General features: G+C 42.9%; 3 protein-coding genes and 1 long non-coding RNA gene across 5 annotated transcripts in view; 2 read left to right on the top strand and 2 right to left on the bottom strand.

Moving 5' to 3' along the window:
- Nucleotides 1–30,824: 30,824 nt before the first annotated feature.
- On the bottom strand, nucleotides 30,825–120,151 carry pam (peptidylglycine alpha-amidating monooxygenase). 2 transcript variants are annotated; one of them, XM_075456198.1, is made up of 25 exons: nucleotides 120,064–120,151; nucleotides 109,569–109,697; nucleotides 102,697–102,814; nucleotides 97,700–97,757; nucleotides 97,381–97,468; nucleotides 94,549–94,640; nucleotides 87,106–87,189; nucleotides 84,954–85,002; nucleotides 84,681–84,748; nucleotides 69,667–69,747; nucleotides 69,505–69,581; nucleotides 52,795–52,898; nucleotides 50,832–51,025; nucleotides 48,859–48,909; nucleotides 46,372–46,501; nucleotides 45,300–45,416; nucleotides 45,133–45,205; nucleotides 44,646–44,856; nucleotides 42,048–42,251; nucleotides 41,552–41,667; nucleotides 39,321–39,417; nucleotides 37,565–37,615; nucleotides 33,209–33,451; nucleotides 32,967–33,023; nucleotides 30,825–32,602 (listed from the first exon to the last, which is right to left on the bottom strand). In XM_075456198.1, exons 2-25 carry the CDS (start codon nucleotides 109,661–109,663, stop codon nucleotides 32,424–32,426), a joined length of 2,637 nt encoding a protein of 878 aa, XP_075312313.1. In that variant the 5' UTR covers nucleotides 109,664–109,697; nucleotides 120,064–120,151; the 3' UTR covers nucleotides 30,825–32,423. The 2 variants fall into 2 exon arrangements, with proteins under 2 accessions (XP_075312313.1, XP_075312314.1); XM_075456199.1 differs by lacking the exon at nucleotides 37,565–37,615.
- Nucleotides 54,567–56,382, top strand: LOC142373140 (uncharacterized). The gene is made up of 2 exons (XR_012768407.1): nucleotides 54,567–55,200; nucleotides 55,332–56,382. It is a non-coding gene; the product is annotated as an uncharacterized LOC142373140 (long non-coding RNA).
- LOC142373119 (general transcription factor II-I repeat domain-containing protein 2-like) lies at nucleotides 66,270–69,490 on the bottom strand. Its single transcript, XM_075456200.1, has one exon. The coding sequence runs from the start codon at nucleotides 68,767–68,769 to the stop codon at nucleotides 66,943–66,945; it is 1,827 nt and encodes a 608-aa protein (XP_075312315.1). The 5' UTR covers nucleotides 68,770–69,490; the 3' UTR covers nucleotides 66,270–66,942.
- Nucleotides 120,152–133,777: 13,626 nt separating the features above from the next.
- pomk (protein O-mannose kinase) overlaps nucleotides 133,778–144,179 on the top strand; it is a 10,678-nt gene continuing 276 nt past the window's right edge. Inside the window, exons 1-3 of the mRNA XM_075456195.1 lie at nucleotides 133,778–133,888; nucleotides 138,412–138,687; nucleotides 139,733–144,179. The exon at nucleotides 139,733–144,179 is cut by the window's right edge and continues 276 nt beyond it. Of these exons, the coding sequence (XP_075312310.1) occupies nucleotides 133,877–133,888; nucleotides 138,412–138,687; nucleotides 139,733–140,497 (1,053 nt within the window). The 5' untranslated portion in view covers nucleotides 133,778–133,876 and the 3' untranslated portion in view covers nucleotides 140,498–144,179. The remainder of the gene's footprint in view (nucleotides 133,889–138,411; nucleotides 138,688–139,732) is intronic.

Below are 144,179 nucleotides of genomic sequence, written 5' to 3'. Positions count from 1 at the left end.
CGATCCTGAATATGGAACTCGATAACTTGTAGAATCGAGGGATTAGTTTTAGCACTCGGAACCGTGACTAAGATCACGATCTCCGAGCATGAGGTTCTGATGCTGAACCGTTGCTCGTCGGATCTTGACGGCCGGTCAGCATTCCCAAATAAGATCCAACATTTCCTGGGGTCGTGCGGTGTATGGGGCACAGGAAATGGATTCTTTTTAGCAGCATTTCCTGTAGTCGTGCGGTGTATGGGGCACAGGATATTGCTTTTTGGGTTGGGTCGGGAGTCTTGGGGGTTCCAGGAGGCACTGCTTGCATGGCTGGCCTGGTTCCTTCCTTCTCCTGGGGTGACTGGGAAGGCAACGCATAGTCGTGGCTGGTCCTGGTCATTCCTGGGGGGGACTCTCTTTAGCACATGCTGGTCGAGGTGTCCTGGGGAGCCTGGGGAGGCAGCGCTCTGTCGCGGCTGGCCCCGGGCTTCCCTCTGACCCCTTGGGGAGGTCAGGAAGGCAACGCTCTGTCGGGGCTGGTCCTGTCTCTCCCTGGTGGGGATGCCTTTGACTCAGCACAGGGGATCTGGGGGGTTCCGGGGGGCTATGCTTAACGTGGCTTACCTGGTTTCCCCCTTCCCTTGGGGTTGGGTGGGGAGAGGACCTCGGCTCTTCAGCCCCAATCGGCTGGACCAGGGCAACCATGCGGTGTTAACAAATGGTCCATGCGGGTTGGGGGGTAAGTATGCGGCCCCCCTGAGTTCCGACTCTAGGAACAGCACGCAGGGTGTGGTGGTCTTGAGCGGCATGACCTTAATCGTGGCTCAGTTTTCTATGGGGATTAGCCCCGCCCACGCAACAGCACATGCCGCACCACACACGCCTTATCTGGCCTCTGGGACACTTTGGTTGTCTTGGGTCGCTTAATGCCTAGCTTAATAGAACTATTTAACTTTACTTTACTTACCTCGGTCGTCGTTTTTCGACTCGCGCCGTCGTATCTCTTTTCCACTTTGCACACAATTTCTGACTATCGACCACTTACCGCTCTTCAACTGACTTCCAATAGGGATTGACCTAATTGGGCGAGGGACACACAGCGGGACATGATCACTCCCGTCTGGGCCTCCCTCGGGCAAGGGTGTCTTGCCCCTTTTTGGTGAATATCTTGCATGCTATTTTTGAAAGGCCTTCGCACGAGTGCGTTTTGGGCTGCCAATGTGTACAGGAAGGTCGTAGAGACGTCAGATGAGTGTCTACGGATTCGTCTTGATGAGACCAATCTACTGACACCTCATTTTAGTCTCTGTGACCTTCCCTTAAGTTTTGGTGAATATCTTGCATGTTTTTTTTTTTAGGCCTACTCGCCAATGCCTTTTTGTGCCTTTTTGGCCGTCGTTCCGCGTAGGAAGGTCGTAGGGACATCAGACAAGTGTCCCCTGTTTCGTCTTGATGAGGCGCATCTACTGCCACCACATTTGTTATGCTTCGACCACCTTGGTTAGGAGCATGGACTTGAATGCAGGCCTTGTCCCATTGCGAGGACTTGCGGAATGGAATGAACTTTGTCTATCCCTTTTTGAATTCTTTTCACACCATGTCATTTTTTCGGTCCAAGGGTGTTGGCCAGCATATTAAAATGGAGCTGGTCACAAGTTTGGCCAAAAGTTACTCCGTTCCTGGAATGGTTCCTGGGGGCGTGGCCTTAGGGTCCATAATCACTTTTTAGCCAATCAGAACTCAGTTTGGAGCAAGTTCCAAAAAAAGTGTCTGGACTTGGACACTGTCCCTGGGGGGCGTGGCCTAGGGTCGGGGGGTTGGTCCCAGCCAATCACAATTCAAGTTTGACCATGAGACTTTGGAACTGGTCCCTAGTCCAAGAACCCAGTCTGGGGGCGTGGCCTAGGGTCGGGGGGTTGGTCCCAGCCAATCACAATTCAAGTTTGACCATGAGACTTTGGAACTGGTCCCTAGTCCAAGAACCCAGTCTGGGGGCGTGGCCTAGGGTCGGGGGGTTGGTCCCAGCCAATCAGAATTCAAGTTTGACCATGAGAATTCGGAACTGGTCCCTAGTCCAAGAACCCAGTCTGGGGGGCGTGGCCTAGGGTCGGGGGGTTGGTCCCAGCCAATCAGAATTAAAGTTTGACAATGAGAATTCGGAACTGGTCCCTAGTCCAAGAACCAAGTCTGGGGGGGCGTGGCCTGGGTTGTTCCCAGCCAATCAGGTAGGTGGCGCTAGTCCAGTGGTCTAAGAGCGCCATCTATAGGTCACATTCCCCGCCTATGCTAAGCTAACATGGGAGACTCTGTTTTTGGCCATCACCTAACTTGGAACCGAGCTACGTATTCCATATCATGGAGGTTACTCGAGGTCAAGCACTTTCCTCCGTTTTCCGCCAAGTCCCAAGTCCAGATAATGGGGAAAATTCCAAAGATTGAGTCTTTAGGCCTAACCCTAACCCCCCCAATGGTTCGAGGATCAGTGGATAGCCCCTGTCCTGCTGAATCCGAGGATGTGTGTATCTTGTCTATGCCACCTTCCTATCAGGACTTATGGCCATATGGCCTAATGGCAGGGGGGTGCCGTTCGGGGTTTTGTCCCCTAACCCTAACCCTAACCCTAACCCTAACCCTAACCCTAACCCTAACCCTAACCCTAACCCTAACCCTAACCCTAACCCTAACCCTAACCCCTAACCCCTAACCCCTAACCCTAACCCTAACCCTAACCCTAACCCTAACCCTAACCCTAACCCTAACCCTAACCCCTAACCCTAACCCTAACCCTAACCCTAACCCTAACCCCTAACCCCTAACCCTAACCCTAACCCTAACCCTAACCCCTAACCCTAACCCTAACCCTAACCCTAACCCTAACCCTAACCCTAACCCTTACCTTTCCCTTCCACTAACCCTAACCCTAAGGCCACAGGAACATGCTGGATCACAGGACTGTATGCCTAAACATAAGTCCGAGGTATGAGCCACATTTGAAAAATGAATTTTCAATTCATATTTTTTAATAAATTCATAATTCCCATAATTATCAGGTCTATTACCTTTCCCTTCCACTAACCCTAACCCTAAGGTCACAGGAACATGCTGGATCACAGGACTGTATGCCTAAACATAAGTCCGAGGTATGAGCCACATTTGAAAAATGAATTTTCAATTCATAATTTTTAATAAATTCATAATTCCCATAACTATCAAGTCTATTACCTTTCCCTTCCACTAACCCTAACCCTAAGGTCACAGGAACATGCTGGATCACAGGACTGTATGCCTAAACATAAGTCCGAGGTATGAGCCACATTTGAAAAAGGAATTTTCAATTCATATTTTTTAATAAATTCATAACTCCCATAACTATCAGGTCTATTACCTTTCCCTTCCACTAACCCTAACCCTAAGGTCACAGGAACATGCTGGATCACAGGACTGTATGCCTAAACATAAGTCCGAGGTATTAGCCACATTTGAAAAATGAATTTTCAATTCATAATTTTTAATAAATTCATAATTCCCATAATTATCAGGTTTATAACCTTTCCCTTCCACTAACCCTAACCCTAAGGCCACAGGAACATGCTGGATCACAGGACTGTATGCCTAAACATAAGTCCGAGGTAGGAGCCACATTTGAAAAATGAATTTTCAATTCATATTTTTTAATAAATTCATAATTCCCATAATTATCAGGTCTATTACCTTTCCCTTCCACTAACCCTAACCCTAAGGTCACAGGAACATGCTGGATCACAGGACTGTATGCCTAAACATAAGTCCGAGGTAGGAGCCACATTTGAAAAATGAATTTTCAATTCATAATTTTTAATAAACTCATAATCCCCTCTCATTAACCCTATCCCGATAAAAACCCTCCGACCAACATATCACGAGTACACAGAATCAGGGAACAGATAATACACCACAATAGGAACAGACGACAGCAAGAACTGATGGACAAGGAGGCCCCGGCCTACCACTGCACACGACACACAACCAACCACAACCACACTCAGGGAGCCTTTAAAGCTCCATTTCACACGGTACATAAACGAACAACACCCCGGGAGGTATTAAACAAAACACAACCAATAAACCCCCCCCTCCCCCTTAATAATCTGGAACAAATTAATACTCCAACAAATACCATAATTCCTCTTCACTCTACTCTATTCCCCCCCCCCCCCTTCTTTTCCTCCCCTCCTTCCTCTCTCTCTACAACACATGACACACACGGATACGGACCTTGTGTCTAACACACCCACTTTTTAAAAAATATAGATCCAGAAATGCACGGAGTTTCCCACGGCCTCCTGAGTTACTCCAAGACCATCCCAGCACACGCAGCAACCATCAGTTAGGTCCTGAGCGACAGTGCACCTCCCTTGGCACCTATACCAAACTCCATGGTGGTTGAACAGGAGTCCGAACTGGGACATCACGTAGGAGGGGGCCATTGAGCCTAACCCCAACCCCAACCCTAACCCTATCTTACAAACTTTCCACCAAATGCGGTCCCATGCATTTCCTATGGGAAACAAATTCCAAAAATCATGTCTGTAAAATAGGTACCAATCGACTCCAAATGGCCTGAAACGTGCTCCTAACAACATTCCCCAGGGTACTTTTTGGCTGTGGGACTTAGTAAAAAAAAATTAAAGCCACGTTACGCTCATTTCAATGGCGAAACGGTTTTTGTTGAATAACTTTGGAACGAAAGATCATAGAGACTCGGAAGTCACTTCCGTCAGACATAATTCGACCCTTCTGAACACGCCTGAGGTGGTTTCAAGTTTCTACGAATTACCATTCCGGAGATATAAGGATTTGAAACTTTGTTTTGGCTGTATCTCCGGAACAGAAGGTCGTAGAGACTTGAAAACAAGTCTGGCGTGTTCAGAACCATCGAATTATGGCAGGCGGAAACAACTTCTGAGGCTCTAGGACCAGCCGTTCGAAAGATATCGAGTAAAAAGTTAAGTTACGGGGGTAACTTTAGGGGTTTTAGCCCTATATCCTAACCCTAACCCTAACCCTAACCCTAACCCTAACCCTAACCCTAACCCTAACCCTAACCCCTAACCCTAACCCTAACCCTAACCCTAACCCTAACCCTAACCCTAACCCTAACCCTAACCCTAACCCTAACCCTAACCCTAACCCTAATCCGAGGATGTGTGTATCTTGTCTATGCCACCTTCCTATCAGGACTTATTGCCTCTTGAGCTTATGCCGGGGTTCGGCATAAGGGGTTTTTGCCCCTTACCCTAACCCTAACCCTAACCCTAACCCTCCCCTTACCCTAACCCTAACCCTAACCCTAACCCTCCCCTTACCCTAACCCTAACCCTCCCCTTACCCTAACCCTAACCCTAACCCTAACAATGCCTAACCCTAACAATGCCTAACCCTAACCGGGAATAGGGGAGTGCTTGTGTACGTAATACTTACCTGGAACTAGGGTTTTTGACTGTGGGACTTGGTGAAAATTTTGGGAAATTTACGAAGTATTTTGTCAAAAATCATGTCTCCGAAATAGGTACCGATCGACTCCAAATGGCCTGAAACGTGCTCCTAACAACTTTCCCCAGGGTCCGTTTTGGGTGTGGGACTTGGTAAAAATTTTGGGAAATTTACCAAGTATTTTGTAAAAAATCATGTGTCCAAAATAGGTACCAAATGACTCCAAATGGCCTGAAACGTGCTCCTAACAACATTCCACAGAGTCCGTTTTGGCTGTGGGACTTAGTCAATTTTTGAGAAAATCGCGTTCCATTCATTTCAATGCGGAAACGGTTTTTGCCGATTATCTTCGGAACGGAAGGTCGTAGAGACTCGGAGATGACTTCCGTCAGACATAATACGACCCTTGTGAACACGCTCGACTTGTCCCCGTGTCTCTACGACCTTCCGTTCCGGAGATATAAGCAAAACAAAGTTGTTTCCGGTCGTAGCTCCGCCCCCGTGGCTCCACCCCCCATGGTTCAAAGGTCAGTGGATAGCCCCTGTCCTGCTGAATCCGGGGATATGTGTCTCTGGTCTCTGCTACCTTCCTATCAGGACTTATGGCCATATGGCCTAATGGCAGGGGGGTGCCGTTCGGGGTTTTGTCCCCTAACCCTAACCCTAACCCTAACCCTAACCCTAACCCTAACCCTAACCCTAACCCTAACCCTAACCCTAACCCTAACCCTACCCTAACCCTAACCCTAACCCTAACCCTAACCCTAACCCTAACCCTTACTCACACCTAACCCTAACCCTAACCCTAACCCTAACCCTAACCCTACCCTTACCCAGACATAATTCGACCCTTGTGAACACGCCTGACTTGTCCCCATGTCTCTACGACCTTCCGTTCCGGAGATATAAGGAAAACAAAGTTGTTTCCGGGCGTAGCTCCACCCCCTTGACTCCGCCCCCAATGGTTCTTGTGTCAGTGGATAGCCCTTGTCCTGCTGAATCCGAGGATGTGTGTATCTTGTCTATGCCACCTTCCTATCAGGACTTATTGCCTCTTGAGCTTATGCCGGGGTTCGGCATAAGGGGTTTTTGCCCCTTACCCTAACCCTAACCCTAACCCTAACCAACCCTAACCCTAACCCTAACCCTTACCCTAACCCTAACCCTAACCCTAACCCTAACCCTAACCCTAATCCGAGGATGTGTGTATCTTGTCTATGCCACCTTCCTATCAGGACTTATTGCCTCTTGAGCTTATGCCGGGGTTCGGCATAAGGGGTTTTTGCCCCTTACCCTAACCCTAACCCTAACCCTAACCCTCCCCTTACCCTAACCCTAACCCTAACCCTAACCCTCCCCTTACCCTAACCCTAACCCTCCCCTTACCCTAACCCTAACCCTAACCCTAACAATGCCTAACCCTAACAATGCCTAACCCTAACCGGGAATAGGGGAGTGCTTGTGTACGTAATACTTACCTGGAACTAGGGTTTTTGACTGTGGGACTTGGTGAAAATTTTGGGAAATTTACGAAGTATTTTGTCAAAAATCATGTCTCCGAAATAGGTACCGATCGACTCCAAATGGCCTGAAACGTGCTCCTAACAACTTTCCCCAGGGTCCGTTTTGGGTGTGGGACTTGGTAAAAATTTTGGGAAATTTACCAAGTATTTTGTAAAAAATCATGTGTCCAAAATAGGTACCAAATGACTCCAAATGGCCTGAAACGTGCTCCTAACAACATTCCACAGAGTCCGTTTTGGCTGTGGGACTTAGTCAATTTTTGAGAAAATCGCGTTCCATTCATTTCAATGCGGAAACGGTTTTTGCCGATTATCTTCGGAACGGAAGGTCGTAGAGACTCGGAGATGACTTCCGTCAGACATAATACGACCCTTGTGAACACGCTCGACTTGTCCCCGTGTCTCTACGACCTTCCGTTCCGGAGATATAAGCAAAACAAAGTTGTTTCCGGTCGTAGCTCCGCCCCCGTGGCTCCACCCCCCATGGTTCAAAGGTCAGTGGATAGCCCCTGTCCTGCTGAATCCGGGGATATGTGTCTCTGGTCTCTGCTACCTTCCTATCAGGACTTATGGCCATATGGCCTAATGGCAGGGGGGTGCCGTTCGGGGTTTTGTCCCCTTACCCTAACCCTAACCCTAACCCTAACCCTAACCCTAACCCCTAACCCTAACCCTAACCCTAACCCTAACCCTAACCCTAACCCTAACCCTTACCCTAACCCTTACCCTTACCCTTACCCTTACCCTAACCCTAACCCTAACCCAATGCCTAACCCTAACCGGACATAGGGGGGTGCTTGTGTACGTAATACTTACCTGGAACTAGGGTTTTTCACTGTGGGACTTGGTAAAAAATTTGGGAAATTTACCAAGTATTTTGTCAAAAATCATGCGTCCAAAATAGGTACCAATTGACTCCAAATGGCCTGAAACGTGCTCCTAACAACTTTCCCCAGGTTCCTTTTTGGGTGTGGGACTTAGGAACTTATTGCGAAAATCACGTTCCATTCATTTCAATGCGGAAATGGTTTTTGCCGATTATCTTGGGAACGGAATATCATAGAGACTCGGAGATGACTTCCGTCAGACATAATTCGACCCTTGTGAACACGCCTGACTTGTCCCCATGTCTCTACGACCTTCCGTTCCGGAGATATAAGGAAAACAAAGTTGTTTCCGGGCGTAGCTCCACCCCCTTGACTCCGCCCCCAATGGTTATTGTGTCAGTGGATAGCCCTTGTCCTGCTGAATCCGAGGATGTGTGTATCTTGTCTATGCCACCTTCCTATCAGGACTTATTGCCTCTTAAGCTTATGCCGGGGTTCGGCATCCGGGGTTTTCGCCCCTTATCCTAACCCTAACCCTAACCCTAACCCTAACCCTAACCCTAACCCTAACCCTTACCCTAACCCTAACCCCTAACCCTAACCCTAACCCTAACCCTAACCCTTACCCTTACCCTAACCCTAACCCTAACCCTAACCCTAACCCTAACCCTACCCTAACCCTTCCGAATTAGACCCTCTGAAGTGGCACTCTTGCCTTATCCTTACCCCTAACCCTAACCCTAACCCTTACCCTAACCCTAACCCTAACCCTAACCCTAACCCTTACCCCTAACCCTTACCCCTAACCCTAACCCTAACCCTAACCCTAACCCTCTTATCTATGCCACCTTCCTATCAGGACTTATTGCCTCTTAAGCTTATGCCGGGGTTCGGCATCCGGGGTTTTAGCCCCTTATCCTAACCCTAACCCTAACCCTTACCCTAACCCTAACCCTAACCCTAACCCTAACCCTTTTGCCCCTTATCCTAACCCTAACCCTAACCCTAACCCCTTACCCTAACCCTAACCCTAACCCTAACCCTAACCCTGCCGCGAAGAGTTGATCTCTGTTGCCCCGGTGTTCTCAGGAGGAATGGTTCCACAAATAACTAGCTCACTCCATTTTCCTCATCTAATTTCCCCCTCTCCCCCTTCCCACTTCCCCATGGGATGTTGTGAAGGGTATGAGGCCAAGGTTTTGCCTAATCAGGCAAGGTGCAAGTTGAAAATGTAGTCACATTTCCTTGTACTCCCAACCTTACCCACAACAATTCTCGCTTGCCAATAATTTAGTCTTACAGCCTCAAAACTACTCAGTTCTGTATTGATGTAGCAAATCGGACAACCGTTTCGACCCAAAAAGTGTAATGCAAAGCGAGGAGAGGTTGTCTGAGTGACAAGCGCCGGCCCGTGCCTTGCCTTTAGTTCTCTACACCAAACCGTGGTTATCGTCGGATGCCACGGGGGGAACTATCGAGATAGATTACTTAAACCTAACCCTAACCCTAACCCTACCCTAACCCTAACCCTAACCCTAACCCTACACCTGGGGGGCCCCCTGGGGACTATACACACCAAGTTTGGTCTCATGAGCACTTGTACTTTTTGAGTTATTTCGAGTGAGCAAATTTTTCATAGAATGGGAGTCAATGACAGCTACGTCATAGGAATAAGCCACACCCACCAAACTCGGTGGGCATGTAGGTCCCCTCCCACAGTCTCTCTGTGCCAAGTTTGGTCTCCCTACCACTTATACTTTTTGAGTTATTTCGAGTGAGCAAATCCATTTTCTGGTTTTCATCCTATATCCTAACCCTAACCCTACCCTAACCCTAACCCTAACCCTAACCCTAACCGGACATAGGGGAGTGCTTGTGTACGTAATAATTACCTGGAACTAGGGTTTTTCACTGTGGGACTTGGTAAAAAATTTGGGAAATTTACCAAGTATTTTGTCAAAAATCATGCGTCCAAAATTGGTACCAATTGACTCCAAATGGCCTGAAACGTGCTCCTAACAACATTCCACAGAGTCCTTTTTGGCTGTGGGACTTAGGAACTTTTCGAGAAAATCGAGTTCCACTCATTTCAATGGCGAAACGGTTTTTGCCGATTATCTCGGGAACGAAAGGTCGTAGAGACTCGGAGATGACTTCCGTCAGACATAATACGACCCTTGTGAACACGCTCGACTTGTCCCCGAGTCTCTACGACCTTCCGTTCCTGAGATATAAGCAAAACAAAGTTGTTTCCGGTCGTAGCTCCGCCCCCGTGGCTCCACCCCCCATGGTTCAAAGGTCAGTGGATAGCCCCTGTCCTGCTGAATCCGAGGATGTGTGTATCTTGTCTATGCCACCTTCCTATCAGGACTTATTGCCTCTTAAGCTTATGCCGGGGTTCGGCATAAGGGGTTTTTGCCCCTTATCCTAACCCTAACCCTAACCCTAACCCTACCCTAACCCTAACCCTAATTTCTAAATTCTTATAATCCTAACCCTAACCCTAACCCCCCTAACCCTAACCCTAACCCCCCTAACCCTAACCCTAACCCTAAAACTTCCGTCAGACATAATTCGACCCTTGTGAACACGCCTGACTTGTCCCCATGTCTCTACGAACTTCCGTTCCGGAGATATAAGGAAAACAAAGTTGTTTCCGGGCGTAGCTCCACCCCCTTGACTCCGCCCCCAATGGTTATTGTGTCAGTGGATAGCCCTTGTCCTGCTGAATCCGAGGATGTGTGTATCTTATCTATGCCACCTTCCTATCAGGACTTATTGCCTCTTAAGCTTATGCCGGGGTTCGGCATCCGGGGTTTTAGCCCCTTATCCTAACCCCTCCTGAAGTATGGCACCCTAATGGCAGCGGGGTGCCATTCGGGTTTTTTTCCCCTTACCCTAACAATGGGGACGGACATAGGGGAGTGCTTGTGTACGTTATACTTACCTAGAACCAGAAGAAAAGACCTGGAAAGGAGAAAACAAAGTTAAATTAAATTTGACATGCCTTGGTGGTCCCGTGGACTCTGGAAATTGGGTCTAGTCAGCTGGTCTACTACTGCCGTACCAAACAGCAGTAGACCAGCTGGATAGACCCAATCCCCAGAGTCCACAGGACCACTAGGGCACGACCAAAGAGTCCAAATAGTTGCACAATCATATGTGTGGGTTTCCCACACAAAGTGTCCGAAATACAGCATTGTCAGCCTTTCTTTCCGACGCCATGCCCACTTACTGTACGAAAGTGCCGTCGGACCTTATATGGTTGGACAGATAAGGCCCTCAGCTATCCGTAGACGTTGGTTTCATGTCTCTAGCACATTCCTATCAAAAGATATGAACTTAACATCCTAACAACATTACACAGGCACGATTTTGGCAAAAAACAATTCCACCAAGTGCATTCCCATTTTTCAATTCAATTCATTTTTATTTTTATAGTGCCAAATACAACAAATGTCATCTCTAGGCACTTAGTAAGTCCAATTCAAGCCAATTGGAATTCAATTCATTAATAATAATCATAGTTCATAAAATAATCCAATTCGTTCATATAGAACCAATTCAAATACAATTTCCTAGCTAAGAAAACCAACAGATTGCACTGAAAACTATTCCCATGCATGTCAGAGTCCTGTGTGTGTGTGTAAATGTGAGTGCGAGTGATGCATCTCTTCCAGTGAGGATCTTGGTGGAGAGCCTACACAGGTGGAGCTCATTGCCTCATCAGGGTGCTGGGAATAAAGGAGCTGCAGAGCCTTCACTCAGTAACTCCACCGGCAGTCTCTCTGGCCGGCTGTTGCACTTTACCTGTTAAAAGTTATTGACTATAATCACTGTTTATGCTACTGAATCACAACTTTTTGGACAAAATAGCTTACAACCTTTCCACCAAATGCGGTCCCATGCATTTCCTATGGAAAATACATTTTATCATGAGCATTTTGTTAAAAAACCATGTCTACAAAATAGGTACCAATCGACTCCAAATGGCCTGAAACGTGCTCCTAACAACATTCCCCAGGGTCCCTTTTGGCTGTGGGACTTATTGAAAAAAAATTAAAGCCACACTACGCTCATTTCAATGGGGAAACGGTTTTTGTTGAATAACTCCCGAACGGAAGGTCCTAGAGATTTGGAAAGTTGATCCGTCCCACATAATTTGGCCATGGGCTTTCCAATGGTACCCCCCACGAGTCTCTACGACATTCACTTCCGGAGTTATGGGCCAATCAGTGACAAGAATGTTAAAACGTCTATATCTCCGGAACGGAAGGTCCAAAACCTTATTCATTGGTACTGTGAGATTCAGCGGGCCCACAAATGGGGGGGTAGCCGAAGTTTCGATGCTGTGAATCACTGTTAAGGGTACTGAATCACCACGTCAAAGGTGGCGCTCAGCGACTACATTTTGCGTCATAACTCCCGAACGAAAGCTCGTAGAGACTCGGAAGTGACTTCCGTCAGACATAATTCGACCCTTCTGAACAAGCCTGACTTGTCCCCAGGTCTCTACAACCTTCCGTTCAGGAGATATAGGCATTTTAACGTGATTGGCTAATAACTCCGGACCGGAAGTTCCCACCCCTTATTCATTGGTACTGCTAGATAGAGCGTCCCCGAAAATGGGGGGGTAGCCAAAGTTTCGGAGCTATGAATCACTGTTAAGGGTTCCGAATTAGACCCTCTGAAGTGGCACTCTTGCCTTATCCTAACCCTAACCCTAACCCTAACCCTTACCCTAACCCTAACCCTAACCCTAACCCTAACCCTAACCCTAACCCTAACCCTACCCTAACCCTAACCCTAACCCTAACCCCTAACCCTAACCCTAACCCTAACCCTCTAACCCTAACCCTAACCCTAACCCTAACCCTAACCCTAACCCTAACCCCCTAACCCTAACCCTAACCCTAACCCTAACCCTAACCCTAACCCCTTCAACCCTAACCACACTGACTATAAGCCTCATCTAGTCCCAAAACCCTAACCCTAACCATTCGGGGGACGAGCCCTAACCCTAACCCCTTTAACCCTAATTAAATTGGACCTATAAGCCCTACCGAGTCACAAACCCTAACCCTAACCACTCGGGGAACTAGCCCTAATCCCAAAACTAAGCCCTAAACCCAACCGTGTTGCTCTACAAGCCCTATTTTTATTTAAACCTAACCCTAACCAGATTACAATCCTATATACATCCAATCTGACCCTAAATTTAACCCTAACCACAATTAACCCTAATCTAAACAGGTCTTTAACCTCAAACCCACAGGGAACACAAAAAGGGAGATATGAGAGTCTGACATTTCTATTTTGGAGCACTTTTGAGACCCATATGATTTTCATAATATTTATTTGGTTCTTTAGTTTCATTTTCCTTTTTTGTTGGACGCTGGGGGTGAAGGGACCCATGATTCGGGCCAGAGACGGACTGTGCACCAAAATTCTTATAATCCTAACCCCTTACCCTAACCCTACCCTAACCCTAACCCTAACCATGCCTAACCCTAACAATGCCTAACCCTAACAATGCCTAACCCTAACCGGGAATAGGGGAGAGCTTGTGTACGTAATACTTACCTGGAACTAGGGTTTTTGACTGTGGAACTTGGTAAAAATTTTGGGATATTTACCAAGTATTTTGTCAAAAATCATGTCTCCAAAATAGGTACCAAATGACTCCAAATGGCCTGAAACGTGCTCCTAACAACTTTCCCCAGGTTCCTTTTTGGGTGTGGGACTTAGGAACTTATTGCGAAAATCACGTTCCATTCATTTCAATGCGGAAATGGTTTTTGCCGATTATCTTGGGAACGGAAGATCATAGAGACTCGGAAGTGGCTTCCGTCAGACATAATTTGACCCTTGTGAACATGCCTGACTTGTCCCCGTGTCTCTACGACCTTCCGTTCTGGAGATATAAGCAAAACAAAGTTGTTTCCGGTCGTAGCTCCACCCCCGTGGCTCCGCCCCCAATGGTTATTGTGTCAGTGGATAGCCCTTGTCCTGCTGAATCCGAGGATGTGTGTATCTTGTCTATGCCACCTTCCTATCAGGACTTATTGCCTCTTAAGCTTATGCCGGGGTTCGGCATCCGGGGTTTTAGCCCCTAACCCTAACCCTAACCCTAACCCTAACCCTAACCCTAACCCTAACCCTAACCCTACCCTAACCCTAACCCTAACCCTAACCCTAACCCTAACCCTAACCCTCTAACCCTAACCCTAACCCTAACCCTAACCCTAACCCTAACCCTAACCCTAACCCCCTAACCCTAACCCTAACCCTAACCCTAACCCTAACCCTAACCCTAACCCTAACCCTAACCCCTTCAACCCTAACCACACTGACTATAAGCCTCATCTAGTCCCAAAACCCTAACCCTAACCATTCGGGGGACGAGCCCTAACCCTAACCCCTTTAACCCTAATTAAATTGGACCTATAAGCCCTACCGAGTCACAAACCCTAACCCTAACCACTCGGGGAACTAGCCCTAATCCCAAAACTAAGCCCTAAACCCAACCGTGTTGCTCTACAAGCCCTATTTTTATTTAAACCTAACCCTAACCAGATTACAATCCTATATACATCCAATCTGACCCTAAATTTAACCCTAACCACAATTAACCCTAATCTAAACAGGTCTTTAACCTCAAACCCACAGGGAACACAAAAAGGGAGATATGAGAGTCTGACATTTCTATTTTGGAGCACTTTTGAGACCCATATGATTTTCATAATATTTATTTGGTTCTTTAGTTTCATTTTCCTTTTTTGTTGGACGCTGGGGGTGAAGGGACCCATGATTCGGGCCAGAGACGGACTGTGCACCAAAATTCTTATAATCCTAACCCCTTACCCTAACCCTACCCTAACCCTAACCCTAACCATGCCTAACCCTAACAATGCCTAACCCTAACAATGCCTAACCCTAACCGGGAATAGGGGAGAGCTTGTGTACGTAATACTTACCTGGAACTAGGGTTTTTGACTGTGGAACTTGGTAAAAATTTTGGGATATTTACCAAGTATTTTGTCAAAAATCATGTCTCCAAAATAGGTACCAAATGACTCCAAATGGCCTGAAACGTGCTCCTAACAACTTTCCCCAGGTTCCTTTTTGGGTGTGGGACTTAGGAACTTATTGCGAAAATCACGTTCCATTCATTTCAATGCGGAAATGGTTTTTGCCGATTATCTTGGGAACGGAAGATCATAGAGACTCGGAAGTGGCTTCCGTCAGACATAATTTGACCCTTGTGAACATGCCTGACTTGTCCCCGTGTCTCTACGACCTTCCGTTCTGGAGATATAAGCAAAACAAAGTTGTTTCCGGTCGTAGCTCCACCCCCGTGGCTCCGCCCCCAATGGTTATTGTGTCAGTGGATAGCCCTTGTCCTGCTGAATCCGAGGATGTGTGTATCTTGTCTATGCCACCTTCCTATCAGGACTTATTGCCTCTTAAGCTTATGCCGGGGTTCGGCATCCGGGGTTTTAGCCCCTAACCCTAACCCTAACCCTAACCCTAACCCTAACCCTAACCCTAACCCTACCCTAACCCTAACCCTAACCCTAACCCTAACCCTAACCCTAACCCTAACCCTAACCCTCTAACCCTAACCCTAACCCTAACCCTAACCCTAACCCTAACCCTAACCCCCTAACCCTAACCCTAACCCTAACCCTAACCCTAACCCCTTCAACCCTAACCACACTGACTATAAGCCTCATCTAGTCCCAAAACCCTAACCCTAACCATTCGGGGGACGAGCCCTAACCCTAACCCCTTTAACCCTAATTAAATTGGACCTATAAGCCCTACCGAGTCACAAACCCTAACCCTAACCACTCGGGGAACTAGCCCTAATCCCAAAACTAAGCCCTAAACCCAACCGTGTTGCTCTACAAGCCCTATTTTTATTTAAACCTAACCCTAACCAGATTACAATCCTATATACATCCAATCTGACCCTAAATTTAACCCTAACCACAATTAACCCTAATCTAAACAGGTCTTTAACCTCAAACCCACAGGGAACACAAAAAGGGAGATATGAGAGTCTGACATTTCTATTTTGGAGCACTTTTGAGACCCATATGATTTTCATAATATTTATTTGGTTCTTTAGTTTCATTTTCCTTTTTTGTTGGACGCTGGGGGTGAAGGGACCCATGATTCGGGCCAGAGACGGACTGTGCACCAAAATTCTTATAATCCTAACCCCTTACCCTAACCCTACCCTAACCCTAACCCTAACCATGCCTAACCCTAACAATGCCTAACCCTAACAATGCCTAACCCTAACCGGGAATAGGGGAGAGCTTGTGTACGTAATACTTACCTGGAACTAGGGTTTTTGACTGTGGAACTTGGTAAAAATTTTGGGATATTTACCAAGTATTTTGTCAAAAATCATGTCTCCAAAATAGGTACCAAATGACTCCAAATGGCCTGAAACGTGCTCCTAACAACTTTCCCCAGGTTCCTTTTTGGGTGTGGGACTTAGGAACTTATTGCGAAAATCACGTTCCATTCATTTCAATGCGGAAATGGTTTTTGCCGATTATCTTGGGAACGGAAGATCATAGAGACTCGGAAGTGGCTTCCGTCAGACATAATTTGACCCTTGTGAACATGCCTGACTTGTCCCCGTGTCTCTACGACCTTCCGTTCTGGAGATATAAGCAAAACAAAGTTGTTTCCGGTCGTAGCTCCACCCCCGTGGCTCCGCCCCCAATGGTTATTGTGTCAGTGGATAGCCCTTGTCCTGCTGAATCCGAGGATGTGTGTATCTTGTCTATGCCACCTTCCTATCAGGACTTATTGCCTCTTAAGCTTATGCCGGGGTTCGGCATCCGGGGTTTTAGCCCCTTATCCTAACCCTAACCCTAACCCTACCCTAACCCTAACCCTAACCCTAACCCTAACCCTTACCCTACCCTTACCCTAACCCTAACCCTAACCCTAACCCTAACCCCAGGCCCTAACCTAACCCTAACCCCAGGCCCTAACCCTAACCTAACCCTAACCCTAACCTAAAACCTAACCCTAACCCCAGGCCCTAACCCTAACCCTAACCTAGGCCCTAACCCTAACCCTAACATAACCTCAACCCTAACAACAATAAACAAATACTTACCTCCATGTTCCTAAAAAAGAAAAATACTTACCTCCATCAACAAAAATAATTAAAAATAAATACCTACTTACCTCCAAATTTATTATTCACCTGATACCTAGAAATCCCTACTCACCTTTAACCCAAAAAATTTTTTTACTTACCTTTATCCCTGAAAAAAGAAAACAAAAAATTTTTTTACTTACCTTTATCCCTGAAAAAAATATTTGTACTTACCTTTATGCCTGAAAAAAGAGAAAAAAAGAAAAAAAGAAAAAAATAATACAAAAAAATAAAAAAAACCACACTTACCTATCATACAGTGAATTACAAAACAAAAACAACATTAAAAATAATTTTTTCCACACAACTGGTTTCAGAACACTTTATTATATATACATAAGTTAAAAACACATTTTATCACATTACACTCATTGACCTAATACAGTTGAAAAAAAACCCACTAACAGCATTCCATTTCAGAGCAGAAACGCCCCTTTCTCGGCTGCACTATAAAAGGAGCAGCAGGAAGGGGAGAGTTCATTCAGCTCTTGTGCCTGGCCTGATGAAGACTCAAACAGGAGTCGAAACGTTGCACGAACAGGCACATATTTTGACCACATAAATTTATTTTTCGAGTTTTGTCCACCATTTCTTTTCCGAAAAATAAAAAATACAAAAAAAGTTTAAAAATTTGAAAAATACCAAAAAAATCTTTAAAAACAAAAAACACAAAAAAATCCGCATTGATAGTTTCCTAAGTTAGGAAACCCTCCTTTTGTTCTTTTTTAAAAAAAAAAATTTTTTTTCTCCCATTAATATCATTTTAAGCACTGTTTCGCTTTTAAGAAACCCTCCTTTAGTTGTTTGCGGAAAACTTTATTTTCTTTTCCTTTCTTTTCTTTTCGCATTTGTTTTTTGAACATGTCCAACCAATGGACAGTGGTACGCCATGGCAGGGGCCGCCAGAGACGCCACCGCCAGCCTACCAACAGCCGGGATTATGAGGGTTCTTGGGGTGTGAAGGACCGTGCTCCCCCCTCCTCCTACGGGAGGAGGCCTCAAGTTCCCCAACCTAACCCTAACCCTTACCCTAACCCTAACCCTAACCCTAACCCTTACCCTAACCCTAACCCTAACCCTAACCCTTATCCCTAACCCTTACCCTAACCCTAACCCTAACCCTAACCCTAACCCTACCATTCGGGGTTTTGTCCCCTTACCCTAACCCTACCCTAACCCTAACCCTAACCCCCTAACCCTAACCCTAACCCTTACCCTATAACCTTTCCCTTCCACTAACCCTAACCCTAAGGCCACAGGAACATGCTGGATCACAGGACTGTATGCCTAAACATAAGTCCGAGGTATGAGCCACATTTGAAAAATGAATTTTCAATTCATATTTTTTAATAAATTCATAATTCCCATAATTATCAGGTCTATTACCTTTCCCTTCCACTAACCCTAACCCTAAGGTCACAGGAACATGCTGGATCACAGGACTGTATGCCTAAACATAAGTCCGAGGTATGAGCCACATTTGAAAAATGAATTTTCAATTCATAATTTTTAATAAATTCATAATTCCCATAACTATCAAGTCTATTACCTTTCCCTTCCACTAACCCTAACCCTAAGGTCACAGGAACATGCTGGATCACAGGACTGTATGCCTAAACATAAGTCCGAGGTATGAGCCACATTTGAAAAAGGAATTTTCAATTCATATTTTTTAATAAATTCATAACTCCCATAACTATCAGGTCTATTACCTTTCCCTTCCACTAACCCTAACCCTAAGGTCACAGGAACATGCTGGATCACAGGACTGTATGCCTAAACATAAGTCCGAGGTATTAGCCACATTTGAAAAATGAATCTTCAATTCATATTTTTTAATAAATTCATAATTCCCATAATTATCAGGTTTATAACCTTTCCCTTCCACTAACCCTAACCCTAAGGCCACAGGAACATGCTGGATCACAGGACTGTATGCCTAAACATAAGTCCGAGGTAGGAGCCACATTTGAGAAAGGAATTTTCAATTCATATTTTTTAATAAATTCATAATTCCCATAATTATCAGGTTTATAACCTTTCCCTTCCACTAACCCTAACCCTAAGGCCACAGGAACATGCTGGATCACAGGACTGTATGCCTAAACATAAGTCCGAGGTATGAGCCACATTTGAAAAATGAATTTTCAATTCATATTTTTTAATAAATTCATAATTCCCATAATTATCAGGTCTATTACCTTTCCCTTCCACTAACCCTAACCCTAAGGTCACAGGAACATGCTGGATCACAGGACTGTATGCCTAAACATAAGTCCGAGGTATGAGCCACATTTGAAAAATGAATTTTCAATTCATAATTTTTAATAAATTCATAATTCCCATAACTATCAAGTCTATTACCTTTCCCTTCCACTAACCCTAACCCTAAGGCCACAGGAACATGCTGGATCACAGGACTGTATGCCTAAACATAAGTCCGAGGTATGAGCCACATTTGAAAAATGAATTTTCAATTCATATTTTTTAATAAATTCATAATTCCCATAATTATCAGGTCTATTACCTTTCCCTTCCACTAACCCTAACCCTAAGGTCACAGGAACATGCTGGATCACAGGACTGTATGCCTAAACATAAGTCCGAGGTATGAGCCACATTTGAAAAATGAATTTTCAATTCATAATTTTTAATAAATTCATAATTCCCATAACTATCAAGTCTATTACCTTTCCCTTCCACTAACCCTAACCCTAAGGTCACAGGAACATGCTGGATCACAGGACTGTATGCCTAAACATAAGTCCGAGGTATGAGCCACATTTGAAAAAGGAATTTTCAATTCATATTTTTTAATAAATTCATAACTCCCATAACTATCAGGTCTATTACCTTTCCCTTCCACTAACCCTAACCCTAAGGTCACAGGAACATGCTGGATCACAGGACTGTATGCCTAAACATAAGTCCGAGGTATTAGCCACATTTGAAAAATGAATTTTCAATTCATAATTTTTAATAAATTCATAATTCCCATAATTATCAGGTTTATAACCTTTCCCTTCCACTAACCCTAACCCTAAGGCCACAGGAACATGCTGGATCACAGGACTGTATGCCTAAACATAAGTCCGAGGTAGGAGCCACATTTGAAAAATGAATTTTCAATTCATATTTTTTAATAAATTCATAATTCCCATAATTATCAGGTCTATTACCTTTCCCTTCCACTAACCCTAACCCTAAGGTCACAGGAACATGCTGGATCACAGGACTGTATGCCTAAACATAAGTCCGAGGTAGGAGCCACATTTGAAAAATGAATTTTCAATTCATAATTTTTAATAAACTCATAATCCCCTCTCATTAACCCTATCCCGATAAAAACCCTCCGACCAACATATCACGAGTACACAGAATCAGGGAACAGATAATACACCACAATAGGAACAGACGACAGCAAGAACTGATGGACAAGGAGGCCCCGGCCTACCACTGCACACGACACACAACCAACCACAACCACACTCAGGGAGCCTTTAAAGCTCCATTTCACACGGTACATAAACGAACAACACCCCGGGAGGTATTAAACAAAACACAACCAATAAACCCCCCCCTCCCCCTTAATAATCTGGAACAAATTAATACTCCAACAAATACCATAATTCCTCTTCACTCTACTCTATTCCCCCCCCCCCCCTTCTTTTCCTCCCCTCCTTCCTCTCTCTCTACAACACATGACACACACGGATACGGACCTTGTGTCTAACACACCCACTTTTTAAAAAATATAGATCCAGAAATGCACGGAGTTTCCCACGGCCTCCTGAGTTACTCCAAGACCATCCCAGCACACGCAGCAACCATCAGTTAGGTCCTGAGCGACAGTGCACCTCCCTTGGCACCTATACCAAACTCCATGGTGGTTGAACAGGAGTCCGAACTGGGACATCACGTAGGAGGGGGCCATTGAGCCTAACCCCAACCCCAACCCTAACCCTATCTTACAAACTTTCCACCAAATGCGGTCCCATGCATTTCCTATGGGAAACAAATTCCAAAAATCATGTCTGTAAAATAGGTACCAATCGACTCCAAATGGCCTGAAACGTGCTCCTAACAACATTCCCCAGGGTACTTTTTGGCTGTGGGACTTAGTAAAAAAAAATTAAAGCCACGTTACGCTCATTTCAATGGCGAAACGGTTTTTGTTGAATAACTTTGGAACGAAAGATCATAGAGACTCGGAAGTCACTTCCGTCAGACATAATTCGACCCTTCTGAACACGCCTGAGGTGGTTTCAAGTTTCTACGAATTACCATTCCGGAGATATAAGGATTTGAAACTTTGTTTTGGCTGTATCTCCGGAACAGAAGGTCGTAGAGACTTGAAAACAAGTCTGGCGTGTTCAGAACCATCGAATTATGGCAGGCGGAAACAACTTCTGAGGCTCTAGGACCAGCCGTTCGAAAGATATCGAGTAAAAAGTTAAGTTACGGGGGTAACTTTAGGGGTTTTAGCCCTATATCCTTACCCTAACCCTAACCCCTTAACCCTAACCCTAACCCCTTAACCTAAACCTAACCTCACCCTAACCCTAACCACAGACCAACCCCCACGTTAATATAGATCGTTTTTCTTTTACAACTCCACCCCTCACCAGTTAGAGGGGAGTGGTGATCCCGCCGGGGTCCACCCCTGACCTGTTTGCCAGGGGCGGGGACTCTCCTCGGAGAGTCGGACCCACTCAGGGATCAATCGGATTCTTAATATGATCCGAAATCACAGCATGCTTAACAATGCGGCTGGGAGATCTTATGCGTCACAGCGGTTAAGCTCTATCATGGTGCATGATAAATTTTCACAAAGTGTGTTAAAATTACACATGTGATATCATGTTTCGATCGTCGGACGTTCTAGTTTATGAATCTCTACTTTGTTCAGAAGAAATCACGTTCTGAACAATTTAAAATCTAAAAAGAGAAAACGAGACCATGATGCAATGCAAATTACTTCCGGGTTCGGTTAAAACGGACCAGAATGCTTTGCATAATATATGGAAATGTTAATTTCCAGTTTTCTCGGTCAATTTTGATCGCATCGACACATATAGCCACTTAAAACGATCGGTCGAACGCCACGATCCTGAATATGGAACTCGATAACTTGTAGAATCGAGGGATTAGTTTTAGCACTCGGAACCGTGACTAAGATCACGATCTCCGAGCATGAGGTTCTGATGCTGAACCGTTGCTCGTCGGATCTTGACGGCCGGTCAGCATTCCCAAATAAGATCCAACATTTCCTGGGGTCGTGCGGTGTATGGGGCACAGGAAATGGATTCTTTTTAGCAGCATTTCCTGTAGTCGTGCGGTGTATGGGGCACAGGATATTGCTTTTTGGGTTGGGTCGGGAGTCTTGGGGGTTCCAGGAGGCACTGCTTGCATGGCTGGCCTGGTTCCTTCCTTCTCCTGGGGTGACTGGGAAGGCAACGCATAGTCGTGGCTGGTCCTGGTCATTCCTGGGGGGGACTCTCTTTAGCACATGCTGGTCGAGGTGTCCTGGGGAGCCTGGGGAGGCAGCGCTCTGTCGCGGCTGGCCCCGGGCTTCCCTCTGACCCCTTGGGGAGGTCAGGAAGGCAACGCTCTGTCGGGGCTGGTCCTGTCTCTCCCTGGTGGGGATGCCTTTGACTCAGCACAGGGGATCTGGGGGGTTCCGGGGGGCTATGCTTAACGTGGCTTACCTGGTTTCCCCCTTCCCTTGGGGTTGGGTGGGGAGAGGACCTCGGCTCTTCAGCCCCAATCGGCTGGACCAGGGCAACCATGCGGTGTTAACAAATGGTCCATGCGGGTTGGGGGGTAAGTATGCGGCCCCCCTGAGTTCCGACTCTAGGAACAGCACGCAGGGTGTGGTGGTCTTGAGCGGCATGACCTTAATCGTGGCTCAGTTTTCTATGGGGATTAGCCCCGCCCACGCAACAGCACATGCCGCACCACACACGCCTTATCTGGCCTCTGGGACACTTTGGTTGTCTTGGGTCGCTTAATGCCTAGCTTAATAGAACTATTTAACTTTACTTTACTTACCTCGGTCGTCGTTTTTCGACTCGCGCCGTCGTATCTCTTTTCCACTTTGCACACAATTTCTGACTATCGACCACTTACCGCTCTTCAACTGACTTCCAATAGGGATTGACCTAATTGGGCGAGGGACACACAGCGGGACATGATCACTCCCGTCTGGGCCTCCCTCGGGCAAGGGTGTCTTGCCCCTTTTTGGTGAATATCTTGCATGCTATTTTTGAAAGGCCTTCGCACGAGTGCGTTTTGGGCTGCCAATGTGTACAGGAAGGTCGTAGAGACGTCAGATGAGTGTCTACGGATTCGTCTTGATGAGACCAATCTACTGACACCTCATTTTAGTCTCTGTGACCTTCCCTTAAGTTTTGGTGAATATCTTGCATGTTTTTTTTTTTAGGCCTACTCGCCAATGCCTTTTTGTGCCTTTTTGGCCGTCGTTCCGCGTAGGAAGGTCGTAGGGACATCAGACAAGTGTCCCCTGTTTCGTCTTGATGAGGCGCATCTACTGCCACCACATTTGTTATGCTTCGACCACCTTGGTTAGGAGCATGGACTTGAATGCAGGCCTTGTCCCATTGCGAGGACTTGCGGAATGGAATGAACTTTGTCTATCCCTTTTTGAATTCTTTTCACACCATGTCATTTTTTCGGTCCAAGGGTGTTGGCCAGCATATTAAAATGGAGCTGGTCACAAGTTTGGCCAAAAGTTACTCCGTTCCTGGAATGGTTCCTGGGGGCGTGGCCTTAGGGTCCATAATCACTTTTTAGCCAATCAGAACTCAGTTTGGAGCAAGTTCCAAAAAAAGTGTCTGGACTTGGACACTGTCCCTGGGGGGCGTGGCCTAGGGTCGGGGGGTTGGTCCCAGCCAATCACAATTCAAGTTTGACCATGAGACTTTGGAACTGGTCCCTAGTCCAAGAACCCAGTCTGGGGGCGTGGCCTAGGGTCGGGGGGTTGGTCCCAGCCAATCACAATTCAAGTTTGACCATGAGACTTTGGAACTGGTCCCTAGTCCAAGAACCCAGTCTGGGGGCGTGGCCTAGGGTCGGGGGGTTGGTCCCAGCCAATCAGAATTCAAGTTTGACCATGAGAATTCGGAACTGGTCCCTAGTCCAAGAACCCAGTCTGGGGGGCGTGGCCTAGGGTCGGGGGGTTGGTCCCAGCCAATCAGAATTAAAGTTTGACAATGAGAATTCGGAACTGGTCCCTAGTCCAAGAACCAAGTCTGGGGGGGCGTGGCCTGGGTTGTTCCCAGCCAATCAGGTAGGTGGCGCTAGTCCAGTGGTCTAAGAGCGCCATCTATAGGTCACATTCCCCGCCTATGCTAAGCTAACATGGGAGACTCTGTTTTTGGCCATCACCTAACTTGGAACCGAGCTACGTATTCCATATCATGGAGGTTACTCGAGGTCAAGCACTTTCCTCCGTTTTCCGCCAAGTCCCAAGTCCAGATAATGGGGAAAATTCCAAAGATTGAGTCTTTAGGCCTAACCCTAACCCCCCCAATGGTTCGAGGATCAGTGGATAGCCCCTGTCCTGCTGAATCCGAGGATGTGTGTATCTTGTCTATGCCACCTTCCTATCAGGACTTATGGCCATATGGCCTAATGGCAGGGGGGTGCCGTTCGGGGTTTTGTCCCCTAACCCTGACCCCAATCTTAGACCCATAGGGGATACATATATGGATCTAGGAGAGTCTGACCATTCTATTTTGGAGCTCTTTTGAAACCCATATAATTTTCATGCAATTTCTTTATTCAATTCTTTATTTTCATCTTTTTTTGTTTGTGTGGCACTTGGGGGGAGAAGGGACCCATGATTCGGGCCAGAGATGGACTGTGCACCCAAAATTCTGTCGCCTTCGGCGCCAGAATTTCTCATATTTTTATAATCATAACCCTAACCCTACCCTAACCCTAACCCTTACCCTAACCCTAACCCTTTAATTCCACCCCTTAAAATCAATATAGGATTAAGAAAACGGGACCGAGAAGCGGTGTAAACTACTTCCGGGTTTCGAGAAACGGACCAGAATGCATTGCAGAATATAAAGTAATTTAATTCTGTGATTAGACATTCAATTTTTATCGTAGAGTGACATATCATATATCGGAGCGATCGGCTGACCGCCACGGTTCCGAATATGTCACTCGACTTTGCATCTGAACAAGTTGATGGTTTGCCACTCTCAAACCGCGACCGAGAAGGGTATGTTCGATGCATAAGGTGTTGAAGCTGAGCTGTAAATTTTCGGATCTTGACGGCCGGTCAGCGTTCAGAGATAAGATCCTGCTCGAGCTTTCAGCAACCTTTCCTGGGGTCGTGCGGTGTATGGGGCACAGGAAATGGAAAATTTTGTTTGCCTTTCCTGGGGTTGTGCGGTGTATGGAACACAGGAAAAGGCTTTATGGTTGGCAGGGGAGTCTTGGGGGTTCCAGGAGGCACTGCTTGCAGGGCTGGCCTGGTTCCTTCCTGCTCCTGGGGTGACTGGGAAGGCAACGCTCTGTCGTGGCTGGTCCTGGTCATTCCTGGGAGGGACTCCTGTTGGTACCCTAACCCCTGGAGTGGGTTAGCATGGGAGTCTTGGGGGTTCCAGGAGGCAATGCTTGCAGGGCTGGCCTGGTTCCTTCCTTCTCCTGGGGTGACTGGGAAGGCAACGCTCTGTCGGGGCTGGTCCTGGTCACTCCTGGGAGGGACTCTTGTGGGTGCCCCTGCCCCCGCCCCCCTTGGAAGGGGAAACATCCCCCGATTGGAACGACACAAAAGGTAAGTTTCATTTATTTAAAGAACCTTTACAAAAACCTTAAACTTTAGTCTCATTTAATATCAAACTTAATACTTAACTTAATACTTACCTCAACAAAATTACTTACCTTAGGTTTGCTTACCTCGTGCTCTTCAAAACGACTTCCAATAGGGATAAATCTAATTGGGCGAGTGACACACAGCGGGACATGATCAATCCCGTCTGGGCCTCCCTCGGGTGAGGGTGTATGGTGGTAATGGCCGAAACACCCGAAGACCCCGGGGTCCACCACTGATGATGTGTCTCAAATTTTAGGTTTAAACCACCCAACTAGACTCTCAAATTAGACTTTAAATAGGTTGATCTGTCTCTGGTTTCAGAGGATTCTCTGAAAACCAGACTGACATGGTCGTCTTTAAAAACTTAGGCTTATTTAGGAGTGTTCTTCTTGGAAGTGTGATGCACAGCGAGGAGGGGTTATCTAGTTGACATGCGCCGGCCCGTGCCTTACCTTTAGTTCCCTACACCAAACCGTGAGTATCGTCAGATGCCACGGGGGGAACGATCGAGACAGATTACTTACACCTAACCCCTTACCCTAACCCTAACCCTAACCCTACCCTGAGGCTCTAGGACCAGCCGTTCGAAAGATAACGAGTAAAAAGTTAAGTTACGGAGGTAACTTTAGGGGTTTTAGCCCTATATCCTAACCCCCTACCCTAACCCTAACCCTACGAAAGTGCCGTCGGACCTTATATGGTTGGACAGATAAGGCCCTCAGCTATCCGTAGACGTTGGTTTCATGTCTCTAGCACATTCCTATCAAAAGATATGAACTTAACATCCTAACAACATTCCACAGGCACGATTTTGGCAAAAAAATATTCCACCAAGTGCATTCCCATGCATGTCAGAGTCCTGTGTGTGTGTAAATGTGAGTGCGAGTGATGCATCTCTTCCAGTGAGGATCTTGGTGGAGAGCCTACACAGGTGGAGCTCATTGCCTCATCAGGGTGCTGGGAATAAAGGAGCTGCAGAGCCTTCACTCAGTAACTCCACCGGCAGTCTCTCTGGCCGGCTGTTGTAGTTTCCCTGTTAAAAGTTATTGACTATAATCACTGTTTATGGTACTGAATCACAACTTTTTGGACAAAATAGCTTACAAACTTTCCACCAAATGCGGTCCCATGCATTTCCTTTTGTCATGAGCATTTCGTCAAAAAATCATGTCTTTGAAATAGGTACCAATCGACTCCAAATGGCCTGAAACGTGCTCCTAACAACATTCCCCAGGGTCCTTTTTGGCTGTGGGACTAAAAAAAAAATTAAAGCCACGTTACGCTCATTTCAATGGCGAAACGGTTTTTGTTGAATAACTTTGGAACGAAAGATCATAGAGACTCGGAAGTGACTTCCGTCAGACATAATTCGACCCTTCTGAACACGCCTGAGGTGGTTTCAAGTTTCTACGAATTACCATTCAAGAGATATAAGGATTTGAAACTTTGTTTTGGCTGTATCTCCGGAACAGAAGGTAGTAGAGACTTGAAAACAAGTCTGGCGTGTTCAGAACCATCGAATTATGGCAGGCGGAAACAACTTCTGAGGCTCTAGGACCAGCCGTTCGAAAGATTTCGTGTAAAAAGTTTTAGGTTTTAGCCCTATACCCTAACCCTAACCCTACCCTAACCCCCCCTAACCCTAACCCATCCACCACTGATGATGTGTCTCAAATTTAGGTTTAAACTACCTGACTAGGATCTCAAGTTGGACAATAGATCTGTTGACCTGTCTCCAATTTGAGAAAACTCTCTGACACCAGACTGACACCGACCTTGACCTATATGGTCGACTCCAATTCTTCTAAAGCTAATAATTTCGTCTTAAAAAACACTCACTTCCGGATTAAGGTCATAAATCGGACAGCCGTCTCAACCTTAAAAGTGATACTTGGGGCGAGGATAGGTTGTCCAAATGACAAGCGCCAGTCCGTTCCTTACCTCTGGTTCCCTACACTGAACCGTGCACATTGTCGGTTGCCACGGGGGGAACTATCGAGACAGATTATTCACACATAACCTTGACCCCTGAAACACCATGAAATATCCAGCCGTGGTTAGCTCGGCTACCGCGAAGAGTTGAACTCTGTTGCTTCAATGTTTTCAGGGAGTCTCAACAAAACATTAATTTAAACCAATTCCCTCATCTGACTTCCCCTTCTCTCCCACCCTACTTCCCTGATGGGATTGTCAGGGAGGGTACGAGATTGTGGTTATGCCCAATCAGGTGGAGTGCTAGTTGGAAATGTGCTCACATTTCCTTGTACTCACAACAATTCCCGCTCTTATTATTCTTCTTCTTAAAGGCATATGCTTTAGTCTTAATACCTCAAAAACACTTAGTTCCGTATTAATGTAACAAATCGGATGACTGTTTCGACCCAAAATAGTAATGCTACGCGAGGAGAGGTTGTCTGGTTGACAAGCGCCGGCCAGTGCCTTGCCTTTAGTTCTCTACACCAAACCGTGAGCATCGTTGGATGTCACGGGGGGAACTATCGAGATAGATTACTTACACCTAACCCTAACCCTAACCCTCTAACCCTGGGCATGTAGGTCCCCTCCCACAGTCTCTCTGTGCCAAGTTTGGTCTCCCTACCACTTATACTTTTTGAGTTATTTCGAGTGAGCAAATTCATTTTCTGGTTTTCATCCTATATCCTAACCCTAACCCTAACACACCAGAGGTGGTTTCAAGTTTCTACGACTTACCATTCCGTTGATATAAGGATTTGAAACTTTGTTTTGGCTGTATCTCCGGAACGGAAGGTCGTAGAGACTTGAAACCATGTCTGGCGTGTTCAGAAACATTTAATAAAGGCAGGCATAAATCAACTTCCGAGGCTCTAGGACCTTCCGTTCGAAAGATATCGAGTAAAAAGTTAAGTTCCGGGGGGAACTTTATGGGTTTTCACCCTATATCCTAACCCTAACCCTGGATAGAAATATGTAAGACACGGGCGACCACTGCAAACTCAAGATCTTTAAGAGAGTTCGGCTGGAAGAATGTAGTGAGATTTTTCATAACTCCTAAATTAACAGCACTACAAACAGGCGCACAGAGCCGAGGCTTCTGCTGGAGACAATGTGGTACCCCTATGGCTAACCACTTTCATGTTTTCTGGGCCTGTTCGAAAATCCAGTCATTTTGGAGGGAGGTGTCAACCGAGATAAATAAAATAATAGGGGTGGATCTAGATTTTTCTTTTGTTGTTTTTATATCTCGGTAATATCTCGGAAACAGTCGTGCATAAGGACAGGTACCTGCTGAAGAATCTTCTGGCAAGTGGTAGGAAAGCCATAACCAGAAGGTGGTTGCAACCAGATTATCCAACATTGAACCAGTGGCATGGGATCATTCAAGAAATTTATTGTATGGAGAGACTTACTTTTGTTTTAAGACTTCAGTTGGATAATTGTATGGCACGCTGGAAAAAAGTGGATCGGGTATGCACCTGTGACATTTGGCTATGATAGCAATGAAACGGCTCTGGTCAAAGTGTAAACGACATTAGGTTTAATACTGCTTCTCGAAATGTTTCAGTCCTGGTTCTGTTGGACCTCAGTGCTGCCTTTGATACTGTAGATCACAGAATCCTGTTGTACAGGCTGGAAAACTGGGTTGGACTTTCTGGAGCGGTCCTTAACTGGTTCAGGTCCTACTTAGAAGGCCAGAGTTATTTTGTTACAATTGGCAGCTGTGAATCTGAGCGAGTGGCCATGACTTGTGGAGTCCCCCAGGAGTCAATTCTTGGACCTCTTCTGTTTAACTTGTATATGCTCCCTTTGGGTCAGATATTGCAGAACTTTAACATCAATTATCACAGTTATGCAGACGATACACAACTTTATGTGTCTCTGTCACCGGACGACTGCAGCCCAGCAGACGTACTGTGTCAGTGTCTGGAGGAGAAGTAAACACCTGGATGAGAGAGAATTTTCTACAATTAAATGAAGACAGAACTGAGATCATTCTGTTTGGGAGCAAAGAGAAGAGGGTCAGCGTTGGTAAATATCTTGAGACTCGGGACCTTACAATCACTGACCAAGTTGGTAACCTCAGAGTGTTGATAGACTCAGATCTGACTTTCAGCAGCCACATCAAAGCTGTCACCAAGGCAGCTTTTTACCATCTCAGAATCATCAACATCAACAGAATTAAAGGTTTCCTCTCACAAAAAGACCAGGAGAAACTCATCCATGCATTCATCTCCAGTAGACTCCATTACTGTAATGCTCTTTTAACTGGACTTCCCAAAAAGAGCATTAAACATATGCAGCTCATCCAGAACGCTGCTGCTAGAGTTTTAACCCGGACTAAGAGATCTGAACACATCACACCAGTTTTAAAATCTTTACTCTGGCTTCCAGTCAGTCACAGAATAGATTTTAAAAGCCTGCTGATGGTTTACAAATCCCAAAGCCCAAAATACATCTGTGATATCTTCAGAGAATATAAAGCCAGCAGAGGTCTTAGATCCAAGGACTCAGGTCAGCTGGTCCAGTCCAGAGTCCAGACTAAACATGGAGAAGCAGCATTTAGCTGTTATGCTGCAAACAAGTGGAACAAACTGTCAGTGGAGATTAAACTTTCACCAAATGTAGACATTTTTAAATCCAGGTTAAAAACATTTATTTTCTCATGTGTCTATGCATGAAATCTGCACGATATCTTTGAATTTATCTGGACTGTTGCTTGTTTTTAAATTCATTTAAATTGTTTCTCTTTATATTCTTTTATGTATTTTTAATGTTCTTGACAACGTAATTGTATTTTATGTAAAGCACTTTGAATTGTTTTGTACATGAAATGTGCTATACAAATAAATTTGACTTTGACTTAGAATAACTAAAAGTATGAGAGCAAGCAACTCCTAAGGTAGATTTGAATTAATACATCTGACAGACCAATGTCAAAGGCCAAAAATCATTTGTCATTTAACCAACTGCTTGGCTGGTCTGATCTCACAACCTCCAGGACACCATTATGCTTTGCAGACACTTTATTACACAAATAACATTGTTACTTAAAATAGTACTCTTGCAGCTAAATCAGTGTCACAACAAACATCAGGTAGCCCATGTGTGCCGGTCTTGTTAGAAATCTATGGCATGCTGTTCACAGAATCAGTCTTTCCAACTTTGTATTAAATTGGTGAGTATTAACAATTCATAAGTATTTGATGAATGTCTAAACATACATATGATCTTAACATTGAAAATGAAAAGCTGAGTAAATAAATTCAAATCCAAGAATCCAGAATGCAACTGGACCTTCTGAATGGATGGAGTACATAGACATTAACCCCTGTATCTGTGTGCTTCCTGTGTCTTTTTTTAATGGGTTGACTAGTTTTCATTCTTGCATGTTAATTGTTGCTAAACATGTCACTGTACTGTTAGTTTGATTTTCCTGAAATATTCCCAGATTTTGATTAATTCCACTCAACTCGACCAATTATTGTAGATCATTTAAAATTCAGTTTATATCACTTGTCTAATTTCTTTATATCATCAAATAACTGAACATTTCTTGAAGTCTGAGGTGCAAATGAAACCTTAATTTTAGTGATTTAAAAGCGTATGTAATGGTTAAAAGGAAAACCTTTCCAACTGACATTTTTGGTCTCATTACTGATCACAGTTCTTGACACTTAGATACTATCCTACATAATGGAGATGCTATTTATTGTAGAATGTCCTTGTTAAACTTTCTTTTTCGGTAGAAGCACAAGAAATGTTCACATTTTTAACATTTCTAAGGTATACACTCAGTGTTTAGCAACGATCTAATAATTCAAGACGAGTCTTTGACAAAACCCAGAGTTAAACCTAAAATTTACTGAGCCTTGCAGCCTACTTGCCACTGTTGTACAGTTCAAAACTATCTAAGCAACCACACCATTTCAGAAATGGGTCCTGGGAAACAATCTATATGGGTCCTGGGAATCTATTTTTTTTTCTTTTCTAATTGAGGAAAGGCAAAAAGAGATGTAAAAAGGCACAGAAGTCGAAGTGAAATTTAAGTGGACTACAATAAACATTCATTTTGAATAAGAATACTGTGGCAGAGACTCAATTAAGTGCAAGCTGTATCTTAACATCAGCGCTGTGGTCGGTTCATTTTGAAATACCAATAAATTACAAGTAATATCCAAATAATTCCACTTACCATCATTCTTACTTGGACAATGAAATATATATATATAAAAAAAAATCTGTTAAAGCAGCTGCGACTGAGTAAGTAAATTAGCGTGTCCTGCTCCTTCCGATGGCTGCAGGCTTGAAATGAATAGTTTCAAAATAAATAACACATTTAAAAACAAAAAAAAAGATAGAATAACAACAATCGATCAAATAATAAGAATAATCAGATTTGCTTGATAGATATTTGTTTTGTGGACTGAGAAGTTTCTGTCAAAAGAACCTCAATCAGGGAAAAACAATGAGTCATCATTAATGCAATTTATATACAACACCACATTTAAATATATACAGTAAACGGCAGGATTGGCAGTTACACACATGATTAAGAAGCACAATGCAATGTAAGCAGAAGACCACCAGCTGTTAGGCCCTGGTGCCTAAGAGCAGGACTGTGAAGGCGGCAGAGCAGAGTACTCCTCATTCTCAGAGTCGCTGCTGTCCTCAACATTCTTCTCCTGATCGCTGCCTTCAGTACTCAGCTGGTCAAAGCCCTGACGACTGTATCCCTTATGAGATGCAAAGAAGTTTCCCAGGTTCAGGCTACTCACCGCTTTGCCTGATCAGAGAGGAAAAATGAAGGTATCATTGAAAGCATATCTGAAGGAAGACAAATATTTTGTTTGGAAAATTTGAAAAGAAAGGGACATTTACAGAGCAGTGGGCATTGACTTTTATCAGTCACTGTCTTCATAATAAATCATTTTAGAACTTAACAACAAACTCTTTGGTAACATCAAGCAGAAACAGACAGATGCATGAGTGTACAGATTCGTCCCACAGTGTGTGCAGAAAAACATGATCCTTGTAGTCACAATACAGTCTGCATACAACAGAAAACCACTTTCACTTTCTCTCCAGGTCATATAGTTATAGTCACATTCAAAAGAAGTTATTTATCTTCAGAATCACAAGTCATTTACCTTTTATTTTTCCCAAGATGCCTCCCACAGAGTGGGGCTCTTTCACCTCACATTGTTCTGCAAAGACATAAAATGATTTTAAAGTGAGTGCAGACAAGATATCGGCAGCATAAAATCCAACAAAGCAAAGTGGGCAGAACAAAGGGGAGGGGAAATAAAAACTATTACAGTGAAGTTGGTACTATTAAGATGGAATTGTTTTTTTTTTACTTCTGAGGTGTGTTGATTCATGTCATACATACGGTTTTTCCTCCAGCACATGAACACTCCAATGAAGATGACAAGCAGCAGAGGGAGGAGAAGCAGGGTGCTGATTATGGCTGGGAGAACACCATTATCTCTGTTTGACTTTTCAGATTTCTTCTTCTCTTCATCCTCCACCCCTGACTCAGACTGTTGAGCCACAGTTTGTTTCTCTTGGATGGCTGCTGTCTTTGAATTGTTCTGATCTGGCTTCATCTTGGTTTGGACGAATGCCTCTATTTCTGCATGAGGAGAGATGTGATAAAAGATTAAATTGGGATTTGGTGACAGGAGTTATTATGGACGCACATCTACAACAGTGACAGGATATCCCTACATACAAAGGCCTAAACTTGAAAAACTATTCCTCAGAGTTAAGAGTGTTATTTTCTGTGCATTCCTATCAAATGCTAGAATAATGTTTCCACTCAAGTAGAAGGGAATGAAACCGAATGAAAATGCAAAGAACAGCCCTTAACAATCACATCAAAAGGGAATTATTCATCATTCTCTTCAGCACTGTAGCCAGTCTGACTAAGAGTCCGAGCTCTGCTGAGCCAGGTATTCTTTTAACTCTCAGCAGTGATGATTTCATGAGCTTCTTTATCAATAAAATTGTTTCTATCAGAGAGAAGATTGATGGAGTCCTTCCCACTATTATCAGTGATGTACCATCAGGTACAGCCGCTTTAGAAGTATCTTTAGAACCTGATTTGTATTCAGACGGCTTCTGTCCAGTTGATCTCTCTGAACTAACAACAGCAATAGTCTCTTCTAAACCATCAACTTGTGTTTTAGACCCAATCCCAACCAGACTGTTCAAGGAGGTTTTCCCATTAATTGACACTTCCATATTGGATTTGATCAATCTGTCTTTGTTGACAGGATATGTACCTCAGACTTTTAAGGTTGCTGTAATTAAACCTTTACTTAAAAAACCTACTCTTGATTCAGAGGTGTTGGCTCATTATAGACCTATATCCAATCTCCCTTTTATGTCTAAAGTTCTTGAAAAAATAGTTGCAGCTCAGCTTTGTGATCATTTCCACAGATATAATCTGTTTGGAGAGTTTCAGTCAGGATTCAGAGTGCATCATAGCACAGAAACTGCATTGCTGAAAGTTACCAATGATCTCCTCTTAGCCTCTAATAGCGGACTTGTGTCTGTGCTTGTCCTGTTGGATCTCAGTGCTGCATTTGATACGGTCGATCATAGTATCTTATTAAAGAGACTTGAACATGTTATTGGGATTAAAGGAACTGCATTAGGCTGGTTTAAGTCATATTTATCTGATAGATTTCAGTTTGTTCTTGTAAATGAAGAATCTTCCTCACACACCAGAGTAAGTCATGGAGTTCCTCAGGGTTCTGTGCTTGGACCGATTCTTTTCACTTTATACATGCTTCCATTAGGTAACATTATTAGACAGCATGGCATAAATTTCCATTGCTATGCTGATGATACTCAGCTGTACTTATCTATAAAACCAGATGAACCCAATAGGTTGGTCAGACTACAAGCACGTCTTGAAGACATAAAGAACTGTCTGCTTCTAAATTCAGACAAAACTGAAGTCGTTATCTTTGGACCTGAGCGCTTCAGGGAGAAATTGTCTAGCTATATAGTTACTCTAGATGGTATTTCCTTAGCTTCTAGTTCTACAGTGAGGAACCTTGGAGTTATTTTTGACCAGAATTTATCATTTGACTGATTATTGGGCTGTCCCACATATTCTCTGAAAAGCCTTCAGTTGATCCAAAATGCTGCAGCCAGAGTTCTGATGAGAACTAACAGCAGAGATCATATTTCTCCAGTTTTAGCTTCTCTTCATTGGCTCCCTGTTAAATTCAGAATAGAATTTAAGATTCTTCTCCTCACATATAAAGCTCTTAATGACCGAGCTCCATCATATCTTAAAGATCTCATGATAAGATATTTTCCTAACAGAGCACTTTGCTCTCAGACTGCAGGTTTACTTGAGGTTCCCAGAGTTTCTAAAAGTAGAATGGGAGGCAGAGCCTTCAGTTATCAGGCCCCTCTCTGTGGAACCAGCTGCCAGTTTGGGGGGCAGAGCCTTCAGTTATCAGGCCCCTCTCTGTGGAACCAGCTGCCAGTTTGGCTTCAGGAAGCAGACACCCTCTCTACCTTTAAGACCAGGCTTAAAACTTTCCTTTCTGATAAAGCTTATAGTTAGGGATGGCTCAGGTGACCCTGAAACATCCCATAGTTAAGCTGCTTTAGGCCCAGTCTGCTGGGGGGCCTCATCTGTCACACCTTTCCCCTCTTTACTCTCTTTTTCCCCCGTCTAATTTCTGAAATGATATCATGAACATGTGACATTATTGTGGTCATTAACTCGTGTTTCCCTGTTCCAACAGATATCCTTTGAATGGTGTTACAGTGTTTGTTGTCCCCTCTTTTCTGTCCTCTCAAACCCCAGCTGGTGGAGGCGGATGGCCACCCTTCCTGGTTCTGGTTCTGCCAGAGGTTTCTTCCTGTTCAAAGGGAGTCGTGGAGGAGTTCAAGTATCTCGGGGTCTTGTTCACGAGTGGGGGACGAATGGAGCAGGAGATTGACAGGCGGATCGGTGCGGCGTCTGCACTGATGCGGGCTCTGCACCGGCCCGTCGTGGTGAAGAAGGAGTTGAGCCAGAAGACGAAGCTCTCGATTTACCGGTCAATATACGTTCCTACCCTCACCTATGGTCACGAGCTGTGGGTAGTGACCGAAAGAACGAGATTGCGAATACAAGTGGCCGAAATGACTTTCCTCCGCAGGGTGTCTGGGCTCTCCCTTAGAGATAGGGTGAGAAGCTCGGTCATCCGGGAGGGGCTCAGAGTAGAACCGCTTCTCCTCCGTATCGAGTGGAGTCAGATGAGGTGGCTCGGGCACCTGGTTAGGATGCCTCCTGGACGCCTCCCTGGTGAGGTGTTCCGGGCCCGTCCCACTGGGAGGAGGCCCCGGGGAAGACCCAGGACACGTTGGAGAGACTATGTATCTCGGCTGGCCTGGGAACGCCTCGGGGTCCCCCCAGAAGAGCTGGAGGAAGTGGCCGGGGACAGGGACGTCTGGGTCTCTCTTTTCAAGCTGCTGCCCCCGCAACCCGATCCCCGGACAAGCGGAAGATGATGGATGGATGGATGGATAAAAAAACTTTATAAATGATTTTCTTTTTTAAATTATTTTTTAAATTTTTAAACCAGCATAATTTCTTATCGTTTAAACAATATGAGTTTCACAAACTGATTGACAGCTGAGTGGTGTAAAATGTCTAAATTGAATTCTAAAATGGAGGTAATGAAAATGGATGGAAGTGAAAACACCCAGCTTAGAACAGTGATGTCAACTGATGTGATCCAAACAGCTGTGACATACGGAAATGCGGTTATTTCAGAGGGGGGCTGGTGTGAGCCTTACAGTTCGGGTGAGGAACTTGCACATCAAAAGTACGTCACATGTGCTGATTCTCAACGCTCCTGACAGAAGAAGCTGTTCACAAACCAGCTTTGCAAAATTATTCCTCCACTGTGTCCCGACTCCCGAGTCTACCCCCAGGCCTTCTTCCAGTGGGACAGACGCTGCCCCAGTCCACGTATCAGTCTCCTGCTCTGTGCTACTCCCCCATGTGAGAACAAAGCACCAACTCATTTAAACTTTATATATTAAACTTCTCCATGTAAGGCAGCAAATCCCTCCTGACCTGTGGAGGACAAACCACGCTTTTCTGACACAGAGCCATGGTGCTAATTCTCATAGCAAACAAATAACTTTTGGAAGTGTTTTTCCCATGGAAATATACTAACCTTCTGCTTCTAAATACTTGATCCTGTCCTATTCCAGATCTTTACATATTGTTTGCAAGGCCACACCACCAAACATCACAATCATAGTTTATTTGTAACTTAGCATATTGTTTCTCAGAGATGAGCTGAACATAGTTTTTAACTCTTCAGTCTCAATAACATGAGATCCAGCTAACCTTGACTTTTGGCAACCACACAACAAATTATTCTGGAACTGATTCAGGTTTTAGACTCCTAGTTATTTGTTACTCTTCTCCACCTGTACACTGTTTATAGGAGAAAAGATGTTGCAGCAAACATAACATGTACTGCATCATTTGATTATTACAAACACAAGTATTCAGGAGACTGTTAACTGGATATACTACATGGGTAGTAAATATTGTTTTATAAAACAAATCAAGAGGATGGCGAGGTGTGGAGCTTGAATAGGAAACAGTGGCTGCAGGTATTCTAATAATTACCACGTACAACCCTTCTTTGCCTGTTTTAAACATCAAGGCAACAGGCTGGATGATGGACAGCAGCAAATTAACTTCTGCAGAACTCACCTTCAAGTTTCTGAACCTCAATTCCAGCTTTCTTGACTGAGCGATGAAGTTCTGGGAAATTATTATAAAAAAGTTTTTTTGGAACAAGGTAATGTATCCAGATCACCAAACAACACCAAGTTTAGTGATTTCTATGTAGAAGGTTAGAAAATTAATCTGCAAAGCTACAACAAACAAAATAGCATAAATAAAATTTAAAATTTAAATTTCACATAAAACAAGCTATGAAGGACTTCTGTTAGAACACTGAAAGACATTTTTTGTATGAATACACATCAGTAATCAGTGTCTTATTTGCGATAGACAATGGTCAGAACGTTCTTAGTTTGGAGAATCAAACTTTCCTGACAGGTGAGCTAAAGCTGGAAGCTACACAGAACATCAACTTCCGTGAGGAAAACATCACCATCTCTCCTACCAATAAACCCTGGGTCACCAAGGAGCTAAAAATCATCATCAACAAAAAGATACGGATCTTCTTCTCTGGGAGAAAGATGGAGAAAAAGGAGGTCAATAAAGAGGTTAACAGGGTCATTAAGATTGCCAAGCTCAACTACAAGAACAAAGTGGAGGAAAAATTTTCTCAGGGAAACCTCCGCTCAGCTTGGCAGGCCTTAAGAGAATGGCACCTGAGAACATACCCACCAGCAGCAACCCTGTAAACCTCCCCGGAAGTACCTCAGAATCTCTCCCTAACATCCTTGATTCCTTCTTCTCCAGATTTGAGACCAACAACTCCACCCAGCTAGCTGACATCAGGTCAAACCTCAAATCCAGTGACCCGCCCATCTCCTTCCTCACCGTGGACGTGGTGAGGGCCCCTTAAGAGGTCTAAGGTCAACAGCACACCTGGTGCTGATAACATCATGGCCGGGTCCTCGGACACTGTGCCGAGCAGTTAGGTTAGGTTATTGGACCTCCTGCTGCCCACCTGAGCACTGTGTACGAGCAGCAGGCTCGTCATATTCTCAGTGACTCAACACACGATCTATTCCCAGCATTTGAGCGGCTGCCATCCGGTCGCAGGTTCCGCTGTCCAGCTTGTAAGACCCAGAGAAGGAGAGCGACCTTTGTTCCTAATTCCATTCTCCTCCTGAACTCAAAGGGGTCACAATAATTTAAGATGTGCAATATTACAACAATGTGCAATATCATTATATCATGTGCAATTACCATACAGTTGCTCATCACACCCATCTTGTGTATTTTTGTACATATTTATTTAAATTTTCTATTTTCTTTTCTTTATTTTATTAAACGTGCTCTTAAATGTTTGCATCGCTCTTTGCCCTCCTAATTGCCCCTCGGGGATAAATGAAGTGATTCTGATTCTGAGAACAAGGTCACCAGAACAGCCAATTTTCCCCATTTAATACAACTCAAACCTAAAAGATGTCATAGCAGTCTGAGCGAATGCTGTATTTTATTTACACCATTTCACTTCTGCATCAAACAGCTGTTAACGCTTCCTCCAACATAGTGTCCATGTAGTGACGCCGTCTGCAAATGGTGTAAATATCCATCATAAAGTGTTCGCTTGGAACAAGGAATTTTTGGGGGATTTGAGTGGTTTCAGATGGTGAAAAATGTGCTTTGAGTCTTTTTTTAGCTCACCTGTCGACAAAACTTCTGATCTAAACAGAGAGCCTTCTGGTTGCTGTCTACTGCAGGTAAGACACTGACCACTTAGAAGTACCTTTTCCAACCCTAATTAATAAAAATTAGATATTGATAGACTTAATAAAGATGTGCTTACTCTGAGCAGTAAACTTGAAGACTGATTTACTGCCTGCATCGCCAACAAAAATGCTGCCATCCCCTGTTTCCACGATGTCATGAGGCATTTTAAACTCCTGTTATGAAGGAAAATACAGATCTATTCAAAAGTCAAAGTTGAAAAATAAAAATCATACAACATCAATTAATCCAAATGTTCTATATATAGTACATGTCTTTTTGACTCAGGAAGGAGGAAATTAACCTTGGCTCCTCATTCTTTATGACAGTATTGTGGAAATGTGCATTCTTTGGCTTTAGGACTCTTCAGCTACATGATACATGAGTTTTTCATCATAATCAATAATAAATAAATCTTGATGTCGTATTGCAACAGCCACCAACCACTTGACCAAAGCTGGCAGGCTGGATAGACTACATGTATACCCATATCATGACTAACAGTTCTAAGTGCGACTTACATGAGTAGATGTCCACTGAGGATGACTGCTCAGAAAGCAGTTTCACACATTTGTGAATGGCTTTTTTCAGCTTGTGTGTAATGTAAATAACACCATAATGACAACTGATGCCCTCACCAAATGGCAATCACTTGCAATTAGTTTATGCTCCAGGACAATGGGTGCATGGACAGTCACTCAAATACTGACTGATGTTCATCCTCTATAGAGATATGTCAGCAGGTGAGAATCTTTATATATCCTAAAACAAAGACTGATTACTCTAAAGCTTGTTGCTGCTAGCTTTTAAAGATTTGCAACTGAAATAAATTGAACTGAACTATCAAATATTTCTCTGTCTTCCCCAAAATTATAGCCTATGAGTGTGTAACATAACCTTGCAAACTGCATCAAATTAGGGTTAAGGGTTAGACTGGACTGGAAATGAAACCCTGAGGTTTGCAGCACCTGTTGAAGCAGCAGAACTGTTGGAAGCTCTAACAACACATATCAAAACGGATGTTCCTCAGGGTGCTGAGACAAATATCCATCATCATGTCACCATATTGCCATGTACAGGCCTTTCTTCCTCTTCATCTCCAGATACTCAGAAAGTCATTGACCTATTTTGTGTCATTCAATTATTAATTAATTCAGTCAAGTATGTGTGTGTTTTTACTGTGTTCAGGAGGAAGAGCAGTCATCTACCAATCGGAAGGTCAGTGGTCTGATTTGGGCTGACCCTTGGGGGAGAGGAAGGGTACACCCTGGACAGGTCGCCAGTCCATCACAGGGCCACACAGAGACAAATGACCATCCACACTCACACTCACTCCTAAGGACAATTTAGAGACACCAGTTAACCTAACATGCTGTTTTTGGACGGTGGGAGGAAGCCGGAGTACCCGGAGAGAACCCATACATACACGGGGAGTAGATGCAGACTCCATACAGAAAAAACTAGTTAAAGTGATTTGTTGAAAGAAATGATATCTCACATCCCAAACCAAGTGTGGTCTAAAAATTATGCTGATGTTGGTTTGGTGAAATCTGCTAATCCAGTGAAAGTAGAGTTGAGACCCAATGTAAAACTTCCTAATCGTCCTCAGTATCCACTCAAGCCAGAAGCAGAGGAGGGGGTGAGTGGGACAGTAGAAGGTTTTGTAGGAAAAGGAGTGTTAGTCCAGACAGACAGTGTGTGTAATACTCCAATCAGTAGTGTTAGTGTATAACAAAGTAAACGAGATGCTAGGGTTGGATGTGGAAAAAGGGAGAGTTAAAAGATCTAGTGGTAACTACATCATGGATAAACATGTTTACTTGGATACAATAAGGCAGCTGAGAGGTATTCCTTTTGAGTTCAAAGCACGCAGTGAGATTGCAGCTGGATTTGAGTCTATTTTGCTATGGATCACAATTAACAAAAATGTGGAGTGGATTAACTACATATACTACAACCAACAGAGGGTTCTTAACTACACGAGTGAAGGGCTTGCAGCCTTTGGAGAACAACTACATGAGACTGGTAGGATCATGCTAATCTGTTCGAGGAAAGAAAACAACAAGAAGGATAACAATACTGACAAGTTTCAGGTTAAGCACTACAATCACACTAAATGCAAGGTAGTTCTTCCATTACTACAAAAAGATGCAGGTTAACTGCTACTAGGTCAGTCATATGTGTGGAAGTGAGTGGTTTTATGTATATGTCGTAGCTGGAGAATGTACCCATCCCGTGGTCAAATTTAGGCAGGTATCTGTGGTTAGGGAAAGTGCCAAGGCAGGTCAGTGTGGTCTTAAGAGGGTTTACCTTTTTGTTTGGACTGAAGGTATCCAAAATTTCTTTGGTTGAATAATTTATGACAAAACCTCTCAGTGGAGCCGAGCGATATGGCGATTCCCCATTTACTGCAAAAATCAATCCATCTAAAAGGTATGAAGGCAGAACGCGCGCACACACACACACACACACACACACACACACAAATTAACTGTTAAACACTGACAAATATTAAGATAATTCTTATATTTATTATCTGGATCACGGTTTAAATAACTGCATCCTGCATTTTCCTTCATGTTTTTTAAGAAGTCCAACTGTCAAACTGGGCTGATGGTGTTCACATGATAATCAGGGGATTTTCTCTCATGTAACAGAGCTACTCCAGATCTGAGGAAGAGATTTTATATCTTTCCAAAATACCATGGGATGAGTAGTTTTAGCTATGAAAAAAAAAAAAAATAAAATCTGCTGCTATGATTTGGATGAGTAAGAAGAAAAGTAGAGATCAGGTTAGTATACTGACCTCCAGCAGGGCTGTAGGTGATGGCAAACACCTCTCCTCCAAACTCATCTCTCTTTATCTCTTTGACAAACTCTCCAGTTTCAGCCATGAAGCACTGGATACGTCCATTCTCTCTGTCAGCAACACAAACCTCCTTCTTGTCTGAGAGGAACACCAAACTGTGGGGGATCTGAAACGGTGTGCGCCTTCTCCTGTCTGACGATCCTTCAGTCAAAACAACACAAGATGTGGCCAGTGTTCCATGAGTAGCAGTGATGTGGAAATCATCAGAATTATTGCAAGGGTTAGAACACTCATGATTTCTATTTAAATTAAAGTTGGACATTAAATATTCAAACAAAAAGCTGTTGTTGGAAAAAAAAAGTAAATGTAATTTGATATAGATAGATAGTAGCCAGATAAACATGCATATTTAACACTTTTACAAACAAAGTGCTGCATTCCAGTGTTCCAGAAACACATCTCCCCATCCGGACATACTGTGGTCTGGCAGTCAGATAGTCTGTAATCCATGATGTCAGGGAGGGGGCCACACCCATACCTAGCAGCTTGTCTCTCAGTATGGGAGGCCGTATGGTGTTGAAGGCACTGGAGAAGTCAAAGAACATGATTCTCACATATGAACCAGGCACATCCAGATAAGCATATGCCCGATGCAACATGTACAGAATCGCGTCTTCCACTCCTATGTGTTTCTGGTAGGCAAACTGGAGGGGGTCAAGATCAGCAAGATCCTCAGCAACCTGCAATCTCATGCGACGAAACCGGTACTTTGTCCATCTGAGGGCTCGTATTGAAGAGCCTCTGAAGAGGGACTGCTAGTTATCCAGCACAGTCCCTCAGAAGCCTTGGACAGACTCCATCTGGGCCTGAAGCCCTCCCTGACTTAAGTCTGATCAAAGAGTTCAGCTCCCACCTCTTCTGTTGTTAGAGACAGAGGGAGTTACTCAGACTTGCTGCCACTCAGACCAGCACATAGCAACTGGGTTGCTGTAATTAGTTTCTGATTACAGTAACACTGAAATAATTGTGGAAAAACAACACCTGGTGCCGATCAACTTGGTGACTTAACAGCAGGTCAGTTATATGATTCTGGGTTAAAGGAGCATCCACCAAAGGGCAAAATTTTCAAAATTAAATGTGTGGACAGGGTTCTGCTCAGCAGCAAGACTAAATAATCGTACTTTTCCACAGTCCCCAACTGTTAACCTTTAGCCTTTGATAGTATCCTCATACATCAAAAATATATCCAGATCCAACTAAAAGTGGAACACAAGGCATCATTCTTGGCAGAATTCAACACAACATTCTCCAAACTTGAGGTGAAGTTGGGCAATATCGACACCCACTTCAAATCTCCAACAGTGTCTTCTGCCATTGGAATCTTCCGCCGACACTACCAGCAATAAATTGCAAGCTGTGAAAATACTGAGTTGACAACAATGGCTGTAGATAATGCTAAACAGAGAGCTAAACAAGTCAGTGTTGAAACCAGAAGTCGCCAGAACTAAAGAAGATTCTTGGCCTCCACGACAACATCAAAGGACCTTTGCCAACAACCTTGTTCCTTAAACTCCTGTTCTAGGTTTTTGGTGAGCACCTGCTAAGCTGGACTGAGCTCCCCATACCACTGCAGCTAAACTAGGCCCTGGTTGGGAAACCAAGGCAGTCGTGATACAACTGTTTTGTTAGCAAACGGTGGCAGCAGATGTGAAGAGCTTTGTGTGTGAATGCTCAGTTTGCATTTCTTTAGCCTTCATGAACCCGCTTACAACTGGGAGTGTACCCATCCCCACCACACGTCCACTGGATGGAGGAGACTTTATATAATCTAAAAATTAAAAACTCATTCTCACTTTCAGGCTCATACAAGTTATTTTGGTATATAGAACCTTTTTTCTAGAACTAGCCAACTGTCTTAGTTGAACTTTTAAAAAAAAAAAAAATTGAGGAAAAAAGGAAGAGATTTTAATGGCTTTGCCACTCTGTGAAACACTGCATGGGCAAAAAGAAAATTAGTTTTCAAAAGGGCTCTTAAAAATGGCATATAACTCTTTTAACTCTTGTCTCTTTAAACAAAGGACAAGGCTGAAAACCACGGTTATGATCTTCTGACACTGAGGTGGTGGTGGTGTGGTAGTGTATTAAAAAACACAATCCTTAAAACACACCGCTGGATCCATAAAGTTTAAACTCCAGCAAGCAGAGTAAAGTTATGCATAAACAGGATAGACAAATGCAGCAGCTTTCTGTGCACGTGGGAATTGTTGTTTAAATTTGTCACTTGACTTTAAAAAAAAAAAAATGCAGTAAGGAGGCTGTTGAATAGATTAGTTGATTAATGGCAAATAATGTAGATGATACAAAGCAAAGAAGTAATGCTAGGTCTTCATAAAACAGCAGTTAAAGTGTTATCAGAAAAAAAAGTTGTGTGTCATAGTGCTGGGAAGGAGCCACCAAATGGACACACTAACAAGAACGACAGGATAGTGTTCAACAGAATTTAAACACCACCTTCCCGTTCAACTGCTTGTTTATCGGCTCCTTTGGCTTTTTATGCCTTTCCAAGTGCGAGTAAATATAAAGGTAGTCAGATACCTGCGCCCCACTGAGACAGGTATATGCCATCAGCAGAGAACTTCAGTATCCTCGCATTACAGTAGCCATCAGACACAAAGATGTTCCCCGTTTCAGTGTCGACAGCCACATCAGTTGGTTGGCAGAAATGGTTGTTGTCACTTCCTGGTGTAAAAGCTTCTCCCAGTTCCAGCAGAGTTCGATCTCTGCCGTCACTGCTCACTTTCAACACCTGAGGAAGTACAGAGTAGTTAACAACTGATGATCTAAAATGGAAATATACGGGGTGTGAGTACGTAATAATATGGTCATCATTAAAATATCATTATCAAGAAATGTAGAATTAAAGTATCTGTAAATGTGATATGGACACTTGACATAACTTTACTGGCACCATTCCCATTAATTATCTGCTGTCAAATATATACAACACAGCACATATGCTACCCACTGAAGTCATGCAGTACTGGCCTGAGGCAGCTGACATACCCTCAAAACTGCGCCTTACCTGATGAAGAGCTACATCAGTGACCCAGTAATTATTGTCCTTGTCTGTAGTTATTCCATGAGGCAAATAAAACCTGCCAAATTAGAAAGAAATGCATCTTTAAAGTGGTTCTGCTGAATAGAAAAACATGTTTTCTTTCACACCAAATAAAACTACAGCACTCTTACATGTTTCTGCCAGAGGCCTTCAGGATTCTGCCTTTGACGGGGTCCACAACCAGAATAGTGGACTGCTGGATAGGCCCAAGAGACCTCTGCTGGTATTGAGCCTGACTGTTAAAAGAGCTGAAAACCCAAAAGAGGGTGGAGTTCCTTCAGTCATTCAACAGTCATCCGTGTGACATGAAATGCAATGATAGCAGCCCACAGTGAGTAGTGGCCAAAATACTGAAGGAGAGACAAAATGCTTCCCTCAACTCATTTGGAACTTTTTGAATTATTGACAAAATTGTGACTCCTTAAATGAAGTTAGATTGAATTTAATCGAATTTATGACTAAATAAAATGGCCAATATTGTTATTTGCCAACTAATTGTATTTGTCATAATGTGTTGAATGCAATTCTTATGGTGGTTTTGTGGTACAAATAACATGCTGCTGAAGTCAGATGTAAAGAGCAATGCCCAGTAACAGAGATACAAAAGAGCTAGCTACTCTCAAAGCATGAGTCATTACTGAAGTAATTGGGTCCTTAAGACCTGGGAAGATAATTGGCTAATGTCAGTGAAGACATTCAGATCTATCTTGGCACGAGGCTTGAAAGAAACGTGTTTTGTGTGTCAGAACAACTGGGGCTTGAAGTAGATCTACCACTGATATGCCTATGAGCTGGGCAGGTAGGCAGAAACGGGTGAAATTGGAATAAGGGAGAGGTGGCATTGCTGAATTTGCCCCTCGGTACCAACGGTACCATGACTCAGCTGATTCCACAGCACTGACTTGATGTGTGTTAGCACAGGCTCGGCAGCCTCTGATTGCCACATATGAAATACCAAAAAGGATCAGCAACGGGTAAATGAGGATGTCTTTTTTTCAATTAAAATGAACCACAAATTAAATCAATCAATTAAAATTCAGTCAACAAACCACAACCTGTGTGAGAAAAAGGCTAATGTGAGATTTGATCCAGATGTGACAGAGTTGATGCTAATAAACAAGTTATATTACAAACAATATCAGTTTTGGTTTTCAGTAGGACCTGTATCAGAAGATGGACATGCAATGGGTGGAATCAGCTTACCCAAGCCCCCAGCGATGTTCCCCTCTGTGAAAAATGACCAGGTTAGAATCAGAGTCCAGCGCCAGCCCTGACACCTGACCCAGCTGGAGAGAGTTCTTTGGCCAAGTTGAGACTTGCTCCAAATGGTAGTCTACACCAGACATACAGATCAGTCAATAAGTTAGGGTATTCTAAATGTAGTGTCATTAAAAGGTATTTGGTGACTGTTTCAGAGGAACTAGCTCCTATATGATTTTCTTGTCACTCTAAAAAGGGGAATGTTGCCTGCTTCATGGTCCCAAACAAACCTTTAGTGATTTCTTATTACCTATCACCAAGTACCTAAATTGCGTCTCTGCATGAAAAACGGCTTACATCAGATCTGACAGTGAACATCAGTTTTTTTTTTGTTCAATTCAATTCTATTCAATTATTTTATATATTGTTTTTTATAGTGTTGATATCGTGTTTTTTTAAGGTGCTGCACTGCTGCTGGAGCCTTAATTTCCCAGAGGGAATCTCCCGAGGGATCAATACATTTCTATCTATCCATCCATCTATCTATCTATCTATCTATCTATCTATCTATCTATCTATCTATCTATCTATCTATCACTTTATTCATCTCTAAAGGTGAATAATATAGCAGCAGTATAAATTGTTATTAAAAAATGCTACATAGATAAAACAATTAAAATAAAACAATCAAGCAGAAAGAGGTGTGGTAGATATCTTCAGAGATCAACATCAATGGATGGGGTGTTGATTTTGTAACTTAGCAACAACTTAGTTGATTATCAAACCATTTTCATATCATTATCAGACACAGTGTCAGGCCTGTAGTTGTCCATGTAGTACTTATTCCCATTTTTGAAAAGAGGTATGACCCTTTGCGACTTTCATGTTGTCAGGAATAACAACCCTCTTAAAAGATTGACTGCATTTCTATGTCAGAGGTGTTGCTATAGATTCGATGACATATTTTATAACTTCCATATCAACAGGCAATTTATATCAGCTGATTTTTTTCTTTTTAAACTTAAAAATTATTTTGAGGATGTTTGTTTAAAGTACTCCATGAAGATCATGTTAGCATTAATGAATCAACTCCCTCCGACTGTTAAAATGTTCACTTTCCTGGAACCACAGGCAGAGGAGGACTTTTCTAGGACTTTGCCTAAGAATGGCAGGTTTGATATGGGCCGGTAGTTGTTCAGTACTGTGGCATCAAGACTGCTCTTGTTTAGAAGAGGCTTAATGACAGCGGTTTTTAAGGCCTTTGGAAATGTTCCAGTCTGGAGTGAGATGTTGACTAGATGATCGAGTTGTGGTAACAAACTGCTCAGCACAGACTTTAGGAATCTAGTGGGCAACTCATCAAGGCAGCACGTTGATGAACTCAGACTGCAGATGATCTCTTCGACTGTTTTGTCAGTAACAGGTGTGAAATGTGTCAGCTCTAGGTGTCCAGCTGGCTGCAGAGTAGTTAGTTGTGTTTTGGAGATTATTGCATTTTTAATGCCTTGAACTTAGTCATTAAAGAATATTGCAAACTCATCAAACTTGGATGTAGAAATGAGTTCTAAAGGCAGTGAAACTGGAGGGTTTGTTAATCTGTTTACTGTAGCAAACAGGACACGAGAGTTGTTACTGCAGTTTTTGATGATTTCAGAAAAATAACTCTCCCTCGTTCTACACAAAGTCTGGTTGAACACGCATAGCTTTTCTTTGTAAGTCTCATAATGAACCTGGAGCTTTGACTCGGTTCTCCGGCACTCCCTTTTCTGTGCCCTGACCGACTCTTCTTTCCTCCATGGCGCCCTTTGCCTACTAAAGAACTTGTTGCTCTAGTGTATGTAGCTCCACTGGCGGTGCATCCATACCATGTTGGACCCCAGTTACAGCTCTTGCATAGCTGTGATGTTTGAAAACCAGGACACAAATAAGACGTTCATCACCTCAGGAGTACTGCTTTGGGTCATCAATCCTGTGTTCCAGCAGTTTACTCCTTGGACTAATTTGGCTAATCTTACCCTTTAGCTCATGCACCTCGTCCATTAAACCTATGAAATGTATTTTACTGATCTCCTCAAACAAGAAATTGAAGATTTTCTTTCATATCTACCAGTTCCTCTGCCAGCTTTTTTAGATGGTACAGAGTATCAAACCAAATATATTCTGGGAAAAGTTCTCTGTTGCCAATCACAGATGTGATAAGGCCATCTTGTCTCCAATTTTGAGAAGCACAATCAATTGCTCCAACATACGTAAAACATTGTATCAACCAACATAACACTGAAACCAAACCAGTGTTGAAAATGATTTTTAAAGATCTGTGTTTTCACAGACTAAAAAGTGTGTGCACAAATGACCTTGTGCACCTTTGGTTATTTGTACAACTCAACAGTAGTTTTGTGGCCATATATGTAATTTTATTGTCACAGTCTGTGAGAGTCATTCATTCTGCAGCTTTGTGTAGTTCATTAAGCTTATAGTCTCTGAACTCACCCTGATCCAAAACCATCTTCACTTTGTTGGTATCCAGGAGCAATCTGTCATCTTAACAGAGGAAAAATAAAAATAAAATTTTATATCCACACACACACACATATATATATATAGATCTATATATCTATATATATAGATATATAGATATATATATCTATATATACACACATACACATATACAGTATAGCTATACACACGTGGACATAATTGTTGGTACCTAATTGTACCCCTCTGTTAAAGGCAGATAAAGCCACAACAGCACTGAAATAACTTGAAATTGATGAAAGTAATAATAAATAAAAAAATTACTGAAAATTAACTGGTGAAAATCAGACGTTGCTTTTGAATTGTGGTTCAACAGAATTATTTTAAAAACCAAACTGAAATGAATCTGTCCTGCACAGAAATGATAGCCCCCATAACTTTATATGTTGTTGCACAACCTTTTGAGGCAATCAAAGGATTTCTGCCCCTGTCAGTGAGACTTCTGCCCCTGTCCTCAGGGATTTTCCCCCACTCCTCGTGAGCAAACTGCTCCAGTTGTCTCAGGTCTGAAGGAGGCCTTCTCCAGGCGGCATGTTTCAACCCTAACCCTAGGCCACTTCAGAACAGTCCAATGCTTTGCTCTTAGCCATTCTTGGGTGTTTTGGCTCTTTATCCTGGTGAAGGACCCCTGACCTGTGACTGAGACCAAGCTTTCTGACACTAGGCAGCACATTTCTCTCCAGAATGCCTTGATAATTCTTGAGATTTCATTGTACCCTGCACAGATTCAGACACTCTGTGCCAGAACATAACCGAGCCTCCTCCATGTTTCACAGTAGGGACAGTGGGCTTTTCTTGCTATGATTCATTTTTGCGTCTGTGAACATAGAGCTGATGTGCCTTGCCAAAAAGCTCCAGTTCTGTCTCATCTGTCCAAAGGACATTCTCCCAGAAGCTTTGTGGCTCGTCAGTCTGACTTTTTTAGGATTTGCTTTCAACAGTGGTGTCCTCCTTGGTTGTCTCCCATGAAGTCCACTTTGGCTCAAACAGCGACGGATGGTGAGATCTGACACCGATGTACCTTGATCTTGGAGTTCACCTTTATTTTCTTTGGAGGTTGTTCTGGACTCTTTGGTTACCATTCGTATAAACCGTCTCTCAATTTTCCTCCTGCGGCCACATCCAGGGAGGTTGGCTACAGTGCCGTGGACCTTAAACTTGTCAATAATATGTGCAGCTGTAGTCACAGCAACATCAAGCTGCTTAGAGATGCTCTTAGAGCCTTTCCCTCTAACATACCTTGGCAATCATTTTCTTTCTAATCTCCTGAGACGACTCTCTCCTTCATTTCCTGTGGTCCATGTTCAGTGTGGTAGACACCATGTGACTACTTGTCATCCTTTGAATAGGCAGACTGACTGACTGACTGACAGTAGAAGACACCTGTGATGCTAATCAGAGGACATACCTTAGTAACATGTCCCTATGGTCAAACCATTCTCAGTCTTTTCTAGGTGTGCCATCATTTTTGTCTAGGCCAGATTCATTCGTTTCTTTTTTCAAATGATTCTGTTGAACCACAATTCAAAAGCACTGTCTGTTTTTCATTGATTCATTTTCAGTAATTTTTTATTTATTATTACTGTTGTCAGTTTCAAGTTATTTCAGTGCTGTTGTGGGTTTATCTTCTTTTTAACAGAGGGGTACCAACAATTTTGTCCATGTGTGTGCAGATATATTCTGGAAATTAGGTTTGTATGTCACCAAAAAAAGATGGCATAAATACAATTAAAAGTTCTGTATGGGTTGAAAAGTAAGACGTACAGCTCTAGTCAAAAGCATGAACACGTAAGTATTCATTTGTAATGAATAGATGTGTCTGGACTTCTGACTGGCTCTGTACATTTCCAAAAACTGAAAACTTTTCCAAAAAAAGTATATAAAAACTGGATTTAAATCTTTTGTTAAAGATGTGATGCATTTGGTACCTGTTGCATGTTCCACATGCATCATATTGTTCATATGACCTGCACTGACAGTGATGGGGACATTTGCCTCAGCTGGAATGTGTCTGAACAGTTCTTTCAAGCCAGTCTCCATGCAGTTCATATAAGGAATGGCATGTTTGTTGTCCATGTAATACATTATGTAGAAGTTGCACATTTCATCATCAGAGGTACCACTGTAGAAAAAGAAAAAAAAAAACAGGCTGAGGATAAACTTGGTTTACCTATCATAGATGTTCATCTGAGTTACATGAATTTACTCTGAACTTAGTCTATAGTTACACATCTTTAGGCCATGTAAAGATAAAAGATCAGTCTGTCCGACAGACTACACTAAGGCTATATGGAATACAGAAAAGTTTCTCTATTTCATCATATCAAACATCCATCCATTGTCCATACCCGCTAAATCCAATTTAAGGTTGTGGGCGGGGCTGGAGCCCAACCCAGTTGTCATTGGGTGAGAGGCAGGGTACACCCTGGACAGATCACCAATCCATCACAGAGACAAATGAGACAAACACGCATCCATGCTCACATTCACTCCTAAGTACAATTTAGAGTAATCAATTAAACTAACATGCATGTTTTTGGGTGTTGGGAGGAAGCCGGAGTACCCGGAGAGAACCCACGCATACATGGGGAGAACATCATAACATCACCATGCTGCAGCATTTGCCATTGAATCGGACCAAGATTGCATGGGAACAGGACCTAGGGCATTCAATTGCACCTGACCGCTGGGACTCGATCCTGAAATCGATCCATAAATCATCACTGTGTGCGAGACACTGCGGAATACAATTTAAAGTGGTCCATAGAGCTCACATGTCAAAGGTCGAACTTGCCAGCATATACTTGGACACCACCCCTACCTGTGATAAATGCAAGTCAGGGGACGCCACTCTTTTCCACATGTACTGGCTGTGCCCTCCATTACAAGATTTTTGGAATGAAGTTTTTCATACTCTTTCAAAAATTCTGAAGCGTAGACTAGATCCAAACCCTATGATTGCTCTGTTTGGTGCTTCTGCGGATGATGTTCCCCAGATGACTTCCATTGAGCACCATGTGATCCCTTTCTCCTTGCTTCTGGCCAGGCGGGCCATTCTGCTTGGATGGAAGGAGACAGCCTCACCCACACACATTCAGTGGCTCCGAGGTGTTATGCACTGTCTAACTCTAGAGAAGGTAAGATTTTCAATTGGAGGCTCGGAGGGTCAATTTTATAAGACCTGGCAATCCTTTCTGACCCATTTCCATGATTCTTACAAAGCATAGATTACAACATGAAAGAGCGAATAACATGAACCCTTGAAATTTGAGTAGAAGAACACACCTAAAGAAAAACACATTCTTTTCTCTTCCACTTATGCCTTTTTCAGCAGGGACTTGGTGTGGCTTTGTTGACAACAAGTCTTGTGTGAAGGTACAGAGGTGGAATGGGTGGTTGAACCTGATCTACCACTGATACGTCTCTGAACTGGCAGAGGAGGCAGTAACCGAGTTGAAACGGGCCTGAAACGCATCAAACTGGCATTACAGAACTCTCGGCTCTAACTAACAGAGCTGTCCTCACTCAGCTGAGTCTGCCACACAGGTTTGATGTGTGGAGGGACACAGTGATACATGGCTGATCAGACTCTCTTTGGCTTGTGTAAATTACGTGGAGGAACAGTGGAGGGTTGATGAAGATGTTCTTTTTTTTGCTTATAAAGTCGATATATAATGGGTATGTAAAAGAGGCTATTGTTGTCTCACACATGATATGTACAGTATCTATAAACTACACTCCAATACAAAGACAGCCCAATTAGTCCAAACGAGTTCATATATTATTCACATTCTATAAGAACCAAGTCTAAATCATAGAGAATTTTAAGGCACCTTTGCATCATACTTCATCAGAAACTCACCGTAAATAAGAATTAGTTGGAGAACTCACCCAATGTATGTTTTGGAGGTTCTTCCCTCACCAGTAAACACACATCTGGCAGCAATGGTGTCACCATACTGCACATTCATTTCTCTGTTAGCAGGATAGAAAGCCTAGAGAGAAGACAGAGTCACTGCTGTGCAATACTATCGTGATTATACATACACACATATGTACATATACATAACACACACACACACACACATACATATATATATATATATATATATATATGTGTATACAGAAATCTAAAGATGTTGACTTGGAGTCTGTGAGTGTACATATTTATGAATATATCGGTCCTTTGTTAAAGAAAATTTAAGAAAACTAATTATCACAAAACTAATTATAAATAAATAACATTTATATGATAAATAGATATGTATATATACACATACTGTATATACATATATATATATATATATATATATATATATATATATATATATATTTTTTTTTCTCTCTCATCAGCATTACTTAAGTTAAGTGAAGAAAGAAATGAGTCAAAACTAGATCTGTAGTTTGTTTAATGTTTAATTAAGTTCCAAATTTTCACAGTTGCAAGTTAGAAATCAAAAGCAAAAAAAAACCAAAACACAAACTTTGGGAAACAATTCTTATAAACTTAAAATGAAGAGGAATGTATGGAAGCAAATCGTAATCAAAATTCAAATTCAAATGCATTATCAGAAATGCTTTTTCATTTTAAGAATGTGGCTGCATTATTTGACTCATAAATAAAATTACTAATCAATCATCCTATTTGCATTTCAATTTTCTTCTTCAAGACTGCTCATTCTTTCACTTAATTCAAATGAAAAGGACAAAGACATTTGAAATTTAATTTTCAAAATATGCCTCAGCAAATAGATACCAAAATTCAATTTGAAATGTAAAAGTTGAAAATTCAAATGCATTATCAGAAATGCTTTTTCATTTTAAGAATGTGGCTGCATTATTTGACTCATAAATAAAATTACTAATCAATCATCCTATTGCATTTCAATTTTCTTCTTCAAGACTGCACATTCTATGCCATAATCAAAAAGAAAACAAAGCGGACATTGCTTTTTCGTTTTCGTGGTCTGCATGCAAAATACTGCCCACAATTCGATAATGAAAAAGCAATCTGAGCGGCGCAGGAGAGTGACGTCACGCCTGCTGACCGTGCTACCCATCATGTAGGCTACGGTAGGGGGCGGTGTGCATATTTGCTGTACAGTTTAGCTGCCCAGGTGGAGTCAAACAATATATCCGATTCTGATGCCCGTGACCGGGTTGAACGGGTCACAGAGAGCTTGGCTGCATACTCTGCCGTCACAGATTCAGAGGTTAGTGCAGCAAGGGCTAGCGCGTCGCGGCTACGACCGGCCATGACTTTCTGGCCGCGGCCATTACTGAGGGAGCAGCCATTAATGAGGCTGAGACAGACGTTGCGAACAGGAGTCGGGGGATTACCTTTCACAGGTAGGATTCAACATGATTATTGGTTGTATTTTGTCAATAGAATATTATTGTACTGTATTTGTGTCTGCCGGCGAAATCGTAGCCAGCAAACGTTAAACTAGGATATGTTTATAGCCGGTGTTATGCCGAGAAGTGCACCCCCTGCTGGTCGTACTTTAAGGAGAGTCTGTGATGGAATGATATGATATAACTACATCATAATTTGTTTACCTAATTGAATTAACGGATGCAAATCTCAATAAGTCCAAATTTGTATATAAAATTAAAATAACCAAATTTCATAGTTTCAGGTTCATTTTTATATCATTTCATCTGGGCTATAATGAGTTGAGATTGTTAATAGAAAATGTATCCAACCGTCTTTCGTGTTGACTACAAAAGTATTAGTCACGGCCCTTACTTTTGAATATATGTCCAATAATATAAAAATAGTTAGGTATAGGAATACTCTAAACTCTACAATTGTCGGATTATCATAATTGTACACGTATTATTAATTTACATGAAGAGATGTGAAAAAAAGATGCACGAATGAAACACCATTGTCAGCTCAATATTATTTTTTTTGGATAAATGTAATAATCCACACCTGAAACGGTTTACGCGCGCTCCGTGAATGGGAATGCACTTCTCGGCAGAACACCTCTGTTCACACGGCTATTAGGCCAACGGAGACTTCATAAATCATATATTCCATAACACAGGCTTAGATTACAACTAACACAAGAATGCTACTTTTGAAATAATGCAAATATTACTGTTATAACATTGACCATCAGATTTTACTCAGGTTTATTAATGACGTTTATTATGCCTGTATTATTCACATGTAATTCTTTCATCCTAACAAAAGTATTTACCTCATGTCTCATACCCACCCCTCAGATTGTCCGACTGAGAGTTGGTGTTATTCCCTCCATCTTGGGCTTACAGGTTCACCTAATAAGAGTAGGTGTATCATCATAAGGCTATTAGCATTCATAAATTGAAATATTATCAATAACAGGGCGGGGTGAAATACTTATCCCTGTGTGTGTGTGTATTTTTATATATTTTAATATTATGCTTCTTCATTTTAGCCAGAAAAGGGCAGGACTACATGTTCTTCCAGAAAAGCTGAAGAGAGCCTGTCTGTGGCCACTCAGGATGACAGCAAGGGCTCGCACATTTTCTGGTGGGGGGGGGGACACACACTAGGGCCAGAACACCAACTACAGGTACCGTACATTAACAGCAGAATGACAGTGTGTGATAGACTGGTCAGTAGGCTATATTTATAAGACACCGATGCCCGTTGTCAGCTGCCGCTGTTTTGGCAGCTCGAGCCTTGTCGTAATTTTGTACTTTGGAACGGATGGAATGAGAATCCAGCTTTGTTAGGACTACCAAGGGCAGGACTACATGTTCTTCCAGAAAAGCTGAAGAGAGCCTGTCTGTGGCCACTCAGGATGACCCAGAAGCTTCAACCTCAAACTCACTAACTCAGCCTAATGATTTGAGTATTTTTTTTTTAAACATCATATCAAAATTACCGTTCTAAATATGTTAAATAGCTACTTCTCAATATTTATACTGGTGGATGTTGTGGACAATGCTTTGTACTACATCGCAGGGTTTGTAGTCCTCCAGATTCTGCAAAAGCTGTCCTGTGGTGTGTGCCATGCAAGCTTGGTCAGAGATGCTGTACCTTCATCATTTCATGATAGCTACCACTTTCTAGCCCTGAAAAACAACGGTGTACTAGTGATTCCATCATGTGGCACAGTGAAGGTGCTGAGGGCTGCAGAGTGGGTGATTCTGCCAAGCTTCAGCAAAGCTGTAAAGACGACGACAGTCACGTACATCATCCGGGAGGAGAACGGAGGATGTTTTTCAGCTTGGGGAACACATTGAGGAGACAAAGTTTGGCATCAACAACCATTATTCCAACTTGTTGTCATTGTTTGTGTCTGTGTTTCTGAAAATAAGGCTCCACCACATTGGCAAACTGACCTCTCTTGACCTGCATAAAAGGGAGCATGAGACAAAAACAAGCTCTGCAAAACACTCCTCTTTCAGGGCTTTTAGCTCATTTTGTTTTGCTTTAGGTTGATACCATTCAAAATATTAAAACTTGTGTATATACAACTACCTTCTTGTACAGTGTTTTTTATATTCGTTATATTTTATTATAGTATTTCTATTTTTCTAGACTAACTCAGAGAGATCCCTGAACAAGTAATGCATGTGTCTTGACTGCGGTTCATGCACAATTGGCAATTTAAAAAACATTGCACCTTGAACCTTGATGCTATGGTCATAACAAAGTTATGCTGTGAAGCCAAAAAAGCAAAAATCAAAGATATTTTCTTACATTGTTTTGGCCTTGTGAAATACTTTATTACAGATTTGATAAAGATGTTACATAAAAATCATAACAGCTGTATAGTGTCTTTATTCCTCTTCAATGATACAAAGCTTGTAGTACATGATTGGAAAATTCGTTAGGTCAACAGCTTGAATGATCTTCAAGCAGTGTGTATACATACGTACTCATTCATTCGTAGGGCACCATAGGCAATCGTCAAATAAATACACATACAAAACAAACATCCTCTACCTTACACTAGAAATATATATATACACATACATATGTATATAACAAAGCTGGATTCTCATTCCATCCGTTCCAAAGTACAAAATTACGACAAGGCTCGAGCTGCCAAAACAGCGGCAGCTGACAACGGGCATCGGTGTCTTATAAATATAGCCTACTGACCAGTCTATCACACACTGTCATTCTGCTGTTAATGTACGGTACCTGTAGTTGGTGTTCTGGCCCTAGTGTGTGTCCCCCCCCCCACCAGAAAATGTGCGAGCCCTTGCTGTCATCCTGAGTGGCCACAGACAGGCTCTCTTCAGCTTTTCTGGAAGAACATGTAGTCCTGCCCTTTTCTGGCTAAAATGAAGAAGCATAATATTAAAATATATAAAAATACACACACACACAGGGATAAGTATTTCACCCCGCCCTGTTATTGATAATATTTCAATTTATGAATGCTAATAGCCTTATGATGATACACCTACTCTTATTAGGTGAACCTGTAAGCCCAAGATGGAGGGAATAACACCAACTCTCAGTCGGACAATCTGAGGGGTGGGTATGAGACATGAGGTAAATACTTTTGTTAGGATGAAAGAATTACATGTGAATAATACAGGCATAATAAACGTCATTAATAAACCTGAGTAAAATCTGATGGTCAATGTTATAACAGTAATATTTGCATTATTTCAAAAGTAGCATTCTTGTGTTAGTTGTAATCTAAGCCTGTGTTATGGAATATATGATTTATGAAGTCTCCGTTGGCCTAATAGCCGTGTGAACAGAGGTGTTCTGCCGAGAAGTGCATTCCCATTCACGGAGCGCGCGTAAACCGTTTCAGGTGTGGATTATTACATTTATCCAAAAAAAATAATATTGAGCTGACAATGATGTTTCATTCGTGCATCTTTTTTTCACATCTCTTCATGTAAATTAATAATACGTGTACAATTATGATAATCCGACAATTGTAGAGTTTAGAGTATTCCTATACCTAACTATTTTTATATTATTGGACATATATTCAAAAGTAAGGGCCGTGACTAATACTTTTGTAGTCAACACGAAAGACGGTTGGATACATTTTCTATTAACAATCTCAACTCATTATAGCCCAGATGAAATGATATAAAAATGAACCTGAAACTATGAAATTTGGTTATTTTAATTTTATATACAAATTTGGACTTATTGAGATTTGCATCCGTTAATTCAATTAGGTAAACAAATTATGATGTAGTTATATCATATCATTCCATCACAGACTCTCCTTAAAGTACGACCAGCAGGGGGTGCACTTCTCGGCATAACACCGGCTATAAACATATCCTAGTTTAACGTTTGCTGGCTACGATTTCGCCGGCAGACACAAATACAGTACAATAATATTCTATTGACAAAATACAACCAATAATCATGTTGAATCCTACCTGTGAAAGGTAATCCCCCGACTCCTGTTCGCAACGTCTGTCTCAGCCTCATTAATGGCTGCTCCCTCAGTAATGGCCGCGGCCAGAAAGTCATGGCCGGTCGTAGCCGCGACGCGCTAGCCCTTGCTGCACTAACCTCTGAATCTGTGACGGCAGAGTATGCAGCCAAGCTCTCTGTGACCCGTTCAACCCGGTCACGGGCATCAGAATCGGATATATTGTTTGACTCCACCTGGGCAGCTAAACTGTACAGCAAATATGCACACCGCCCCCTACCGTAGCCTACATGATGGGTAGCACGGTCAGCAGGCGTGACGTCACTCTCCTGCGCCGCTCAGATTGCTTTTTCATTATCGAATTGTGGGCAGTATTTTGCATGCAGACCACGAAAACGAAAAAGCAATGTCCGCTTTGTTTTCTTTTTGATTATGGCATAGAATGTGCAGTCTTGAAGAAGAAAATTGAAATGCAATAGGATGATTGATTAGTAATTTTATTTATGAGTCAAATAATGCAGCCACATTCTTAAAATGAAAAAGCATTTCTGATAATGCATTTGAATTTTCAACTTTTACATTTCAAATTGAATTTTGGTATCTATTTGCTGAGGCATATTTTGAAAATTAAATTTCAAATGTCTTTGTCCTTTTCATTTGAATTAAGTGAAAGAATGAGCAGTCTAGAAGAAGAAAATTGAAATGCAAATAGGATGATTGATTAGTAATTTTATTTATGAGTCAAATAATGCAGCCACATTCTTAAAATGAAAAAGCATTTCTGATAATGCATTTGAATTTGAATTTTGATTACGATTTGCTTCCATAGGAATGGAGCAACAGTGAAGCTCAGGGTTAATCGAGCTGGTATCCTATATGAGTGTTTATTTCTATATAAACAGAGATGAGATATCCAAGCCAATGATCCTCCCTGGTTGAACTATTCTATTTATTTGAGTAGTATTTGAGAATAAAAGTATTTGAGAATAAAACTTCTCATGATTATCTTTCTATCATGGAGAGTGGAAGCGTGAGCTTGGTTTGATGTTTGTGCTAGCATTTGCTGTCATAGTTGGTAATGTATGCTCTGTCAAAAGCTAATGATGTTCTAAAGGAGTTATGGAATGCAATTTGTATCTGATAAAGGACACTCCCTGTGGAGGGAAACCAGTTATAAGGAAAAGAGCTGTGAATACATGGTATAAAAAATAAAAAAGGTACTACTTCTGTGTGATATTTTGACTAAATCATGTCACAGACACCTGTGGAAAAGAAGGTCAAACTTGTGAGAAAAGGGCAGAATATACACTATATTACCAAAAGTATTGGCTCATCTGCCTTTACACGCATATGAACTTCAGTAACATCCCATTCTTAATCCAAAGGGTTTAATATGACGCTGGCCCACCCTTTGCAGCTATAACAGCTTGAGCTCTTCCTTCCACAAGGTTTAGGAGTGTTTATGGGAGTTTTTGACCATTCTTCCAGAAGCACATTTATGAGGTCACAAATGTTTCATGCAGGCCAGTCAGGTTCTTCTTTACCAAACTGGCTCATCCATGTCTTTATGGACCTTAATTTGTGCACTGGTGCGCAGTCATGTTGGAACAGGAAGGGGCCGTCCCCAAACTGTTTCCACAAAGTTGGAGGATGAAATGGTCCAAAATCTCTTGGTATGAAGCATTCAGAGTTCCTTTCACTGGAACTAAGGGGCCAAGCCCAGCTCCTGAGCAACAACCCCACACCATAATCCCCCCTCCACCAAACTTTACACCTGGCACAATGCAGTCAGACAAGTACTGTTCCCCTGGCAACCGCCAAACCCAGACTCCTCCATCAGATGCCAGATGGAGCAGCGTGATTGGTCCCTCCAGAGAAGGCGTCTCCACTGCTCTAGAGTCCAGTGGCGGCGTACTTTACACCACTGCATCCTACGCTTTCACTGCATGAAAAGTGGGATTTTCGTCAGTATGCGGCACTGTAGCTTGTCGTGAAATTTCAGGTTTACGGCTATTTACGGCAATTTGCAGGCAATGCAGAAAACGGCCGTGAATTGCCGGAAATTGACGTGGGCCTGGCTTGGCAGTCATCCCCCTATGACCCCCCTGCTCCTAATTCTAGGGGAGACTATACAAATGCAAATCAGGGTTGCAGGGGGAGTTTTATCCCAGGTGAGATTTTTCTAAAAGGTAAAATCTCTGGTACAAATAGATCAGGCTAAGTATAGCCTAATTATAGACTCTTACATTTTATCTTGAATTGATTTATTTAATGAAAGTATGCTAGATTAACTACTGTGTATGTCATTAGCAATGGCAAATGTTATGTAAAAAAAGATACACAAAATCAGAATTAGCTTTTTTGGCCAGGTTGGCGTAAACAAACAAGGAATTTGACTCTGGTTAATCTTTGCTCTCAAAGTACAACACTCAACAATAACATAAAAAAGAATAAAAAATACAGAACAGTAAGAATAGAATTAAGGCTACACATAAGAATAAGACGCTATGGGTGGGAATGCAATTGCCTGGAGGGGGAGTGCAGCTGGGAATGTCTGCTTTCTTGTTGTCCCTGTCATCCTAGAGCTCAGCCACTGTGCATAGTGGCATGACTACAGTGACCTTTTCTTTGCTTCAATGAGCACTTCATAAATGCAGGGGTTATGACTCAGACTAAAACTGATGTAACAAATACTGACCACATATGTACTGCATCTAATAATAGTTATTTTAATTTTACTCATATATCCACCTCGCAGGTACGAAAGGCGTTGGCAAACTTGGATTGTAAAAAAATCAGCAGGTCCTGATCAAATTGAACCATTCTTTTATAAAACTGCTGCACTTTTAATTTCTGATGCCATTGCTGCTATTTTTAACCTTAGTTTAACAAGTGGATGTATCCCAGAATCTTGGAAATCAGCTGAAGTGTTGCCACTTCTAAAAGGGGGTGACCCGTCTATCTTAGATAATTATCGACCCATTTCCAGGTTGTCAACCCTAGCTAAAGTGTTTGAATCTCTTGTCAGTGAGCAAATGAAACACTACTTAGCTGAAAACAATATTTTAAGTTCAACTCAATCAGGCTTCAGGCAAGGTCATAGCACTGGAACTGCCGTGACATCTGTTTTAAATGATTTTATTTCTGCCTTGGACACAAAAAAATCATGTTGTGCGCTTTTTGTTGACCTCTCCAAGGCGTTTGATACTGTTGATTTTAAAATACTATTGCATAGACTTAAGGCTATAGGTTTTAGTAGCCCAGTGTTACAATGGTTTTCAAATTATTTAGTTGGCAGAACACAGTGTGTTGCCCTAGAGAACCTTCAATCACCCTTACTTACCATAAAAGCAGGTGTCCCGCAAGGGTCAGTTCTTGGCCCAATCTTGTTTTCTCTGTATATTAATGATATAGATAAGGGCCTAAATCCAGCCAAGGTACATCTATATGCAGATGATACCATTCTATACACTGTTAGTACCTCAGTGCAAGATGCCTTGGATTCTTTACAAACGTCCTTCATATCCATTCAAAATGCATTATTGCAGTTAAAATTAGCACTTAACACAAATAAAACGAAGTATATGATTTTCACACGATCAAGAGCATGTCCTGATGGTAACTTAACAACACTTGATGGTACCTTCCTGGAGCGGGTTATTTCTTACAAATATCTTGGTATTTGGTTAGACCAAAAGCTCACATTTGAAGTGCATATCAATAATCTTTTAAGAAAGCTAAGACCTAAGGTTGGTTTTTATTTTCGTATGAAAAAATGTTTTTCATTTTTAGCAAGAAAAAGGCTGGTCCAGAGTACTTTTCTCTCAGTGTTGGATTATGGTGATACAATTTATATGGATGCACCCTTATGCTTCCTCAAGAAGCTGGACGCAGTTTATCATTCTGCATTGCGATTTGTAACAGGTGCCCCCTCAAGAACTCACCATTGTGTTCTATACTCTAAAGTCCAATGGCCATCTCTGTATTTAAGGCGTAAATTGCATATGTTACTTTTTATTGCTAAGGCATTGTTGGGTAAACTTCCCCATTATATCTGTAATTTATTGACTCTTTGCACTTCATCTTATGGTACACGTTCCTCACAGAAGTTGTTACTTCAGTCTTGCACTCCTCGTACTGAATTAGGGAAGACAGGCTTTTCTTTTTATGCTCCTCACCTATGGAATGAGTTGCAGAATATATTGTGCATGGATTCTCTGCCCTCTTTGGAGACTTTTAAGAGGGAAATTAATGCTGTTTACACAGAGGAATGTCATTGTTTTACATATAACCACATAACCTTGATCTGATGCTATGTTTTATGTAGGCCTAAGTTTATCATTGTTATTTTTTCTCTTAATGTATTTTTTGTAAGTTTATTTTCCTTATTTTATGTTTTGTGTCTGTCTGCGTCTGGAACTGTATGTAAGCTGCCATTTTGACCAGGACTCCCTGGCAGAAGAGACTCTTCGTCTCAATGGGACAATCCTGGCTAAATAAAGGAAAAATAAATAAATAAAAATTTGGTCTTACTTAAATGCACAGTGGATGTATTAACATCCACAATATTAATGAATGCTTTTGGATTTTCTCTCCCAAACTCCATTTTTGAAATAGCGCCTTCTGTGGCCATAATACTATGAATGAGAGAGTTCATAGTTGCAATGTTCACAGAAGCGCCGAGGTCTTTCCTTCCGTCTTGGGACTTCCATCTTTCAACAAACAAGAGTTTCACAGGCACACCTTTTTTATATCATAGACGCGAGCCAGGGCGAGCTTGTCTCGCGAGTCCTTCCGTATAACAATAACCTCGCATGTGATTGGAGGAGCCCGACGAGCCTTCTACTCCTCATCACGTGAGAGGTCATGGCCACGGCTACTTGCACGACTAGCATATAAACAAACATTATCGTACCTAGCTAGTTCTCAGACCTTCATCTCCAGTTCCTGTGGTTTTGCTGCCTTGTCTACACGCTAGTAAGGATTTTTGCTACAATGGCTGGACGGCGTCTCGCATTTAGCTCTCCCGCCCCAACTCCTCTGGTTGAACGCGACCAACTTCCAGCCAGTCCGCAGACCGACCACAAGAAACTGTTGGTTGCCATCAGCGGACTGTCTCGTCAGTTGAGTCTGGTTGCTACTGGCATGAACGAGCAGTTCAGTGCCGTTAACTCCAGGTTGCTGTCCATTGAGGATCGGTTGGTTGCTCTGGAGTCTAAAAACTGTGCGGGAGAGGCTAACCCCAAGAAAAGAAGACGGGTGCACAATCCTAAGATTGCGGTAAGAATATGTTTGATGACTGCTAGCTAAGCTAAACGTACTATAAAACCACGCCTTTGTTGGTAGCCCAAGCTAAAAGTAGCCTTGTAGCCTTGCAAAAGAACAACAGAAGCAGTGTAAGTTTCTTTATTAAAGTGTATTTTTTGTCTTGTAATTTACAGGCCGACTTCACAACTCAGAGACCAATACTAGGCGCTACGATCCGGAGCAAGGGTAAGATTTAAATAATATGCTTTCATTCTTCTGTATAAGGAAATGGACACGTTAATAGATACCGATCTTAACTGTCTAATTTGTTTTCACAGGCTAAACTCTCCTCACAACGAGGCCGTCACCTCTTTTCTGCTAGGAGCTATGTCCGCAAGTCCAGATTTACACAATGCTGATAATGACGAAATTATGTGTAAGTAACTTCTTTTTTTTTTACTGGTTCTCCTTCCTTGCTTGATGTTACTGTGACTTACGTTTGATTTTTATTAATTCCACTCTCATTTAATTGTTTTCCAGCGGCCTGTAATGCTGCGTGTACACCAAGAGCGACCAACGCTACCTGAGCCCCGGAAATCATTATTTCTCTATGGAGGGTGAGCTACCTGGGCTACCAGAGCGGATTCGCCAGTGGCGAAGAGAACTGAGCGACCAGAGCGGATTCCAGCGAATAAACTCAAGCTAACATTATGGTAATGAGCTATGACGCGTTTCGGCGAAAACCAATGACAATCCACAGATTGTAGGGGTCCGACAATCCGCGGAGTTCGCGGAAACAGACGTGTAAACTTTGGTTCCTATCCAAACAATATTCGTTTAATCCTGAGACTGTTGCAATTGCCGTGTCAAGTGCTTCAATACAATAGTGTAGTAACCTCACGCATACCTTTCTCACTGCAATGAAGTTTTATTTCGGATTTATTTCGGATTTTATTTCGAATTTAGTTTACTTTTCACAGCTGCCTCTGCTATTCCTGCTCTTCCCAGTTGTACCTAATGTAGTTTTACATCATTTGTAACGTGATGTATATCTTGTATAACAAATTGTAAATAACACGTTTATTCGTGTCCCTGCCCTCTCTTTCCTCATGTTTTTTTTCGCGGGGGTGCTGCACAGCCGCGGGGCCTTTAAAAATTGAACATTCTAAATGTGACGTCACGAGCTACCAAAGCTACCAAAGCAAATTCTCAAGCGAAGCTTCTCCAGCTACCTCCGCTACCAGGTAGCGTAGGTCGCTCTTGGTGTACACGCAGCATAAGACGTACTATGAAAGCATACGCTGGAGTTTCCTATATAACCAGCCAGGACTTGCAGGGCAGGCGGAAGCTGCGAAGAGTTCAGCTCGGAGTAGGTCGAGAAAAAGAGGGTAAGACTTTTTTGTTGACTATTTTTCAGATGCATTGATAGATGTGTTGTGTCCATACGCAGTGCATAGCACAGTGCTGATTGCCTTTATTTATTTGTTTTTTTACAGCTGTTGGAAGCGAGACAGAGTGTGCTAGTAGCGGCCGAGGAGGAACTCTGGAAGTCCGCTACAGTCGACCTGATGTCCGACGAGGAAGACGGCACTGTTGGCGGGGTGTCTGGATGGATAGTTCGTTCTCCCTCCTTCCGTAGCCAGGACCTCTCCGAACTCTGTACTACGTTGCAGTCACGATTGGAGGGGACTCCAAAGTACAGAGCGACCCACCATAAGCGTCTGCAACACGGCCAGCCCTCGCACAGAACGCCGCCTACTGCTCCGAGGCTGCAGAGCGGCAGTTCACACAGTTGTAGCCAGGATTTTGGGTACTCTTTTGGTACTCTACATGTTGTGTGGGCAGAGCTCTTTCTTTGCATAAACGTGTTTCTGGTAAATGTTCCTTGCCTCAATAAATTCAATCATGTCGTGTAGTAGCCTACATAAGAGAACAATGATATACAGCATAATAGCATATAAATTAAAAAATAAATATATAATAATATAATAAATATATATATATTATAATAATAATAATATATAATTTATTATTGGGGTTTACATTTATGAGCCTGCCTACTGGTAGCTCTGCCAACCAATCACGAGTGATTTTACTTGTTTGAAAAGTAGTGGTTTCATCCAATCCTGAGTAAGGACATTCAGCGCCAGGCGCGCGGTTTCTGCATTCATATGCTAATTAGAGCCGCGAGCATGGTACGTTTCCGACAATTTGTGGCACCGACAAACGCCACGTTCCCAGCCTGTAAATTGTCGTTAACTGCGGAAAATTAGGGAGATTTTCGGGCGTTTACGGGGACGAAAATCCCACTTTTCATGCAGTGTTTGCTTTGCACTTGGTGATGTATGGCTTGGATGCAGTTGCCATGGAAACCCATTCCATGAAGCTCTCTACGCACTGTTCCTGAGCTAATCTGAAGGCCACATGAAGGTTGGAGGTCTGTAGCGACTAACTCTGCAGAAAGTTGGTGACCTCTGAGCACTATGAGCCTCAGCATCCTCTGACCCGCTCTGTCATTTTACGGCTGAGCTGCTGTCGTTCCCAATCGCTTCCACTTTGTTATAACACCACTGACAGCTGAGCTGACGTGGGATATTTAGCAGCGAGGAAACTCCACCACTGGACTTGTTGCACAGGTGGCATCCTATCATGGTACCGTGCTGGAACTCACTGAGCTCCTGAGAGAGAAACATTCTTTCAGATGTTAGTAGAACCAGTCTGCATGCTGAGGTGCTTGGATTTATACACCTGTGGGCATGGAAGTGACTGGAACACCTGAATTTAATTAATTGGATGGGTGAGTGAATACTTTTGGCAATATAGTGTATCTTATTTAAATGCCAACCAAACTTTTATTTCTAAATTGCAATATATCAGGGGTGTCAAACTCATTTTGGTTCAGGGGCCGCATACAACCCATGTGATCTCAAGTGGGCCGCACTAGTAACATTACAAAAAAAACTTAAACCTTAATTTACACCGGAATTGAAGGATGTTAAATGCTGGGGAGTTATAGTTGTAATGAATGCTGCAAAGATTTGTTACACAATGTATTCAGTACCACTTAATTTAAACAAGAGTTTTTATTGTTCTGAACTGTCTTTCACTATGTGTTTGTCGCCCACTAAAACATCAACAGGCAGATGACAGAAAGAAAAAGAGAGAAGAATAGAATCATATGAACACTAATGGCCCATTTTTCCTTTTTAAACTTGTAACAACATGGAAATGTTTACTTATGGTGCCAAAACACAATTCTTGTAATATCTTCTGAATAACTGTAATAACTGCTGAATAACTGTAATAACATCTGAAAATACTCCAAACATGTTGTCTTATTCAAACGGAGCAGTAGGTGGGGTTTGAAGATAAATTGAGTCGTGCGTAAAACTACGTTTAAAAAAAATGGATAATAACTCAGTGCACCCACTTAGGTTGCGCCCCGCGCTCCCCCACTGCTGGCTCCTGACACTTGGCATCTTTTGGCCTTCACCAGAGCATCAATATCAGGTTTCAAATCCTGTGTAGCAACACATTTCACGATGTCATTCAAGTGTGCGTTTGATAATCTTGACCTGTGCTTTGTTTTGTTGACGTTCATAATAGAGAACGCTTGTTCACAAACATAGGTAGTTCCAAACATGGACAAAACCTTTGCAGCCAAGGTTGTTAATCTTGGGTACCCTGGCAAGAGATATTGGTAAAACGTACCTAAGCCCACCGACGCAAATTTCTGCTTTAAATCGGAATCACATTGCAAGTCAATTAACTCAAGTTGAATGTCAGCGGGCATATCAGATGCGCTGACTGTAAATGGCGAGCGAAAAAACGCAAATTCCTTCTCCAGCTCCCCGAAGACCTGAAATCTGCGCTCGAACTCCTGCAGCAGTTCTGTGATTTTATTTTTGTATTCACCCAAATCAGGTTGGCTTGCGCGCATTGCTGCGAGAAGTGGGAAATGAGAGACGTCACCTTTGGAGAGCTGCGTCTCCCACAGTGACAGCTTCAACTTGAAGGCGCATATGCTATCGCAAAACTGTGTGACGACTCTATGGCGACCCTGCAACGTTTTGTTAAGATTGCTCAGGTGCTGTGTAATATCAACCATGAACGCCAGATCCCTCACCCATTCCGGACATTTCAATTCTCCTACTGGCCTGCCCTTCTTCTCCATGAACTGCCCAATTTCCCCCCGTAATTCAAAGAAACGTTTGAGTACGGCACCTCGGCTTAACCACCGCACTTCAGTGTGGTATGGTAAACCAGCCGTAATATCATTATCACTGAGAAAACAGTCAAACTGACGGTGATTTAGACCTCGCGCTCGGATGAAATTCACAGTTTTGACAACCACACTCATGACATGATCCATTTTTAGTGTTTTACAACACAGTGCTTCTTGGTGCAAAATACAATGAAATGTCCAAAAGTCCCGCCCTCCGTTGGCTGCCTGCACCTTCTCCCTGAATTTTGTGGCAACACCTGCCTTTCTCCCGACCATTGAAGGGGCGCCATCAGTGGCCAGACTGACAGCACGGGACCAGTCCACCCCGACTTTATCCAGTGCTGCAACGACAGAGCTGAATATGTCATCAGCTGTTGTTGTGTCCGTCATAGGCACTAACTGAAGAAACTCCTCGGTGACGGTCAAAGTCGCATCAACACCTCGAATAAAAATGCAAAGTTGTGCAACATCTGTGATATCGGTGCTCTCATCAATTGCGACCGAAAATGCAATAAAGGACCGTATTTTGTCCGCCATTTGACTGCCTAAGTCTCGTGAGAGATCTTCAACCCTATCTGCAACTGTATTCCTGGACAGACTAATGTTGGCAAAGGCAGATTTCTTTTCGGGGCATACGACTTCTGCAGCATGCAGTATGCATTTTTTCACCAGTTCACCATCCGAAAATGGTTTGGATGCTTGCACCAACTCGTTTGCAATAAGGTAGCTAGCTTTCACTGCTCCTTCACTGACATCACGGCTGCGAGTAAATGCAGACTGCTGTTTTTTCAGTCCTGCTAATAATTCGTTTATCTTCTCTTTTCTTAATTGTCCCTGCAAATGATGAAACTTTTCCTTGTGTTGAGTCTCATAGTGGCGCCGAATGTTATATTCTTTGAGCACTGCAACCTGTTGATTACATACCAGGCACACTGGCTTTGCATTCACCTCTGTGAATAAATAATACTCTGTCCACTTCTCCTGGAAAGCTCGGCACTCTACATCAACCTTTCTTCTTTTAGATAGCGACATTTTGCTGTGTCACCCCTCACAATTTTGATAGCAAGCAACTTTAACAGCGGCGATGCTCGTGGGAAAGCAGCATCTTTGCCAGGGCTGGGAGCGCTCGCAAAAACATGCTGTTTATTTCTTGATCTCTTGTCATGCCAGGTCTCGCTTTTGCTTTGCTGCCCCCAGTGGCGGAATTGAGCATTTCGGTTATTTCTTCTAAAAAGCATAGCTCGCCACAGGAATGGGCTAGAGATTTGATTTTTTTTCCTAGACACTCATAATTTTTCTCTCTCTACGTCCGGGCCGGATGAAACCCTCTCGCGGGCCGGATCCGGCCCGCGGGCCGTATGTTTGACACCCCTGCAATATATAAACAAATAAATAAATACCTGATCAATTCTAAAAATTGTGGAAACAATTTCTGTGGAAAAAATGATCAATTCACATTGAACATTGGCACTGGAGTAACCAGCTTGTTAGCTCGCAAAAAGTCTGGAACCAAAACGAGAGGCTGACTTGGCTTTGCCGAAAGGTAAGTAGAGAGAGGTGGAAAAAGAACAATTAGGATTGTTAGCATTAGAGTAGTCAGATAGGAGGTCATTTTCAGTCACCTTCAGACTCATTAACATTGCTCAGATTTTTTGGAACAATATCTGCAGATATGCAAACAAAAAACAAAGCTCCTTGCCGAAGCACAATTCAGGAACACAGCAGGTATATGCCATGTAAATCCTGGCCTAGAATGAGTTATCTTACCTGTGGTAATTGAGGGGATTGTTTTCCAATCAGGCTCCACTTGCCATTACGAATCCTGTAGCCACTGACCACTTTACCTGTGTAAGAAATACTCATTCAGACTACCAATGACAGTACCACTAGTTACTCTGAAACAGCAGCAAATTCTGTAGTGTGACTCACCAAGGTGATGTGTGTGGGTCCTGAAGGCAAACGGGTAAATGGGATATGAACTATAATCACAGGCGACATCTGCATTTGTAACTAAAAGAAAAACAAAAGATGCAGACACAGAAATTAAAAGCTGTTTTAACTCTCAGGTTAAAATAACAAGACACAAAAAAAGTGTCAGGAGGACACAGAGAGAATATCAAGAATGTAGTATTATGTGTTTCACTGAGACATGGCTGCAGGAGCATATACTGGACTCCAACGCCTAATGACGATAAGTTTCGTCTTTAAGACCATACGAGCCAACAGAATCATTAGGAGCAAAGGTGGAGGTATCACAGTGCTTGTTAACAACAGATGGTGTAATCCTGGACATGTCACTGTGAAGGAGAGGACCTGTACCCGGGACACTGAACTGTTAGCTTTAAGTTTACATCACGTTTTCTACCAAGACAGTTCACCTGTGTTATTCTGGTAGCAGTTCATATATTATCTGCAGTCGCTGCCGACACAGCCTGTGACATCATCAGATCGCTGCCAGGCTACAAACCCAACATCCCAAGGCATTTCTGGTGATTTCTTCAGATTTCAGCCAAGTCTCCCTCTCAGCTATATTTCGAACCTTTTAGCAGTTTCTCAACTGCTCCACCAGAGAAAATACAAAAACTGGATTTGTTCTATGCTAATGTCAGATTGCATATAGCTTCTCTGCCTGTCAGACCACAGTGTGGTTCTCCTCACCTTTTTAATGAGGAAGCTGAAGATGAACTGCGAGGATGCTTTGAATCCACAGACTGGAATGCTCTCTGTGAGCCACATGGAGATGATATCAATGCCATGAGTGAGTGTGTGACAGATTACATCAACTTCTGTGTGGAGAGTAACATTCTCTAAAGACAGTGAAGTACTTCCCCATTGAACACCAAATGTGCCGACGTTCTCGGCTTTGCACCGTTGGAAAAAAAAATAATACACCCGATAGCACGACAGGTCCCGTTAGTCAGCTGTCACCCAGCTTGCCATGAGCAGCCGGGAAGCCAGGCTGTCTGGGTGACTGTCAGGAAGAGGAGGCATAGCCCTAAAGTCAAGCCCGTGGTTCACCACCAACCTATTTGTGTTTCCAATAGATTTTCCCCACTCAGCGACACCCCCACTGAGGAAAAAACCCTGGTAACTGGCAGCTCTATAGTCAGAAACGAGGCATTAGAGACACCAGCGACCATTGTCAGATGCATTCCAGGAGCCAGAGCAGGTGACATAGAATTCCTATTTAAAACTGCTGGCTAAGGATAAACGTAACACATTGAACTATTGGGCAAGTTGGCAAGCAGGTAATAGCTTGACTGACTGGATTTTATCCATCTCAAATCAAGAGAATCCTGGACTCTTTTTTGGATAACTCAGCCAACACTGCAGTCCACAGTAATGTGTTTGTGCATAGAGACAGCCACTTCAATAAGAGAGATGACCTTAAGCTTAAAACAGGAAACAAGGATATTGAGTCCATATTTATTGAAATCACTCCAAATCACTGTCCAGAAATGCCAAGAAAATAATAAATGGATGTGTCTATCGTCCACCAGATGCAGACATTGCTCATTTCAAAGACAGTATGACCCACACATTGGAATGAACAAATAAAATAGGCAAAAGGGCATATATCTTTTTTGATTATAATATAGATCTCCTCAAATGTGTGACAAACACACCAACTCTGGATTTTTTGAATAATTTATACTCCAACTATTTTTTCCCCATTATCACTGAACCCACTAGAGTGGCAGATAAATCTGCTACGTTGACAGACAACATTCTGACCAACTCAGGAGATGAAGTTTTCAGTTCGGGTACACTCTGTGTAGACATATCAGACCATTTCCCTGTCTTTCAACTCTCCCTAGTGGAAAGAAAAAAGAAAAACAATTTCTTGATAAAGTGACTTATAGGAGATTTTATGGAAAAAATATGACTTAATTTAAAAAATGAATTGATGCTCTATCGTGGGAGAATGTGTTTACCCATAGTGATGTAAACTGTGCAAACAAAGCCTTTATTGAAACCTTTAATTCTATTTTTAATCAATGTTTTACATTAATTACAGCAAAGAAAGCAGGAAAACATGATCTGCCTAAGATAGATGGATAAGTACTTTATTCATCCCAATTTGGGAAATTATTGTGTTGCAACAGCGTACAGTATAAAAAAAGACAATTAAAGGAAAAACAAGCAAATAGAATAGAATAAAAATAGAGAATAAACATCAGCCATAAACAAATCTATAGTATAGAATAAACATCAGAGAAATACAAATCTACAGTATGAAGAGTAGGGTAAATAATAATAATAGTAATAATAATAAACATCAGTAAACTAAATAAACACAGATTTCTACATTTAACAATAAAGGTAAAAATAAATTTAACTGAGCAGACTGAACCAATAAGAAATATAGGGTATATGGATCAAATATGGGGTGTATGGATAATTTACATTATATTGTACTATGATGATATTTGTGCAAATGTTATTAGCCTAAGCCTTGGTTTACTAGTGGGATTCAAAAGTCTTCAAGGAAAAAAAAATCGTCTCTATAAGAAATTTGTGCTAAACCCCACCCCCCTGAATCAAATGCCTTACAAGGTATATAAAAATAAATTGAATCATATAATTAGAGCAGCAAAGAAAAAATACTATAGTGAGAAATTTAAACAATCCTCCAGCAACATTAAAGAAACATGGGCAACTATCAAACAGCTTTTGAATAAGGAAAACACATTATTTGAACCACCAAGTCACTTTGTTGAAGCAGGGAAAACTATCACCAATCCTTAGGAGATTGCATGTGGGTTTAATGACTTTTTTGTGAATGTGGGCCCCACTATTGGAGGGAAAATTCCTACTCCAAGTGGAGTTGGACTATATTGATGTCTGTTTATCTTCTTTTAGCAGCTTTGATCCCCCTGATGCTGATGAAGTACAGTACTTAAAATAATAGATCAACTCAAACCTTCAGCAGCTGGTCATGATGACATCAGAGCAAATCTTGTTAAAGAGATAAAATTCTCCATTATTATTAATTATTATACAATTATCCATAGAACTGATTTTAAACTTTTAATGTTTGTTTTTAAAGCTCTTAACGGCCTAGCCCCATCGTATTTATCTGAGCTTTTAACAGTCCTGGTAGAGCGCTGAGGTCAACAGATCAGTTTCTGCTGGAAGTGCCCAGGTCAGAATACAAACCCTGGGGTGAGCGAGCATTTTCCCAAAGCTGCCCCCAGGGTCTGGAATAAGCCCCCCGTCCAGCTGCGTCTTATTTCTGAGCTGGGCCTCTTCAGATCTAGGCTAAAAACCTACTTATTTAAGATTGCTTTTAATACCCAGTAGTATGATGACACTTTTATCTTATTTCATCTTAATCGATTTTGTTGTATTTTATTGCTTTTACTGTTCTTTTATTGTTTTTATTTGTTTTTACTTCTTCTTCTCTTTATTTATTACCTGCTGTAAAGCACTTTGGTACATCGTAAGGACTGTCTGTAAAGGGCTGTAGAAATAAAGTACATTTACATTATCAAACCATTAACATATCTTTTCACTCTCATTAGAAAATGGCATTGTCCCAAATGACTTAAAAATAGCTAAAGTTATTCCCATTTACAAAGCTGATGATCAAAGTGTTTATTCTAATTATCTTCCTATCTCAATATTACCATGTTTTTCAAAGAGCTCTTCAGCACTTGAAATCAAACAATATTTTGTATAACCATCAATATGGCTTCCGAAAGAGGCATTCAACATACATGGCTTTACTACATCTCATCGACCAAATCCACTCTGCACTAGACAACAATGAGTTTGCACTAAGTGTTTTCCTTGATCTGTCTAAAGCGTGTGAACCACGAGGTCCTTTTGTCTAAACTGTCTCAGTGAGACATGGGTTTCAAGCTGATGTGCAAAAGTAGTTATGTTGTCAATAGAAGTCAATTTGTTTATTTTAGTAACCGTATCTCCAACAAAAAAGTTATGAAAAAGTTTAAAACCTTCATTTCTGAAGCTAACTCTGGTCTCCTAGCTTATTCAAAATTGTTTCAATTAAATAAATTATCGCTAAACATAAAGAAATCCAATTATATGATTTTTGCTGCCAAGAAGAAATTTGATAATGCTAAAGTCTATATTGCAGGAAATGAAATCCAGACAGTTTATTCCACTCACTTCTTGGGGGTAATAGTCGATGAAAAATGCTCATGGAAAGAACATATTGATTATGTGTCAAAAAAATAAATTCTACATCTGTGGGAATTATCAGAAAAGTTGATAAATACCTTCATAGGTCTGGTTTGTTTACGTTATATTATAGTCTTGTATATCAATATCTATCTTATTGCAATATTGCCCGGGCATGTACTTTTCCTACATACTTACATAAACTCCACTTATTTTCCAAATCAAAGATATTGTCCATTTACAACATTAACACTATGGAAACGTGTATTTTTGGTATCAGGGAAACACACTTCCATCTCATTTCCAACAATATTTTCAAAATAACTCAAACATTCACTCCAGAACAACTCGACAATCCAAGCTGCTTCATATCAGAATCAGAATCAGAATCAGAATCGCTTTTTATTGCCAGGTATGTGGACACACACGAGGAATTTGACTCCGGTTACACCTCACTCTCTTTAGTGCAACAATTACAAAAAAATAGACAAAAAAATAGACATAGAACAAGATTAAATCAGAAGTGCAAATTGGTGCATGGTGCCAGGATGAAACACTGAAGTCCGGTTTTAGCTGTTTAACACAGAGACAGCCTGAGGGAAGAAACTGTTCCTGTGTCTTGTTGTTTTGGCGTACAGAGTTCTGTAGCGCCTTGCAGAAGGGAGGAGTTTAAACAGTTTGTGTCCAGGGTGTGATGGGTCTGCAGAGATGTAACCTGCCCGTTTCCTGACTCTGGACAGGTACAGATCCTGGATGGAGGGCAGGCTGACACCAATAATCTTCTCTGCAGACCTTATTGTCCGTTGCAGTCTGTTTTTTTCCTGTTTGGTGGTTGATCCGAACCAAACGGTGATGGATGAACAGAGAACAGACTGAACAATGGCGGTGTAAAACTGAATCAGCAGCTCCTTAGGTAGGTTGAGCTTCCTGAGCTGCCGCAGGAAGTACAACCTCTGCTGTGCCTTTTTGATGGTAGTGACTGTGTTGGTCTCCCACTTCAGGTCCTGAGAGATTGTGGGGCCCAGAAACCTGAAGGATTCCACAGCAGACACTGCGTTGTTGGTGATGGTGATGGGTGGCAGAGTGGGGGGGCTTCTCCTAAAGTCCACTGTCATCTCCACTGTTTTTAGCGTGTTCAGCTCCAGATTGTTCTGACCACACCAGCAGACCAGCCGTTCGACCTCCCGTCTGTATGCAGACTCATCACCGTCCCGGATGAGGCCGATGACTGTTGTGTCATCTGCAAACTTCAGGAGTTTAACAGACGGGTCTCTTGAGGTGCAGTCGTTGGTGTAAAGGGAGAAGAGCAGTGGGGAGAGTACACACCCCTGGGGGGCACCTGTGCTGATGGTCCGGGTGCTGGATGTGATGCTCCTCAGCCTCACCTGCTGCTTCCTGTCAGTCAGGAAGTTTGTAATCCACTGACAGGTGGAGGAGGGCACAGTGAGCTGGGTGAGTTTGTTGCGGAGGATGGCTGGGACGATGGTGTTGAACGCCGAACTGAAGTCGACAAACAGGATCCTGGCGTACGTCCCTGCAGAGTCGAGGTGTTGCAGGATGTAGTGCAGTCCCATGTTAACGGCATCATCCGCTGACCTGTTCGCTCGGTAGGCGAACTGCAGGGGGTCCAGCAGGGGGTCTGTAATGTCCTTCAGGTACCCCAACACCAGTCTCTCGAAGGACTTCATGACTACAGATGTGAGGGCAACAGGCCTGTAGTCGTTCAGTCCTGTGATGGTGGGTTTCTTGGGGACCGGGATTATTTTGGAGAGTTTGAAGCATGAGGGGACTTCGCACAGCTCCAGGGATCTGTTGAAGATCCGGGTGAAGATGGGGGCCAGTTGGTCAGCGCAGACCTTCAGGCAGGAAGGTGACACACCGTCTGGGCCGGGTGCCTTCCTGATCTTTTGTCTGTGAAAGACTGACAGAACATCCACTTCACAGATCGTGAGTGCTGGTGGGGGGTCAGAGGGGAGAGGTGGCAGAGTGGCAGGTGATGTCAATGGGGGGGGGAGGTGGAGAGGTGTGAATGTGTCAAACCTGCAGTAGAACACATTCAGCTCGTCAGCCAGTTGATGATTCGCTGCAGTGTTTGGGGATGGTCTCCTGTAGTTGGTGATGGACTGCAGGCCTCTCCACACTGACGCTGGATCGTTGGCTGAAAGGCTGTTTTTAATCTTTTCAGCGTAGCTCCTCTTGGCTGCTTTCACCTCCATTGTCAGCGTGTTTCTGGCCTGGTTGTACAGGACTCTGTCCCCACTTCTGTAGGCCTCCTCCTTGGCCTGACGAAGTTTTGCAGTGAACCAGGGTTTGTTGTTGCTGTATGTGCGGAAGGTTTTGGTGGGCACACACATGTCCTCACAAAAGCTGATGTAAGATGTCACGGTATCAGTCAGTTCATGCAGGTCTGAGGCTGCAGTCTCAAAAACACTCCAATCAGTGCAGTCAAAGCAGGCTTGTAATTCCACTTTGGCGTTGTTGGTCCATCTCCTCACCGTCTTGACCACAGGCTTAGCAGATTTCAGCTTCTGCCTGTAGGTCGGGATAAGATGAACCATGCAGTGGTCAGAGAGTCCCAGGGCTGCACGGGGGACAGAGTTATATGAGTTCTTAAAAACAGTGTAACAGTGGTCCAGAGTGTTTGTGTCCCTGGTGGGACACTTAATATGCTGTTTATATTTTGGCAGTTTGTGGCTGAGGTTTGCTCTGTTAAAGTCCCCCAAAACAATGAGCAGAGAGTCCGGGTGTTTTTTCTCCACGTTATTAATCTGGTCGGCCAGGTGTTGTAACGCCTCAGTAACACAGGCCTGAGGAGGGATGTAGACTCCGACCAGAACAAACGAGGAAAACTCCCGCGGCGAATAGAACGGTTTACAGTTGATGAAGAGTGTTTCTAGTTGAGGACTGCATGATTTGTTTAGGACCGTGACATCAGTACACCAACCTTCGTTAATGTAAAAGCAGATTCCGCCTCCCCTCGTTTTCCCCGTAAGCTCCGTTATCCGGTCCGCTCGGTGCAGGTGAAATCCAGGCAGGTAGAGAGCAGTGTCCGGGATGTGCTCACCGAGCCAGGTTTCGGTGAAGCACAAGGCAGCAGATCTGTTGAAGTCCGTGTTGGTTGTATTGAGGAGCTGCAGTTCGTCCACCTTGTTCGCCAGAGAGCGGACGTTGGCCAGGTGAATAGACGGGAGCGCAGTGCGAAACCCCCGCTGCCGCAATCTGACAAGTGGGCCGGCTCGCTTCCCCCGATGTGTCCGGCGTCTCCAGCGGAGACCACAGAGAGCTGCTGCTCCTCCAATGAGTAGTTCTGTTAAGTTTTCCGGATCGATGAGAACCGAAGAAAAAACTTTGCTGGTGGTTATACCAATGTTTAGGAGTTCTTCTCTGGAGTAAGTGACCAGAGAAGGAGCACAGAAAACACGACAAATGCACAAAAACGTAAAAAACACGAGAGAGCGAAGTACCGAGGCAGCCATCCGCGGCGCCGTCTCCATGGGAATATCATCCATGGGAATATCATCCATGGGAATCCCATTCTGTTGTACCACTAGAGCACAGTTTTCCATCAAATATATAACTTTATGGAACAAGTATATTCACCTGACAAACAGCTCTCCCTCCCTACCTGTTTATAAAAGGAAATTAAAAGATTACCTGTACTCTGTAGGATTGTCTTAATACTTTCTCTTCTCTTTTTTGTTTAGTTGTCATTGCAATTTATTCTTTTGATTTATTGTAATTTATTTCTTGTTTCATTGCTTAATTACTGATTTTTGTGATGTTTTTATTCTTTGTTTTTTTCCCTCTTTCTCATTAATCCATTTGTTGTTTTATTCTGATAAGATACTTTTGAGAATTTTGTTTACTGATTTTAATGTTGTGGTTCTCGATAAGCCCTCCCAGGGTTTCTAACCTCTCCAGCACTGATTCATTGCAGCTTATCGTTTATTATCTGTTGTATATATTTTTTGTGATATACTCTTGTTGTAATGTTTTATTAAAGTCTCAGGAAGAAGAGACGGCTCTGGCCCCTCCTGTACACTGCTTCTATGTTGGCAGAGCACTCCAGTTTATTATCCAGCACCACCCCCAGGTATCTGAAGGTCTGAACAGTCTCTATCTCCCCTCCATCAATGCAGACTGACTGGTATGGGGTTTTAGATCTCCTGAAGTCCACCACCAGCTCTTTGGTCTTGGTGGTGTTCAGGAGCAGGCTGGGCTCAGTAGGTGTTAAAAACTGAGCTGCACTGCAGTTTCTTTCTCCCCTGACCTGCAGAGTGGCTTCATCTTTGTTTACTTAATTAAATCATATTGTAAATTATTGCAGACTATGTGTGGTCTCCCTCTTTTGTCACACACGTTTGAGCCAGGTTATGACAAAATGGGGGCTCGTCCGCTTCCTAGAAAAGAAAAGGAGCCAAAACAGTACCCTGCGGAGCCCCAGTACTGCATTCAAGTGTTCCAGAAACACATTTCCCCATCCTGACATACTGTGGTCTGGCAGTCTGTAATCCATGATGTCAGGGAGGGGGTCACACCCATACCTAGAAGCTGGTCTTTCAGTATGAGAGGCTGTATGGTGTTGAAGGCACTGGAGAAGTCAAAGAACATGATTCTCACATATGAACCAGGCACATCCAGATAAGCATATGCCCGATGCAACATGTACAGAATCGCGTCTTCCACTCCTGTGTTTCTGGTAGGCAAACTGGAGGGGGTCAAGAGCCTCAGCAACCTGCAATCTCATGCGACGAACAAGGAGTCTCTCCAAGGTCTTCATGATATGAGATGTTGGAGAGCTGAGGACAGAGCTGCACAGCTTCTCTCTGAGAGGTTACAACGAGTGAACGCTGGCGCGATTTGCTGCCGCTGCTCGCCGGTAGGCCTACTTGCTGCCCTACTGCCGCTGCTCGCCGGTAACTTTTAAAGTTTTAAAACTCACCTGGAGCCTTTTTTCTGGCCGTCTACGCTACCCGAGCCCTCGTCAATAATGTGGACCGGTAGGATATACATCCTGCTTGTCTGCATCTGGCTCCTTCTACTGCCCGTTCACCTGCAAGTGGCGGGTCTGCTACAGTACTCGGCCACTGACCTGCTCCAGCTGCGCTGTCACTCGCCTGGACCCGCGCCAGAGGCACTCCACCTTCACCCGATCATCATCTTCCAGCCTCGCCGGAGATACATTCACCGAGGGTCCCGCCGGGATTTCCAACACAACAGCTCAACAGCAATAAAATCCATCTGGTCCAGCTCTCGACGTCGCCCTCCACGCTCCACCAGCCGGGCTGTCGACCACAGCGTGTTAGCCCGCCTAGCTCGGTCGGCTAACACCACCATCAGCTGCGACAACACCTCACTCAACTTTGGATTACTCAACATCCGCTCACTGACACGCAAGGAACATCTCATCCAGGACCTCATCACCGACCGTAAGCTAGACTTTCTTTGCTTAACCGAGACATGGCAACAGCCCCAAGAGTATTCTCAGTTGATTGAATCCACTCCAAGTGGGTTTGTTTACACCTGTCAACCCCGTGTCTCTGGCCGGGGAGGAGGCCTCGCGATAATCTATCGCGAGAACTGTAAAGTCTCGCCGGTGCCCGTGCCAGTCTCCAGCTTGTTTGAGTCCATTGTCTGTCAGTTGTCTGGTCCCACTCCAACCATTATTGCCACTGTCTACCGCCCCCCAAAACCGAATAGTGACTTTTTAAATGATTTTACTGCTTTTCTCACACATCTATCCTCTCTCTCACCAAACATAATACTGCTGGGTGATTTTAACATCCACATGGACAATACCAATTTGCCTCTCACCAAAGACTTCACTTTCTGTTTAGATGGTTCTGGATTTCAGCAACATACCACTATTCCCACACACTCCAAAGGACATATTCTGGACTTAATCTGCTGCTCTGGTGTCACCCCTCTCAACATAACAGCTGATGAACTCCCCATAACTGACCACTTTCTCCTCTCATTTACAGTGAAGCTCACTCTCTCAATCGCTAAAACACCACGCCTCATTTCTTTCCGAAACATAAAGAACATTAACCCCTCCACTCTCACTGCAAGTATCCACTCTTCATGCCTCCTCGATATCAACAATCTGTCCACCCCCGATGACCTGGTCTCTCACTATAACACTGGTCTTCATAATATTCTTGATTCTCTGGCTCCACTGAAAAACCGATCTGTCTCCTTCACCATCTCCGCCCCCTGGTTCACCCCGATCTCCGACTCATGAAAGCCAAAGGACGACAACTGGAACGACTTTACAGAAAAACTGGTCTCACTATTCACAAAGAAATATACAATAACCACATCTTACAGTATAAGGACTTCATTGCCAGCACCAAATCACATTACTACTCCAGCCTAATCACTGCCAATCAAAGCAACTCTAAGTCACTTTTCTCCCTACTCAACAATACCACCAAACCCCCAGGACTCTCTCCCCCCTCACCTCTACACAACCTCATTCTGCAATGCCATCATGTCATTTTTCACAGAAAAAAAAAAAATCAAGAACATCCACCAGAACCTCGGATCAATACCTCACCTCAGCACCCCAGTCGACCTTCCCCCACCTACGCACCCCCTCTCCTCCTTCCATCTCCCCACTCTCTCAGAAATCACAGAGCTCATCCAGAAATCCAAACCATCCACCTGTCAATTAGACCCCCTCCCAACCCAACTTGTCAAAACCTGCCTCCCTTCTCTGGTCCCTCTCATCTCCGCAATCATCCACACCTCCCTCACCACTGGAACTGTCCCTACACATTTTAAAACTGCAGCCATTACCCCAATTGTAAAAAAAACCTGGGGCTGACCCCTCCAACTTCAACAACCTCCGTCCTATCTCCAATCTACCCTTCATTTCCAAAATCCTCGAAAAAACAGTTGCCTCCCAGCTCCATTCTCACCTATCCCACAACAATCTGTATGAACAGTTCCAGTCCGGTTTCCGCCCACTCCATAGCACTGAAACAGCACTCATCAAAATCACCAATGACCTCCTCATGGCATCTGACTCTGGACTACTCACCATCCTCATCCTCCTCGACCTAAGTGCAGCCTTTGACACCATCTGCCACACCACCCTCCTCAGCAGGCTATCTTCCATTGGCATCACCCACACTCCCCTGGACTGGTTTACCTCCTACTTCTCTGGCCGCACTCAATTCATTCAACTCAAGACCCTCAAATCATCTCTCTCCCCCATCATCTCAGGTGTGCCCCAGGGCTCTGTCCTGGGGCCCCTCCTCTTCATTATCTACCTCCTTCCCCTTGGCAATATCTTCCGCAAATTCAACATCCACTTCCACTGCTATGCTGATGACACCCAGCTCTACCTCACCACTAAACCTTCGTCCTCTCTCCCGCCCACCTCCCTCACTAATTGCATATCTGAAATAAAAGCCTGGTTCACCCAAAACTTCCTCAAATTAAACAGTAGCAAAACGGAGGTTCTCCTCATTGGCACAAAATCCACTCTATCCAAAACCAACAGCTTCCCACTCACTATTGACAACTCCTCCGTCTCACCCCTCCCCCAGGTTAAGAGTCTGGGCGTCATCCTGGACAGTACACTATCCTTTCAATCCCATATCAATAACATTACCCGGTCAGCCTACTTCCATTTACGAAGCATCAACCGCCTCCGCCCCTCCCTTACCCCTCACACTGCTGCCATCCTTGTCCACAGCCTCGTCACCTCCCGCCTGGACTACTGTAACTCTCTCCTCTTTGGCCTCCCTCAAAAATCACTCCATAAACTTCAACTGGTCCAGAACTCAGCTGCCCGCATTATTACAAGAAGCCCCTCTATCCACCACATCACCCCTGTCCTCAAACAGCTCCACTGGCTCCCTGTTCAGTTCCGTATTCAATACAAAGTTCTCCTAGTAACATTCAAGGCCCTTCACAATCTCGCCCCCCCATATCTGTCAGATCTCCTCCATGTTTCCACCCCCTCCCGCTCTCTCAGATCCTCTTCTTCCACACACCTGTCTATCCCCTCCGCCCGTCTCACCACCATGGGCAGCAGTGCATTCAGCCGCTCTGCCCCCCGCCTGGAACTCTCTACCACCCCTGCTCAGAAACACAGACACACTCCCCCATTTCAAATCACAACTCAAAACTCATCTGTTTAAAACTGCCTATTCCATCTGATACAATTCCCTGCCCCCTTTTTTGTTGTAAATGATTTCCTGTGTTTTATTAATTTTATTGATTTCTGGTGTTTTACTTCTTTTAATATTGATGTGTTTTATTTTGATGTTTTTTATCCACTTTGTAAGGTGACCTTGAGTGTCCAGAAAGGCGCCTCTTTAAAAATAAAATTTATTATTATTATGATGTCAGAGCCACCAGTCTGTAGTCATTCAACTCCACCGGTTGCCCCAATTTCTTTTTGCACACCTGTAAAACTGTCGTTGTCTGGTCTCCACACAGAAGCCACTCTAATCTACAGCTCTGCCCAGAAACAAGCCTCTTACTTGAGATCACTCTTGGTAGCGATCGGAGTGATCTCAGCGTGATCGGAGCGTCTGGAATAGTCGGGTGGGGAAAGGAATGCAAGTACTTGGAGTTAGAGTAAAACAAGCCAATAGAGTGCTCAATCAGCGGTCTACTAGTGTGACTGGTCTGTTTGTAGGCAGTGGAGAAACACAGTGGCGTTGACAGGGAGGAGGAGAAGCGGGTTGCATTTCCAACTTAAGATCGGGGGTCTGTATCTTCACTTCTGCAGGTAAGTGGGGAGATTGCCAGATACACAGACAGCTAATCTCACACAGAATCCAAAACGTTCTTTTGACCAGAGAGTCATAGAGTTTGAACGATGTGCCTCCTATTGCAACAAGAGTCACAGTGGAAAAGGCGAAGTGTGTACGCAGCAATGTTTACAACTTGGGTGATGTCACTTCTATGTCAGGGGGAACACTCCTGTGGTTTGGGGGCTCCCTTAGCAATAGGGTATATTTCACACCTTGGTGTGAACAGCAAAACCTGTTGGGATTTGGAGTAAGACTAGTCACTTGTCTAAACAAAGGAGTTCTCCTGTGTTTGAGGCTATGGTTGATTCCCAACACCACTCAGAACTTGATGTAGTCTGTCACACACACAGTCATGGCAGTGACAACATCTCCATGTGGCTCACAGGGTGCATACCAGTCTGTAGACTCAAAGCATCAACACAGTTTATCTGCACCTTCCTTAGACCATTTTTTCAAAGCCGGTACAGTAACAGGTTGCCGCTGAGTACTAGGTGTACAGTTGGAGATGAGAACCAGAATGTAGTCTAATTTTCTGAGGGAGGACAGGCAGAGGAGCTGTGGGCATATTTGACATTTGCATAGAATATATTAAACTTTTTATTTTCTCTGGTTGAGCAGTTGACAAACTGTTGGAAATCAGAGGGAAACTTGATTGAATGTGTTGCAATGTTGTGTTCGTGTTTCGTAACAAATGAGCTGTTGATGTCAAAGACAGTGTTGGCAATGACGCCAGGTAACATATTTATTGCTACCAAAATAAAACTCAAGGACGCACACCCACAGTCAATAGCTTAACATCCGGGGTACAGTCATATACTTGCAACTGTTCTATGGAAAAAACTAACAGTTGGGTAGAAAGCTCAAAAATAATAAATACACACAATACGATCAGAGCACCTGCAACTTGCTGCCACTGTGGTGCTGCGCAATTTTAGAAATAAGTTTAACATTTTACAAATCTGTTAGTCTAATTGTCATGAATTAAACTAAATCTTTGTATCACGTACATAACAATGTGTATTGTTGTGTGGGCATTCTCAGGTACAATTGTGATTATTATGGACCATGTTGTTGCATTTAGGATATACAGTGGAAACCGCTTATAGTGATCACGTTGGTCCAGAGCCAATTTGAACACTATAAGCGGTTGATTACTAAAACCGAATTTGTATTATTTTATTTTTTTTGCTATTTTATTTTTTACTCCCTTGATTCCTTTCTGGACGTCTGCTTCTGCCTCGCTAGCTAACGTAACGAGTTGACACCGGGCAGCAAGCCGAGATGCTGCGGCGAAACTTGGCATTCCTCAGGCTACCTTGTGTAGTCTAATTAAGCAACGAGAGTCATGAATGCTAACGACGGAGAAAGAAAACGACGGCGCCCGGGAAAAGCACCTGAGGAATCCCAAGCTTCGCCGCAGCATCTCATTGGCTCGTTTTTGGTAATTTGTCATACACCTCGAGGAGACTATGTTTTTCATTCAGAGAAAATGACTTCCTTTTTCCAGCCATGATTCGCACGCTTGCTGCCCGGTGTCAACTCTTTACGTTAGCTAGCGAGGCAGAAGCAGACGTCCAGAAAGGAATCAAGGGAGTAAAAAATAAAATAGCTACACGTAGTTTTAAAATTATTTTTGCACATGTTTACATTAATAAAATGGCCAAAAATGAACATTATAAGCGGATTTCTTGATTACTATACATGAATTATTTAAACAGCATTTGTATAGAAATGATTCTGTCCCAAGCCTTTTGATCTATATAAGCGGTTAATTACTATATCCGTGACCACTAAAAGCGGTTTCCACTGTAATACTTTTAAACTATAATTTCTGAATGCTAACAAGGTGCTGTTCTTCTTTCATTCTGGTAAATGATGAACAGGAAACAGAGATGCAAGTGACAATGGTAGGATGCTCAGGGTCAAAGTACAACACTGGGCCACCAGACTAAAGTAGATCATGAGATTAGTTGCACATATTTGAACTTCACAAATTTAAATCTTAAAAACAAACAAACATACCTCTTTTTCCTGGAAGGATAACTGTGTCCACAGACATCAGCAGGTATATGCCAGCAATGAATGGCTGCCTTTGAGGATGGAACAATGAGTCAGAATTGAAGGGTCGCTTTGTGTAAATTTTTACCAGTTTTAGTTGAGGGCGCATTTTTGCTTGTGTGCCAGAGGAAACAAACTTACAGTAGTCTCAGAGCTCCAGATTTCACATGTCAAACATACTAAAGAATTTTGTTTTGGGATTTAGAAGAAAAAAAATTATTTTAGATAAAGACTCACGGTTTGAATGTCATTGTTAAGGTAAGTCCGGAACAATCTCTATGATGGTCTGTAACACAAAATATAATAAAGAGCAGAATTTAAAATAAGAAACCACATATCTAAACTGAACTGACGTGAACTAAAGATCATGCAGCAAAGGATTTATTATGGAAAATTACATGCACATTGTGTTGCTGATCAACTGGATTGGGAAAAAGAGCAGAAAAAGAAAAAAAAAAGAAGCCTGAAACACATAATACACACAACACGTCAAATGATTTGATGTGCAATAACTATGTTTAAAGGGAATGATGTGCTGAACACAGAGATATACACTCAAAGGCCGCTTTATTAGGTACACCTGTTCAATTGCTTGTTTACACAATCAGCTAATCAGCCAATCGCATGGCCGGGAGGGGGGACATGTCCCCCCCAATTTCTGAAAAACATGAATTGTCACGTCCAATAAAAATACCCTAAATTATTCAAAATTGAACAAATTTTCAGACTTCACAGACTTCAGATTCCTCACATTTTAGATTCACATCTAAGAAGTAATTATTGAAAAGGTGGAACAAATAATGTTTGACAAATATATTTCTGACTCCACATTCCATCTCTGGTCTCCTCCACTACAATGCAAATGAATGGGCAGTTTCTTATAAACAAAAAAGGTAAGCACAATAAATGATTCCCTTTGCAGTACTTTTTTAATGATATGGCGAGCCTCTATGAAGTTGCAATTTATGGAGGCATGGTATGAGTTGCATAGGGGCAAAAAAAAAAAAAAATCCCTTTTGTGTCCCCCCCAACCCTGACATCAGATATGCACCCCTGAGCAGGATAATGCACCGTGTCACAAAGCTCAAATCATCTCAAACTTGTTTCTTGAACATGACAATGAGTTCCCTGCACTCCAATGGCCTCCACAGTCGGCAGATCTCAACCCAACAGAGCACCTTTGGGATGTGGTGGAACGGGAGATTCGCATCATAGATGTGCAGCCGACAAATTTGCAGCAACTGCCTGATGCTGTCATGTCAACATGGACCAAAATCTCTGAAGGAATGTTTCCAACATTTTATTGAAAGTATGCCACAAAGAATGAAGGCAGTTCTGAAGGCAAACCTTTTACTAGCAAGGTGTACCTAATAAAGTGGCCGGTGAGTGTAAGATCTCAGGAACAACATCAAAATAATTTGTCAGTTTCTCTTTTGATGTGATAACATGTCAAAATTGAGCTGGAACATTTGCCAATTTCCGTCTGTCCAGTCACAGCTTTTGATGGAAAAGTTAGTCTATTGAATAAATCAATAAGGTTGGTTCAACAGAAACGTTTTTGTCTGGATAACCTCCATTATAAATATATGTCATACATTCCAACAACACTAAATAATCAATACCACCATGTCCTTCTGAATGACCAGATGTTAAAGCTAATCATAGAGGCAGTCAGAAAAGAACACTAACACATGTCACCTATTTGCTACAAATCAAAAACAAACTGGATCAAGACATTCAGGGGCCAAATTACAATGTGGCCCCTCCATTTACCACTCTGTGATACAATACAATACTCTTATGTGTAGTTTTGATGGGTCTTTTAATGTAAGGGTAGAGCAGAAAAACACCATCAAGATTTTGAGAAACCCTCAGCCTTCTGACTGGTAGGGATGGATATGGAGAATAGGTACTAAACCGGTACTGTTCCAGACAAGTTTGTGCAAATAATGCTGCCACCAGAACTTTACAGAAATTCATTCCAACGGTCTGTTAATGACTGTGCTTACGTTCTGTGCTCTTCATGGTCAAACTCTCTTAACTGTCAACTGACTTGACCAAATGTGACCTAAATGTATTTGAAATGTTTCCAAAGTCGGTGTGTGACAGAGTAATCTTATAAAGTGCTTACAAATACTACTTTATATAAAATATAAAGGTGGCATCCTATCATGGTACCATGCTGGAGTTCACTGAGCTCCTGAGAGCGAAACATTCTTTCACAGATGTTTGCAGAAGCAGTCTGCATGCAGAGGTGCTTGGATTTATTTGATAAAGTCTTTTTTGACATAAAAGCCTCTTTTGGGTCGTTCCAGAACATTATTGAATTTGCTACATTCATAATTTAAGACACATGAATCTTGTTAAGTTCAGCTTGATTAGGACTCACCTTTGAAAGCACTGACATCTCCATAATGAATCTGCAGCACAAAATAGGACATTCCTGAATTTCTCCCAACTCGAAACCCAACATCTGAAGACAAAATAGAAAACGGACACTCAGAAAGGCCATGAAAAAAAAAGCTCAAACACCAGAGGAAGAACAGAGAAATATGACCAACCAAAAAAAAAAAAAAAACACATGACATGCACTGACATAACCTCGCTTAGATGAAATTAAAAACGAAAACTGCCATAAGGCAAGGCAAGTTCTTTTGTATAGCACAATTCAACAACAAGGTGATTCAAAGTGCTTTACAGACACATTAAAACAGTAGAAATAAAAAGCATGATTTAAATCCATCCATCCATCATCTTCCGCTTCTCCGGGGGTCGGGTCGCGGGGGCAGCAACTTGAGCAGAGAAACCCAGACGTCCCTGTCCCCGGCCACTTCCTCCAGCTCTTCTGGGGGGACCCTGAGGCGTTCCCAGGCCAGCCGAGAGACATAGTCTCTCCAACATGTCCTGGGTCTTCCCCGGGGCCTCCTCCCAGTGGGACGGGCCCGGAACACCTCACCGGGGAGGCGTCCAGGAGGAATTCTCACCAGATGCCCGAGCCACCTCATCTGACTCCTCTGGATGCGGAGGAGCAGCGGTTCTACTCCGAGCCCCTCCCGGATGACCGAGCTTCTCACCCTATCTCTAAGGGAGAGCCCAGACACCCTGCGGAGGAAACTCATTTCGGCCACTTGTATTCACAATCTCATTCTTTCGGTCACGACCCACAGCTCGTGACCATAGGTGAGGATAGGAACATAGATTGACCGGTAAATCGAGAGCTTCGCCTTCTGGCTCAGCTCCTTCTTCACCACGACGGGCCGGTGCAGAGCCCGCATCACTGCAGACGCCGCACCGATCAGCCTGTCAATCATGGCAACATTGTTCTGATTCAATCTTTCCAGCTGCTTCTTCACCCGACTGCTGGAGACAGGCAGGTTAGAGGGGAGGCAGAGGTCTCAGTCTGTCCTGATGTGGGGGGAGATGTTGGCGAGGCTGTGTTAAGGTCCATGACTGAGCTGGAGACATTCTGGAGGTGTGACAGGGAGGGTGTGGGTACAGGTAGGGTGTAGGTACAGGGAGGGTATGGGTACAGGTAGGGTGTAGGTACAGGGAGGGTACAGGGAGGGTGTGGGTACAGGTAAGGTGTAGGTACAGGGAGGGTACAGGGAGGGTACAGGGAGGGTACAGGGAGGGTGTGGGTACAGGGAGGGTGTGAGTACAGGTAAGGTGAGGGTACAGGGAGGGTGTGGGTACAGGGAGGGTGTGGGTACAGGTAGGGTGTGGGTACAGGGAGGGTGTAGGTACAGGGAGGGTACAGGGAGGGTGTGAGTACAGGTAGGGTGTGGGTACAGGGAGGGTGTGAGTACAGGTAGGGTGTGGGTACAGGTAGGGTGTGATTACAGGGAGGGTGTGGGTACAGGGAGGGTGTGAGTACAGGGAGGGTGTGGGTACAGGTAGGGTGTGGGTTCAGGGAGGGTGTGGGTGCAGGGAGGGTGTGGGTACAAGGAGGGTGTGGGTACAGGTAGGGTGTGGGTACAGGGAGGGTGTAGGTACAGGGAGGGTACAGGTAGGGTGTGAGTACAGGTAGGGTGTGGGTACAGGGAGGGTGTGAGTACAGGTAGGGTGTGGGTACAGGTAGGGTGTGGGTTCAGGGAGGGTGTGGGTGCAAGGAGGGTGTGGGTACAGGTAGGGTGTGGGTACAGGGAGGGTGTAGGTACAGGGAGGGTACAGGTAGGGTGTGAGTACAGGTAGGGTGTGGGTACAGGGAGGGTGTGAGTACAGGTAGGGTGTGGGTACAGGTAGGGTGTGGGTTCAGGGAGGGTGTGGGTGCAGGGAGGGTGTGGGTACAAGGAGGGTGTGGGTACAGGGAGGGTGTGGGTACAGGGAGGGTGTAGGTACAGGGAGGGTACAGGTAGGGTGTGAGTACAGGTAGGGTGTGGGTACAAGGAGGGTGTGGGTACAGGGAGGGTGTGAGTACAGGTAGGGTGTGGGTACAGGTAGGGTGTGGGTACAGGTAGGGTGTGATTACAGGGAGGGTGTGGGTACAGGGAGGGTGTGAGTACAGGGAGGGTGTGGGTACAGGTAGGGTGTGGGTTCAGGGAGGGTGTGGGTGTAGGGAGGGTGTGGGTACAAGGAGGGTGTGGGTACAGGTAGGGTGTGGGTACAGGGAGGGTGTGGGTACAGGTAGGGTGTGGGTACAGGGAGGGTGTGGGTACAAGGAGGGTGTGGGTACAGGGAGGGTGTGGGTACAGGGAGGGTGTGGGTACAGGGAGGGTGTGGGTACAGGGAGGGTACAGGTAGGGTGTGAGTACAGGTAGGGTGTGGGTACAAGGAGGGTGTGGGTACAGGGAGGGTGTGAGTACAGGTAGGGTGTGGGTACAGGTAGGGTGTGGGTTCAGGGAGGGTGTGGGTGCAGGGAGGGTGTGGGTACAAGGAGGGTGTGGGTACAGGTAGGGTGTGGGTACAGGGAGGGTGTGGGTACAGGTAGGGTGTGGGTACAGGGAGGGTGTAGGTACAGGGAGGGTACAGGTAGGGTGTGGGTACAGGGAGGGTGTGGGTACAAGGAGGGTGTGGGTACAGGGAGGGTGTGGGTACAGGGAGGGTGTGAGTACAGGTAGGGTGTGGGTACAGGGAGGGTGTGGGTACAGGTAGGGTGTGAGTACAGGGAGGGTGTGGGTACAGGGAGGGTGTGAGTACAGGGAGAGTACAGGTAGGGTGTGAGTACAGGTAGGGTGTGAGTACAGGGAGGGTGTGGGTACAGGTAGGGTGTGGGTTCAGGGAGGGTGTGGGTGCAGGGAGGGTGTGGGTGCAGGGAGGGTGTGGGTACAGGGAGTGTGTGAGTACAGGGAGGGTGTGAGTACAGGTAGGGTGTGGGTTCAGGTAGGGTGTGGGTACAGGGAGGGTGTGGGTACAGGGAGGGTGTGGGTACAGGGAGGGTGTGAGTACAGGGAGGGTGTGGGTACAGGGAGGGTGTGAGGTTTGTGTAGCTGGAGGCAGGGGAGGTTGAGTGTTGAGCTGAACTGAATCTATTGAAATACATGTTCACCTTATTGCTCCATTCAGACTTCCATCAGTTTGATCCTCTTTTGACCTTTAAGTCTGTGATCTTTTTCATCTCGTCATTTTGTTGGAGCTTTCTTTTTTGAAGAGTGCAGACGTGTCTCTGCCTCCTCCTACTGCTTACTGCTTTATTCGCTTTTAAATCATTCTACTTCTTCCCACAAGTCTTGGATATAATTTCATTCTTTTATTCTTTTTCTTTTAATTGTATATTTGTAAACGGTATTAGCCCTCCTGTTTACAAAGAGAATGGACAGAACAATGTCTCCTAACCCTGCAGTATCAGTGAGCTGCACACAGTGTGAGCGACTCTCTTTGAGGATAACACAGCTCGAGAAGAGGATTGAAACGCTGCAAGACATTCGTAACAACGAGGAATTTATTGACTCTATTATAGCTCCTGTGCAGGCTGTGGAGCCTTCATGTGCCAAAGGACTAACTCAGATCTTTCTACACGGGATCACAGCTGATGTGGAATCTCACACTGCAGCCCTGGCTGACACACTTCCCTGGATCTGTCCAAATGACACTGGAATATCTGGTGAAGCTCCCAAACCGGACGGTCCGACTGATATCTCCCACTGGAACAGTGTTGGTGCCAAACCCAAATCATCAACCCCAGCCAGGATCTGGTCTCATGTTGTCTGTTGCAGAGGTAAACTCAGCACCAAACCTAAACCTCCAGCACTCACTCCGCCACCTGAGGTTCCATTGCATAATAGATACGATCCGTTGATTCCAAATAGAGTGTGTGATGATGAATGTAACCCAAACATGAAGACAAACAAGAGAAATGGCCCCAAACCTCAGCCAAGGGCTAACCAGATCATCAGGAGAAGCCCAAATCCCACAACCAAGGTGAGGACTGCAGAAGCGATCGACACCTCCACACAAAAAGGAATAGACACCATTCTGATCGGGGACTCTATAACACAGCATGTCAGAATGGCAAAGACGGAAAATAGAACTTTTTCTGATACATCAGTCAGGGAAGTGAGAGATATTTTGCCGACCATTCTGTCTACTCATCCAGATGGCACGAGGATCATTGTCCACACAGGGTCTTTTGATATTTTGAGAAGGAAGACTGGCTCAGAGATCTGAACACATCACAGCAGCTTTAAAATCTTTACTCTGGCTTCCAGTCAGTCACAGAATAGATCTTAAAAGCCTGCTGATGGTTTACAAATCCCAGAACGGTTTAGGCCCAAAATACATCTGTGATATGTTCAGAGAATATAAACCCAGCAGAGCTCTTAGATCCAAGGACTCAGGTCAGCTGGTCCAGTCCAGAGTCCAGACTAAACATGGAGAAGCAGCATTTAGCTGTTATGCTGCAAACAAGTGGAACAAACTGCCAGTGGAGATTAAACTTTCACCAAATGGAGACATTTTTTAATCCAGGTTAAAAACATTTCTTTTCTCATGTGTCTATGCATGAAATCTGCACGATATCTTTGAACTTATCTGGACTGTTGCTAGTTTTTAAATTCATTTAAATGATTTTATTTGTTTCCCTTTATGTTATTTTATGTATTTTTAATGCTTCTTCCACTCCCTGCTGCAAAGCTTTTATTTTATGTAAAGCACTTTGAATTGTTTTCTACATGAAATGTGCTATATAAATAAATTTGATTTGATTTAAATAATAATAATAACTTTCATTTATATAGCGCCTTTCAAAGGACCCAAGGTCCTTATTCTCTATTATCTTCTTTTTCAACTGTTTTTGACCATTCCTCAATAACTCCCCATCTTCATCATTAACGTCTTTCTTTTTCACGTTCAGCAGCTTTTGTACTTGTTTTTTTATTCTAAAATGTGCTGCACCAAGCTGACTGCATGGTGCAGTAGCTCTGCTAGTTTTGTGTGTATTTCTGCTTTTTGTTATTTATACTAAGCAATTTTTCCCCACAAATAAGTGATTTTTAAAGAGAGATTTTTCTGCACTGGGTTTGAAGCTCTGCTTCTTGAGTGGATTCTCCTGGTATTTTTGACAATTTTCGACATCTGTTATGATGAGTTGCCATACCAACACATGAGTCATTTACCAGTGGGAGCAGCTAATTGGCTAAATGCCAACTAAAACCTGAAATGAGACACCAAATTCCAGATAAATTAAATAGAAAATGTCATGGAAGTTGGGCAGGAGCAAGACAAAAAAACAGGTGGAAGAACACTTGCTGAAAAGATCTTGCTTCAGTGTTGATGGGAAATATTAGATTTCTTGCTAACAAAATGGATGAGCTTGGAGCCCTCAGGAGGACACAGAACAAATATCAAGAATACAGTCTTATGGGTTTCACTGAGACATGGCTGTAGGAGCATATACTGGACTCCAACGCCTAATGACGATAAGTTTCGTCTTCGAGACCATACGAGCCAACAGAACCATTAGCAGCAAAGGTGGAGGTATCACAGTGCTTGTTAACGACAGACTGTGTAATCCTGGACCTGTACCCAGAACACTGAACTGTTAGCTTTAAGTTTACGACATATCATCTCCCACGAGAGTTCACCTGTGTTATTCTAGTAGCAGTTCATATATTACCTGCAGTTGCTGCAAACACAGTCTGTGACATCATCAGCTCAGTCGTTGCCAGGCAACAAGCAGAACATCCCAAGGCATTTCTGGAGATTTCAGCCAAGTCTCCCTCTCAGCTACCCTTCCAACCTTTCAACAGCCCTGCCTCCACTGGTTCTCCTCTCCTCCAACTATACACCCACAGTAGGGCTGGGCCATAGAACCATAACGATAGCTAGAGAACACCAATAATCTGTATCATCAGCTGAAGCAGCGTCTCAGCACGGAGAATGAAACTTTTTTTTTGATTAGTTGACCGGCCAGATATAGAATTTTCATTTAAAATACCTGTTCTGTATTTATCTGAAACAGTTGTATAGTGTCACATGTCATTTTCAACTTAAATAAAAAATTAACATTCTGATATCTTTAAATCTCAATTAAGAGTAATTAAATTAAAGTAATTAAATTCACAAAATAGTGATTTGTTTTATGTTGTGATGTATGTCGATTGACTGATAAAAAAGGAAATATTGTGATATGACTTTCCCCCCATATCGCCCAGCCCTAACCCATTGTTAATCAACAACCTGTCACTGTACTGATATTGAAAATATTTTCTTAGGAGGCTGAGTTGACCTGCAGGGATGCTTTAAATCTACAGACTGGAATGCATTCTGTGAGCCACATGGAGATGTTATCAATGACTAAGAGAGTGAGGGATTACATCAACTTTTGTGCAGAGATTTGATGCACCTAAATAACTATAAAAAAGTTTTTCTGAAACACAAATGCACAGGAGGTGATTCCTGAGATAATCCTAAGAGCTGCTAACACCAAAAGTCATAAAAGGGAATATTGTGGCCAGAGGAGGAGCAACAACTCAGATCCTCACTGACACGCACTGCATCCACAGGAAGGTAGAACAGGATACTGCAGTGAGCTGACAGCAGGAATGAAATGAAAATGAATAAACTGTTGCTGCTTCTCAGGCAGATTTCTGGAGTTCTTTCCTTCTACTCGCAGAACTGAACAGCATGGTGGTGGTGGTTAGGCGGCAGACTCTTCCATGCATGTGTATACGTCTGTTTGTCTTCATTATTGGTCTTTCTAACACTAATGAAAAACGATTATCTACAATTTTTTCAAAAAAAAAAAAAAAAAATCAATCAAAAACATTCAGCAAAAGACTGTGGATTATCAGTCATATCCCAAACTGTTCCTGGGAGGATGACTCTTTTTCTTTACTACTATTGTCACAATATAGTCAAGTCAAGCCGAGTTTATTTGTAGCACATTTCATGTGGAAAACAGTTCAAAGTGCTTCACATAGAATAAAAGCATTGCAGCAGGGAGTGGAAGAAGCATTAAAAAATACATAAAAGAACATAAAGAGAAACAAATAAAATGATTAAAATGATTAAAAACAAGCAACAGTCCAGATAAGTTCAAAGATATCGTGCAGATTTCATGCATAGACACATGAGAACAGAAATGTTTTTAACCTGGATTTAAAAATGTCTCCATTTGGTGAAAGTTTAATCTCCACTGGCAGTTTGTTCCACTTGTTTGCAGCATAACAGCTAAATGCTGCTTCTCCATGTTTAGTCTGGACTCTGGACTGGACCAGCTGACCTGAGTCCTTGGATCTAAGAGCTCTGCTGGCTTTATATTCTCTGAACATATACAGGTCCATTCATTTCCACTGTTTGGGGTAAGAAGCAAAAATCTTAAAGATATGAGGCTCATAAGTTGGACAACAAAAAAAACAATGCAATGGTTCAAATTATGAGCCATCTTAAAACTTACCTTTAGGTAATTTTGTAGGTGGGGCATTCCGAGCCCAACCATACATGATGGAGGCTTCATCCTCACAAGTGCCTTGTACACTGCCACAGTCCCTTGAGGCAAAAACAACACAATTAATATCACTTTGTGCTTATGAAAGGGCAGAGTCACAAGCCTCTTTCACACATCACTTCTAAGGCCAGGCTGATGCATCTTCGTTGCACATGAGGGAAATAGTCTGCTCCATGCATTTGTTACTTCAGGATTGGACTACTGTAATTCTTTATTATTGGGCTGTCCCACATATTCTCTGAAAAGCCTCCAGCTGATCCAAAATGCTGCAGCCAGAGTTCTGATGAGAACTAACAGCAGAGATCCTATTTCTCCAGTTTTAGCTTCTCTTCATTGGCTCCCTGTTAAATTCAGAATAGAATTTAAGATTCTTCTCCTCACATATAAAGCTCTTAATGACCGAGCTCCATCATATCTTAAAGATCTCATTGTAAGATATTTTCCTAACAGAGCACTTCGTTCCCAAACTGCAGGTTTACTTGAGGTTCCCAGAGTTTCTAAAAGTAGAATGGGAGGCAGAGCCTTCAGTTATCAGGCCCCTCTCTGTGGAACCAGCTGCCAGTTTGGGAGGCAGAGCCTTCAGTTATCAGGCCCCTCTCTGTGGAACCAGCTGCCAGTTTGGCTTCAGGAAGCAGACACCCTTTCCACCTTTAAGACCAGGCTTAAAACATTCCTTTTTGATAAAGCTTATAGTTAGGGATGACTCAGGTGATCCTGACACATCCCATAGTTAAGCTGCTATAGGCCCAGCCTGCTGGGGGAGCTCCCATGATGCACCTCTCCTCCCTCTGCTCTCTTTCCTCTCCATGTACATGTGACATCACTGTTGTCATTAGCTTGTGTTTCTCTCTCAGCAGGTATCCCTGGTGTTATGCTGCTTGTTGTCCCCCCTTTCCTGTTCTCTCAGCCCCCGGCTGGTCCAGACAGATGGCCGCCCTTCCAAGATCTTGCTGTGCTAGAGGTCTCCTTATGTTGAAACAAAGTCTTCCTCTCTACTGTCACCAGCCATCCCATGCAAACTCATGACAAGATCTCATTAAATCTTCAAAGTGAAGATTTGATGAGATCTGCTGGTTTCATTTGCTAGTCAGCTTTTTTTATGAACTGGCTTGTCATAATATGATGGTGTATGCCCTACACCAAGGGCTTTGACAAGACACTGAACCCTTTTCAGTGTCTTGTCAAAGCAAATTTGCAACTCATTAAAGGACTGATCTGCTGATCCTCAAACTGGTGGACAACCACAATAGCACCTGAGTAACAGTCACCTCTGTTTTTTGGTCTGTCAAGCAAAAATAATCTTTAGTGGTGATTGATGACTTTTGCACACTGTAGTTAATCACAGTCCAGAGTTCGCGTTAACCGACAATTGTCCGTCATTGACGGATTTTTTGCCGCTATGACGGAAAAATTTGAAGGCCATCCGTCATTTTGACGGATTTGACCATTACCATTACCAATAATAAAAAAAATAACAATAAAACACACAATTGAAATCATAGGCAAGTAATGACATTTTTCTTACTCTACATAAGTTTCATTGCCATCACCAACTTTCAATCTGAGCCGCAGCTTTGGTGTTCAGTGGGCCGATACATTGTAGCCAGCTGCGCGAGGGTGTTCTGATAGCCGCCCGTCTGTAACTTTGACAGATGATGAATCATACAAGTAGCCTACCGGTAACCTCACACCCGACCTGGTGGTGGCGAGCTCGTGCATATTAATTAGCAATTTATTAGCGATTGATTAGCTGTCATCACGTCCAGAGGCTCTTGCCGGCTTCTTATCGTTTCATTGGGAGACATGTTTCCCGACTTCAGAGCTTTGGCTGAAGTGGCGCTGGTCATTCCAGTCTCCAGCGTCGCAGCCTTCAGAATAAAATTAAAACCTCAATGAGAAGTCGTCTGTCGGAGGCAAGGACGTAAAATTTAATGACAATCGCCTCGGCAGCAGTCTCAATTGATGCGTTCGATTACACACAAGCGAGCTCCCTACTCAAATCAATGCGGGCCGGAAGGAAGGTTTGAGCTACAACAGGTCAATTGCAGATTACCACTGCAACCATTCTAAGTGGACTGTTCATATTTCACTTCAATTGTTCTAAGTGGACTGTTCGTATTTTCACAACAATTTTCTTCGTTCGACTACGTTATAAAATAACATGTTCATATGCCCAACAGCCGCAATGTTTTTAGCAGCGAAAAAAACGAGTTCACAAGTGACCAAACGTCAATCTCTGAAGAATTGCATAAATAAAAAAAATATTAGATAATACACACTTGTTCTGTGAATTATTTTTTAAATGAAAATAAGTCAATAAAACACGAGTTATTATAAGCATTAGGATATAGCCTGTATATTAGCCTACCATTTAAAAGCCTGTATATTACCATTTAAAATAAAATGACGGATAATAATGGACAATGACGGATTTTTTACGACCCTGTCCGTCAAAATGACGGACAGTGAAAAAGTCTAGCGCAACCACTGTCACAGTCATTTTCAAATTATTCACAATTTTATATTGTTATCTGCTGGAGTTTTAGCAAAGTGAAAGCTGTTATAATGTAAATTTGCTCCGTATAAACGTAGCAGCTGAGCCTTCCCCTTGGAGGTTATACTAGATAACCCGTTTGTGATACTGTTGCTTCATGAAGTGAGTAGGAAATTGGTGAAGGAATAGATTGAAGCAGAATCTGCAACTGAAGATGCATGTTGACAGTTTACTCCTAATCAGCCAGTAAAAGTTACACACACAGACACATTTGAATTGAGTATTACCAGAAGCTGCTGGTTGACACGGGGGTCTGGCAGCCAAACAACAGCATGTGATGGACTGTGTTCATACTGGCATGAGGTATGAAGTCCACTGAAGAGGAAAAATGACTGTGGTTATAATATAGATCATTAAATGAAAAGCCTGGAGTTTTACAACTCACTTCACTCAATTGAACATTCCCATCTGACCTAGACTTGAACATTTTAAACACAAACTTTTGGCACACCATGAGTCAGTCACCATGACAGTTAAAAGGAAGGAAGAACATTTCAGTGTTTTATGTTGTAAAGTGAGCTGGAACTTCTGGGAAGATTCACTCACCAATATATGCATCTCTAGTAGTTGGGACAGGAAATGCCGTGCACAGGTAAGTGTCCGACTGAAACATAAACACAACTATTATTCAGCACTTAACATTCAGATTAGTGAGGAGTGAAGTTGTTTAAAATGCAAACTCACAGGCTGTCTTATTTACATGGTACAGTGACATAACATTATGACCACCTGCCTAATATCAAGTAGGTTTGTCTCATGGCACTTTAACAGCTCTGAGCAGTCAGGGCGTGGAACAAGAACATCTGACAGTCCTGGAGTGTCTGTGACTGGGATGTTAGCAGTAGACTCTTTGGGCCCTGAAGGTTGTGGTGTGGGGTCTTGGTATCTGGTAGTCTAGAGGCTGGGCAAAGCAAGGGCTGATTTACCGGCAGATTTCACTGTTGGCCGATGGATAATTGGGGAGGAGGGTGGGTTTTGGGAAGGAGTCATTTTAACATGAATTACTATATTCACTAATTTGTGCCAGTTTGTCCCAGGCCCTTTCTTGTGCATTCTCAATCACTAATATAATCAGAACGGAGCCAATGAAAGTCATGGATAAAATAAATTGCACAAAATATTAAAATCGCAATGATTAGCAAATTTAAGCCGCATGATTCTCAGATCGGATCCTATCTCACGATAAATATTTGTCCACTCCACCCCCACTCGCCGAACTGAAACAGTGAGGAGCTTCTCATTTCTTAAACAACCATGTCGGGAGACACATCCTGTGGTCGTGGAAAAGATGTTAATCTGTTTCAGAAGGGTCAAATTATTAGCAGCCATCAAGCAAAGAAAACATCTGAGGAGACTGATGAAACTACTAACAGTGGGTGCCTTGAACAACCAGATATACGTTTCCCACACCTAACGTCTCTTCTGGGAAAGTATGAATACTATTCAGGGTATAAACTGAATATATCAAAAACACAAATTCTCTTGTTAAATTATTTTCCATCCCGACAAATAAGAGATGCATATCGTTTGAAATGGAATTCGAAAACAATTAAGTATCTTGGTGTAACTGAGTAAAAATCTTCCCGACATGTTTGAAAACAATTATAGTGAAATTGAAAAAAACATCCAAAAGATATTGAAAGGTGGTCTACCCTACTGTTAGACTTTAGTGCTAGAATACGGACAGTCAAAATGAATATTTTACCCAAATTGTTATATTTATATTTATTATATATATTTAGTGTTATTATATATATATTTGTTAAAGCTCTTCCAATTAATATTCCCCTAAACAAATTTATAGCCTGGGACAAGATGATTTCTAGATTCATTTGGAATAGTAAAAAACCAAGAATAAAATTTGCGACACTTAAACTACCAAAAAGCAAGGGTGGATGGCTTTACTTAACTTTACAGAATATTTTTATGCAGCTCAGCTTAGACATCTGGCACGTTGGTGTAGACCTGACTACGAGTCGAAATGGAAAGGGAAGTACAGGGCTTTCAAACCCAGATATTGGTGGGGGATAAACATTTGATAAGTGCTTTGAGACATGTTATGAACCCAATAGTAGCATTTACATTCAAAATATGGAGCACTGTAGTAAGAAAATATAAACTTAAGAGGGATATATGCACTCTGAGGTGGTTCGATTTAAAGTTTGAGCCAGGGACGTATGATCCAGCATTAAAAAAAATGGGCACAAAAAGGTGTGACAGCATCATGTACAGTATCAGAAGGTGGACAATTTCTAAGTTTCCAAGATTTAAAGACAAAGTATAGCCTTGAAAACAAAGACTTCTATAGATACTTGCAGCTGAAAGATTATTTCGCAAGGGAGATAAGGTCAAATGAAACTATAAATAAGGTGATCGGTGTTATTATCGATTCATACAAACAGAGGGGGTCTCGGCCCATCTCTGCTTTCTATCGAGCTTTGGGTGAGACCAGGAAGGAGTCAACACTTTATATAAAAGCAAAATGGGAAGCAGAACTAAAAATCCAAATGCAAGAGGAGGAGTGGTACCACACATGTGAGACACAATGTACATCAACAAACGTATTGATATGGAGGGAGCTCTGCTGGAAAAACCTACCAAATACCAAAGATAAAATCTAGGCAACTCTCTATACAACAAGACTGCTGGAGATTATGTGGGAGCATGGAGGCAGAGCATGCACACATCTGTACTTGACTAAAGTATTACTCGCAGCAAGTAAGAAAGCGGTCACAAGAAACTGGCCCAATGCGAACACTCCAAAACAGGAGCAGTGGTTGGAAATTGTCCAGGAAATCTTTGTTATGGAAAAATTGACATACGTGTTGAGACTCAAAGAGAATGTATTTTTTTTTTAAAAACTGGGAAAAATGGAACATTTATATGAGACATGACACCAACTGAAAAAAAATGCTAAATGGAACAGTGGACTGAATATTAATATCTCCAGATAGTTTGTTAGTGTTTATCATTACTGTAACTTGTACCTTGTTTGATGTATTGTTTTTGCCTATGTATACATGTGAAAACTTAATGAAAATTTAAGTCGTAAAAAAAAAAAAAAGAACTGTCCAATGCATTATTATTAAAAACTGGAAGGATAGTGGGAATCCATCACCTTCGAGGAAGAAATGTGGTTTGAAAAAAATCTTGAATGATCGTGATCAGTGATCACTTAAACGTTTGGTGACATCAAATCGTAAAAAAAACAGTTGAACTAATGGCTATGTTTTATAGGGAAAGTAAGAGCATTTACACACACACAAAGTGAAGGGGAACTCAAGGCATTGGGACTAAACAGCTGTTTAGCCTAAAGAAAACCACTTATCAGTGAGGCGAATTGGAAAAAAAGTTGAACATAAAGATTGGACACTGAAGCAATGGAAGAAGGTCATGTGGTCTGATGAGTCCAGATTTACCCTGTTCCAGAATGATGGGCGCATCAGGATAAGAAGAGAGGTGGATGAAGTGCTGCACCCATCGTGCCTGGTGCCTGTCGTACAGGCCTGTGGGGGCAGTGCTATAATCTGGGGTTGCTGCAGGTGGTCAGGTCCAGGTTCAACAACGTTATGAGCCCAAAGAATGAGGTCAGCTGACTACCTAAATATACTGAATAACCAGGTTATTCCAACAGTGAATTTTTTTCTTACTTGATGGGACGGTCATAGTCCAAGATGACAATGCACAGAATCTTGGATACCAGGATAGTGTAGAGGTAAGATTGCCACCTTTCATGTAGGTGACCTGGGTTCAAATCCCCCGCATGAAAGCTACTACCTCCAGTAGCGGTCCTTAGGCAAGACCCCCTTACCATACCTGCCTACCTGTAAGTCACTTTGCATAAAAGCGTCTGCCAAATGCGTAAACATAAAGATAATCATCGGGCTCAAAAGCATCAGACATCATTTTCACACATGGACTGCCCCCCCCCCAGAGTCCAGACCTTAACCCCATTGAGAATCCTTGGGATGTGCTGGAGAAGACTTTGCTTAGCGGTCCAACTGTCCCATCATCACTACAAGATCCGGACAAAAAATGTATGCAACTCTAGACGGAAATAAATGTGACATTGTAGGAGCTTAACGAAACGATTCCACAGCGAATGCTGGTGTAATCAGAGCTAAAGGCGGTCTAACGAAATATTAGAGTGATTGACTTTTTTTTTTCTGGACGGGCAGTGTATTTGGAAAATGCTAGGACGAACAAAAAAAGCCTCTTGGAGGTATAGTCTAAATCTGACAAGTAGTCAGGTATTTTGGGCAATTTTGTCATTTTACACTTTTTACATTTTAACAAACTACTCTCAGATTTTATCATAAAGGTCTGGAAATTGCTCCATATTGTCCGAAAATGTGTGATTAAAAGTAATCAAAAGCCAAACTTTGATGTTTCGCTATAAGTAAAGTTAAGATTACTTCATTGTCATGTATCACACCAAAGTACGCATCCAGGTTGGCACATGTTGAACACACACTGGAGCGGTGGGCAGCCAATCACTATATCTATACATCTATAGTTTACTCATTTTTACCTATTTATTTACTGTCTCATTCTGCAACTTTTACTGCATATATGTATATACAATATATACACATGTATACAAATATATACTGCACATACTGTATATTTTCATAATTATGTTTATAGTTAGTCACAGTTTATTAGCATCCTGCTCTTAATGCACATACTCAACACTTTCTGCTTCTTTGCACTTCTGCTTAGATGCTAAACTGGGTTTCGTTGTCTCAGTACTTGTACTCTGCAATGACAATAAAGTTGAATCTAATCTAATCTAATCTTAAATGAGGGCCTTTATCACTGCTTACATCTTTAAATTATTTATTTTTCCATTTAGCTAAGGCTAACAGCGTAGATCATGAAGATGACCTACACCAACTTCTAAGGAGTTAATGCTGTTACTTTCTGAAAGATGAACATTATTGTTCCCACATTACTTTTTTAACTGAAGCTCTTCTAATTGAAGGGTTACATTCTGTTATTCAGACAACCTGCAGCTGTGTGGATAAAGTGTGTAAAAAACCACATCACCACTCTCCTCCCCTCAAACCGCCTGGTGTCAGGAGAGAAGGGCCACTGTGCTTAAACCAACAGATCGTTTGACTAAAGCCTGTCTCCCGCATTTCAATAAAATTTCAGCAAATTGTGTCAAGCTTGTACAAAAAAAAGGGCAGAATTTAATTTTTCAAGGCTAAATAGTAGTAACATTTGAAATGCTTCTAATAGGACATCTGGATATTTTGGGGACATTGTAATGTTCTACATATGCTATGTTACATTATCATGATATTCCTTACCATCTCAATTTCATGAAGATGTACTTAATATTTCACGTCTCATGAAAGGTTTCCAGTCCACCTGTAAAGTCTGGCTTTATTCTCCTAAAAAATTCCTAAATATTATCTTATTTCTAAACAATTATTAAGCAAAATGGATTTATTCATATCAGAACCAGAAAAAAAAAAATGAGGAAAATGTCCACCACACTATCCCAAAACTAGTATGCTGCAGGGATATAGACTCACCCCAGTTGGGAAAACAGCAGGCATGCGAATATCCACAGTGAAATTGTGAGAGTTTAAGAGCTGCCGTGGTTCGGTTCTGGACACACAGTCGCTGGGATCTAGAATATTTTCCTGAGACCTGATGAGAACACAGAAATCATGTGAGATTCTTCCTGATTAACAGATACACACAAATACTAACAGAATTATTTGTCAACAACACTGATTTCATTTTGAACACATCTAGTGAGGAACTCCACCACAATTTATCCCTGATAACCTACAATCATAAAGGGACAAATTTCAAGGGCTTGTAGATTAATAAAAAAATTAGTTTGGAAAAGCTTGTGTGTGCATGTATAAAAGTTCCACAATTCACATTTCATGTTGGGACAAAAGCAAGCCATAAAGTCCACAGAACTCCAAGTATGGCATTAAAAAAAATATTTTCAAAGATCATCTTTAGGAAGGAGGACCCACGGCTGTGTTTCAACTAAAGGGGGATCCCGCTATGCTGCCGCCAAGGGAGAGTTTACTAAAGGGCATTGAAGAGGAGGCTCCGACTGATTTTCTAACCTCAGATTTAGGAGGAGCTGTGTGGTTTCGCCCATCCTTGGATAAGGGGAAGGAAATGGATAGATGAATGGATGATCCAGTATCCAAGTTGGCTTTTCAGCCTGAAATTCAGTTGTTTTTATATAGATCCAGACATTCTTAAGACATCCGTGACACACAAAAAAGTTTGAATAAAATCACAACACCCAAAGAGTTCTCCTTGTAGGCCTCCTACAACTTAACTGAAGGCCTCCTTGTAGCGACAAACTGATTAACTGTTTTAGGGCTTTTATTACTGTCTACAGCTTTTGATATACTAGATTGTAAAACTTACAGTTTGTTGCTATCAAAGGTTCTGTTCCAACTTTTTTCAAGTCATACATGATGAAGAGAAGCATTTCAGTTCACTTAAGGGAGTGTTCCTCTTCTGTAGACCCCTGACTTGTGTAATGCCACCATGGCACATTTTAGGTCCAATGTTGTTTTAATAACAATAATACAAATACATTTTATTTTAAAAAAAGCACCTTTCTCAACACTCAAGGACACTTTACAACACATTAAAAACACAAGAAATAAAATAAGTTAAAAAGAGGCTAGAGGGAGAATGCAGCTTTAAACAGATGGTTTTGAGTCTTGATTTGAAGAGGGGTAAAGAGTCAATGTTGCGGAGTTCTGGTGGGAGTGAGTTCCAGAGTTGGTGCTGAGACGGGCAGAGGGCACAGAGAGGTGGAGGGAGGAGGATGACCTGAGGGAGCGAGAGGGGATGACAACGGAGAGGAGATCAGACAGATATGGGGGGCCAGGTTGTGGATGGCCTTGAATGTGTAAAGTAGGGTTTTAAAAGTAATTTTGAATTTGACCGGGAGCCAGTGAAGCTGCTGGAGGACGGGGGTGATATGGTGAAAGGAGGGGGTACTGGTGATGATGCGGGCTGCAGAGTTTGGGACCAGTTGGAGCTTATGAAGGGATTTGTGAGGGACACCGAAAAGGAGTGAGCTACAATTATCTATGCGGGAGGTGACGAGGCTGTGGACCAGGATAGCAGTGGTGTGAGGAGAGAGAGAGGGGCGGAGACGATGCAAATATGCAGACCAGGTAATGTTACTGATGAGAGGGGAGAGGGGAGTCAGGTTTACTGGACAGATAGAGCTGGGTGTCATCCGCGAAGCAGTGGAAATGTATACCAAATTTTCTGAGGATATTGCCAAGTGGGAGGAGGTAGATGATGAAGAGGAGGGACCCCAGGACGGAGCCCTGGGGAACAACTGAAGTGACGGAGGAGGGCTGACAGGAGAAGGACTTGAGCTGTATGAACTGAGTGTGGCCTGTGAGGAAGGAGTGAAACCAGTGCAGGGGGGTGCTGGAGATGTCTAAGGAGGAGAGTCTATTGAGGAGGATGGGGTGAGAAATGGTGTCAAAGGCTGCACTCAGATCGAGGAGGATGAGGATGGAGATAAAACCGGAGTCAGTTGCCATGAGGAGATCATTGGTGATCTTGATAAGGGCTGTTTCTGTGCTGTGGCGTGGACGGAAACCAGACTGGAATTGTTCGTAAAGGCTGTACTTGGTGGGATGGGAGTGAAGCTGGGAAGCAACGTTTTTTTACCTGTGGGGAGGGGGTCAAGAAGACAAGGAGAGGGCTTGGACTTGCTGATGAGGTCTGAGATTACTGAGGTTTTCACTGAGGTCTACTTAATTTTGTTTTTATTTTAAACTTAATATTCCCTTCCATTGTTTTGCTGATAATACCCACGATTATTGCAGAAAACCACTGCAGCTTGTGCTGAACTGTTTAAGAATTCTTAAACCGTGGATGAAGCTCAAAAGAAAATAATGTTAATTATTAGTTAATTATTATTAGTTTAATGTTAAAATAAGTTATTTGGTTTGGAAAATCTGATGCATTTGGCACTTTTGCTGACACTCGTGACCCTTTGGCTCCAAACAATCATTCTGCTGTCAAAAACTAGGATGTTATTTTTGACAGCCCTATTAAAGAAACCTGAAACTGCCCTGGAGCGCCTTGAGGCTAAGAAACAGCATTCAGAACTTTAGTTTCCTGCCCTGCAGGACACATTTTTGCTTTAGAGTAACACGTAACACACCAGCAACTACTCAATAAAAACCCTTTCATAATAATGAATAAAGTTAAAAAAAAAAAAAAAACACCAAAACAAGTTAGAATAAAAGTAACTTTAAGTCAAAATTTGCTTGGGGTATGAATAATTTCAGGCTTGACTGTGTATATATAGACTGATCAAAAAAATAAAGGGAACACTAAAATAACACTTCCTCATCTAATGAATGAAATATTCCAGTTGAAAATCCTTATTCATTACATAGTGGAATGCGTTGAGAACAAAATAACATAAAAGGGATCAATGTTAATCAAAATTATTATCCATGGAGGTCTGGATTTGGAATCCAACTCAAAATAAAAGTGGAAAATCACATTTCAGGCTGATCCAACTTCAGTGGAATTTTCTGATGACAAGTCAAAGTGAGGCTCAGCAGTGTGTGTGGCCTCCATGTTCCCGTATGCCCTCCCTGCAACGCCTGGGCTCCTGATGAGGCGGCGGAGGTTCTCCTCAGGGATCTCCTCCTGAGGGATCTCCTCCTGAGGGATCTCCTCCTGAGGGATCTCCTCCTGAGGGATCTCCTCCTGAGGGATCTCCTCCAAGGCCTGGATTAAAGCATCAGTCAGCTCCTGGTGCAACGTGGTGTTGGTGGATGGAACCAGACACGATGTCCCAGATGTGCTGGATTGGATTCAGGTCTGGGGAACGGGCAGGATTCAGATCTGGGGAACGGGCCGGCCGGTCCACAGCATCAATGCCTTCATCATGCAGGAGCTGCTGACACACTTCAGCCACATGAGGCCGAGCGTTGTCATGCATCAGAAGGAGCCCAGGGCCCACTGCACCAGCATATGGTCTCACACTGGGTCTGAGGTCTCATCCTGGTACCTAATGGGTTCCTGGGGGCGGCCGTGGCTCAGTGGTTAGAATGGGTCGGCCAATAACCGGAAGATTCCCACTCTCGCCACTCAAAAATTGGTGAACTGACAGCTGGAGGGGTGTCAGTCCACCTCCTTGCCACGGCCGAGGTGCCCTTGAGCAAGGCACCGTACCCCTGTGCTCCCTGGGCGCTGTGATTGGCTGCCCACCGCTCCAGTGTACAGCTTCTGTCTCCATGAATGCGTGACCCTATGCATGTACGTGTTCAACAGGTGCCGACATGGATGGGTTAAATGCAGAGGAGAAATTCTGTGCATTTCCCCATACATGACAATAAATCTGATCTTAATCTTAACCAGATCTTAATAATTGGCAGTTAGGGCTGTGCGGCCCTCCAAAGAAATGCCTCCCCAACGTTCTCCACGGCGTCTCCAGACTGTCACATGTGCTCAGTGTGAATGGCCAATCTGCCAATCTCCCTGCACATCCACAAGCCCCACCTGTGGACGTCGGACCCTCATACCCCCCTCATGGAGTCTGTTTCTGACAGTTTGAGCAGAAACATGCATGTTAGTGGCAGCTGGAGGTCATTCTGCAGGCAGCGCTCCTCCTGTTCCTCCTTCCACAAAGGAGGAGGTAGCAGTCCTGCTGCTGGGTTGTAAGTAAGTAAGTAAGTAAGTAAGTAAGTAAGTAAGTAAGTAATCATTTGTACAGCGCCTTTCACAGACCAGGGTCACAAAGCGCTTTACAGGTACAATAGAAAAACACAGTTAAGAAGTACATAAAAGTACAAGTTTAAAAAGGCCAAAGCAACTCAGTGACAATCATAGCAGCCCAAGACAATTAAGAAAATTAAGAAAAAACCTGAACAAATAAAAAGGTCTTAAGTTGCCTTTTGAAGGCGTCAACAGACTCCATCGAGTGCAGAGAGAGCGGAAGATCGTTCCAAAGCCTGGGAGCAACAGCCTGGAAAGATCGGTCTCCTCTGGTCCGGAAACGCGTGCGTGGCGCCATCAGAAGATTCTGATCCACAGAGCTCAGATCCCGAGCTGGGGTGTAAGACTGGATCAGATCTCTGATGTAGGGTGGAGCCTGACCATGCAATGCTCGGAAAGTTAAAACCAAAATTTTAAAATTTATCCTAGAGGAAACTGGTAGCCAATGAAGAGCTTTAAGAACAGGGGTTAAGTGAGTCCTCCTATTAGAGCGGGTCAGAGTTTTGCACTAACTGCAGGCGAGAAAGCTCCTTCTTGTTCAGACATGAAAACAGACTATTACAATAGTCCAAACGCGAAGACACAAATGCATGGATAATCAGCTCCAAATCATTTTGTGACACCATTTTCCTGAGTTTGGAGATTTTCCTCAGTTGAAAAAAGCAGTTTTTGGTTAGCTGTTTGCAGTGTTGCACTAATGACATGTATTTGTCAAACACAACACCCGTTGCCCTCCTACAGCCCCTCCATGTCTCCTGGTGTACCGGCCTGTCTCCTGGTGTACCGGCCTGTCTCCTGGTGTACCGGCCTGTCTCCTGGTGTACCGGCCTGTCTCCTGGTGTGCTGGCCTGTCTCCTGGTTTACCGGCCTGTCTCCTGGTGTACTGGCCTGTCTCCTGGTGTGCTGGCCTGTCTCCTGGTTTACCGGCCTGTCTCCTGGTGTACTGGCCTGTCTCCTGGTGTGCTGGCCTGTCTCCTGGTGTACCGGCCTGTCTCCTGGTGTACCGGCCTGTCTCCTGGTGTACCGGCCTGTCTCCTGGTGTGCTGGCCTGTCTCCTGGTGTGCTGGCCTGTCTCCTGGTGTACCGGCCTGTCTCCTGGTGTGCTGGCCTGTCTCCTGGTGTGCCGGCCTGTCTCCTGGTGTGCTGGCCTGTCTCCTGGTGTGCTGGCCTGTCTCCTGGTATACTGGCCTGTCTCCTGGTGTACTGACCTGTCTCCTGGTGTAGGGTTTAGGGTGTAGGTGCAGTTTTTGTCTGTAGTGCAACTCCCCCAGCAGACAGCAGCATAGAACAGTGCACTCTCAATGATAGTGTGATAAAACATGCACATCATATCACTGCAGACATTGAAGGACCTGAGCGTCTCAGGAAAAAGAGACGGCTCTGGCCCCTCCTGTACACTGCTTCTATGTTGGCAGACCACTCCAGTTTATTATCCAGTACCACCCCCAGGTTTTTGCAGGTCTCAACAGTCCATCTCCCCTCCATCAATGCAGACTGACTGGTATGGAGTTTTAGATCTCCTGAAGTCCACCACCAGCTCTTTGGTGTTGGTGGTATTCAGGAGCAAACAGTTATTTTTGGTCCAGTCAGTAAAGGCCTCCACAAGGTCCCTGTACTCCTTCTGCTGTCCACCGCGCACACATGCCACAACAGCCGTATCATCAGAACACTTCTGTATGTGGCAGGACTCTCAGTTGTACCTTAAGTCCGATGTGTACGGTGTGAAAAGAAAAGGAGCTAAAACAGTACCCTGTGGAGCCCCAGTACTGCATTCCAGTGTTCCAGAGACACATATCCCCATCCTGACATACTGTGGTCTGGCAGTCAGATAGTCTATAATCCATGATGTCAGGGAGGGGGCCACACCCATACCTAGAAGCTAGTCTTTCAGTATGGGAGGCCATATGGTGTTATATATTATATATATATACACAAACCAAGAAAGTGAGGTCTTGGACTTTATCAAAATCCTCAGAATTTGTCGGCTCCGATTGCACAAAACTTCAGAATTGATACACACATGCTGACATGTGTTGCATGCTTCATTGTCATTACATTGTTAATATTATTACCATCAGCATCTAGTGTCAAGCTGATCCGATCCAACAAAAGGGTCTTTTCTTTCTTTGTTCTGATCATATCTTTCTGACAGGTTATAGTCACCAATCAGGACAGACAGTCAGTGAGAACAATTTTACATTTAATTTTCATTTTATATTTCCCTTGCTCCTGGGGTGACAGTTTAAGCCAATGTGATGGGAAAAAAGTGAAAGTGAAGACACCAGCATCTTTTCCAACCAGAGGCGCTTGTACTGCCAACCAAGGTTGGGTGGGGTCCCCGAGGTGGGATCCTCCGACAAAACAAACTCTTGGTGGTCACATACGCTCTTTGCTAAATGGGAACAACTGGGAAGAAAGCACTGCTGCACAGAGAAGATGATCTGTGGACACAAGCCCAACAGATAACAGCACATGCTATCTTTGAGGAGGAAAACAGATTTAGCATATGTGTTATACTCGAGCAGAACAAATAGGAGGTAAGGAGTAAGGAGCATAGAATATAAGCAGAATATCTGAGATATTAGATGTAAAGAAATGTGATGCTTCTGAACACTCAAAAAAAATCTCATTCCAAGAAAGAAAAAAAAAAATTACTTCTTACCTTTTTGACCAGTAGAGGTGGTTTTGTATTTCCAGACTGAGGCTGTGACAGACGAATACCAGAACCACCAAACTGAACACAGGGACTCTCATCATACCTGTGGTTCGTGCAGCCAAGTTTCCTGCCAGGCTGAAAAAGTGAAACAAAGACTGAACACTTTCATGTAGGAGAAAACAAGCTGCAGAAACATCTGTTCACAGTTGTTCTATTTGCTCAGCTTGAGTGAGGAGGGAGGAATTACGAGTAATGTTCAAGACAGAGATGACTTCTTTATCATGCTGCAGGATGTGCCCACTGATCAGAAATGATGATATCACGAGTTTTGTCCTGCCCCCCACAACATGTGCACCAAGCATGCGTGGATGAGAACAGAGACAGTAGGAGTGACAGCTGCTGGTTGTTTCTGATTCAGTTCAGATCTCTATATGTCCTTTTTATGCTCCACATAAAAGCAAAATTGTGTTTCAGACATCCAGTCATTAATAGATTAAAAACAATCAATAAATAGCACGAATAGGGGACTTCCGGTGGTGCTGAAGCAAATGGCAGCCTAAAAAAAAAATAAAAAAAATAAATAAAAAAAACTTGCTCCCAACCGGTCGGATATTTATCCCCTTTGAAGAACATTAAGATAAAAAATGTATTGAAATTTAGCATGGAGGGGATAAACAAAAAAAAGACGAAAGGTAAACAAGGCTCAAGACGTGACAAAGGAGAGACTGTTGAAGAAACATACAGCAGGAGGAAAGCTATGAGAACAATGGCGACGCTGACGAGAAAGTAGCTAGCCCGTCACACCAGAATAATCTCCGTATACACGGAGTACCGGGGGAATCAGAGGGGTCCAATTTATCGGAGTTCGCAACGAAGCTAATAAAATCAGAAGTGGGCCCACATGTTGCGGACATGGACATCAGAATACAGTGCTGCCACCAGGCACTTGCTCCAAAGCCTCCCAAAGACGCACCGCCTAGTAGGGCTGGGCGGTATGACCATAAATACATATCACGGTATTTTTTCACGGTATATCACGGTATTTTTTTTTCACGCATAATTAGGTGTTCACAGCATTTTCTACAGATTGAGAACAGAATTAACAATAAAAATAAAAATTCTTCAAAATAATTCCTTTGTTAACACATTGAATACTGACGGTTTTTCCAGAATTATGTCGTAGAATCCCAGCGTTCTAAACCATTTTTTTGACGTTTTTTGTACAGTCACAGTATATTATGTGATAGGGCCACTGAAACATGTTGTGGCTCGTTGAAAGCTGAGACTTTAAACTCTTTGTGGGTCAAAACTGTGTGTGTCTAGGTGCCACCATTAGCGAGTTATCCTTAGCTAAACCAAGGCGGGTCTCCACCAAAATCAACAACAAACTGAGATATCGGGGCTTTTGTGAAACGTGCGCTCTTTCAGCCTGTCGCACTTTAGATACTTGCATATCCGGGTCAGAGGATTTGCGTCGTGTCGCATGTTGCAAAGCTAACCTGTTCATAAGACCGCCTCCTTAGACTTGTCGCGTGTCTTCTTCTCCTTCTTGTTGTTTGTTTATGTTACTTTACCGTCACCCTCTGGAAACCGACACGTGCGATTGGACAAAATGCGGAAATGCACAATAATCAATGCAGCGTTATCAAAATTGTTCTTGAGTTGACGCAAAGCCATTGGCGTAATGATCAAAATGTCCAGATGATGACACCAGTTTTTGACTGCCATCTATGTCAGTTCTGTTCATCACATAATTACAAAAATCACACAGAATGTGCATTAGAGTGTATAGATTCAGAATCCATAAAAAAAACGTAAAAACGTATTTTTACCATGTGGGACCCAACGCATGGGCAGTAAAAACGTAGTTTTACGTGACTTGGGAGTCAATGTGTTAATAATTGGTCACACAGAACTTTATTGTATTAATATTCACATCTTCATTGTAAACAAATGAATAACATAGCTAATTACACTGGTCGGACTGTTCAGCTGTTTCAGACTGATACCTCCGGTTCAGGCTGCTCCTCATCATCAACACGCACGTTTCTCTTTTTCAATCGCGGAAAATATTTTTCAATACTCATCTGGATTGAAGCAGCAAACATTCAGTGTAAGAGTTTAAAAAACCTACTTTATTTGATTCACAGCTGCTAGTGTTTAGACCTCGACAACCCAACTACATTTTTTTTTTTTTTTTTTTTTTTTAAACGGCAAACTTGTGACTAGTTAACTTTATAAAGAAGAAATCGCTTGTTTGCTATGGGTCGGGTCGGGACGGGACAACATTGTATTAAAAATATAAAATATTTTTATAGGACTTTTTAATGTGTGATTTTATAAAGTTGCACGTGATGCCAACCTTTCGTGAATTTCGGCAGCCGTCTTCTTTCGGTTGAGCTAATCTAACGCGACGCTGAAGCTAGCAAGCTTCCACACTTCCAGGGATGATCATCTCGCTGATGGAGGGGCTGTGTGTGTGTGTGTGTGTGTGTGTGTGTGTGTGTAGGCTATGTGAGAGAGACGCGTGATGACAGAGAGACGGAGGGAGAGCAGGGAAAGGAAATGCAGCTTAACGAATACAAGTATTTTTTAAATAGCGTTAAAAATAATAATAATAACGAAACGCAATATGTGGCGGCCGGTGTTGAATCTGTGGCGCACTGCCACGAATTGTGTGGGAAACACTGCTATCCACCTTCACCTTCACGTAACGCAAGTGCTTATTACCACCTCGCACCCATAGACAGTAAACATGCGTGTTTAGAAGCGCAACACTGAAAAGGGTCCCGTCTCAAACAATGTCGCGCGACGCAGCGTTCCCCCCGTTGTGTAATCAAATACACCGGTATGGCGGTATATTAAAAATTCACATCATAACGAAATTATAAACCGGTATTCGGTGTGAACCGGTATACCGCCCAGCACTACCGCCTAGATCACTGGTGATTTTTTTTTTTTTTTTGAGTTCAGAGTGAAAGAATAGATATTGCATACCACGTGGAGAAAGAAAGATGTTCGCTCTGAGGGAAAAATTATTTATTTTGATCAAGATTACCCTGCCGAGATACTGAAGAAAAGAAGGGCATATGTGGGGATACTGAGAGAGCTCAAAGCCAAAGGAATCCGTTTCTAAACGCCATATCCAGCTAAGCTGAAGGTGTTTCTTAACAGCAGCACCCAGGTCTGAGGCTACAGCTACACGAAAATGAAACAAGGTTTTTTTTTTTTTAAACCGAGTACGAAAATTATTGTGACCACACAGGAAAGCACACAGGTCCTCATGGCAACGCCACGCTTGCTGAAACGATGCAGTACACACGCCACACCTCTATGTGCGCTGTAAGCCACCCCCACCGGTTACACCAGAACAATAGAAGAAGCAATGCGCCTGCGTGTACGCCCCTACTTCTACCAGTGCATCATGTTCCTTCAACAACGCCGCTGTAGTTAGCAGTGTCTGCAGCAGTGCTACTATCAATGTTGTGAGGTCCATGATGATCGCTGTCTGTCCTTATTGTGTTGTCTTCTTCTTCCGGATTTTGAATGGATGTTGCACGCGAAGCCGCTTTTTGTTCTGGTCACTGACGTATACACGTCACTGGCGTTGGTCATGTGGCTGTGATGCAGATGTAAACAAATCCGTTCTGGCTGTAACAATGGCAACGCGAACGACGGCGTTCCTAGATCTTCCCACTCTGGAACCCATTCTCCAAAAATATCGTTTTGGGGTACCCAGAACGCCGGCTCCATATGGATAAGCAAACGATAAGCAAAAATATCGGTTATAGTGAAAAACGTTTCCATATAACCAGGCCCTGAGAGCGCCGCGGCGGTGGCAGTGGCGGCTACAGACCTAAAGAAGAGAGGATTCCCTATGGAAAACGTTAAGCAGCCAGACTCTACCGCATTGATGCAGCAGAGATTGGCAACGGGGGAAAAGGCAGGTGTAGATCACCGCAGACAGGTGGTGGACCACAGACGGGTTAGAGAGAGAGCTCCAGCTTTTCAAAAGAAAAGTGTTATTAACCCCGATTTAAAGCAATACAATGTAACTTCTCAAAAAGCCCATTATGGAGCTCCCCCTACAGGCTTGGAGGTAATGTACGGTTACACTGTCGTAAATACAACACCCTTTCGCTTTCACGTTTCACGTTTGTTGACGAACCGGCGAGGAGTCAGAAGGTGCAAGCTATGTCGACCGAGAAGGTAAGAGTAATCAAATGTACCTGGGAGCATGAGAGGGGTCTATTTGTTTTTGCGGTAGGTGTGCCAGAAACCAAGTCGAAGGACTTCCGCTCAGCTCCCGGGCCGCTCCAGCAAAGTTACATAGCGCAGTTTTTCCAACTCAGACCCCCGAAGGGCATAGGAGACAGGCCAATCGTAATATTAAAGGGGAACTCCGGGGCATTTGAAGCGTGTTTCCATTGCTAGAGGTTGTCAAATACTGCTAGTAGGACACAGAGAGGTCCAGATCTGTGCTCCCTGTGTGAAGATCGCTCTGTCCGCACACCCTGTCATGCGAGGCTAATACGTGGTGGCTAAGGGGCAAGCGCTAACCCTTCCACGTAAAACAACAACTTGCACACTGCAGAAACGTCACACCACTTTATAACCCATCCGACAATAAAGTCACAAGCCTTACCATCAAAACCATATGCATGGTTCTCACATTACTGGCATGGGGACGTTACAAAACAACTTTATAAACAGCATGTAACTCACCGGCTGGTTGTAGGCTCGCGCATGTGAAAGCCCAAAAGAGTCGATGGACGATAATCCCATATACAAAACAATTATCTTCTCTAGAAAAACTACGTTCAAGTATTTAAAACATTACAACAATATTACTGGGCATGTATTGTTGTAATGTTTTAAATACTTGAACGCAGTTTTTCTAGAGAATATAATTGTTTTGTATATGGGATTATTCTGCATCGACTCTTTTGGGCTTTCACATGCGCGAGCCTACAACCAGCCGGTGAGTGACATGCTGTTTATAAAGTTGTTTTGTAACGTCCCCATGCCAGTAATGTGAGAACCATGCATATGGTTTTGATGGTAAGGCTTGTGACTTTATTGTCGGATGGGTTATAAAGTGGTGTGACGTTTCTGCTGTGTGCAAGTTGTTGTTTTACGTGGAAGGGTTAGCGCTTGCCCCTTAGCCACCACGTATTAGCCTCGCATGACATGCTGTGCGGACAGAGCGATCTTCACACAGGGAGCGCAGATACGCATCTCTCTGTGTCCTACTGGCAGTATTTGACAACCTCTAGCAATGGAAACACGCTTCAAATGCCCCGGAGTTCCCCTTTAAAACTCATTCTAGCCGCACAATTTTTTTCAAGCTGTTATTTTAAGGTAGAAATGTTACATAGAATTGCTTTAAAGTGGAAGAGTTATTACTGCCCACCAGTCAGACTACCAGGAGAGTCAATACTCAGTTTTGTTTAAGTTGCATATTCTACTTAAGAGCTAAATACTATAGTTTTTCTGTTTCTACCTAAATTGGAATTATATAGGCCTACCTAAGATGATAAGGCTTGTGTTTTTGATTTTTGTCTACTTACTATGAAAGTTTAAGTAACTCCTCAAACTTATCTATGCTGATTTTTTATACCTAAAAAGACAATGCTTTTTAAATTTAATTTTCAGACTACTCCTCTCAACTTGGAGAGACTGTTGGAGAAATGTACAGAATGCTGAAAGAAATGGATTGTGTATGCACCTTGAAAAGTTGACATTATACAATGATATGCCTGCCCTCCGAGCCTGCCCTCCGAGCCTGCCTTCCGAGCCCGCCTCCGAGCCTGCCCTCTGACCCCGCCCTCCGAGCCCACCCTCCGACCCCGCCCTCCGAGCCCGCCCTCCGAGCCCGCCTCTGAGCCCGCCTCTGAGCCCGCCTCTGAGCCCGCCCTATGAGCCCGCCTCACTCTTGCAGTCCTTGTAAACTAAATGTTAATATCAGATGGAAATTATTCATACAGTATGTCGCCAAAATTATTACAATCAACAGGACCTGGAAGTTTTACATTACAGGGCTCTCAAGTTTTAAATGCAGGCAAGAGTGACATTTCTCCCCCCTCCCCCAGTTGGGTGGGCCGGGTGGGCCGGCTGGTCGGGTTGCAGGAATGGTGGCCTTTCATTAATAATATTATTATTAGTGTTGTTATTAATAACTGCTCTGCTCAGACTCATGGGAGACGTGCTTGTTTCCTGCTGTTTCCATAGCAGCGCGCCAGAGAAATTTCTATTATAATTATTTTTCAGCGTGAAAAATGCAATGTGTGGCAGGAGTGCGTGACAAAAGACCCAAAAGCGTGACTGTCACGCTCAGTGCGTGAGACTTGAGAGCCCTGCGTTAGCTGGGACTTTGGAGACGAAGACGCTGTGCCACAAGCTCCCCGCAAGAGTCGCCGCCGTCGCTTAGCAGCGTGTCAAAGACTTTACATTCCTGCAAAGTAATGGCAGCTGTCTGTCACTAAAGACAGCTGCCATTAAGCCACTCCTAAAGAAGAGAACTCTAGACGCCTCTATGATGAACAGCTACAGACCTGTCTCTAATCTCTCTTTTATGTCCAAGATTAGCTCAACGACTTTCTGCATGAAAGTGGAAGTCTTGACGTCATCACAGCACTGAAACAGCTCTGGTCAAAGTGTTAAACGACATTAGGTTGAATACTGATTCTGGTAATGTTTCAGTCCTGGTTCTGTTGGACCTCAGCGCTGTGTTTGATACTGTAGATCACAGAATCCTGTTGCACAGGATGGAAAACTGGGTTGGACTTTCTGGAGCGGTCCTTAAAAGGGGAATTCGGCTTTTTTAAACCTGGACCTCATTTCTAGCATAAAATACCTTCATCTGCTCACAGATAACAGTTTGATGAAAGTCGGCATCCTTGGGAAGATATTTAGATCACTGGAAATCGGCGTATATCCATATAACGGGAGAGAACAGAGACAATACAGCCTCTACAGGTATTATCTGTCTTTATTTCACCAAAACTTTAAGACCAATGAATGAATGAACAAGTACTATTGCACTGTTAGCTCAGAGGATGGGCCGACGTCATATTAAACCCTCTGGATTAAAGGATAAGACCGGTTTTTTGACATTGGGCCCTTGATTTCACATTATAACATGATGTTCTACTCACCCCTGCTTGTTGTTGGTCATTTGGAGCTGTTCCGAAGATATTCGCGAGGCGTCTGGCTGCTCTCTTGAGATATTCGGCCATGAAACGGTTTCCTATGGGCAAGTTTATACAGGCACAAACTATGCTGTTTATAATTTATTAATTACTCTACACTAGCACTGATAACGTGGAGGTGCGTCGCTTACTTAAAAAAATCCGGGTTACTAATTTTGAATTTTAGCCGAATGAATAAATAGGCAGCAGGTCTGTGGGCTGTCTGTGGTAGTAGCACGACGATGACGTCAGTAACACCCACTTTACGACAAACCTTGTTTTCATCGTAGTGTCAACAAGGCAGTAAAATGTGTGCACCAGCTGCCACTCAGACAGAGAACTACGGTTTAACGTCCAGCAGCATGTTTTACAACAGAGCAGTCTCTAAGACACATTGCAGAAGCTCCAGGAGAGGGTCTCCCACGTGACGTTCATGCCCACCTAACACACTGACAAACAAGTCCAAAGTAGTGAAATCCACTTCTGTGGAGCTGCGTGGATTTCTCTCACGCACACACATAACAATCATTGATCAATGTGCCATCATGCAGGGTAGCAATGTTTATGAGGTTATACTCTCACCATTTAAATCTACATCTTTAAGACTTTTATTTTGGAAAGGACCTACCAAAACTCATGTTGACTCACTGTGGTAAAAGCTGAGTGAAGGAAGACTTTGTAGCACCGGAACGATCGCAGCATGTTCCTGCTCCACCTTCAGAGGCAGCTAACCTCTGTGCTAGCGACTGGAACGGTCTGTTCAGTGAACGAACATGGAGTACAACAACTGACAAGGTTGCATGTAAATACTAACCACGTAAAATGTGTTATCGCCACTGATCAACGAAGCCAGGATGTGAATTTCACAACTTAAAATATATGTTGTCACTATGTCTAAGCAGCAGAATAATTTCATAATTTGGAAGGGTCTAGAAAGGTTTTTTTTTTTTTCTGCTGAGTCAGGCTGTGAATTTCACAAGTTAAAATCCTGTCTGAAATGGTACGTAGTTTTACCCTTCCACACATGCATGGTGCCTGCACACACAGTCTGATATCCTGTTGCAACATATGTTTATTTTACAATCACATTACACCAAATCTGTTTCATATCTTAATGCTTTAAAATAAATGTGCATTGTCATGGTAATATTCTGACATGCTAGCTTTACCTGGAAGAGTTTGGACTGTAAGTCATTGTCGGTGCTTTTTGTAGGAGTTCCACAAAGAAGTGTTTCTTTGCTTTTCAGGTTTCCTCTTATTGGAGATCCATGAGCATGTACAGTATGCTGGCAGTGGCAGATAAATTGGACTGGAGGCTGGCAAACAGCTCTGCATTACTGGCAACTTGTGCTGGTATTAGGATTCTTCCATCTGCTGCTGGTAAAATCAGAATAGCTCCTTAGCATAAACTTTTCCATTTCTTATCGTTCAATGACTAATGAAAAGTCAAAAGTCATCGAACATCACTACTCATGCCTTTTTAAATTAGGCTGTTCTCCATCTAATACTACATTCAGGCTGCATGTGAAATGTGTCCAGAATTGGATTTTTTTGGCCTATATGTGACTCAGATCTGATCTGTTCATGACAATGTACACGAGTCACATGGAATCGAATTTTTTTCCATTCCAAATTGGGCCACTTCAGTATGTGGCCATAAATCTGATTTTTTGACGCGCGCTGCTGCAGCACAGCTCATTCACTCCAGTAAGGACGTCCATCGTACTCAAAGTCGTGGTCAGAATATGATAAATATCCTGTCATGTTGCACAGAACTAGCAGCAGCAAACTCGGTGTGAAGTTAGCGACCGTCACAGAGCACAAAGTGAATGAGCTGTGCTGCAGCGGCGATGATGTCATCCCAGTAGACTCGTGTGTAGAAAGCCCCCATAAGCCCCCCGATAACAACACCACGGCAGCTCTGAGCTAACAGTGCAATAGTACGCGTTCATTCATTCATTCATTCATTGGTCTTAAAGTAGTGGAGAAATAAAGACAGATAATGCCTTATTCAGAGGCTGTATTGTCTTTGCCCGGTTCTCTCCCGTTATATGGATATAACGCGGATCTAAATATCTTCCGAAGGACGCCGACTTTCACCAAAATGTTATCGGTATTTTATGCCAGAAATAAGGTTTAAAAAAACAACTTCTCCTTTAAGACCTGCAGTGTGACCATAGTCTAAATTTGTCCCCATAAGGTGGCTGTTCATGCAGGCTGATGTAGAATGTGCCACCTCCAATGTCCATGTTGATTGTAGAAAAAGTTGTGTTACTGCTGTGTTTTAAAAATAATGGATTGTGACCCCAAAAAGATCATGTGTCTCCATTAAGGGACGTTGCTGCCTGAAGCAGTAATTAGGTATGTGATGGCATCAGTTGGAAGACTTGTTGATTGGAATGTATCCACTACAGCAGGAGGTGGAAAGTAACACGCTGCTCAGAGGAAGTGGCAGCTGCTCCCTCAGAGTCAGTGATCCAAATGATTTGATGATGCGTTGTTGGACTCATACAGCTACTACAGAGGTATCCGCATGCACAGGACCCATGTGGATCTCTGAAGCAGCTTCTGTCTACGGCCACAGGCAAAAGTGACTGCATCAGTGTTCTTCATCAAACAAACATTAAAAAATTAAAATTTTATTATTTTTTCCAGGTATGTTTTTCAAATCAAAAATATTCATCTATTAATCAATTTGGTTTTGTGTCATATCTGGGCATGATCTATTATTTTCACTAAATGAAAAAGTTGAATTAACATCCTCTAGTTCTTAAAAATAAGTTCTGATAAATCTATTAGTAAAAATAAATCCACCTCATTGATCTGCTAAAGTAATGTTCAAACACAAGCATTCTGTGATGTGAGCAGGAGTTAAAGAGCAGTGAAAGGTTGAGCTGATGACTCATGGCTGTGAGCAGAGGAGGACAGCAGCAGCAAACTGTGGAAACGGGCTCTTCATCCGGTGTACAACCCGCTGTAAACGCTGCACGGCTTAACAGGGAACAGTCCACAACAGAACAAGCCCCACAAACACCTCAGCCTGCTGTTTTCATCACAGAAAACATGTCCGACACGCCCAAAGCAACGGGAAAACAGCCATCTTTCCAGCTGCGACCCACCTGAGAACAGCTGTCACACCGTTAGCTTCTGCTAAGCTAACAGCATTCTGACGCTGCTGTCGATGCACTTAGTGAGCTAATGTTGGTGGTTCTGATCGAACAATCATCGAATCAGAGAACAGCTAAGCACATCAGAATGCAGCTGAGCAGGACCAGACATTTCACACGGATGTTATTATAAGTTCCAGTTACCTGTTGGCTGCTTTCCGCTATTCCAGCTCCTGCGTTGGTTCCACGTCTGTTTTCGGTTGGTGGTGATGACGCCTGACTTCCGCTTTTCAGAGTAAAAGCTTCTTCTCCTTTTTTCTTCTTCAATTGAGTTCTACTCGTCCGAGCGTTCACTCAATCTGTGTGGTGTTCTCTTTTTAGAGAATAAGAAGATAAGTGACATTTGTTGTTACAATCACCTGTACATTCGAAAGAGAGCTTTCAGCCATGCTCATTTTGAGGTTGATGTTGGCTCAACGCCACAGCCGCTGTTGCTTTCCACTGATCACAACCCTCTAGTTTTCCTAAAGGTACAACAACAACCACTGGCTCATGTGGTGGGCTGTAATGGCGCAGAGATTCAGCACAAGAAAGGGTGTGTTAATGTTTGTGTTTAAGGGGCAGTTTCCTGAGTGATGATGGAGGCACCTGTGGACCAGTGAAGCTGTGGGAGATCTTCAGGCCTGTCTGGACTGCACCGACTGGGACATTTTCAGGGCTACTTCCAACAGTCTGGACGAGTTTACTGAGGCTGTCACGTCCTACATCAGTTTCTGTGAGGACAGTTGTGTACCAGGGCCGTATTACCGACCGGGCGAGTGGGGCTGGCGCCCCGGGGCCCATGGATCCAGGGGGCCCAGGGGGGGCCCAACAACAATCCAGATACCGATGTCGATGCTGATTGCGATAGAGCCCTCTATTCTAGGATCTTCTTTAGTTGTACTTCTTTAGTCTATAAGGGTTAACTGAAATGGGCTGGGGGGAGTGACAGCAGTCAGAGGGCCCTCGGCCACAGGACATAGGAACCAGAGGGCCCCTGGGCCATGTCGTACAGCAACCAGAGGGCCCCTAGGCCACGGAGGACGGCAATCAGAGGGCCCCTGGGCCACGGGGGATGGCAAAGGGCCCCTGAACCACGGGATATGGCAACCAGAGGGCCCCTGGGCCACGGGGGACGGCAATCAGAGGGCCCCTGGGCCACGGGGGATGGCAAAGGGCCCCTGAACCACGGGATATGGCAACCAGAGGGCCCCTGGGCCACGGGGGACGGCAATCAAAGGGTGTGTCGGGGGGGGGGGGGGGGGGGGGTTGGTATGGGCTCGGAGCGGGAGGGGGGGTCCTTGCAATCTCCTTGCCCCGGGGCCCAGACCCACCTTAATCCGGGCCTGTTGTGTACCATCAGGCACCACAGTGAGGTACAACAACGACAAGCCTTGGTTCACAGCGAAGCTCAGACAGCTAAGGTTGGTGAAGGAGGAGGCGTTCAGGAGTGGGGACAGAGGCAGATTTGTTTGTGTTGCACTTCTTTTTGTTGTAAATAAATGTTGTTCTTTTGCATTTGACTTAGTATTGTGTCCCTTAAATGTGTTGTGACTTTGAGCCGGTCGTAACATAATGTAAAGTTGTGTAGAAAACAAAAACATCAGTTTTTAAGTATTTTTATTGACAATTTCTTTAGTATAAGTAATTCAATTCAATTCAATTCAATTCAATTCAGTTTTCAGCCAAATTACAACAAATGTCATCTCAAGGCACTTCAATTATACAGTTCTATTCAAGCCAATTGCAGTTCAATTCATTGTAATGATAATTCAATCAAATCTAATTAATTCAATTCTAAATTAGTCCAATTCATACATACAGAGCCAATTCAAAAACTATTTCCTAGCTAAGGAAACCAACAGATTGCACCGAAACTTCTCTTCGGTGCATTGAATAAACTTAAAAACAACAAAAACCCAGGAAGCCATGGACTACCAGCTGAGTGGTACAAGGTCTTTAAAGATGAGCTGAATCCGATACTTATAAACTCTTTTAATTGAACATTGGAAAACATTTCATCCCCACCCTCATGGAATGAGGCGATCATTACTGTTATCCCGAAAGAAGGAAAGAATAAATGTTGTGTAGCTCATATAGGCCAATCTCAATTCTAAACCAGGACTATAAACTATACGTGGCAATTGTGTCCAGAAGATTAGACTCATTCATACCAGAATTAATTAATAGTGACCAAACTGGTTTAATCATGGGGCATCAAACATATGATAATATCAGACGCTCTCTTCATATTTTTTTTTATTTTTTTTATTTAACCTTTCTTTAACCAGGAAATGGTCCCATTGAGTTACAATAACTCTTCTGCCAGGGAGTCCTGGCCAAGAAGGCGGCTTAAAAAAGTTACATTACAATAAAACACAAGAGACAAGACAAACCACTACTACATCACATCTAATATATACACATATATACACATCTAATCATATAATACAGAACATTAAAAAAATAAAACAAGTGCTGTGTTGGCAAGTCTAGATGTGGAAAAAGCTTTTGATTGTGTTAGTTGGGAATATTTAATTTTAGTTTTGAAAAGATTTGGGTTCAATGAAAAAGCAATTGACAATTTCAAAACATAGTCTGCCCCTACAGCAAGAATTAAGATAAACGGAAACCTCACTGATAACATAAAACTGGAAAGATCTACACGTCAGGGATGCCATTTATCACCAACCCTTTTTGCATTGTACTTGGAACCATTGGCACAGGCAATAAGAGAAGACCGTAACATACAGGGAATTTTGATTGATAATAAGGAGCATAAAATAGCGATGTACGTAGATGATGTATTGCTATATATTGATAACCCAGAGAAATACCTTCCTACCTTTTTGGATCTCCTTGATGTATCTGGCACATATTCAGGTTATAAACTTAACATACAGAAAACCCAAATATTAACATTCAATTATATCCCAGCTCAAACAAAGAATACCGATTGATTGGTTTAAAAAAGCAATTAAATTCTTGGGGGTTTGGTTGACACACTGTCCTAGTGATTTGTACAAGAAAAACTATGAAACTGTAAACAAGAAAATTAAAGATCTTAGTAACTGGTCAGCTTCTCTACTAAGCTTCAGTACAAGAATTGACATCATAAAAATGTCTATTTTACCTAAGCTATTATATCTATTTATGTCACTATCAATTAAAATTCCAACCAGACAATTTCATGAATGGGACAAGCAAATCTCACGTTTTATATGGAAAGGGACAAAAACAATGATTAGTTACAGCACATTGACCATTAGTAAAGAAAGAGGTCGTATGTCTCTCCCTAATCTCAGGGATTATTACTATTCTGCCCAGTTAAAATATGTGATCCTCTGGCGTGATTCTAAATATGAGGAAAAATGCAGGGACATCCCCATACAAGCAATGATTGGTGATTACAAATGAATGAAAACCTATCAAGAACATCTAAGCTCATATGTCTCTTTTACACTGCACACCTGGTATGGGGTTCTGAAGCAATTTGAAGAAATTTAGATGGGTTGGCCATGACACAGATTTTAAACCGAATAGTATGGATTTTAGGTTTAAGCACTGGACAGAAAAAGATATTACTGCCTATTGTAATATAATGAAAAAAAATGTGCTACAAAGTTTTCAAGCATTGATAGAAAAATACAACTTAAAAAATCGACAATATTTTTTTTTTTTTTTTTTGAACAATTTGTTTATTGAGATTTCAAAACAAATTCCAGCAATTCAACGTCAGTACAAATGACAATGGGTGTTAACCCGAGTGTTGACTCTCATATTAACTGGTAGACTCGACAGGTCCCCTAATAGTGTCAGCCGTGGATTAGCTGGGATTTCCACCCCCACAATACTCTTGACCATATCCAAGATAGATCTCCAATACTGCTCCAGACAACTACATGCCCAAAACATGTGGAGAAGGGACCCCGTTTCAGTCTTGCATCTAGGACAGTGTTGAGTAGTTACTACTTATCTTATGGAGACGTTGAGGCGTCAAGTAGACCCTGTGTATAAGGTTAAACTGCAATAGTTTATGCCGGCTGTTGTAGGAGAATGATTGGGAACTACTACAAATCTCCCTCCACACAGACGCTTCGAAGGCAGAGTCAGTGTCAGTTTCCCACTTAAGTTTTGCATTAAAAGCTTTGTTTTCTGCCAGGCTCATTAGTCTTTTATAAACGTAGGATAGAAAACCCTTGGAGTTAAGCTTGTCTCGCATCATACTGTCTATCTCGAAGTCCTCCAAGGGGATAAGTTTCCCACCTTGCTGTACCCTAATATAATCTCTGACTTGCAAGTATTTAAAGAAGTGTGCAGAGGGGAGCCCAAAAGAGAGCCTCAGTTGCTCAAAGGATTTCAGATAATTTCGCTCATATAAATGTCCAAAAGTGCATATACCTCTGTTGTACCAGTCTCTAGTAATACTATCTCTCAATGCCCCTGGTAAAACCGGGTTCAAGTGGAATGGAGTAAAACCATACAGTGTCCGGACACTATGAAACTTAGCCCTAATTTCATCCCAGATTTTGGATGTAAGTTTTATCAATGGATTATTAGTTACATTTTTTTGCTTATGATAAGAGTAAATAAAAGGAATGCTAGATAACTCCTCTGCTGTATGGGACTGTTCGATCTGTTTCCAAGCTGGAGGGTGCTCCAGGTCTCTGATCCAGATCCAAATAGCTCTGGACCGGGCTGCCCAGTAGTACATCTGGAAATCTGGTAAGTTTAGCCCCCCCTCTTCAGTGGGCCGACAGAGGGTTTTGAGTTTAACTCTGGGAATTTTACCATTCCATAGAAATCTAGATATCAGTTTATCCAGATTCTTAAAGAAAATTTTTGGGATTGGTGTTGGTAGTGCCTGGAACAAGTAAAGAAATTTGGGTAAGATATTCATTTTAATACAATTTATTCTACCAATCAGAGATATAGGAAGAGACTTCCATCTGTCCAAATCTGCTTCAACTCTTTTAAAAAGAGGTTCATAATTGAGAAAGTAGGTCTGGTGTAGTTGGTTGGGTATTTGCAGACCAAGATAACAAAGCTTATATGGATCCCAATGAAAGGGAATGTTTCCCCTCGATACACCTTGAGCAGTTGAGTTAAGAGGCATCATTACACTTTTCTGTTTATTTATCTTGTAACCAGAGATACAGCTATAGTCTTCTAACAGGGAGCAGAGGGCGGGCAGTGATGCCTCCACATTAGTCAGATATAGCATAATGTCATCAGCATAAAGCGAAATTATATGTTTCACGCCTTTGACCATTACACCCTCTATTACAGGATGTGCTCTAACAGCAACTGCGAGAGGTTCAACCGCCAACGTAAAGAGGAGCGGAGAAAGGGGGCATCCCTGGCGGGTGCCGCGTGACAGGGGAAACAGAGATGAGATGTCAGCATTTGTTCGGATCATTGCAGATGGATTGAGATAGAGTATCTTTATCATTCGTATCAAATTTGGACCAAAACACATTTTTTCTAAAACTACAAAGAGAAAGGGCCATTCCAAGCGATCAAATGCCTTTTCAGCATCCAATGAAAGGGCAACGACCGGCACATTAATATTTTTGGAGCAACAAATCAAATCGAAAAACCTACGGACGTTATCGGCGGAAAAGCAAAACGGAACGAAGCCAGTCTGGTCTTTATGTATAAGGCTGGGTATCACCTTCTCCAGCCTGGAAGCTATAACCTTAGTGAATATTTTATATTCTGAGGAGAGAAGGGCTATGGGCCTATATGAACCACATAGCCGTGGATCTTTGCCTGGTTTTGGCAGGACGGTAATCAGGGCCTGTTCTAAAGTTTTAGGCAGTTGTTGACTTTCAAGTGAGTGTTTGAACATATCCATTAGTGGTGTTATTAGATTAGATGCAAATGCTTTATAGAAGTCCATGGAGAACCCATCTGGCCCCGGCGATTTCCCTGCTGAAAGCTTACCAATTGCATTCAAAACCTCTTGTTTCGTAATATCTGCTTCCAGGTCCTCCCGTGTCCCCACCTCCACCCTGGGGATTACCAGTCCCTCTAAGAAGTTAGTCATTTTATGATTGTCAACCCCCTGGGAGGAATATAAGTCAACATAAAAATCCCTAAAAATGTCATTGATGCGTTTGGGATCATGGACTATTGTGGCGTCGTCCCTGGTCTTAACTGAGGGGATGCATCTAGAGTTTTCTTCTTTCCGGATCTGCCAGGCCAATAATTTACCACTTTTATCCCCATGTTCATAGTACTGTTGTTTAGTTCTAGCCATGGCGTTCTCAATCACCCTAGTGGTTAGCAAATTATATTCAGTTCTTTTGATATTTAGAAGACCCAAAGTTGATTCACTGTGAGTTTGGAAGTGCTCTTTTTCAAGAGTCTTAATCTCTGATTCAAGTGTTTTGGTTTTCAGCATGTATTGTTTTTTTTTCCATGAGCTATAGCTTATAGTCTCACCTCTCACAAATGCTTTTAAGGATTCCCACACAGCCGATGGCGAGGCGGTCCCTTTGTTAATACTAATAAAACAGTCTATTTTGTTACTAATAAGTTTAACATAGTCTGCGTCATTAACTAGATGTGTGGGGAATCGCCAAAGTTTGCAGCTACTGCTAGTGTTCTTTTTAACGATCTGAAGCAGAAGAGGGGCATGGTCCGAGTGAGTCATAGCTAAATATTCGCATGAGGATATAAGATGGAATCTGTCAACATGAATAAGAAATAGATCAATTCTGGAGTAGCTTTTATGAGCGTGTGAATAGAATGAATACTCACGTACTGACTTATGTTTTTCTCTCCATACATCTACAAGCTTGAAATCTGCTATTTCTTTTTTCAGAGTCTTGGCTGCATGTGACAGAGTTTTGGGATTAGAGGATGACCGATCCTTAGAAGGATCCAGAACTAAGTTCATGTCACCGCCTATAAAAAGTTCACTGGGATGAGACGTTAGTGTGAAAAATAAGTTTTGGAAAAATTGAGGACAGTCGTAATTTGGCCCATAAATATTAACTAGCGTAATAGATTCACCTGCTAGGGAACCTTTAAGTATCAGATATCTGCCCTGTTTGTCTTTCTCAACGTTGTTCACCTGCAAGGGGACATCTTTACGTATCAATATGGCGACACCTCGAGATTGGGATGAGAAAGAGGAGTAAAAGGTCTGCCCCTGCCATTGGCGTGCTAGTCTGACATGCTCTGCTTCAGTTAGATGAGTCTCCTGCAACAGAGCTATGTCTATTTTATGATTCCTAAGGAAACTAAGTATCTTTCTACGTTTTAACAAGTTATTGATTCCATTAGTATTCCATGTCAAATACTTAAGAGCTACAACTGTCATTTCCCTAACCTATTCCTTCTATGAAGTGATGCAGGATCCAGAAGCAATCAGGGCAACAAATCCAGGCCATTGTCTTATCTAAAAGATACATTTCTATGTCTTGTACGCAGAGTAAGAGTGTGAAAGGAAAAACAAAAAACAAAAAAAGGAGTAACCTGAAAATAAATCAAACTAATCCCCACAATCCCCCCTCCTGCCCCACTCCCTCCCCAACTGAGGAAGTGTTGAACCCCTGATCTACCTGACGCTTTTTTAATGCAGCTGTTACCTATTGCTGCATCATTAAATGGTGCCTATCCTCCTCACAAAAATAAGTAATCTATTAGCCATTAAGCCAAGTCCATGACAAAACAAGAACAACAAAAAATAACCCCCAAAAAAAACAATTACATAAAGTTTTACCTCTTAAGGTGAGGGAACATTGTAAGCATTATACCATGGAGCAAATCCTCAGAAAAACATCAAGGAAGGACTTCAAATTACATAACCTCAAAGCCACAAGGCCAAAATCTTGTATTCGCCAGACCCTTTAGTTAGTGAGCTATTGTTAATGACTAAACAAGCCGCCCTCCGGTCTATAAAAATATACAGAAATGTAAATAAAACAGGAGGTGATACCTATAACACCTAGTCGTCCTATAATGTAATTATAAATAATAACCATCGCCTCTGAAGTTAGGGGAGAGGAGAGGGATAACGCTTGAAACTTGGCCGCGTTACCTGGCGGTTACAGTAGTACAGAACACGTCTACCATAGCTAAGTGTATTGAACATTTTATAGACAGAATTCAAAGCCCAAATACAGCCTCCCGGTAGTCTACTTACAGCTGGGGTCCGCGCTGAAAATGAAAATAAACCGGTCCGAGCAGTGTCCTAAGTGACAACAAGGCTGCATGTCCATAACGATCCGGGGGAAGCCGCAGACAGCTACTCCAGGCAGAGAACAGCAATCCCGCGTCAAACACGAAAGTTCCCAGGCCAAACAGGTCCATAGTACGAGCGGTAAGATTGCGCTGGTAGAGAAAAAATAAAAATAAAAATAAACGAAAAAAATTCCCCGGCCATGGAGATCAGTCCTGTCCGTCCGTCACGGAGACGTGTCCAAATGCGTAGTTCAGTCCACCGCGTAGTGGATTAATCTTGGGGCAGCACATCTGGATGATATCTCTTAAGATAGTTTTCCGCAGCCTGTGGCGTTGTGAAGGTGCGCCGGCCACCCTCTAGATCCATAGAGAAAGTGGTTGGGTGCAGTAGTCTGAAAGTGATATTTTATTCCTTGAGTTTCCTTTTCAGCGGCACAAAGGCTTTCCTCTTCTTATACAGAGCAATTGACATATCTCTGAATATCATTATGGTCGAGTTGCCATATCGTAGGGAACTCTTGTTCCGGGCCGCCTCGGTAATCTTGACCGTGTCGGAGAAGCGGAGCAGCCGGATCACAATAGCGCGGGGTCTGGCGCCATCCGCCGGGCATTGTAGCAGGGATCTGTGAGCACGCTCTATTTCAAAAGTTTCCCCGTCTAAGTCAAGCATCTTGGGTAGCCATTCTTGAATAAACGCCACTGTGTCCTTCCCCTCCACTCCTTCTGGAAAGCCGACCAGCCTCAGGTTCTTCCTACGGGCTCGGTTCTCTTGGTCGTCCAGTTGATCCCTCAGGTCACTCAATTCGCCAACCGTAGATTTTTTGTAGTCATCCAGCTCAAGTTGCAAAGCAGCTAGCGAGTCATCAAACTCACATTGCTTCCCCTCGATGCTCTTTATTCTGTGTCCAATAGCCTCGTTGTCTTTAGCGATCTTTTCCATCGTTTCGGAAAGCTTATTCAGACGTCCCTCAATCATGGACTCGATCCTCTGCATTCCTTTTTCCATCTCAGAAATGAACCACTGAGGGGCGTGCTGTGGAGGCTGTCCATCTAGCCCGCCGCTGTTGCTGCTAGCACTCGGTGGTGTCATTTGCCTATTCTTCTCATCTTTATTTCCGTCCGTCTTTTTCGGTGGCATTGTCTCGTTATCACTTTTCCCACTTATTAAAGCACGCGTGGCGTCGAGTTGACTTAATGAAAAATCGGCAGAAGGCTAATTTCAGTGGGCTAGCAAGTGGAGCACGGCACCATGCGTCTGTATCCTACGCCTCCATAACCGGAAAAAATCGACAATATTTTATCAAAGAAATCTGGGAGAAGGAAACTGCAGAATCAAACGAAATAATACATCTAATAATACGGGCATATAAGGGTAGGCTTGTAAATCTGTTATTTCAAAACTCAGCCAGGGTATTGCAAAGAGCAGAGATAACACTACAACATACATCAGGGAGAGATGGGAGAAGGAACTAAATTATAAAATAACCTGTGAGCAATGGGACAACATGTGTGATACTGTTTATTCTACTTCTTGTTCTACATATTGGCGTGAATTCTGTTGGAAGAACCTTGTTCGGTTTTTTGTAACACCTAAAATAAAAAAAATATTTAACAACAACGGTTCACACATGCTGGAGAAAGTGTGGAGATGACGAGGCAAACCACTATCACATCTTTTGGAGCTGCCCAGGACTGCGGCCATTTTGGGACGAGATTCTGAAAACTATACAACACATTCTGGGACAACAGATTCCTCTGCCATTTACAACTCTTTATCTTGGGGATTTACCAAACGGGATGGCAGAAAGTGATAGATACCTCTTAAAATGAATGTCTGCAGCAGCAAAAAAAAGCAATCACTCGTAAATGGCTGCAGTCAGATCAATCAATCAGTCAATCAATCAATCAATCAATCAATCAATTTATAAAGCACATTTTAAATAAACACAAAGGTTACCAAAGTGCTGTACATTAAAATAAACACAATAAAACATCATAAAACAAAACTGAGCACATAAAATAAACAACCTAGACGGTGGTAAAAGCCAAAGAAAAGAGGTGTGTTTTAAGACGACTTTTAAAACAGGACAAGGAAGGGGCCTGCCTAATGTGCAGTGGCAGCTCATTCCAGAGCCTAGGGGCAGCAACAGAAAATGCTCGGTCCCCCCTGAGCTTCCGCCTTGTTTTAGGAACCCTCAGGAGCAGCTGGTCAGCTGACCTGAGGGTTCGACTGGGTGCGTAGGGCTGCAGAAGCTCAGAGTACACTGGTGCAAGGCCATTCATAGCTTTAAAAGCAAATAAAATAATTTTAAAATTAATTTTCTGACCCACCCACGACCTCAAACTGGTTGGACGTCAATTAAGAAATTCACCTGATGGAGAGACTGACCTTCCTGCTCAGACTAAAAAGGGACTTGTACAACTTTGTTGTCCTACAAATGTTCTGTTTGATGGGGTGTATAATTGCCTGATGCTTTCCGAGGGACACAAACTGTATGGACTGAGGTGCTGGGAAGCACCCCCTGTCTAAAAGTTTTAACTGTTGATTAGCCTAAAGTGAACCAGTTGCCTGGCTGTGCTATTTCTTATTAGAATGTACTGTGATGTTGTCATGTTTGATTATTTCTGTCATGAAAAACCAATAAAAATATAAGTAAAATAGAGAAACAAAATAAAAGTCATGAAATTAAAGCTATATAATCAAGAGTTGCAGAGAATTTTAGGATTATGGTTGGATGAAAGAATGACATGGACAGTGCATTTTTAAAAAAATAGTTGACAAATGTTATCAGATAAAGGAATGAATGGGGGCAGAGAGACTAGCATTGAGATCAATTTACATAAGACTGATAAAGATCAGTATTAGACTATGATTGTTTAGCATTTGGATCAGTAGCAAAAAACAAGAGTCAGTGTCATGGCTACATTGCTAGCCGCCTTAAAGTTTCTTGGACCCAAGAGCAGACACTGGAAACAGGGAGGATGAAGGTTAAAAGAGTTTATTGTACGCAGGAGGTGATTGTAGACTGACAGGAGAATCCAGGTGAGGCGGTACTCTGAGGGAGGAGAGAGGTAGTTAGGAGGAGTCTGGATAAAGATATTCCAGATGTAATGACTGGTTTTATCCTGGCTAGATCCAGGAGGGAATCCGAGAGAGAGGGGAGGGCACTGGCCGTGGAGCAGTGGCTCTGAGTCGGCGACAGGGCGAGCAGGCAGATAAGTGAAGCAGGCAGGCGTTAGTACTCCAACAGCTGGTGCCGATCCTGGATGAGCAAACCAGGGCATGGAGAGAGAACGACCAAAGTTCTACGAGAGACAAAGGCAAGGTAAGGGCTGGAAATATACTCACTATGCAAATAGGAGTCGGCCGAATTACCACTTGGGAAGTAAGACAATCTGGCGAAGACTGGTTGCTCCTTCAGCTCCTATAAGGGTGTCTGGATAAAGGCAGATGAGGAGCAGGTGTGATGGCAGGAGCAATCCAGACTCTGCTCAAGGCTCCCAGGAAACCTGCTCAACCCTCACCTGAGACTCAGAAACCAAAGCAACGACAAACAAGCCTGATCGTGACACTCAGGAAGTCAGACATGATTGAATTTCAGGCTCAAAGGTTATGATCAGGTGCCAGTACCACAACTCCAACATCAGCATTGCAAGTGAAGATAGGAGAATGTCACTAGAACTGAGGAGAACTGTCTTTAAATTACTGAGCTAATCTTAAAGGACATGATGAAGGTCACCCAACTAAAGAAATACTAAAACCACTTTGGGAAAGGAAAGGAGAGCAACAAAAAGTTTTGGGTGGGTAGTTGAACATAAAGCAACAGTGACAGAAATAAAGGAAACAGACATAAGTCTAATCGTACCACTCCCAGTCATACATCCATGGGTACTTCTTGAAACAATAGTAGACCTTGCAGTACTGAACAAAAAGAGCAATGACAAAAACTTTGTAGTGCATCCACAAGTAATAAAAACATGTAGAAAATAATTATTACAGCTTTATTCAAATCTATACTGATGCTTAAAAAAAAACACAAGCAGCAGAACTGGCATTGCATTTATAATTCCCATGTTTAAAGTAAGAATTCAGAAAAGGGGGTGTGACGTATAAGAAAGCCCTTCGTAAAGCTAGAACTGCTTTAAAGCAAGACTGCAAGAAAGCTGGAGAGACAGTGGCGTTCCTCTAATTTAGAAGAGTCTCAAATAGTCTGGAAAGATAGTTTAATAACGTATAAGAAAGCCCTTCGTAAAGCTAGAACTGCTTATTATTCATCATTAATAGAAGAGAATAAGAACAATCCCAGGTTTCTCTTCAGCACTGTAGCCAGTCTGACTAAGAGTCCGAGCTCTGCTGAGCCAGTTATTCCTTTAACTCTCAGCAGTGATGATTTCATGAGCTTCTTCATCAATAAAATTGTTTCTATCAGAGAGAAGATTGATGGAGTCCTTCCCACTATTATCAGTGATGTATCATCAAGTACAGCAGCTTTAGAAGTATCTTTAGAACCTGATTTGTATTTAGACGGCTTCTGCCCAGTGGATCTCTCTGAACTAACAACAGCAATAGTCTCTTCTAAACCATCAACTTGTGTTTTAGACCCAATCCCAACCAGACTGTTCAAGGAGGTTTTCCCATTAATCAATACTTCCATATTGGATTTGATCAATCTGTCTTTGTTGACAGGATATGTACCTCAGCCTTTTAAGGTTGCTGTAATTAAACCTTTACTTAAAAAACCTACTCTTGATTCAGAAGTGTTGGCTCATTATAGACCTATATCCAATCTCCCTTTTATGTCTAAAGTTCTTGAAAAAATAGTTGCAGCTCAGCTTTGTGATCATTTCCACAGAAATAATCTGTTTGAAGAGTTTCAGTCAGGATTCAGAGTGCATCATAGCACAGAAACTGCACTGCTGAAAGTTACCAATGATCTCCTCTTAGCCTCTGATAGCGGACTTGTGTCTGTGCTTGTCCTGTTGGATCTCAGTGCTGCATTTAAATTAAATTAAATTCAGTTTTATTTATATAGCGCCAAATACAACAAATGTCATCTCAAGGCACTTCGATAATAAAGTCCAATTCAAGCCAATTGGAGTTCAATTCATTGTAATCATAATTAATTTAAAAATAATCCAATTTGTTCATATAGAGCCAATTCAAAAACAGTTTCCCAGCTAAGGAAACCAACAGATAGCACCTAAACTTGTCTTCAGTCCAATCTCCCGTCCTGAGCGTGCCTGAGGCGACTGTGGAGAGAAACGACTCCCTTTTAACAGGAAGAAACCTCTGGCAGAACCAGAACCAGGAAGGGTGGCCATCCGCCTCCACCAGCTGGGGTTTGAGAGGACAGAAAAGAGGGGACAACAAACACTGTAACACCATTCAAAGGATATCTGTTGGAACAGGGAAACACGAGTTAATGACCACAATAATGGCACATATACATAATGTCATTTGAGAAATTAAACAGGGGAAAAAGAGAGTAAAGTGAGGAAAGGGAGGACAGATGAGGCCCCCCAGCAGGCTGGGCCTATAGCAGCTTAACTATGGGATGTTTCAGGGTCACGTATATTATGTCTATGCACCAGAGAAGAAAACAGGCTAACTCTGGTTCACACTCCAGTACACAAGGTGGCGGTAATGCACCGTTATTGCCACCCGCCAACAAAAGGAAAAAGAAGCAGCAGCAGCGGCAGCGGCAGTGGGAGACTCCATAGGGGAGACTCTCCACCTCTTCCACCTCTTCCACCTCCTCCACCTCCTCCACCTCCTCCACCACTCATGTGGCAGAAGGTAAACAATTCAATGTCTGTTTCCGTAACGCCAGCTGAGGTTATTTGATCTGAAAGGAAGCTAGTTGGATCTTTCTTTCTGAACACAGCGACGGTTAGAGACGCTGCTCGGACAGCTCCGTGCTCCGTGCTCAAGGAAAGTTTTAGGTTATAATATAGACACATTTCAAGATTCAAGATAGTTTTATTCGTCACATACACAATCCTACACAGTACAATGTGCAGTGAAATTTGCTCGACAGGTGTCGTGTCCGACAGAGATTGTATTCCCTATGGGATCCACAGTATTACAGTTCAAAACCTAAATAAATGCTAATGTACACCTTTTAATGAAGTCTTTGAGGTTTGTTGTTCTATCTCTGAGGCTTCAGAATTAAATTGGATACTCGTGGCAAAAGATGGTTTTATTTTCTCAACGTGTTTTTGAACTGTATTATTTTCAATGAACTGAAAGAGTCCCACAGTCGCTGTGGAAGCTACTTTCTCATGACCGTTTAACCACTAAAATGTCCACCTGTAATAACGTAGATTACAGCGGACGCTGTCTGGGTTTGACTGCCTGCCAGGAAACAGAGACTGTTCGTTTGTCTCCTCTAACCCTGACCAGAAGGTGGGACAAGCTATAAGAGCAGTAAACTTTATAAGAAGTAACTGTGCCAACTTAAAAGACCATTTTGAAACAAACTGTTGAAATAAATGGTCCAACAACCAAATTAGTTTGAAGCAGTTGGAATCAGCTGCAACAACAATACTTTTTGTTAGTGAGGAATTTCAGGTGTGGCGTTATTGTGGGATCATGTTTCTCTGCTACTAACTCCCATACTGGCTCAGAGGCGTATGGGCAGCAGATCTGCTTCCAACCCCTGGGGCTGGAGGCGGCTGCAGCTCAGGAGCAAGAGCAGTCACCTGCCAATGGTTCAGGCCGGCGGTTCAGGCCGGCGGTTCAGGCCGGAGGTTCAGGCTGGTGGTGCAGGCCGGCGGTTCAGGCTGGCCTCCCTGGGTCAGAGTGTCCACTGGAAGACACTGAATCCTACTCAGGAGTACAGTGGAGCCTGTAACTGCACAGAGTCAGACGTGCGTTTGTGTGGGAGTGAATGGGTGAATGTGGCTTGCAGTGTCAAAGTGCTTTGAGTGGTCAGCTAGACCAGAAAAGCATTGGCACAGTCCATTTATCATTTGCCCGTTCGGCCTCTGTACTGTAACACATGACATGATCATCAACAAAGGTGCATCCATCCCAGTTTGAAAAAGAGCTGTGAAAGAGGCTTAATACTGTATTATTATTCAAATACACATTTCAGTTTCTTTTAACACATAATGCTTATAGGTCAATTTTTGTCCGGCAACAGCATGAATAGATGTTATCCTTCGATCACAGTGACAGATATCAGTTTTAGAATTTAGAAGCCATACAATGTTATTAGTTGCCATTTATGTGAAAATCAAAACATTACATTACATTACATTACATTACGGTCATTTTGCAGACGCTTTTAACCAAAGCGACTTACAATAAGTGCGTTCAACATCGGTAGGCAAAAGAACTTCAGGTCACAAGAAATCATAAGTGCATTTCCTTCCAAAACCAAACAGCTAAGAGCAAAACTAGTGCCAGAGTAAGTGCGATAAGTCAGGTCCCTAGACAGATGGGAAGACAATTTAGGATTCAATATAAACACAAGAAACTTGTGCTAAAGAAAATAAAAAATTAAAATAAAATAAAGGACCAGACTCAGTGAATAATTCTCATCTAATGTCCGTCCACACACACACACACACACACACACACACACACACAGAGAGAACAAAAAGCAATGCTATTCAATGATCAGTGACAGATAAGCCTATAGTTTAGTCTTTAGTTTTTTAATGCAGTACCTCTTCTTTGCCCTTGTTGTCACATACATGAATCTTAAAAAAAAGGAATTTGTATAACATAAATATATAAAATTACATGCGGCCTGGAGAAGATGTGGCTCAAACTACCAAACTTCTGATTTTGAGATGGTACACTTCTGGCCGGCCATCCAGTGAATTATGGGCATTTGAAGAGTTGCTATATGGTTGTTTAAAGCTTCCCCCCCCCCCCAATTGTAATCTTTCAAGACAGTTCAGTAATTAACTCATCTTTACACACACACGCACCTTATTTAGTGTATCCGTGTATCAGGCGTTCATTCCGTTTTCAAATGAAACAAAAAAGTTTTTGTAGCTGCAGAGCTTCGAGTGATGGTCTAACAATCCAACTGAGGTCTGAAATTTCATGGATTTGGCACTAACCAGTATCAAAAAGGTGCCTCTCTTTTTACAGTGGAAGTGCCACTATCGCCGACAAGCAATCACAATGAATAAAACAAGTTAAACAATTTAAATCTTGTTTCTGCTTACTACCACAAGATGATAGATGTGTATTTGAATTTTATCCCCCAAATTAAGGTACCCTCCCACTCAAAATGTACCAATAAATTGATGGGGAAGTGAATGAAATAAAACGCTGTGTCGGTGATGACCATTTGCTCATGCAGCTATGTGGAAGTAATTACATTGATCAAAAAATAAAGGGAACACTAAAATAACACTTCCTCATCTCAATGAATGAAATATTCCAGTTGAAAATCCTTATTCATTACATAGTGGAATGCGTTGAGAACAAAATAACATAAAAGGGATCAATGTTAATCAAAATTATTATCCATGGAGGTCTGGATTTGGAATCCAACTCAAAATAAAAGTGGAAAATCACACTTCAGGCTGATCCAACTTCAGTGGAATTTTCTGATGACAAGTCAAAGTGAGGCTCAGCAGTGTGTGTGGCCTCCATGTTCCCGTATGCCCTCCCTGCAACGCCTGGGCTCCTGATGAGGCGGCGGAGGTTCTCCTCAGGGATCTCCTCCTGAGGGATCTCCTCCTGAGGGATCTCCTCCTGAGGGATCTCCTCCTGAGGGATCTCCTCCAAGGCCTGGATTAAAGCATCAGTCAGCTCCTGGTGCAACGTGGTGTTGGTGGATGGAACCAGACACGATGTCCCAGATGTGCTGGATTGGATTCAGGTCTGGGGAACGGGCAGGATTCAGATCTGGGGAACGGGCCGGCCGGTCCACAGCATCAATGCCTTCATCATGCAGGAGCTGCTGACACACTTCAGCCACATGAGGCTGAGCGTTGTCATGCATCAGAAGGAGCCCAGGGCCCACTGCACCAGCATATGGTCTCACACTGGGTCTGAGGTCTCATCCTGGTACCTAATGGCAGTCAGGGTACCACTGGCTAGCACATGGAGGGCTGTGTGGCCTCCCCTCACCATTACTGACCCACCGCCACACCGGTCCTGCTGGAGGATGCTGCAGGCAGCAGAACCTTCTCCACGGCGTTTCCAGACTCTGTCACATGTGCTCAGTGTGAACCTGCTCTCATCCTTGAAGAGCACAGGGCGCCAATCTTGGTGTTCTCTGGTAAATGCCAATCTCCCTGCACGGAGTTGGGCTGCGAGCACAAGCCCCACCTGTGGACGTCGGACCCTCATACCCCCCTCATGGAGTCTGTTTCTGACAGTTTGAGCAGAAACATGCATGTTAGTGGCAGCTGGAGGTCATTCTGCAGGCAGCGCTCCTCTTGTTCCTCCTTCTACAAAGGAGGAGGTAGCAGTCCTGCTGCTGGGTTGTTGCCCTCCTACGGCCCCCAGCACATCTCCTGGTGTCCCGGCCTGTCTCCTGGTGTGCCGGCCTGTCTCCTGGTGTGCCGGCCTGTCTCCTGGTATCTCCTCCATGCTCTGGACACTGTGCTCAGACACAGCAAACCTTCTGGCCACAGCTCACATTGATGTGCCATCCTGGATGAGCTGCACTACCTGAGCAGCTTCTGTGGGTTGGAGACACCGCCTCATGCTACCTCTGGGGGTGAGAGCACTGACAGAATGCAAAGTGACCAAAACATCAGGCAGAAAGGATGAGAACAGAGAAATGCTCTGTGGTCACCACCTGCTGAACCACTCCTTTATAGGGTGGTCTTGCTAACTGCCTCTCCGTTCCACCTGTTGTCTGTTCCCTTTGCACAGCAGCAGGTGGAACTGATTCACAGTCAGTGCTGCTTCCTAACTAGAAGGTTGATTTCACAGAAGTGGGATTAACTTGGAGTTACATTGTGTCGTTTAGGTGTTCCCTTTATTTTTTTGAGTAGTGTATATGGAAGATGTCCCATCCTTTCAAATAAATTTCTCTAAGTTAAACTGTTCATCACAAAAACATTCGTCAGTAATGATGTTAAGATGGAATAAATGTGGATGTGTGGGGCTGCATGCTGACTGAAGTTTATTTGGTGACGCATCAGTCACTTACAGTGAACCACACATATGTGTCAGATTTAGATACATATATATATGTGTGTGTATATATCACAACACAACACACATATGTATGTATATATATATACATATATATAAATATGTGTTTACTCTTTGATGTTCTGACCTGCACCTGGTACTGTCACTGTATCGTCTCACTTTTTTGTTTTCTATCTCAAATGCAGAGTACCATGGGTCAACGCAGTGGCGGTACCATCTACCACATTTTTCCAGCTGCAGTGGTGTGCTGTGCTGCTTTGCTCCTCTCTGCTGCATTGCTTTACCTGTATCTGGATTCGGTGTTTCAGATGAATGAGCAGCTGGTATATCCTCAGGTGGGCTGTGTACCTCGACACTTTAAAATAGCGAGGATGAAAAACTGCACCACCTGGCTCCAGTGTTCACACATACGCGCAGAGGTACGCAAGCTGAAGCTGATCGGCCATGGAGCTGTGAAGAAGGTAGATTGGCTTTTAAATGGTACCTTAGTTCAATTTATTGTGTCTGAATGTCTGATAAGGAATGTAAGATCAACAAAAAATGTTATGTTACTTACGTTCTACTTCAACCTACATCAATGAATATAGCTTTCAATCAGCCAGACTGACAGGCGATGACAGCATTTCGTCAATAACAGGACAAACTAATACAACGAGACATAACTACTTGTATAAGTAGTTTATTTAAGTTTAAACATATTTGACAACATATTACCTACACAAAAATAAGTAAATGAAGTAATGGCCAAGACTGAGAATGGGATACGGAACCTCGGTTCCAGTTCTCGACAGAACTCCCTGAAGCCTGTCCCATCAACGACACTGATTGGTCTCATGTCCTTATATATGAACAAATTTATCTCTGCATGCACGCCTCTTGTCGTGCTGTGGACAAAGGGCTTATGGCGGGCGGTGCAAAATATGTTTAGAGACGTGGCTGTTTAGTTGGAGGTTCATATATTATGCCATGCTCATTTGGGTGCACATTTTCAAGGCAAGGCAAGGCAAGGCAATTTTATTTATAGAGCACAATTCATACACAGGGCAATTCAAAGTGCTTCACAGCTACATAAAATCACAAGAAGGCAACTTTGACAGAACAGTGACTCCTTCAGATGAGTGTTCATGGGAGGCTTTTTTAGGAATAAATTATTAGCTTATATCAATCAGTTTAATCTCCTCTGTTTTATTCATAACATACAAACACACCCTTTCTGCTCAAATAACACAGGGAACCCAAGGGATGATAACTGAGTGCAAAGAATTACACAGAAATTTAGTTTTAAAAATAGCCGTGCCTTCTTCATACGTCAGCCTGAACTGTTAAAAGCTGCCATGGAGAATATCTTTTTAGCAGTGTCAGTTGTGCTGTTGAATGTGCTCCATTCATTAAGCAAAAGTAAGCAGTTTATACAGTGAAATATGTTTGAATGTACAAACAATGTACTGTGTGAGGTCAATGGGATTCATGTAACTCTGAGCTCAACTTGCACTTTTATTTTTTCAGGTCTACGTGGCGGAGTGGAGACGTCAAAGGGTGGCTTTGTCTGAACTTTCCTCTTTGGATTATGTGGAGGATTTTCGCCATGGGTTATCAATGTTACAGGCCTTACAGGGCATGCATGTGGTGCAGCTGATGGGCTTTTGCTTTGAAGACCACATCCTTGTTACAGAATACCACCCTCATGGCTCTCTGCTTAACTTAGAAGATGTTTTTGAGCAATATCAGCAGAAGAACACATGGCCTATACGACTGAGACTGGCCATAGATTATGTCAGTATCCTCTATTACCTTCACAACAGCCCAGCTGGGCGACGAGTCATGTGTGACTCCAACAGCCTGGAGAAAACTCTCTCCCAGTTTCTTCTAACCAATGACTTTTACCTGGTTGTGAATGACCTTGATGCACTTCCTGAAGTGAATCTGTCGAGAGGCTTAATGGTGAAATGTGGCCAGCGGGAGCTCACTGGAGACTTTGTTGCCCCAGAACAGCTGTGGCCATTCAGAAATACTGGGAAGCCTTTTTCAGACAGTCTCATGCCTGAATATGATGAAAAGACAGATATCTGGAAGATCCCAGATGTGACACAATTCATTATGGGAAGAGTACCTGGAGGAGATTTAGTCCACTTCCATCTTTTTCAGGTCCATAAGGAATGTAAGAAAATAGACCCCAAGCTCCGTCCTTCAGCTCTTGATGTTTTGAAGGTATACAAATCCGTCTATAGTGCCATGGTCCGAGACAATTCTGGCATCAGAGACATACTTTAGAATGGGTCATTAACAAAGACAATCATTTAAAACGTGCAAATTGCAGGTTTACTATGTTGCACATTATAATAAAAGCTATGAAATTAAGTAATTTTTTTAGTTTATTTTTATAGTGTTGAACCTTTTGATTCCATTTTTCATGTTTCTTCTTAAACAGATTTTACAAGTGAAAATGAACAGAGTGCTCTGTACATTGAGAGATTCTCAATGCTTTGTTTGTATTTTGCCCACTTGACCTGCCAGCCATCTGGCTGTCAGTGAGCAACTAAATGCACTAAAACAACCTGGTATTGTCATATCTTTAACACAGGAGACATTTTTAAAGATCTTTTTTACACACACTCTCACACAAGTAGAGTTGTCTAGTAGGCATGTTAAAGCGATACAATGTAACTTCTCAAAAAGCCCACTCTGGAGCTCCCCCTACAGGCTTGGAGGTAATGTACAGTTACACTGTCGTAAATACAACACCCTTTCACTTTCACTTTTCACGTTTGTTGACGAACCGGCGAGGAGTCAGAAGGTGCAAGCTATGTCGACCGAGAAGGTAAGAGTAATCAAATGTACCTGGGAGCGTGAGAGGGGTCTATTTGTTTTTGCGGTAGGTGTGCCAGAAAGCAAGTCGAAGTACTTCCGCTCAGCTCCCGGGCCGCTACCGGGCCGCTCCAGCAAAGTTACATAGCGCAGTTTTTCCAACTCAGACCCCCGAAGGGCATAGGAGACAGGCCAATCGTAATATTAAAACTCATTCTAGCCGCACAAATTTTTTCAAGCTGTTATTTTAAGGTAGAAATGTTACATAGTATTACTTTAAGGCTGCCAGGCCAAGATGGGCTACAGCAGGGGACCATCAAAATCTTGTAAGGCAAGGCAAGGCAATTTGTAGAGCACAATTCGTACACGAGGCAATTCAAAGTGCTTTACAGCTACATAAAATCACAAGGCAATAAAATCATAAAAAAAATAAAAAAAACATCAAAAAAATCATTAATTAATTTAAAAGTGAAGAGTGCAGATAAAACATTTTCAGGTGTCATATGCACAGCTAAATAGAACTGTTTTCAGCCTGGATTTAAACATTGTCAGAGTTGAGGCCTGTCTCACATCTTCTGGAAGACTGTTCCAGATTTTAGGAGCATAAAACTGAAACGCAGCCTCACCTTGTTTAGTCCTGACTCTTTGAAGGTTGACTTTTTTTGTATTAAAAACACTTCTTTTATTGGTCGGATGAAATATGCTATTTTTTTGAGATAGGGATTTTTGGTTTTTCTTTACTTTTTTGCCAAAATCATCAATATTAAAACAATAAAAGGCTTGAACTACTTCAGTTGTGTGTAATGAATCTAAAATATATGAAAGTCTAATGTTTATCAGTACATTACAGAAAATAATGAACTTTATCACAATATGCTATTTTTTTTAGAAGGACCTGTATATGTGCAAATATACATACCTGTGAGTTAGATAAGTGGGCTGGGCTGAGTTTTTGTAATATTGTAGATGGTGTTCTGGAGCCCTTTTGGCATATTCCCCAAATATTTGCATAGGAATACATTTAGGGCCTAATCTTCATAAAACATGTAAAGTTTGGAGATTGTATTCTTGCGATAAAAGTACTTCTTGTTTCATGGTGATGCATCAAAATTCGCCATGGATACGTTTTGTGAAAATTCTCAATTTAAATATGGTTACATCGTGAAAGGCTGGTCTCACACACTTTTAAGGGGGGTAAATCATTAAGAAGTTGTAAGTCATAAACTAAAAACTATCACTTCCTGTTGTCAGTGGGCGGGATGAGATATGAGCGATTTATAGTGACTTTTGTTGTCATGACGTGATATCAAAATTCGCCCCGTCATCACAGACATGCCCTCAGGCAAAAACTTACAGACAAGTGTTACCCCCTTTTATCTGTCTTATGAACAAAGGTGTCTGAACAAATTTAGCCCAACTGAGCAGCAAATGAAGGGAGCATGCCTTAACCCCTGTCACTCACTTGGCAAAACAGAAATATTAAAACTTGTGTTAAAACTTTATTTTGTCTGTGAAAACCTTAGCTCATTTTGAAGGATTCTGAGATTGTATCATCACTATTTGGTGCCGTTTCTACTCTGCACTGATATTCTCAATTTGAAATGTAATCTTTTTAAATTAAGTAAGGGCTCCATCTTGATATCCCATTCATACCAGCCACACAATATGATCATCCATTTGAAATTTCATGTTGATTACATGTTTTATGAGCCAGCTATATGAGCTGACTGTCATCCAACAAGTGAGGTTTGCTACAAATTGGACATGGCATATACCAAGAATAACCACTTCCTTTTTATCAGTGAAACACTCCTTTAAGTGGGTGGGGCTATGGTGATGAGAGAATATTAACTTGTACATATGATCAGGAGCTGTCTGTCATTGTTGTGGAGAAAAGAGTACCCGGACTCGTCTTGGTCAGCCTCTGATGGGGAATTTATTGAACAGAACGACACAGTGACATGTACATTGCAGCATGCACGGAAATTCCCAATGACCTTAGTTTGCGAGATCTTCTTATACCTTTTAATATCATTCTGTGTGTGTGTGGCCCAAACCCAATCTCTATTCGGCACCTGCTGTCTGAGAATGCTGCTACATCTTCCTCATTGTATAAACAGAGTTCATTCTGATCTTAAACAACATCTGGTTCGAGCAGAGTCGAGACCCTGCTCTCCCCACATCATCCAACAAGTGAAGGCTGGTGCAGATTGGACTCTGTATGTATAAAGAATATCCACTTCCTGTTTCATGGTGAAACGCCAAAATTTGCCATGGATGTGTTTTGCCAAAATTCTCAGTTTCAAGAAAGTATCCTCATGAAAAGCTTAACTCTGTTCTAACACACTTTTAAGTGTGAGGGTCAAATCTTTGAGAAGTTGGAAGCCATGAACTAAAAACTATAACTTCCTGTTGTCAGTGGCTATGGCATCGGGCAGGGTATATTCATACAATTCTGATCAGGGCCCGAAGGAGATTACACGTTCTCATCAGAACTCTGGCTGTAGCATTTTGGATCAGCTGGAGGCTTTTCAGAGAATATGTGGGACAGCCCAATAATAATAATTTCTGCATCACTCTGAGACAGGGTGTTCCTGATTTTAACAATATTACGAAGGTGAAAGAAGGCAGTCCTAGAAACCTGTTTTATATGCGAGTCAAATGATAAATTCTGGTCAAAAATAACTCCAAGGTTCTACACTTTAGAACTAGAAGCCAAGGAAATACCATCTAGAGTAACTATATAGCTAGGCAATTTCTCCCTGAAGCACTCAGGTCCAAAGATAACGACTTCAGTTTTGTCTGAATTTAGAAGCAGACAGTTCTGAGTCATCCAGGTCTTTATGTCTTTAAGACATGCTTGTAGTCTGACCAACCTATTGGGTTCATCTGGTTTTATAGATAAGTACAACTGGGTATCATCAGCATAGCAATGGAAATTTATGCCATGCTGTCTAATAATGTAACCTAATGGAAGCATGTATAAAGTGAAAAGAATCGGTCCAAGCACAGAACCCTGAGGAACTCCATGACTTACTCTGGTGTGTGAGGAAGATTCTTCATTTACAAGAACAAACTGAAATCTATCAGATAAATATGACTTAAACCAGCCTAATGCAGTTCCTTTGAATTGCCTTGTGTACGAATT

The sequence above is a fragment of the Odontesthes bonariensis genome, chromosome 22, assembly GCF_027942865.1.
Source record: "Odontesthes bonariensis isolate fOdoBon6 chromosome 22, fOdoBon6.hap1, whole genome shotgun sequence".
Lineage (NCBI taxonomy): Eukaryota > Metazoa > Chordata > Actinopteri > Atheriniformes > Atherinopsidae > Odontesthes > Odontesthes bonariensis.
Note: the sequence above shows the minus strand (reverse complement) of the source record. Positions and strands in the feature narration are given on the sequence as shown.

Coding starts and splice junctions, on each gene's coding strand:
- pam (XM_075456198.1), bottom strand. CDS start 109,663: ATGATGAGAGTCCCTGTGTTCAGTTTGGTGGTTCTGGTATTCGTCTGT. Junction 84,749..84,953: donor TTAACAATGACATTCAAACC/GTGAGTCTTTAT, acceptor CCATCCTCAAAG/GCAGCCATTCATTGCTGGCA. Junction 69,748..84,680: donor TATCCTTCCAGGAAAAAGAG/GTATGTTTGTTT, acceptor TTTTTCTTTTAG/TTACAAATGCAGATGTCGCC.
- LOC142373119 (XM_075456200.1), bottom strand. CDS start 68,769: ATGTCGCTATCTAAAAGAAGAAAGGTTGATGTAGAGTGCCGAGCTTTC.